General features: G+C 38.5%; 5 protein-coding genes and 1 long non-coding RNA gene across 6 annotated transcripts; 3 read left to right on the top strand and 3 right to left on the bottom strand.

Moving 5' to 3' along the window:
* Positions 1-72384: 72384 nt before the first annotated feature.
* On the top strand, positions 72385-74668 carry LOC134675094 (52 kDa repressor of the inhibitor of the protein kinase-like). The gene has a single exon (XM_063533252.1). It carries the CDS (start codon positions 72647-72649, stop codon positions 74636-74638), a length of 1992 nt encoding a protein of 663 aa, XP_063389322.1. The 5' UTR covers positions 72385-72646; the 3' UTR covers positions 74639-74668.
* Positions 74669-77564: 2896 nt separating this feature from the next.
* On the top strand, positions 77565-85179 carry LOC134675353 (uncharacterized). The gene is made up of 7 exons (XM_063533563.1): positions 77565-77700; positions 78780-79020; positions 80646-80770; positions 81995-82092; positions 82760-82992; positions 84042-84258; positions 84976-85179. Exons 1-7 carry the CDS (start codon positions 77565-77567, stop codon positions 85177-85179), a joined length of 1254 nt encoding a protein of 417 aa, XP_063389633.1.
* Positions 85180-86071: 892 nt separating this feature from the next.
* On the bottom strand, positions 86072-90370 carry LOC134675042 (uncharacterized). The gene is made up of 2 exons (XR_010099680.1): positions 89336-90370; positions 86072-89226 (listed from the first exon to the last, which is right to left on the bottom strand). It is a non-coding gene; the product is annotated as an uncharacterized LOC134675042 (long non-coding RNA).
* A 2606-nt stretch (positions 90371-92976) lies between these two features.
* On the bottom strand, positions 92977-111626 carry LOC134675216 (tetraspanin-33-like). The gene is made up of 7 exons (XM_063533427.1): positions 111409-111626; positions 99698-99772; positions 99098-99226; positions 97538-97711; positions 95753-95932; positions 94562-94873; positions 92977-93071 (listed from the first exon to the last, which is right to left on the bottom strand). The coding sequence occupies exons 1-6, from the start codon at positions 111490-111492 to the stop codon at positions 94694-94696; spliced, it is 822 nt and encodes a 273-aa protein (XP_063389497.1). The 5' UTR covers positions 111493-111626; the 3' UTR covers positions 92977-93071; positions 94562-94693.
* Positions 111627-112409: 783 nt separating this feature from the next.
* LOC134675352 (lactase/phlorizin hydrolase-like) lies at positions 112410-132489 on the bottom strand. The gene is made up of 13 exons (XM_063533562.1): positions 132467-132489; positions 132039-132157; positions 130895-131565; positions 130093-130398; positions 129411-129655; positions 128215-128346; positions 127934-128055; positions 124753-124777; positions 123526-123644; positions 122004-122674; positions 121091-121396; positions 113461-113699; positions 112410-112593 (listed from the first exon to the last, which is right to left on the bottom strand). The coding sequence occupies exons 1-13, from the start codon at positions 132487-132489 to the stop codon at positions 112434-112436; spliced, it is 3138 nt and encodes a 1045-aa protein (XP_063389632.1). The 3' UTR covers positions 112410-112433.
* Positions 132490-135061: 2572 nt separating this feature from the next.
* Positions 135062-141541, top strand: LOC134675351 (myrosinase 1-like). The gene is made up of 6 exons (XM_063533560.1): positions 135062-135084; positions 135874-135992; positions 138153-138823; positions 139248-139553; positions 140169-140413; positions 141364-141541. The coding sequence occupies exons 1-6, from the start codon at positions 135062-135064 to the stop codon at positions 141524-141526; spliced, it is 1527 nt and encodes a 508-aa protein (XP_063389630.1). The 3' UTR covers positions 141527-141541.
* Positions 141542-144179: the final 2638 nt, after the last annotated feature.

Genomic DNA, 144179 nt, shown 5'->3' with positions numbered 1-144179 from the left:
CGCCTTTTTCTACTGACAAGATCTGCTTGACCTTTGCTTGCTTGATATTTTAATATTTCTATCGTCAATTTTGGACACGTGTGCCAAATAAACAAAAAATATTCCATATAAAACCACAGTCCACAACAGAAAAGTTATGTACTTACCTACTCATATTATATACACATAATAATACTAGTAGATTCTAACGCTTCAAAACATGAGCCATGTTACCGCAAAGGACAAAAACAAATTTTCGGCCCTTAAATTAAATTAATGGTGTTTATTAATTAATATTTAATGAGGCGTAATATCCCGGTTACAGGAAGTTTATACCATGACTTTTGGACAAATAGTTCGATAATTATCCAAAATTATTAATTATTTTAGTTAGTAGAACTCTACTAGCACAAATCTCGTCGCGACTCGTCAGTAAATCGGGAAGTGGGTCAAATTTAGCTTCCAAGATTTGACCCACACTAACAAATTAGCACAGGTACAGTCATCAGCAATAGTATCTTACACAACTAGGGCCGCAAAAATATGTGACACGTTCTTATTTGGAGTGCAATAAGAGCGCGTTATATATTTTTGCGGCCCTAGTTGTGTAAGATACTATTGCTGATGACTGTACATACTAACAGGGCAAGTTAAATGAAAGCTTATTACAGATAAATTTGAAGTAATTTTATGCTTTATCGTGATCTATACCTCGTTTTTTTAGCAATAGAAAAAATGTAAACAATCTTGATGTGTCTTTTAATTGAAAAACACATTTTAAAAATAAGTTACGGCAAATATGTAACAATTATGAATTTAATACGATCATTTATATTCTTCTGCTTTCATAAGTAATAGTTTTTGGTTTTTAAAAAAGCGTTTTTCAATTAACAGACATGTCAAGATCGCTTACCTTCTTGCAAGTTCTCTCTAATGCTAAAAAAAACGAACTATACATAAAGTCTGCCTACTTATACTATCAAATAATGCACAGCCTAATCCGTTAAAGTTAATTTAAATCTGAAATGTAATAATGTATGTACAGTCACCTGCAATAATATGTTACTCTTCGAAGGCCGCAAAAATATATGACACGCTCTTATGGCTCTACAAATAAGATCGTGTCAGATATTTTTGCGGCCTTCGTTGTGTATAATATTATTGCAGGTGACTGTACCATAAACCCAGACAACTATATTCCAACACAACTATACTACTACAACTATAGGTAGTCCACAGTTGGAATACGTAATTTCACACTCAATGTTATTTTTTGTTTGAGTCCTGCGTCATTCAAATAATAGTCACACCCAAACAAAGATCTGAGTCAATTTTGAATCATATTTGGGAGATTTTTGAGTATAGGTAGTACTTTAAATGTTGTATAGTTTCATATCTACGCAGTTCACTAATGCTTTATTATATTAAACCTTTTCGACGCCGTGTCAAACACAAAAGCTATCTCTCAGACGCCACGTCACCGAAGTGTCAAAACTGAAATTGAACTTTATGCATATGCACCCAGGTCTAAGTTGCTCTGTGGTCTATGACCGATTAATACGTCTTTGGCGTTGGACCTGCGGTACGTATATATCGGTCATTGGCGTCCAAAAGGTTAATTGAATTCCTAATGGGTCAAAAATATATTAGAATGTTTATAAGATGGCTACACAAAGTGGTGGCTAGTAAACTTAAATATACGACTGTTTTTGCCAATATCCGATAAAGAATAGGTACATAACTTAAACCTAAAATTCTTAAACAAATAAACACACTCAAAGACACGGTAGATAAGCATTCACCCAAATAAGATTTTGACGTAGGTATTTAATGACTTCACAATTACGTACGTAAACAAAAACTTATTATTGTACTAGGTCAAGGAATATCTACATAATCTAGACACGCGGCAGCGTGTCAAGCCAAGTTCAAGCAAAGGAACTGGCTAGCCAGCGCCAAGTGTAATATTACACGAACCACTTGGTGCCACTTTTGACCCTTCTATAACTCAAAACATCTTTAACATAAACACATAAAACTACGTGTGTTTAATTATATCCATAAGGACATCTAGAAGCCCAAATTTCATGAAGCTAGCTCATACGGTTATAAAGATATGAAGGTCAAAAAGTCGTAAATTTTAAGACTGACTGACAGACCTATAGTACCTAAACCTAACCTACTTCCAGATGACCTAGAAGGATGAAATTTGGAATCCAGCTCAGTTTTTGTGTGAAAGCGTAGGAAAAAATCTAAAAATTAAAAACAGTTATAAAATAGGGGGGGTCCCCATACAAAAAAACATTTTTTATTGTGACTGACATATAAGTACCTAAACCTAACCTACTTCCAGATGACCTAGAAGGATGAAATTTGGAATCCAGCTCAGTTATTGTATGTAAGCGTAGGAAAAAATCTAAAAACAAAAAAAGAATATAAATAGGGGGGGTCCCCATACAAATTTCTTTTTTATTGTGACTGACATATAGTACCTAAACCTAACCTACTTCCAGATGACCTAGAAGGATGAAATTTGGAATCCAGCTCGGTAATTGTGTGTATGCGTAGGAAAAAATCTAAAAATAAAAAAAGTTAAAAAATAGGGGGGTCCCCATACAAAAAACCTGTAATACGCGCTAAACAACCGGCCAACGGTGTGTCGTTGGCGGCGCGTGGCACCACATAATTAATACAAAGAACAGAAGTAAAAAACATGCAGCGGAAACACAAGAAAAAACATTAAATCTCAATACCTGCCTAGTTTTCTTTACAAAAAGTATTGATATCCCATCAAAAACATAAATGTAAAAAAGGAGAGCCAAGTTCAATACAAAAATTATGCTTGGCTGTGGGGTTCGCCATGAGTGCCAAGTTCTATGCAAAATCCAAATATGTATTTATAGGAACAAAATAACATTATAAACAAGTATTAAACTCTATTTCTTTGCTTTATTGGATACCTATAACAATTGCTGTTATTAAAAAAAAATGTGAGATCTTAAAGTAGGTTAGATTTGGCTTTGCCAGTTTTTATCAGAATTACAAAATATATATGTTGAATAACTTTATAAAATGACTGATGTAATGAAAACTGGTCAAGTCAAATCTAACCTGCTTTAAGATCTCGCATTTTTTTTTAATAACAGCAATTGTTATAGGTATCCAATAAAGCAAAGAAATAGAGTTTAATACTTGTTTATAATGTTATTTTGTTCCTATAAATACATATTTGGATTTTGCATAGAACTTGGCACTCATTTAGATCTCCATTCTTTTTGCGGCGAACCCCACAGCCAAGCATAATTTTTGTATTGAACTTGGCTCTCCTTTTTTACATTTATGTTTTTGATGGGATAACGTACCTACAGAAACCTCACATATCAGTACCCCTGCCGTATCCGAACTTCAAGATATTCACAAGACACGTACTAGATCCATTCTAGATACGTTATAGATTAGGAATCAACTTGTTCTCTTTTGCAGCGCAATTCGGGCAACCAATGTCACTTTTACGTTAGATAGAGTAAGATAATCTATTAGATGTGAATTGGATCTCTAAGTCATATCCCGTGGAAATCGTTCAAGAGTATCTCCAGAATCGCGCAAATGTCAAATTTGACAGGTTAGATTTTAAACATATCGTTATCGTATCTTGGCTTTATCTTGGTGATGTCTAAAAGATGTCTAATAGATGTCTATTTCAAAATCCGAATCGGGCCCCTAGTGTTTTCATTCGATATGTGACGTGACGTACGAGTTTGCGTTAAGCAGGCCACTGACGAGCCTTCCAAATGGATGCCGTCACAATGGTTTCATCCAAATGGACGGCATCCTAATTGTACGTTTTTGACATTCACGGACCGATTTTGGATTGCAGCCACGCTATTTGGACTGTTGGAAGGCTCGTCAGTGGCCACCTTTAAGCGTCATATATCGGATTTTGAGTTTCCAAAATGTCCCGCTTCGCGCGCTGTTCCAAATCCCATGCAAAATAGTAGAGATGCACCGGATATCCGGTTACTAACCGGTATCCGGCCTATCCGGACATTATTTTACTATCCGGCCGGATACCGGATAGTGACCTACCTATCCGGCCGGATACCAAATAGTAACATTGCTTGATTTCGGAGTAAACAAATTGGATTTAAGAAACAGACACGGTCATAATCGTAATTGTTTAGTATTTTAAAACAATTTAATCATTCAACTGACTTGCACGCGTACTCATTTCGAACCTAGAAATGAGTTCGCGCGAACGTTAACTAGGAAACAGGTAAAACCTGCAGAATATGCATCTGAAAAACCGAAATGTAGGTATAGTTCCGCTGGCCGAATATTCGGCGGCCGGATACCGGATATTCGGCCGACGGTCAGGCCGAATATCCGGTATCCGGTATCCGGCCAAACAACTATCCGTTGCATCTCTACAAAATAGACAACGCAAACGCGAACGCTCGTCACGCTATCGAATGAAAGTAACGCTAGGGGTTCAGGATTTAAATGGTTTCGCGTACGTTTATCAAGAGTTCCTCGACCGATAGCTGACAGACATACACATTGGGCAAATGTAGTAAAGTGATAAGATAACAGCTATTTTGTAGAAATTTGTGCAACAACTCCAGTATTTGCAGGTGACGCATCATGTACCTATCTCATTGCAATGATTGTTTAATGTAGAATAAAAATGTGTACAGAAAAGAATTTAATTTCCGTACTATTTCGTACCTTGTCACAGTGACAATCAATATGAAAGTCATTATAGGGACCTCATACTATTGTCAGGCAGTTGTCCCACCGCCGACAATGAGCGATAAGCGAGTAGAACGATAAACTAGAAACGAGTGGGCGAGCGGCGAGAAGCGAGTGTTAGCTTCAATAGTTTTGTCGCTCGGCTATAGGCGAGTGTTCGAGTGCGACGGACTATTACTCGCGTCACTCGCTCGGGCGGTGCAGCGTAGCCGAACACGCAGACTGATTGGTCTCGCCTCGCAGCTTGAGTTCTAACTACGAAGCGAGCATCGCTGAGCGAGTACCGCTGTGCTAATTTTATCTTATCGCGGCGACAAACTAGTAGAGCGAGTGTTCTCGCCGGCAGTGTGAACAGCCAGCGATGAACTATTCATATATGTGTCTCTTTTACTAACACAGAGTCCTAATCTTTTGTTCGTTTCTTGGGCGAGAAAATCGCCGATAGTTAATCGCTTACTCGCTCTTGGTGGGACAAGTGCCTCACTGTGACAAGGTACGAAATGGTACTGAATTTAAATTCCTTGACCGTACCTGCGCTCTACAACTAGTTGATAGGTAAACCAATTTCGTAATTTCGACATCTTTGTTTTTAGGGTTCCGTACCCAAAGGGTAAAAACGGGACCCTATTACTAAGAATTCGCTGTCCGTCTCTTTGTCTGTCACCAGACAGTATCTCATGAACCGTGACAGGGCAGTGGAAATTTTCACAGAAGATGTATTTCTATTGCCGGTTTAACAACAAACACTAAAAACAAAGTAGGGCTCCCATGGAACAAACGTGATTTTTTTTGCCGTGTTTAAATTATACAGTAAGCTGCAGAGATGACCGAACCCCATGCAATCAAGTTTCTATTCTACGCAGGGGAGTCAGTTATGTTTCTCTACAGATTACTGTATTTTCTCATTGCACATTACCTATCACATTGCACACCAATGATGTTTGGTTCAGCAGCTAGTTCTTCAACTTCGGCGTTCTTTCGGATTCTCCAACTGCCAATCGGGTCATCATTGGTGTGACAAAAGCGCAAAGGCTTCGCGGTGGCTCGGCCACCTTGAGCGAATGGGAGGTGATCGGGCGGTGGAAAGAGCGTTTGAGGGAAAACCGATAGGACGCCGTCCCGTCGGTCGACCTAGGTGTCGATGGGCGGATGTGGTGGACGCTGATCTGCGCAAGCTCCGTTGAGAACTGGCGAGAAACGGCACAGGACCGGGATCAGTGGCGAGCAGTCGTGTTGGAGGCCAAGACACACTTTGGGTCGCTGCGCCAGTTAGTAGTAGTAGTATCACATTGTATGAATAAATATCACGTCAGAATTCAAAATAAATGCTGATAATATTTTGCTATATTTTTAGAATTAAAAGTAGATTGCGAGGATTAGATACATTGGGATTGATAACTGATAATGATAAGATAAGTATGTTTATCTAGTACCTTTAAACGAGCAATTCTTATTTACTCATATATTTCGGGGATCTCGGAAACGGCTCTAACGACTTCGAAGACATTTGCTATATGAGGGTTTTCGGGGGCGATAAAACGATCTAGCTAGGTCTTATCTCTGGGAAAACGCGCATTTTGAGATTTTATCACTGAGCAAAATATGATATATCGAGCACACATTAAAGTGATTTCATTAAGATTAACTGCTATATACAATATCAACTGATGTACGTATGTACGTAGGTACGTACTACTTTTTCGATTACTTCCCTGTTTCCGCTACCCAAAGGTTGTCTGGAAGAGATCGCTCTTTAGCGATAAGACCGCCTGTTGTCTGCCTCTACATTTAATCAATCATTTCTTTTGTATCTTTTTACTGAGGTGTGCCAATAAAGAGTATTCTATCACGAACAGTAAAGTTTACTGCTTGGTTCGATAGGCTCATAAAGGCGATAGGCTGATAAACCGACTCGTCTAAAGGTATATTACAACAACACCAAAGGTACCTTAGGATACAACAACAGGTAAAAGTACAACAGAGCTCAACGTTCGTCTGACTTTCTTCTGACGCTTAGTTCGGCGGGTCGGAGCCCTGATAACCTTCACAATTCACATGTTGACACAGTTGTAAGCCGCATTTTGATAAACAAGGCATTTTTCGATAAACATTGTGCCGATAGTCATCGTAATCCTTATCAAGGTCTTTTAAGGGTATTCACAGCTGGATATCTAGGTATTCAAATGCTGCATTAGGTAAATGATGCGCTGTAGCTATCAAAATAAATGTCACGTAATCTGATAAGGATGCGCCGATGGAAAATTTCCTGAAGGTAAATATTTAATCGATAATTTCTCTATTTTTACAAGCTGTTATTTAACTTGCCCTATAGGGCATACTAACAAGTATGTACGTCTTCTTCTTTGTCGTCACACTCCTGTCAGAGTGGTCGTGGTCGTCATATCAGGGTTGGTGGCAAGCTTCACAATCCGTCGCCATTCCTCCCGCCCTTCTTGTACATTCATGGAGTGGTTCATCATACGAGCCCCGATGCAAATGATTTCGTCTAGTTCCGCGCAACAATTTTGTTTATTTTAATAATTTTTACACATGATCATATAATGACCCAGTAATGGGAACCATAATGGCAATGTTTAATGTACCAGTTTATTTTGATCGTATAATAAAATTGCATGAGACTTTTATTGCTGAAAAAAAGGAGTTTTCAAAAACGTTGTCCAAATCATATTGACCTCTCTTACAGCACTGCTGCATGCATGGGCTCGAAACAAAATTTTCAGTACATTGGCAGAGCCCTATTGCTTTCCCGGGTAATAGCCCTTTTCACATATTATATTGTAATCCTAATACCCGTCAAAAAAAAAATCATATTTTTTTTTCTTTCAGTACAAACGGTATTTCTTGTATTTGGATTTAGTTATTGCAGAGTATTACCATATAAAATTAAATTACATTAGTATAAGCATTAAATATTAGTAATTTTTAAACAAAAACATTATTTTTGAACAAACGCGAGAACCTCAAAAAATGGGGTCACCTGACGAAAACATATGCATCGGGGCTCGTAGATATGTATGTTAATTTGTTATCTTGGGTCAAATCTTAGAAGTTAAATTTAACCCACTTCCGGATTTCCGATTGAGCTGGAATTTTTTTAGAGTCGTTAAATAGAATTGTACCTCGATGAGTATTAGTTGCCTGTAAAAGCTTGTACCAAACATGAAATTTTTGCCAAAAACTTATTCTTACGTACTTCTCTGTCGTCCGTTATTTCACCAATCTCATCATTCGCTTGTGTTCCGTTCATATCATTCCTCGGTTTTTCCTCTTACTTACCTCCTATTTTTAGGGTTCCGTACCTCAAAAGGAAAAAACGGAACCCTTATAGGATCACTCGTGCGTCTGTCTGTCCGTCCGTCTGTCACAGCCAATTTGCTCGGAAACTACTGGACCAATTAAGTTGAAATTTCGTACACATATGTAAGTTTGTGACCCAAAGACGGATATGTAACGTCAACAAATGAATTTTAAACATAAGGGGTACTTTTGGGGGGTAAACGATAAAATTAAAAAATAAAGTTTTGCAAACTATATCGTGTTACATATCCAACGAAAGAGCTCATTGTGAGAATCTCAAATATATTTTTTTTTATAAATTTACGATAATAAGTTTAGAAGTTATTCAAGAAAATAGACAAAAAATGACCATTCCCCCCCCTCTATCTCCGAAACTACAGGGTCTAAAATTCTGAAAAAAATACATTAAATAGTCCTTTACCTAAAGATGACAGGAAAACCTATTAGAAATCTAGAGTCAAGCGTGAGTCGGATTTAAGAACAAAAATGCGGTTTAGGTTATTTTAGGGACACAGCCGCAATTGTTTAAGTGAAACGTGATGTAGACAGCTATTGCGAAGGCCCTAGACCGATATCCGCATAAGGCCGAAGGCTCGAAGCGTCCCGAAGAGGCGTGCCTTTAGCTTCAAGCGTGAGTCGGACTGAAGACAAAAAATGCGACTAGGCTGTATCTGGCACACAGCCGCAATATTACTTGTAGTACTGATTAATTAGGTTACTATTGTTACGTGTTTTAAAAAGCACTATACAGTGTGGCCTGAAAAAAAAAACTAAGTGTATTCCAGTTGCCAACGTGCAACCCCGAAATCGCGACGAAAAATTTGGCTGTTTCATACATTTTGGCTGGTCCGTTTTCTATATGGGAGGATACATTTTTTTGCGATTTCGGCATTGGTCCCATAGTAAAAGTTGTAAAGCTCAGTATAATCTCAAAACCTCCCTGGCTGAGGGAATGCACTTATTTTTTGGCCACCCTGTAGGTATTATCTCTCTTGGGCCTTCGCATTTAAAACACTTGCGAAAGTTGTAGGAAGCGCGATCTCCGTCGGACGCTCCGAGCTATCAGCCCTACGCGGAGCTCGGTCTTCAGTCTTCGCATTTGGACACTTGTACTATTGATCGGAATTTAATCTTCCTATCTAAGCTACTTTGCATAGTTGCAGAGGATATAAGCCTCCACGCCAGAAAACTTCATGTTACATCTGGTTTTTGATTGACCCATTCGGGTCTATCAAGACGTTTCACGTAAAAAAAAAATATTGAAAATTGTGTGATGTACGGAACCCTTGAAACGCGAGTCCGACTCGCACTTGACCAGTTTTTTTTTATTTAATTCAGTCAAAAAGGCCCATAGGGCCTTTAGTGTAATAGCTTAAAAAATTACCTCTGAAAACATTCCATTCGATCATGTAGTGTTATCCCGGTTGAGCCCGCTTTCCTGCTTACTGTCCTGTATTTTGTACAATAATGGAGTCCAGAAAGGCAAAACACGCAACTAACACCAACACTCTTAACTGACCTTCCGTGGACCTTCCACCCTTCTAATAAGGGTCACAATTGTTTACGCAATTACTTAAAAACAGGAAATTATTGATGATGACTTTACCTCAATAAAACTATTGACCGAATTGTTTTTGCCTTGTAAATTTAACTATTTCGTCATTCACAAACTGAAACAAATATTAGTTCTTCCTGGTTTCTAAAACTTAAGGATAATCATCAGTGTCAGGTATAAATCCAACTCGGTTGGGCAGCGTTCGGGAAACTACGTAATGTCTTTTTGTCCAACATACCTCAGTGCCTCAAGACGAAAGTCTTTAATCAATGTGTGTTACCAGTGATGACTTACGGCTCCGAAACGTGGTTTTTCACTATCGGCCTAATCTCAAAATTCAATTATTCAATGTTGTAGGTACGGTCAAGGAAATTACTAATTTCAGTACCATTTCGTACCTTGTCACAGTCACAGAATAAATAATAGTACTAGGTACAGAAGACTCACTCTAACAAAACGCGTCTGTCACGATCAGCACAGATATGCCCGCTAGGTGGCGACAGCGCCACGCGCGGCTTATGGCAAACCCCAAAATTGGGGTCGAACGGATGGAGTTTTAGCTACCTGTAGCAAAGCGACGAAATCGCGGAGTGAGCCACGCCTGTCTCAGTGACAATAGTATGAGGTCCCTATAGCGACTTTCATATTGATTGTCACTGTGACAAGGTAAGTAATGGTACGGAAATTAAATTCTTACATACAATACAGAAATTTTCATAAAAACCGGGCAAGTGCGAGTCGGACTCGCGCACGAAGGGTTCCGTACCATAATGCAAAAAAAAAGGTCACCCATCCATGTACTGACCCCGCCCGACGTTGCTTAACTTCGGTCAAAAATCACGTTTGTTGTATAGGAGCCACTTAAATCTTTATTTTATTCTGTTTTTAGTATTTGTTGTTATAGCGGCAACAGAAATACATCATCTGTGAAAATTTCAACTGTCTATTAGCTATCACAGTTCGTGAGATACAGCCTGGTGACAGACAGACGGACGGACGGCCGGACGGACGGACAGCAGAGTCTTAGTAATAGCAAAAAGAATAGATAGTATAGAGGGGTCCTGTCAAAGTAAATTTTGTAGTCACGGTACATTTACTGCCATCTATCGACACACGATTAAAACTTAAAATAAAATTGAAAATGTGTAAAAGAATTAAAATATGTTTACGGATATATGATTATTAATTTTTATTGTTCCACAATGACCCATGTTCTTTCACTGATACGTGTTAAAATTGTTAAATATCAAACGGTGTCGCCAACGCCATCTAAACGACAATAGGCCAAAGGTGTATGGCGCCATCTATTCGACAGTGACTTTTGCTTGACATCCGAGGCACGTTTTTTTCTTATACTTTATTTATCTTATACGGAGTTATATATATCTCTGGTAATAGGGTCCCGTTTTACCCTTTGGGTACGGAACCCTAAAAACACTTTTTTATCCATTGAGTAAAGAGGGAAATATCGTACTAGGTAATTGAAACCACTTTAGATGTTCCTTCACTAGAGTTAGCCCAAGAAAAGTCTGCAGCGATTTTGATAGCATACGCAGTGCATGTGTTATTTATACGTCATAATTTTATAAAAAGTTCTACGTTTAAAATAACGCTTGCACCGCGTGTGCTATCAAAATCGCTGCAGACTTTTCCTGGTCTAACTCTAAGCACCTTTTGTTCTTTTATAAACCTGAATAGCTCTTACACTCAAAATTAGGTCAAAAGACCTAACTCAATACCGTCTTTATTATCGAAATTTCACAGAAACAAATGACAGTTAAACCGTCCAAAAGATTTACACAATTATGCACCTTATACCATTGCGATAAGACGGAAAATGTTTACATGTAAGTAAATGAAAGAGACAGGATGATTCAGAGTGCAATGACCCGATTCGATGATGCGACAGACGATGTAAACATAATTATATATGTAAGGTTGGCAGCGCCATTCGAAGTTTAAGATTTTTTTTATATTTTCGTAAAAGTTTTATGTTGTTGTGATATTTTTCGCATTAAATTTGATAATATTTGGTGGATATAATATTCTCTATTGTGCATAATATAAGCGCAATTTTACTTTATAGGCCATAAAATCTTCCTCTGAAGTACAAAACTTATTGTATTTTTGGAACTCAATAGAAAATTAGGTACCTACATAAGTAACACAGACAAAGCATCCTCCAGACTGAGCATAATCGCGCTACCCCCTCTGCCACGCATAAGGTAATTTTACTCCATGTTCGAGTCGCAAGTGTCTTTGTGTGACGTCCGTGTCTTTGAACGGACCAATCACGGCACGGGACTTCGCTCACCTCGTCCCGTGCACCCCCGCATTTTTGGCATCATCTGTTGCATGAAATAATTGCTCTAAACTCGGTCTAGAGGATTCCTAGTCTATGATAAGTAAGTATGTATGTGTTTAATAACACTAAACTCTCGCGTTTTGTACACATATTTAATTACACATAGGTACCGGGTCTACCGCGATACAATTCCGTACCACAGCTGGTGCAGCTGAAACTTAGAGAATATAACCAACGGAGTGGTCATTAACAGGCGTTCCTCTCTGTCGAAAATAGGCGGCCAATGGTCAACGACATGTCAACCACATGTATGGATTGACGTTTATCTGACATGGCTATGTTTACGTTACGTATACATTTGATGTGCCCCTCCCCCGCAAAAAACGGCAGACTATTTTGTACCGAAAACTATAGACATGGCGTCTCCGTTGGTTAAGTATATCCTCTAAGAGCTGAAACGTCGGAATTAAAGGTAAAAACAATGAAATTATATTGCGGTAGACCCGTTTGCGTAATTAAATACAGTAGGTTAAATATTTGTTCCAAATTGGGAACCTCCTCCTTTTAAACGGGTAGACAATTTGTTACAATTACTCTCACAATGCATCTCACTCGCACCTTTATGCAAATAAGTACGAGCGATGCACAGCTGAATAATATCAAAACGAGACAAAACACATCGACTTGTGAATTCGAATCGCGCTCCCAGATTCACTTTTAGCAATCCGGCCGAATTTTCGTTTGACCCAATTTCGCTCACTCGATTTCGGTTTGGGGAAATTGCCCGTTAAATTAAAATGATCTGATGTTGTTTTTTTTTAATAATGTGTAATTCTATCGAGCTTTTGGAGTTATAGAATTGTATACACGATGATTTTTAATCGGTGATCAGGAACCAATTTTTTTAATTCAGTCATCGATGGCGATCACATTTAACTATGAAACCATCCGCGAATTCGCGAAAAAAAATTTACTCTCTCATCAGTCAATTTTTTTTTGTGATTTCGAGGTTGGTTTCATAGTTAAATGTGATCGCTATATGACTGAATAAAGGGCTCCCTTTGTTTGACATAAAGTTTCATAATTGTAAAAAAAAAGACAAAGTTTTAAGTCAAAACATTATGTAGGTATTGTTTGTCATATTGACGTAGGACGTTTGTACGTAGTCTGGCAAGTCTTTTTTTTTTCAGTAAAAAAAGTCGGGCTGAGAATATGTAATCAATTCTCCATAATCTCCATCAAATCAGCTTCTTTTTTAGAACTGTCAAATCAATTTGCTAATATGAAATTTATATGAAAACGTGTGTAGTGACGTCACAGCCAACTCACCTACTTTTTATACTTTACTACTTTTTATAAATTGTGTATAAAAATAACTGCTATGTTTTTCTAATAATGATTGCTTTATTTCGTGTACGGTGTGAAATAATTTATTTTAAGTACAGGAATGTACCCAATTATAAACCGGCTACACGATCAATCAAAATATCAATCAATAGGTAAGGTCTATTGTTCCTGATTGGTCCAATCATTCGCCGATCAGGCCCCAATACTATCCGTGTCGCTTTGACAGCTCAATTTACTATAAATACGCAAGGAAATATGGCTGAATGAAGATTGATATTATAGAGAATGACACGAATAATTATTAGACTGCACATGGTCAGATTCTAGTTATTTTTTCGCAAATAAAACATTGAATCTTAATTATTGTAGACCCAGCCCAGAGCGGGGGGGGGGGGTCATGTTTCTCGTGACTTCCCCGTGGATCTATGGAATAACTAGCAATACAGAATATGCAAATATGTGACAAGATTATAATTAATTATTCCATAGGTATTGCTGTCGCTACTTGACCTGGATACGACCACAAAACGCGACATTTTTGTCCGCTATCGCGAACTGACCTGCGCAAGCGCCTCTTGTTGCGCCGAACTGACGTAGGTACCTCATGTATTGTACTTATAAATAAGTGGACCATTTTATTTAAAGATGTCTTTATCCGTAATTATGGTTCCGTATCCAAAGGGTAAAAACGTGACCCTATTACTAAGACTCCACTGTCCATCGGTCTGTCTGTCACCAGGCTGCAGGCCCGATTTGAATTTTAAGATACGTCAATTAATAGGCCTAGAGACGATATGGATTAGATATGTCAGTGTCAAATGTGACGTTTCTTCAAACAAAAACGTCACTTTTGACACTGACACATCTAATCCATATCGACTCTAGATCTATTAATTGACGTATCTTAAAGTTCGGATCGGGCAGTGTATCTCAGGAACCGTGATAACTAGACAGTTGAACTTTTCACAGATGTTGTATTTCTGTTGCCACTATATAATAACAAGTACAAAAAACAGAATAATATAAATATTTTAGTGGGGCTCCCATACAATAAACGTGATTTTTTTTGCCGCTTTTTGCGTAAAGGTACGGAACCCTTCGTGCGCGAGTCCGACTCGCACTTGGCCGGATTTTATATGTATTTAAGACATTGACCGCACTCTAAACAGTGGTCGCTTTATGTTCCCATGTTTGTTGTTTTGTATAGCCTTCTAAGGCCCCGCCATATGAAAAATGCAGAATTTGCCACAGAAATTTGAACCTACACTGTAGAAAATAGAGTTGATTTTTCGTTTGTTAAAAACTGAACGAAACAAAGCAAAAGCAACTCTGTTCCAATCGAATACGATTTAAATCTCATTGAACTGAATAAGTACTATAGGTAGGACGTTGGGCCTTAGGAGGATAGAGGCGGTATACGTGATGTTTGATAATTTGTTACTAAAAAGAACAAAGTATTTGTTGAGTAAGGTTCATTCCTGACCTATTTTAACTTAACGGAAGAACGATAAGATATAAGACTTTAAATGATAATTAACCTAATTAAAACAAAGAACGAAACAGACTTCTAATCTCGAAATGGTGCACGGGCCAATGAACTCGTTGTTGTAGTTTTTTTTGCTAATTAGGCGAACGGAACCGTGGTTCACAACCAACTCTGAAATACATAAATACCTGCAAATCAATACTGTGAAGGAAGAAATCCTTCACGCAACTAAGGCATATCACCATAGATTAAGACACCACCCAAACGACCTGGCAGCAAAACTAACAGACAAGGGATATGATAAAAGACTAAAAAGAAAAGACATCTTCCCTCATACATAGACAATCCAAAATTGTCACAGCGAAATGAGTAGAAGCCCTCGCTGGAGGACTCGCTCGTCATGATATAAAGCACTCAACCAATCTGCTTATAGTCTGACTGATTGCAGATAAAACTAGAGAAAAAAAAAATTAGGCGAAAGCAATTAGGTTGTTCGTTGTTTTATTTCATTCCGTTACCATGTAGGGAAAATTGAAGGATGTAGGTATGTATACATATTTTGTGACTATAAATACAACGGCCTGTAATGCTGAATTATTATTTTATTAATAATGTTACGTTAATTAAATGCATTGTGCACAACAATGTGCATATTGTTTTCCTCGTAGCTGTTTCGGCATTGAACTTATCAGTTTTGAATTAAATTAGTAATTATAGCTAAATTGGAGCTCGGGCGATGACCCCCGGCCTGATAATAGTCCGTGTTTACAAGGCTTAGGTTCATGGGCCTTTAGGTACAGTCAGAAACAATTGGGTACTTTCCTATGCTTAAAATAAATTATTTCACACCGTGCACGAAATAAACCACCAGATAATTGTTAGAAAAACAGATAGCAGTTATTTGTAAACATAATTTATATTTAATGAATCGGATGGAAGTATAAAAAGTAGGTGAGTTGACTGTGACGTCACTACACAAGTTTCAATATAAATTCAATATTAGCAAATCGTTTTGACAGTTCTAAAAAAGAAGCTGATTTGACTAGTGGAAAGTAGCCAATTTTATGTAGGTACCTCTATCTGTAATAATCTGTATAGTTAATATATATAAAACTTTATAACACAAAAAACTGTTCGAGTGAAAGCTCTGAAACCGGTATCGTTCGAATTCCAAATGAAATCAATATGGCGGCCAACAACCCGGGGAAATTCGGTCAGACGGGCCCGACCACAGACAAAACGTCGCGTTGGGGTAGGTCAGGACTTCGTCAAAATAAAGGGCTTAAAAGATGTGGCATGTACATTTTAGTGCACGCGGTGTGCTCTGGCCTTAAACACCAATAAAATAAAATAAGAATTATATTGCTCGAGGTCTATGTCGATAAATAAATGCAAAGGTCTAAAATTTGCCAGTAATTCACCAAACATCATACATTACACAAATCATTTCTTCCTATATAAAACTAGATAGGTGCTTCTTAAGATTCTTACTTTACTTTATTGTACCTGTTGAACTTACTTATTTAATTATATACTTGGTCAAGCAGATCTTGTCAGTAGAAAAAGTCGTCTCATAGAAAATTTGAATTTCGCGCCTTTTTTTACTGACACGATTTGCTTGACCAGCTATATTTAATCTATTATACCTAACACAAAAAAACTGTTAGGCTTAAAGGACTCGCATCCAGGCCTTAATGGCTAAAAAACTGTTCAAGTGAAAGCTCTGAAACCGGTATCGTTCGAATTTCAAATGAAATCAATATGGCGGCCAACAACCCGGGGAAATTCGGTCAGACGGGCCCGACCACAGACAAACCGTCGCGTTGGGGTAGGTTAGGATCGTAAAAACGACAACAGGTGTTATTCACTCAGAAATTCTTGGTATAAATTGAATATTTTGTGTTGGTGTTTAGTAGCCCTATTATCTGATTATTCACATGAAATTATGCGTATTGCGGAAGTGAAATCAATGGAAAAAGTGTGTAGAGTCCGTCTAAACTAACTTTGCAGCGATTTAATAGAACAAAGTTATTAAACGTCATATTTTCATATAAATTTGATATTAATTATGGCATAGCTACCCTTTGTCATTTCAAATGGCATCATCATCATCATCATCTCAGCCATAAGACGTCCACTGCTGAACCCCCTCCCCCCCCCCCCCCCCCTTATAATCCCCCCTATAAGCCCCTCAAATGGCATACTTACAGACATATATTGGTCTAACTCTATGATAATTTCAAATTATTATTTTATAATTTCAAATTTTTTTCGTAGTCTTGTCTTGTAAAAATAGGGGATTTCTATAGTATAGGTAATCGACCTTTTACTCAAAACTGATTAGGTAATTGATTAACATTTCTATTGTAGGTTGTAGGTATTGTGTTCGGTACGTTCGGTAATAACAACATTAATAACAAAATTACCTTGCGTATAATAAGTATCATCTTACAGTCTGTTTTACTAGGTACATTGAAATCGAAATTTAAACCAACAAACACCAGCCTTCAACCTTTCGGCCGACAGATGCAAAATCGAAATTAACGAAAACTGGCACTCGCAAAATTCGGTCACAGGACGCCACAAGGTCACGCCGGCGCTGTGACGTCACGCGCCCTCCAAAACCGGGGTCAGTGACCGCGCCGCCTGTTCGGAATTTGAATTGGATGCTGTTTGTGTGCGTGAGGCCGGTTTGAGAAGGGGATTTTTATATGATTGTAAATTGTGATGCTTTTTGCTTTGGTAGGTAGGTACCTAAGTAAATGATTTAGGAATTTATAATACCTAGGGTAGGTATAGGTATGTAGTTGTTGTGCAGATACGGTTTGTTAATGTAGATAGGTTTCTGCTTCTGACTTTTCCGTCCGTCTGTCACCAGGCTGTATCTCACGAACCGTGATAGTGTCTAGACAGTTGAAATTTTCACAGATGATGTATTTCTGTTGCCGCTATAACAACAAATACTAAAAACAGAATAAAATAAAGATTTAAATGGGGCTCCCATACAACAAACGTGATTTTTGACCAAAGTTAAGCAACGTCGGGAGTGGTCAGTACTTGGATGGGTGACCGTTTCTTTTTTGCTTTTTTTGTTTTTTTATTTTTTTGCATTGTGGTACGGAACCCTTCGTGCGCGAGTCCGACTCGCACTTGCCCGGTTTTTTACAATAATGTCTGTCTAGTTGTCAATTTCTCTGTGATATATAGCCTACTGACGTGTAAGTTTAGGTAGGTTCGTTAGCTGACCGATCCTGCAAGCAGGCAAGCATTGACTTTATCAATTTTTCCTTATCCAGTTATATTAATATACCTATTTTCAAACGATTAAAAATCTAAATTATTACGACGCATAGCTTTAAAATTTTAAATCTTACCTACCTACATACTTTACAGACTATTTATTTATTGTAGACAGTTTAATAGAAAATATTTTGTTCTATAATATTGATAAAGGTTTATTGTAACTTCTATCGTACTATTAGAAGTATTAGAACAAATAATATTATTATTTAATCAATAAATAATCCATAAATTAAATATTAATTTTTATTTCTATCGTTTTCCTAAAAATTATGAAAAACTGCAAAATTGGACAAAAAAGTAGGAAATGGTGGGAAAACGCCCACTCGACAAGTTGTTTCCACTTCTATTTTGTTTTCTTCCTTATGGGAATCCAAATGGGAATATTTCCATACGTAGGTAGACCATAACTTGGTCAAATAGATCTTGTCAGTAGAAAAAGGCGGCAAATTTGAAAAATGTAGGCGCGAAGGGATAGCTCTCATATAAATTTTGAATTTCGCGCCTTTTTCTACTGACAAGATTTGCTTGACCATCTATACTCTATAGGTACGGTACTTTTTGAAATTTAGAATAAAATTGAGCCTAATTTTTTCCCCGCGGTGTATTAAAAGATATGATTGTAGCTGTACTGCTTGCGCCTTGCTCAAATCTAATAGCATGTTGTCACGAGTTAATATTTTAGTTTATATTCTCTATTTAAGCTTTAGGCATTTCATGATAAATTTAATCTCCCATAGATCCTATAGTTCGTTTTTTTTTAGCATTAGAAAGAACTCCACAGAAGCAAGCGTGCAGTTTATATCAAACTCTTTAATTGTTAATAATTATGGAATTATCTAATGTAGCATGGTCAATACATATAATTTACTTCAAATTATTACCGCTAAAAGTGCCGGATTTGGAACCACAAGCTTACTTCTGCGAAGTTCTTTCTAAAACTAAAAAAAAACAAACTATAGACCCTATTTGGTATTTAATATCTCCCCCTACGGGATTATACTTACCTACCCAACAACTCTAAGGGCCCCCCCACATCTGGCGTCTTTCGAGCGTCGGCGTCTACAATTCTATGGCCGACGTCGACGCAACGTCGACGCGGCGTCGACGCAACTGCGCAGCGACGTCATTTTCCATAGCGCTGGACCGACGCCGACAGACGCCGACGCTCGAAAGACGCCAGATGTGGGGGGGCCCTAAAATTCAGAATTAAGGATATTAAAATGACAGGAGTTCTCAGATTTTTTTGCGAATGACGAAGGCAACTGTCTATTTAATTGACTACTAGGTACATCGTCCAATTCCATACTTATAAAATGTACCTACTTTTAATCCGGTATTTGAGAATATTTTTGGTGTGTAATAAAAATAAAATAACAAACGAGTGAAACGCGTCTCCTCGAACGTTCCCCGGCTTGTGTCTGTGTGTGTGCAATTCGGGGCTTCTTCACAATAATGTCGTCCGTCGGCGGCTGCTCGTAAATACACACAGAGGGCCTACCGCGAACCAAGTTCGACGTGTTGCCTCGCTGTCACACTTACGTACGAACTTACAAGTGCGACAGAGAGACAATTCGTCGAACGTGATTCGCGGTAGGCCCTCAGACCACAACGAAAAAAATAATTAAGTAGACCTACTCATTGAGAAGGTTGAGTTGAGGTAGGTAAAACCGGGTATTTTTGTTGAAGCTAGAGGTGCTTTTTAATGAAATTAAATAAATAGTACTTAATATGTAGTAACTAAACCATTTTCTACCGTGCATGAGGTATCAATAAAAGCCATTCCAACATAAACACAAAGCTGTAAAGCGCGACCAAAAATATATGATCATTGTCAAGAGGGCGATGTGTGTTGTGAGGGCATTTCCTCATATGTGTTTCTCAGTTCAATATGAAAAAATTAGTTCCAATGAAATTCCGCAATATGGCGCGGCTTTACCTACTTACTTACTTACAACTTTTTCCAACTGACTATACATGGTAGGGTGCATTGGGGTTAAATGCGAAGGCGGGGTAATTCCGAAACTGGCAAATATCTACTAAACTAGAAACACTCTACTGTAGCAACAGTACGCAAGATGCCATGTAAGCGTTGCAGCGGCGTAAATGTTGCTAAAGTATGAAATGTTTCTAGTTTAGTAGATATTTGCCAGTTTCGGAACTACCCCGCCTTCGCATTTACCCCAATGCACCCTACCCTTAAACACATCAAAATCAGACATCTAATTCATATTACAAAATCATCTCCCATAGGTATAAAAGAAGCAAAAACTTCTATATACTGGCATACAGTTAACACTATTAAAATACAGTAGGTACGCCCTCCGTTTATAATACGACGTAAGCGCCATATATTTCCGTATCACATACGCCATATTCAATAAATTCTACAGCTAACAGAACCTGTATACAATGTCGTAAGCGCCGTCCGTTTCTTTAATACATACGCCATTTTACATGTATTCTAACGTTTGAATTTGGGATGCGCCTGAGAGACCATTAGACGCACACATACATAAAATATATCATCGTTGGCAGTCAACAGAAAATAAACCTTGTTGTGACGGTATAAGGTCGACAATCGACAAAGTGTGTTGTTGTTAGAACGTATTAGGGTGTGGTTAGAATGTTTATGTGAAGCAAAATAACTTATTGGGTTATGTTTGATATTGCTCTGCTATTTTTTAGGCGTTTTTATTTTGAATACCTAGATATATAATAGCGTACGAAATGTTCCTTGATTAAAATTGAATTAATATAATTATTATTCAAACTTTTATGAATGGGATGCAACTGAAACGCTTTTTACCGAGTTTATTTGAACAAAAAACTTACTTATTTTTTTTAAGAGTCAGCCTAGGTAGCTTTCCAATACAAACTGGACGACGACCGGTCTGGCCTAGTGGGTAGTGACCCTGCCTGGGATGCCAATGGGGTTCGAATCCCGGTAAGGGCATTTATTTGAGTGATGAACACAGATATTTGTTACTGAGTTATGGTTGTTTTCTATGTATATAGATAAGTGTGTATTTATCTATAAACTGCAAAACGTAATTCCAGACCAAAAAAAGTGAGACAATGTTGCCATTGCAATAATTTGTTTCTAAAATTGTAAATTCCTTTTGATAAATAATCACGCTAAGATAATTTATTCATTAGTAATTTTACTCCTACTATATTTAAAAAAGTACCTTTATTTATTTATTTGTACATAAATACAAGACGCGCTAGTAAAAAAGTGGCAACATTTCTTACTTTTTTTGGTCTTGAATTACGTTTTGCAGTATAGGTCTCTTCTTCTTCCTCGCGTTATCCCGGCATTCCGCCACGGCTCATGAGAGCCTGGGGTCCGCTTGACAACTAATCCCATGATTTGACGTAGGATTGGTGTATTTATCTATAGGTATAGGTATGTTTATATCGTCGCCTAGTAGGTACCCACAGTACAAGCTATGCTTAGTTTGGGGCTAAGTCGATCTGCGTAAGATATATGTCCCCAATATTTTTATTTTTTATAAGAACTAAGTTTAAGTTTTGCCTGCTTGGTCTTCGTGTGAACTCGTCTTAAGGTAGTACAGTCGCCATCAGATATATCGGAGCAGCCAAGGTGTTCACAAATATCTGAGCACGCCTCTATTGTCAAGGCATCAGAGAGCGTGTTCAGATATTGTGAACACCTTGGCTGCTCCGATATATCTGATGGGGACTGTACTAACTACGTATGCCCATTAAATCAAGCAGTTTAGTCGACCATAACGTTAACCAAAGAAGGGGGACTCGAGAACCCTATTAATGATAAAATCCCGTTGCTGATACGGAACCCTAGAAACCGGCCGAGTCGAACGCGCAACGTAGGGTTCTGTCCCATTACGCAAAAACGGTAAAACTATCACGTTTGTTGTATGGGAGCCCCAGTTAAATATTTACTATAGGTAGGTACAGTCGCCATCAGATATATCGGAGCGGCCAAGGTGTTCACAATATCTGAACACGCACTCTAACGACAATAGAGGCGCGTTCAGATATTTGTGAGCGCCTTGGCCGCTCCGATATATATGATGGCGACTGTACATATACTGATTTTAGTATTGATTGTTATAGCAGCAACAGAAATACATCATCTGTGAAAATTTATGTCTGTCTATCACGTTTCATGAGATACAGCCTGGTAACAGACAGACAGATGGACATACAGACAGCGTACAGTGGAGTCTTAGTAAAAGAGTCCCGTTTTTACCCTTTGGGTACGGAACCTTAAAAAAAAGGTAGTAGAAGTAGGTAGATCAACAATGTAATTTTCTGGAAATTACTAATTGGCTGAGATTGATTTGTTTCAACCATTGGATTGTATTCATATAGGGATAATCACTTACAATACTAACATCACTTTTAACTGACTTTTAACTTCGAACCTTATTAACTTTGCTTTAGGTTCAAAATTGACAGGCAGTGGGGACGATGTGTGAATAATTTCACGCCTCGCTTTTTAAGATACCTGTAGATTCTTTAATAACTATGTAGCGCCATTTTTACATATTCTTTACTAAGTTAATGTAATATGGTAGAGCAGATTTTTTGCAATGATTACCTTATAAGTAAGTAAGGCACTATTGTATTAGGGTTAACCTGTAAGGATAGTTGCTAAATTAGTAATTATTTATTGTCACTGTGACAATACATAAACAAATAAACAAAAATAATTTTCTATATCTCCTTGGATTTCACGGGCCTATAAATTCCGGTATTTTGATAGCCTTGCGTGGGGATATAGATCCAACACGTAGAGGCCCCTTGGCGAGCTTTATGGTAACAATTCCATTTCTAACCGCAGCTGCACTACCGGTACTGAACGCGTCGCTGTCATTGTCAATTTCCATAGTAAAATTGACAGTAGTGCAGCTGTCGTTGGAAATGGAATGTTACCCTTATTCTCATGTAAGTACCAGGTCCAAATGAAATAATTCTAAGGCAATCAAAACCCAATGTTCAATTTTGTTTAGGTACATAAAGTTTCTTTTCTAACATCACTAAACAAAATGACCTAAAAATTTCTAATCGTCTTATCTTTAACACAAACCCAACCAATGGGCATTGTCCAAATTATATCATTCTACCCCACACCCGGCCCGTGCGCCGAAAATCGTCTAGTATCTTTATTCTGACATCACAAACAAAATAGCTTAAAATCTAACCAATCAGCATGTTCCAAATTATATAATTCTAAACCCAACCCGGGCCATGCGCCGAAATTCGTCTAAAGTCTCTATTCCCACATCACAAACAAAATGGCTTAAAAATCTAATCGTCTGAACAAAAATCTAACCAATCAGCATGTTCCAAATTATATAATTCTAAACCCAACCCGGGCCATGCGTCGAAATTCGTCTAAAGTCTCTATTCCAACATCACAAACAAAATGGCTTAAAAAATTAATCGTCTAAACAAAAATCTAACCAATCAGCATGTTCCAAATTATAAAATTCCAAGCCACACCCGGCCTGTGCGCCGAAATTCGTCTTAAGTCTCTATTCTGACCTCACAAACAAAATGGCCTAAAAAATCTAATCATCTAAACAAAAATCTAACCAATCAGCATGTTCCAAATTATATAATTTCAAGCCACACTCGGGCCATGCGCCGAACTTCGTCTAAAGTCTCTATTCCAACATCACAAACAAACGGCTTACAAAATCTAACTGTCTAAACAAAAATCTAACCAATCAGCATGTTCCAAATTATATCATTCTACGTCACTCCCGGCCCGCGCGCCAAAATTCGTCTTAAGTCTCTATTCCAACATCACAAACAAAATGGCTTAAAAAATCTAATCGTCTAAACAAAAATCTAACCAATCAGCATGTTCCAAATTATATAATTCTAAACTACTCCCGGCCCATGCGCCGAAAATCGTCTAAAGTCTCTATTCTAACCTCACAAACAAAATGGCCTAAAAAATCTAATCATCTAACCAATCAGCATGTTCCAAATTATATAATTCTAAACCACTCCCGGCCCGTGCGCCGAAAATCGTCTAACGTTAGCCAATAGGTGCGCAGGAGTATTAGACGCACACAACCACATTTATAATACAAACATACGCAACAAGTTTCGGCAATTAATCTGTCATTCAGAACTGAAAATAAACCTTATTGTGACGGATTAAGGTCGATAATGTACAAAATGAGTTGTTGTTAGAACGTATTACGGTGTAGTTAGAATATTTGTGTCAGGCAAAATAACTTATTGAATTGTTTGCTATTGCTAAGTTACTTTTTAGACGTTATTATTTTGGTGTATAACCAAAATAATAACGTCTAAAAAGTAAAAAGTAAAAGTAAAAAGTATAACTAAGATTTTTATACGTATTTTTCTTATTTATTTATATATATATATATATATATATATATAAATCAAGCATACTGACGTTACTTAGTTTGCTTCGTTTAAATGATATTAACTTTTTATGGTCTTATGGCAGAAGGCTATAGGTAAATCTAATACCTACTTTTTTATGAATTACATTTTGAGCCAATGAGCGCGAGTTAGACGCACACTACGATGCGTACACGCACGTTAACACACACACGCGTAGATTTTCGGCAAGGGGCCGCTCATGAATTATGCATTGAGTTTTTAATTTGGTTTATTGTTCTTGACGACTATTAAAAACGGGTTTCTTATGTATATTTTTATATGAGTAGGTACCGAGTTAGTTAATTATGTCGAAATTATAATTAGGTAGTGCTCTTCGTTCATTCATTACGTTTCTTTTGAAGTGGTGATAGTGATATAATAAAAAAATGGTTTTTATAACAAAAAATAAAACATATATAATAAAAAAATTGTTTTTATAAAAATGGTTATTATAACAGTTTAACACCATATTTTTGTTGCATAACTAGGTAAGTACCTATTTACAGTAGGTAAGCAAAGCAAAAAAAGGTCTAACTCAATCCTTTCTTTGCTTTGCTTAGTACTTACATTTTTCATAGTTAAATAATAGGTACCTAAGCAAAATTAATTCCTGACGTCTACATCTATGAACATTTTAAAAATACATAGAACCTAGGTACCTATAGAAGTAGGCATTTTTTAACTCAAAAATGTTTCCTACACATAGGTAATGTGTCACCTAAAATCAAAAGAGACGCTCCGTTCACACAACGCATTGGACATGCATGTGTGTTCGTATAGTTATTTGTGTGCGTGTATTAGCATACAGTGAATAGGCGTAGACGTTTGCATTATTTATCGAGGGTTTTTGGTGATAGCGATTGTTATTCTAGCACCGGCTCCGTTCCCAGAGGGGTTGGTTTAGTACGGGACGTGGGACAATGTTGGGCTCGAAAGTAGGTGGCTTGGAATTTTCTTCTTTAACTTATTAGGCAGGTACTTAGGGGTCATCCATTAATTACATCACACGTTTAGGGGGAGGGGGTCAAGAAAATGTGACATATTGTGACATGGGGGAGGGGGGAGATACAAACTTTGTGACGTCACTTTAACTTCATCAGTGACCGAAAATTTATTTAAATTATTTTATTCGCTATACATTTAAATAACAAGTTTTTTAAACTATAATCATTTTTATTCGTTTAATTTTCTTTCCTAAGCAGTTTTGGGTTATAAAATTACTAATATTTATATCGTTAAAAATATTTTGATAAAATATTAATAATAGGTACTTAGGGTTTTTCGTAGAAAAAATGTGACGTCACACTAGGGGGGAGGGGTTTGCCAAATGTGACCAAGTGTGACAAGGAGGGGGGGAGGGGTCAAAAAACCTATAAATTCGGGTGACGTAATTAATGGATGACCCCTTACTATTGATTTCCGGTGTACTTCAAAATAGTGAAGCCTTTGAAAGTTTTTGTATTTTGTTCATTAATGTTGTTCAAAGTGTTATATTTATAGCTTTTACAGTAGGTGTCTACGTCTGGTGCTCCATTACGACACCCTATGCTATAATAAAGCACATTACGTAACTACGTCGAAAATTTAATGGGCCATATGTACTATCAGCCAAAGCCAGAGTCGACCAGTTTCAAAACAGTGTCGCTTGCAAACGTTGATTTTGGAGTTGACCCGCCCCTAATTTGTTGACCAATGAGAAACAAAGATCCTTTTTTTGTTAAGTAACTGTCATTGTTCACAATCAGAAAAAAGGCCAGTCGTCAAAAGATTTAATTTTAGAACCGAAATTGCGAGGTTAGGAATTTGAGTTGGGTCATTAGAATGCATTCAATTTTAAGTGAGTGTAGCCAGATGTTTCTTGGTGGTTTACTTATAGTATAAAAAAGCTACTCCTTTCGATTTCCTATCCATTGTAAATTGTACCGTATTGTTAGGCACGTTACGTTTATATTAAAAATTTAGAGTTACTGGTCAAATATCTTGGACTGCATTTGAAAACGATGTAGCATGCTCAACCGTCGCTGCACCCGATGCACAACAAATGTTTTATTGACTTGTCGGCTATTTAGCTTTGAGAATGTAAAACAATATCAGTTAAAATTTACGTTCGAGTAGTAATTGAATGCGGTCGAAAAATATCTACGCGGACAAACTGGTTAAATATAAATGAACGGGATCCTATCTCAGCGCATAATAATTGATTGTCATAATGCAATGCCACGCATAAATCTCTTTTCGCATATTTTTTCCCCAGCTGAAACAGGAAGTATTTTCCAAAATATTTTGCATATGTTGTATAGAATAGGGTAGGTTAGGTTAGGTTTGTGTTATAATTTTTCAGAAATGTTAATATTTCCAGCACAATAACAATTATGCGAAATGAGTTTTATGCGTAACATTACATTAGGACAATCAATTATTATGCTACCCAATATGGACCCTAAATGAACTCGACTTTATAGTTAAATCAGTAAGAGCGTTCAACTATTGTCGCCTAAACTGATGCTCGATTGTATTGGAATATGGTCGGTAATATTAAAAGTAGTTTACAAGTGTCCTTTTGCGCATCTTTGGAGTGGCGTTATAAGTTATACTTATTTCCTAGTCTACAAAGCTATCAACACCATACGGGGACTAACATATTTTGAGCTTCCTGTTCCAACAGTTGGTACTAGTCCAGGGCTCCAAAATATTAGAGACGTTCACTATAGCGTGGGGGTTTTTCGTTGGACAGTCAAGCATCGAATAACTGCGTTTACCTGCTGGGGTCCTAAAGGACATGACCAGACGTTGCATTTCAAACAGATGACCGATACCCATACACATTTTTTTTACAAAAAACTTCAAGAGAAATTCTAGTGGTCCGCCCCCAAATTTCATTGGTGGACGAAAGCTGAAGAGCCTCGGGCAGATGTTCCCGCTTCAAACAAAATGCGCCTTTAAGGTGGTCGACTCTAGCTTTGGCCGATAGTACCTACTGTAAAACGTACGATACACGTGCGAATAGATAATTCGCAGTTGTATTGTAAATAACTCTTAATATGTATGTAGGTATCATAATTCATAATACACCTATAGTTTTGTGTTATTATCATTTTCATTTTACTCTAACTGTATTATGACCCTGCATGCAGCAACTCAATCATTCGGTTTACCCTATCTGGTTAGCCTTCTGGCATGAAGTTCGCCATTTGTACTTTTTATGTTTTGTGCAATAGTTTTAAAAAAAATGTATAAATCAAAAAACGTTCAATGTTGAACTGCAATCTATCCAGCCCAATGAATTACAAGTCCAACGATAACAATTAAAAAAATAGCGAGTTATTATCGTTGCATTGTTTGGAGTAAGCGGGAACCGGAGTAATTTGCTGAAAGCGTTCCGACTAGAGATGCACCGGATATTCGGTTACTATCCAGTATCCGGCCTATCCGGCCATTATTTTAATATCCGGCCAGATACCGGTTACTGACCTACTATCCGGCCGGATACCGGATAACCTTTGCTTGATTTCGGAGTTAACAATTTGGATTAAAGAAACAGTCACGGTCATAATCGTACTCGTTTATTATTTTAAAACAATTTTAACATTCAACTGACTTGCACGCGCACTCATTTCGAACCTAGAAATGTGTCCGCGCGAACGTTCACTAGGAAACAGGTCAAACCTGCACAATGCGCACCAGAAAAATCGAAATGAAGGTGCAGTTCCGCCGGCCGAATATTCGGCGGCCAGATACCGAATATTCGGCGGCCGGATACCGAATATTCGGCCGATGGTCAGGCCGAATATGCGGTATCCGGTATCCGTCGGCCAAACAACTATCCGTTGCATCTCTAGTTCAGACTGCCCCCTCCCTCCTCCCCCCTCCCTAGGGAGTGGTTCAATTTATTGGGTAAATACTAAATAACCCATTGAGACACCTGGTTCGGGTAAGAAATTGAATTTATGTTCACTCTATATTGTCTTGGGTTACCGCGACACTTCTGTAAAGGATTCAAAATGTTGGCAGGGATGTATTTTAAATTCATTATACTCGATATACCTAAGTAGAATCCGTGAAAATAGTTTTATTTTGTACCCCTAATGTAAATTTCATTGGACAGCGGACGTGACTTACGTACGCGTTTGTGTTGCCATTTTGTATGGGATTTTGAGTTTCCAAAACGTCCCGCTTGGCGCGCTGTTCAAAATACCATACCTACAACACCCTAGAAGAATGACTACAACACCCTATAAGCTGTGTGTGTGTGCGTGTGTGTGTGTGTGTAAGCTGTGTGTAGTTTGTAAGCTGTGTGTTGATGGACAATGTCAGAGATCTCTCAGTCAATGTTAAAATGTCTTATGTTACTATGGAGCTCATATAGAAAATATATAAATACGACTATTTGCCAATGCACGTCGTAAGAATGTTACACATCCGCTCCCGACGCTTCTGGAGGTTGCATTTGGTGTGATTAGTGTCCGGTGCACTGTGGGACAAATAAATAGAGATGCCCCGAATAGTGAATTTAGCTGAATACCGAATACCTAATATTCGGCCCTCTCGGCCGAATACCGATTCGGCGACCGAATATTCGGCATGGCATGCGAACATTATGAGCAACAATTATTACGAAAACTGTTCGCCAACAAAGCACAACGTTTGCTAAGATATATTTTTATGTTGGACATAATTAACATAATAATTTTGGAATCAACAGATGTTCAAAAACATGCCTTCATATTTAACCACTTAATTAAAACCAAAATATTACTTTGCTAATCAATCAGTGCTAATCCGTTATACTTACTTGCGAATTTTTTACATGCAATTAATGTTCCCACCCTCCCACCGCAAAAACAAATACGCAAATAAATATAACAAACCACCACCAAAAGAATAACCTACTCATCAAAACCATATAATATGATGGCATGTTCATAATTGGTCATTGACATGTACAGAAAAAAAGAAAACTATTGTTTAGTGCTCCGTGCAATTTTTTTTTCACAGAGCACTTATATAGTTGTGTTTTTATCATTAGAAAGAACTCCACAGAAACAAGCGTGCAGTTTTTACCAGGCTCTTTAGTTGTTAATAATTATTGAATTATCTAATGTAGCATGGTCAATACATATAATTTACTTCAAATTATTACCGCTATAAGTGTCGAATTTGGAACCACAAGCTTACTTCTGCGAAATTCTTTCTAATGCTAAAAAAACAAACTATAGTATACATAGAGGGCATACCTGGGACGCCCGGTAGGGCGGAGGCCGATCGGACGTCTCAGGTATCGCTGGGGCGATGCGGTTGAAGGGGACTTGCGCGATCTCCATGCTGACAACTGGCGGTAGATGGCGCAGGATCGAGACAACTGGAGTGTACTCGTGTCGGAGGCCAAGACTCATTTTGGGTCGTTGCGCCATTAAGTAAGTAAGTAAGTACTTATAGCATCACTTCGGTCTTGCAAATCAGTAAAATTCGTTTTTCTAGAAAATCTAGAAGACTGTGTGACGCAGATACCTAAAACTTTATTTTAGTCTCTGCCCCCTTTAAATTGTCCGCCATTGCACTCCGCCCGTAGGTACAGTGGGCGCAATTTTTAAGACTAATTATCTCAGTACGTCAGTGTCGCGCCGCGACACGGGGCATTTGTCCGCGAGTGTACTTTAGTGCACTTTTCTAATAAATTTGTTGTTGACTTTACTTATCCTGCGTTTTAGTTGCTGATTGGTTTTAAATGGGCTTTTTAATGGCATTTAGCAAAAAGGGGCGTTTATAATTAATGTAATTAGGAAGATGGATAATCAGGTACAGTCGGCATCTTACTATTAATTCTGACTGAACAATTTAAGTCCGTGACTGTACCTAATAGTCGTGTAGAGAGCGTTTTTTTTTTTATTATGAATGGGCTTACTCATGGCCACAGACTAGCCGAGGCGTAGACGTGGCCTACGATGGAGCGAGCTCGCCCAGAAGGTGCCTGTTCACTCTTGATTTGAAGGTTGCCGGGTTATAAGAACACGGAAATATAGACGCCGGCAAGGAATTCCATTCCTTGGCAGTGCGCATAAGGAAAGTAGAAGCAAAGCGCTTCGTGCGAATTGGTGGAATATCTACCAAGTAAGGATGGAAACCGGCCGTGCGTCTAAAAGTCCGATGGTAGAATGGGGACGGTGGAATAAGCTCGTGTAGCTCTTGGGCACACTCCCCGAAGTGCAACCTGTAGAATACCGACAGGCTGGCGACTTTCCGCCGATGGGCCAAAGACTGAAGCTTAGCCGTTAGCTTCTTGTCGCCAATCATCCTCCTGGCTCTGCGCTCCACTGAGTCCAAAGCGGCGGTATTTAGCTGAGCCATCCCACAGGTGGCTGCAATACTCCATACACGACCAGACTTGAGCTTTGTAAAGTGTTAGAAGCTGTCCAGGTGTGAAGTATCGCTTCACCTTATTTAGGACGCCCAGCTTTCTGGCCGCAGTTTGTGCTTTAGACTCAATGAAGCTGCCGAAGCTGAGGACTGAACTCAGCTCCATGCCGAGGAGTTCCAGGCTGTCGGCAATAGGTACAGATGCACCCCGGAAAGAAGGACGGAGATCAGGTCGAATGGACTCCGTTTTGCGGAAAATAGACACGTCTGCGTTTTGGAGGCATTGAACGTGACCAGATTGTCATCACCCCACTGGGAAACGAGACTAAGGGTCAAGTTCATTCGCTCAACCATGGCCTCTCTCTGTGAACGTATATCCTCCCTGCTGTCCCCTGCACTAGCCAAATATCTCTCAACAACCGTACTGTCATCTGCATAACCTACAATGCTGGGTTGCAGCATGTCGTTAATGTGGAGCAGGAAAAGGGTTGCGGAGAGAACAGACCCCTGAGGAACACCGGCGTCAATGGCCATGAGGTCTGAAGAGCAGCCATCAATAACTACTCTGATCGACCGTTCACTCAAGAAATCAGATAGCCAGCTACAAAAGTCAGCAGGGATGCCGTATGCAGGAAGCTTGCTAAGGAGACTTGCGTGCCAAACCCTGTCAAAGGCCTTCGAGATGTCCAGTGAAACAGCAAGCGCTTCACCGTTCCTCTCGATGGCCTCGCCGCAGCAGTGCGTGACATACGCTAAAAGATCCCCAGTAGACCGACCTCGGCGAAAGCCATATTGACGGTCACTGAGCAGATCATTTGCTTCGAGGTATGCCAGCAGCTTGCCGTTAAGTACCCTTTCCATGACTTTACAGAGCATGGAGGTAATGGCGATTGGTCGGTAATTGCAGGGATCAGCACGACTACCCTTCTTGGGTACTGCACGTTTGCAAGCTTCCAGGATTTCGGCACCGTTCTTGTTTGGAGAGAGAGGCGGTACAGGCGTGTCAGTACAGAAGACAACTCAGGCGCACACTGCTTTAGTACACGTGCAGGTATACCGTCTGGTCCACTGGCCTTATTCACGTCAAGATTCTGCAGAGCTCGGCGTACCTCTTTTTGATGAATAGCAATTATCTGCATAGAGGAACTGCATTGAGGTAGCGTAGGTGGAAGTTTTGAGCCTGCGTCTAGACGTGAATTGCTCGCAAACAGAGAAGCAAACAAGTTTGCTTTCTCTGTCGCGGAGTGGGCCAGTGTCCCATCAGGTTTCTGCAGAGGTGGCAATGTGGGTCGGCAGAAGTTGGATTCGACCGCTTTCGACAGGGACCAGAACCGCTTGCTACCAGGAGGGTAGGAGGCGAGTTTGGCCCCTATTCGACTGACGTGGTCGAATCGAGCCTTTCGAAGCACCCGTTTGTAGGACTTGGCAGCTGAGTTAAAGGCTTTTTTCCTCGCGCGAACCCTCTGTGCTCCAGCTTTGGTATCGCGGGCTAATACCCAAGCCTGGTATGCAGACTGCTTAAGGGCCTCGGCTCGAGCACAGTCCGAATTGTACCATGCTCGGGTCTTGTGATCGAGCGATAGGTCGGAGAACGGAATGAAATATTCCATTCCCTGCCGAATCACATCCGTAAACCGCGTAAAACTATGGACATATACAGATTGGTTTATTTGACTCTAGGTAGGCATTCTATTACTTAAGTACACTATGAGACTAATGACTAATGAATGAATGAATGAATGAACGAATGAATGAATGACTGAATGTATAATATATGAATAATGAATGAATGAATGAATAATGACACTGTGACTAATACCTAGTCAAGTATAAAAATATGGGTACACACATAGTACTCTAAAATATGTCCCATTCTTTATGTCAGCGAATTAAGAACCATGGTACTTACATATTTTTGAGTAAGTTAAAATATGCACCCTTATTATTACACTTGATTTTACAACACACAACAAAACAATAATATAAATTATAATCTAATACGTTATTCATGAGCGGCCCCTACCGAAAGTCACGCACACACGCGCACCGCTGTGTGCGTCTAACACTCCTGCGCACCTATTGGCTGACGTTAGACGAATTTCGGCGCACGGCCCGGGTTGGGTTTAGAATTATATAATTTGGAACATGCTGATTGGTTAGATTTTTGTTTAGACGATTAGAATTTTTAAAGCCATTTTGTTTGTGGTGATTCCAGAAGACTTTAGATGAGTTTCGGCGCATGGCCCGGGTTGGGTTTAGAATTATATAATTTGGAACATGCTGATTGGTTAGATTTTTGTTAAGACGATTAGAAGTTTTTAAAGCCATTTTGTTTGTCGTGATTCCAGGACCCCTATTCGACAAGCGACGTTTGACGTATCGTGTTGATCTCCCGTTGATGTGGGAAAAATCATAAGTTGTCGAATACGTACAATGTCAAAACTTGACATTAACAATCCACAGTTAGGGTGACAAACAAACCAAACCGAACCACCCTTAGTTTAGAGTTGAGTTTTGGTTGTACCAAATGATATTATCCACCGTTGATGGAATCAACACTCAGTATGCGATAAAATCAACTGTTGATTTGACGTGGATGCGAAATCTGACAGTTGTATAAGTCGAATTTGGCCCCAGAAGACTTTAGACGAATTTCGGCGCACGGGCCGGGTTGGGTTTAGAATTATATAATTTGGAACATGCTGATTGGTTAGATTTTTGTTTAGACGATTAGAATTTTTAAAGCCATTTAGTTTGTGGTGATGTCATAATAGAGACTTTAGATGAAATTTAGCGCATGGCCCTGGTTGGGTATAGAATTATATAACTTGGAACACGCTCATTGGTCAAATTTTTGTGACAATTAGGTAGAATTTATTGGATACGTTTGGTCGTTTATTTAAAATTTTAGATGATGATTAACTTTTTAGAACATTTTGTTTTTTACTGTTAAGTATTTGACTTTTTGAGGTAATTGTAATGATGAAAGATGTTAATTAAATTCGACGCATGGTTTTTTTTGGGTTTAGAATTATATACATAATTTGGAACACGATCATTGCCATTGGTCAAGTTTTTATTTAGTTTAGACAGTTAGAATTTATCGGATGCCGGTCATTTGCTTTGATGATTAGCGTTTAGGCCATTTTGTTTTTTTACTTTTACCTACTTGATACTTGACCTTTATTAATGTTAGTTGTAAATTATAGAATGCTAATTAATTTCATTTCTTAGAGCATTCTTAGAGCATTTAGTAATTGGAGATGTCATGGCTGTAATTTTTTGTAGGTACGAAACAGTCTGCCGATTTTTACGTGGGAGGGGACAGCAAAATGTCATGCTATTTCTACATGATTTGTACGTAACGTACAAATAGCCATGTCAGTCCATACAAAAGTTAAAAGTTCGGCAGAGGGGTAAGCTCTTAAAGGCGACTCCAGTTATTAAATGCTCTAAGGGACTCAGTTCAGTTAGCTGTCAGTGTTTTCTGTTCAATTCTAGATATTACTGTGTTGTGTCTAGTCCTTCATTGTGGCGTCCTTTTCGGCACGTAATCGCGACAGGCAATTTATCAATTCGGCTAAAAATAGGACGGCGGCCAATTTGGCTGGAATGCGCGCAATCAGTGCGTCTGGCGCCCACGTCTAGTTAACTAACCAGACAACATACGAAGTCGAATCAGTAGTGACAACACTAGACGATCATCATTGGCTACATCATCTATTATACTGACCTCCTCCTCCCTCCTCTTCCTTGTATAGTTCTGTTCCAATATAATTTGTCTATGTCTATGCTAATGTAATGTGCTACTATTGTTGTCAAAATAATTAATTGTTGCTGTTATACGTGTTATTGTTTTTAGTCTAAGTTTCGTGACGCATTGGTTTAACTGTAATGTCATGTAAACATTATTATCAATAAAGGATTTATCCAAAAGGATAGCAGACGCCACTGGTGATCGTAGAGCTGGCAGCTTCCTCGCACAAAGAATAAGTATTGCGATACAGCGGGGAAATGCTGCCAGCATCTACGGCACCATTCCGCAGGATAGTTTGTAATTATTTATTTTTAGATTAGTTTTATTTATTTTTTTTAGATTTAGTTTTTAAGTTTTGTAGGTTAGTTATTTAATTATGTTTTAAGTATTATTTTTGTTTGTAGATATATAAGTTACTCTATGTACTTAATAATCTGTGCTCTCATCCGCCAAGGTCGTGGTGCGGTGCGGTAGTCTCTTACGGCTTTTATAGTATAGTCCGATAAACACAGGACTTCTCACTGATTCAAATCGGGACGGGCAACACTAGTTGTCACGTCAGCCGTCAGTGTGTGTCATGCTCATGTCACATGAAATTTTGGCGCGAATTGTTGACGTATTGTAAAGTGTTTTTACATTAATTTGTTAAATATTATATCATTATCAATAAATAAATAGTCCTCCTCATCGTTTTCGATGACGGCGACCCTAAATAAACATTATGGACATTGTCTATGGTTCGTTTTTTTAGCATTGGAAAGAAGGTAAACAATCTTGACGTGTCTTTTTATTAAAAATTTATTGAAAAACGCTTTAAAAAAATTGTTTATATTACTTCTTTGGCACAATGCCGCGGGGGCCTTTTTTAGATTTATTTTAATAGATTAGTTTAGTTTTGAATTTTAGGTAGTTTTTAATTTTAGTTTTTATGTTTCGTTTTTAAACTTTTTGGTGTTACTCATTATACTGTATTATTTCAATAATAGACAGGGTTGCCAGAATAATAAATTATTTTACTTATGAAAGCAAAAGAATGTAAAATATCGTATAGGTATGATTTATAATTCTAACATATTTGCTGTGACTTATTTTTCAATGGTGATTTTTAATAAAAAGACATATCAAGATCGCTTACCTTCTTTCTAGCTAATAAAAACAAACTTAGCGGAGCCCTAATGTGTCTGGTCAGACCGAACACGCTCACAACCCAACTAACAAATTGGTCATAAGATCTGAACCTTTTACGACTGATTAATCGTAGATGCGTCGTAAATAAGCAAGGTTTACAACGTGACGTTGTATAAATGTCATTTTTACAGAACTTTAGTTTTAAAGCAAATTGTGCTTAAATCACAGTTGTACAAACGTTTGTATAACATAGTAATAAAGCAATTTAGTCATTGTCGTATAAAAGTTTTAACCATGACCTTTTCCCGGATTTACAACTTCAATATGACATCTTACAGCACTTTGGTCATAGAAAAGCTTTATGAGTTACTACTGTACAACTAGTCATAACTTCAGCTTTTTACAGCTGTTAAATTGCTAAAATGCCATACAACAGTCATAAACATGACCGTCTTATAGCTACTGGGTGATGATCAGGGTAATGGCGGCCGTATCGTGTCGGCTTACGAGTTATAAGTCGTATATGAGTCATATAACTAATCAAAGATAAATATTCAATTAATTTATTAAATTATATATAATAAATAAACAATATTTAGAGGGGGCACTAAAAATGTCTTACAAAACCTAGTAACATTCGTCGAAAATATTATGTTCGCATGCGTATCTGATTTGTTATACTCGTATCTAGTAGATGTCGAGTTACTAGTACTTAAAATGGTAAAAAGTATAATACTAATACTTATTACTGCTTTTCACAAATTGTTTGACTTGTTATGATACTTATGATTGAAACTGCTTCGCTGTTGCATTTCACCGACTCATATGTCGTACAAACGTCTGCGTTATGATCACTCTACAAGCAATTGCACTTACAAAGCGAGAACTTACGATACTTTTCCGACTAAAAAGTCGTTTAATATATTTTTTATGACAGCTGTAGGACTACATGTGCTTGCTTATGACGATTGAGTGACCACTCTACGACTGTTTAGCCATAAAAACTGCGCCAAAATCCCGTTGTATAAACGTTTGTATGCCTAAAATTGCACATCAATAAGTTTTAAGAAAAACGTTTGTAAAACATATTTATGACTTATTTTTGTTAGTTGGGAAATATCTGAACACGCCTCTATTGTCAGGGCGTTAGAGTGCGTGTTCAGATATTGTGAACACCTTGGCCGCCCCAATATATCTGGTGGTGACTGTACCTAGTGATTTTGTTATTTTTCCCATGTTTAAGGCAGGTAAGATTACGTACCAAAATTTTCCATTTAGCATCTGGCATATTTTTTTGCATAATTAAGTCTAAGCCAAGTTTGCACCAATTTGGCAGCAACAATATGCGCCATCGCCTTATCTGGTTCATATTTTCATATGAATTTTGACTTGTGTGGACGGACGGACGTCGACGGCCTATATAAAGTTGGTCAAGCAGATCTTGTCAGTAGAAAAAGGCGGAAAATTTGAAAAATGTATGTGTTTTAATTAAGTGTCTAATTTTAGCATATTTCATAAATCTTAGGCATATTATGGGCATAATCTAGAATCTAGATTAAAAGAAAAAATGCTAGACTAATGTCTAGATTCTAGACATTAGTCTAGCATTTTTCAAAATCCTAGTTGGCAACACTGCTTGGCAGCTCCGATATAACTGAAACTGATGGCGACAGTACAGTAGTGCGCATGCGCGGCGTTACGCAACAATGTTGTCGGCTAATAAGATTTGCCGAAGCACAAAATACTGCTAAACATGCCCAGCGGCTCAGTGGTTAGTAGACGCTGTTGACCGGGTTCGATTCTGGTTGCAATTCATTCATTCCAAACAAATCCGTTGGATTTATTCTAAGTTCGTTTTTTTTGGCATTAGAAAGAACTCCACAGAAGCAAGCGTGCAGTTTTTATCAGGCTCTTTAATTGTTAATAATTATTGAATTATCTAATGTAGCATGGTCAATACATATAATTTACTTCAAATTATTGTCGCTAAAAGTGCCGGATTTAGAACAACAAGCTTACTTCTGCGAAGTTCTTTCTAATGCTAAAAAAACGGACTATAGCTAGTGCAATTAGCATTTTATTCAAACTATTTGTATGGTAAGGTAATGTATTAAGTGTCCTCTTCTTCCTTCCCTTAGTCCCAGTTTTATCTGGTGTCGGGCCTCCTTGCGGCGGCGCCAGGACGCTCTATCCTGGGTTCTCATAGGGGTTAGCTGGGCTTTCATCTCCCTCTTGATACTAAACAACCATGTGACGGCAGGTCTTCCTCTTCCCAGGGGTTTTGTGGGGATATTTAGGACGGAGTTAATTGGGAAACTATCATCTCGTCTCATAATGTGGCCGTACCATCTAAGCCTACTTTCCTAGGTAATGTATTAAGTATAGATAGTAAACACTGGTATGTGCCTAAATGATAAATAAGTTGAATATTTCCTAAATACAACTGTATAATACTTTTTTATGTAGCCTATATTGTGTCCCACTGCTGGGCAAAGACATCCCCTGTCTTTCGCCACTCGTCATGCCTTTGTGCATGCTCCCGCCAGTCGCCACAGAATGAGTCCATGTCGTTTCGCCATCTCATATTTGGTCTGCCTCTGCTCGGGTGATCTGAGGTGCCCATTTGGTCGCTATTTTGGCCCATCTGTCCGGGTGCATCCGACAGATATGACCCGCCCAATCCCACTTGAGCTTGGCAGCCTTCACACCCACATCTGGTGAATAAAGAAAAGAAAGGGTTTTCTTTGTTCTTGCTGACTAACAAGTTGTGCCAGACTAAGTGCCAGTTGCACCAACCACAATTGACAGACTGATCATCGTCAGCCGGCGCGCCCCGCGCCTTTACTATGAAACTTTCCATACATAAAAATTTAGCGAACTCTTTAACGTTCGTAACAGTTTGGTGCAACCGACCCTAAGAGTCGGTTGCACCAAACTGTTCGTATCGTTAAAGAGTTCGCTAAATTTTTATGTATGGAAAGTTTCATAGTAAAGCGCCGGGGCGCGCCGGCTGGCGTTGATCAGTCTGTCAAATGTCGTTGGTGCAACTGGCCCTAAGTATATTAAATTAAATATGTTCCAATGACAGTGAAGTGAAGCTACCAGGAGTTCGGAAGCTCGAAATAAATTGACTTAGCGCGCGAAGCCCCGCAACTGCCGTCGTTCATTACTATTGAGCCATTGCGTCACCACCTGCCTGATTTGTAGGTATTTCACGTATCGTCATCATCATCATTGGCTTTCGAGTCTATTACAGACTATACAAGCAGTGTCAGGTAGGGAGACAACGTTTTTCGTGGCTGTGTAAGCCATACGGGAGCGGCAATCACGACCACAGGCCTAGCAGCAGGTATAATGTACCCGTGGCGACCAGGTGTATATATATATATATATATATATATTTTATGTAATAGTCAGCAAACGAGCCGCCTGATGGGAAGCGGTCATCGTCGCCCTTGGGCATCTTGGCTCTGTTTTACTGTGTAGAAACTACTTAATAAACATGATGTTCAAATATTCTTATTAAGGAAACTGTAAGTCTAGTTTTAAGAAAAGTTCTAGTGTTATATATAACTATGAAAGACTGTTTGTTTCTTAAATAAATAAATAAAATAAAATAAAATAAGCAACATCACAGGAGCCACTTAAGCGTTGCCGACCCTTGAGAACCCTAAATACCATAATTTTTATCCAAATCGTCGATCTGACAACCTGTTGACTTAACTCAGTTTTTTAGGTTTCCGTGCCAAAAGCAGAACCCTATTACTAAGACTATTCTGTCCGTCTGTCTGTCTGTCACCAGGCTGTGTGATAGCTAGACAGTTGAAGTGTTCACAGATGATGTACATTTGTATGTAAATTTCTGTTGCCGCTATAACAACAAATACTGAAAAGTACGGAACCTTCAGTGGGCGAGTCCGACTCGCAATTATCCGGTTTTTAATTTACGTATTTTTGAACGTGATTCAAAAGGTTCTTGCGTCACCATCTACCTATTTGAATTGGTATTTGTATCCAAATTGGTCGACCTACAATTTTTACCAGAACTGATGCCAACTCTACCTTTCCTTTTTCATCCTGGTCAGTGGTTCTTAGTGTTCCGTACGAAACTTTGTTCACGGAACACTATTTTAGTTTTATTTCATTTTCTGTGTATTTTTACAAGCTTTTATTTACTTTCACCTGACCGTTGTCTGTAATCAAATCTTGCAAGTTAAATTTGATCCACTTTCTGGTTTCCGATTGAGCTGAAATTTTGCATGCATGTATAAATCAGATGACAATTCAATATTATGGTACCATCGAGCTGGTCTGATGATGGAGACAGGAGGTGGCCATAGGAACTCTGTGATAAAACAACGCAACCTAATTGTGTCAGGGGTTTTTAGAATTGTCTCGATGAGTATTAGTTGTCTGTCGTAAGAAAAGTACAGTCAGCGATAAAAACTTGTACCAAAAATGAAATTTTTGCCAAAAACTTATTTAACTGTATGATACACAAAAAAGAATCATTACTGATCAGTACCCATCGGCCAAAAATATATTACCTTCAGGGTTTTACGGCAACCCTAACCCTTTTTAGGGTTGCGTAGTCAACTAGGAACCCTAAGGGCCACTTGCACCATCCCACTAACCCGGGGTTAACCGATTAAACCGTCAACCCAGTGTCTAATTGTACTAATAACTATTGCAACTCCAGGTTTATCCGGTTAACCCCGGGTTAGTGAATGGTGCAAGTGGCCCTAAAAAGGTTTAAGTTTCAGCTTCAAATTGTCAAAATAGATTAAACCGTTTCAACTGTAGAAACAATAAAAAACATCCATTTCCATAATCAGGTAAAACCCGGCAGCATTAACTTTTCTAATATAAAAATATCAGGTGATTATTGTCCACGCACGGAAACGCACGAAGTTGCACGACGGCTTCCGACGGGGCCGATAATGTCCGGCAAAATGCGCGAATAGTCGCGAAACTGTGGCGGGAGAGTTGCGGACACGGAAAAACTAGAAGAGACCGCGAAAATTTGATATTTTCTTACATTTTCAAGGACTACAGACTATGATTTTCACCCTTTCACGAGTCACCTGATAAATCTGAAAATGGCTGGCAAAACGTTCGAATAGTCGCGAAACTGTGGCGGGAAAGTTGCGGACACGAAAAATCTAGAAGAGACCGCGAATTTTTTGGCTTGAAATTTTTTACTGTGGTGGCGCGGCGTGGACAGAATAGTCTGGAAAGATTTTGCGATCCTGTTACATATTATTCACGAACCTTTTTATCTCGAGTCAGCCAATAGGTGGGTCAAAATTCTTGTCGTTGTCTTGTTTTTTGTACCCAAAAAATGTGACAGATTGGAGCTTTTTGTCTTCTTCCTTCCTCGCGTTATCCGGGCATTTTGCCACGGCTCATGGGAGCCTGGGGTCCGCTTGACAACTAATCCCATGATTTGCCGTAGGCACTAGTTTTTAAGAAAGCGACTGCCATCTAACCTTTCAACCCAGAGAGGACACTATAGGCCTTAATGGGATGAGTCCGGTTTCCTCATGATGTTTTCCTTCACCGAAAAGCAACTGGTAAGTATCAAATGATAGCTAGCTAGCCGGCGCTTAAGAATGGAGCTTTTTGTATGGAGTAAAATTTAGTTTTTAATTTTTCTCATGTGAAATAATAGACGCCTTCCAGTAGTTCTGTGCCATGTCGCATCGGACGACGTTACATATAAATGAGTATTGAGACCACCGCACCATATCATCAGTCTGTTTAGTTAACTAGCTGGCAGCGCGGCGTTGCTTCAACAGGTGTAGGTTAGAACATCTTCACGTAAAACCCTTTCTATGTACAAATAAATGATCATGATTATGAACGAGGGGAATCAGATCACAGGGCAAATCGGATCAAAATGAAAAATCCGTTGATATTTTAAAATTAGCATCGTAAATCTCAGCTCTTAGCCTGCGTATATTAATGTTTAGCGGTCCCTTGTCTTTAACGGACCTCACCTACAGACCCTACAGTAGTTTATTATTATTATAGGATGCTTTCAACCCCAGATTATGAGATACACAGGGTGTACCTATGTGTTGGGCAGTGATAGCACACATGGTACATGCCACGAGGAACCTCACCTACAGTAGTTTATTATTATTATAGGGTGCTTTCAACCTGAGATTATGAGATATACAGGGTGTATGTGTTGGGCAGTGATAGCTAAGTGACGGCGTCTTGCGAATGGGTTTATGTGCCATAAATAGTGAGTGCTCGTAACACGCCGCATTTGCTCTCCCACCTATGAGTTCTCGATACAATAAATAAATTAATAAATAGGGTAAGTATGGGGGGGGGGAGCGAGTTGGCGGCGTGCGAGTGTGGAGAAAAAAAATATTTTTTTTTATCTAAACTAATGAACCGATTTTTTTTAATTTCCGAGATGGGGACCCACCAATTTTGGGTATTTTACAAGCTTTTATTTAGTTTCACCTGACCGTTGTAGCTGTAATCAAATCTTGCAATTTAAATTTGATCCACTTCCCGGTTCCCGATTGAGCTAAAATTTTGCAAGCATGTATAAATAGGATGACAATGCAATATTATGGTACCATCGAGCTGATCTGATGATGGAGACAGGAGGTGGCCATAGGAACTCTGTGATGAAACAACGCAACCGAATTGTGTTACGGGTTTTTTGAATTGTCTCGATGAGTATTAGTTGTCTGTCGTAAGAAAAGTACAGTCAGCGATAAAAGCTTGTACCAAAAATGAAATTTTTGCATAAAACTTATTATGAATAAACTAATAATGTAGAACATATATTTTTTTTAAAACATTCACTTGGATCAACAAGTTGAAAATACCGTATGCATGTTAACAGACACAACCACAAATGATTTTGAAAAAAAAAATACATTATAGAATATTATTATAACACCCTCGGTGGGCGAGGCCGACTCGCACCAGGCCGATTTTTAGGGTTCCGTACCCAAAGGGTAAAACGGGACCCTATTACTAAGACTTCGCTGTCCGTCCGTCCGTCCGTCCGTCCGTCCGTCCGTCCGTCCGTCCGTCCGTCCGTCCGTCCGTCCGTCCGTCCGTCCGTCCGTCCGTCCGTCCGTCTGTCACCAGGCTGTATCTTTTAAGTTCGAGTGTATGTAGTAGCGCCGTTGTTCGGAAAACGGGGTGGCGGATGACCAGCGTTAAAATTTGATGCGCCTTTTAAAAGGCCACGCGAAATTCAATTTACTATTTGGGAGGAGCTAATAGTGTCCTGTTTGATCTAAAATATGTCGTTGTTTAGGGACCATAAAGCCATACAGGAAAAAACCGGTCAAGGACTCGCGTTTCAAGGGTTCCGGACATAAGTCCGACTCACGCTTGACTGCATATTTCTAATAGGTTTTCCTGTCTTCTATAGGTAAAGTACTATTTTGTGTACTTTTTTCAAAATTTTAGATTCATTAGTTTCAGAGATAAAGGGAGGAGGGGCAATGGTCGGACAGATAGACAGACGCACGAGTGATCCTATAAGGATTCCGTTTTTTCCTTTTGAGATACGGAACCCTAAAAAGGATACAAAAGATATGGAATGCGAAAATCTTGCGACGGAAGAAATGTTTGATACCTATGTAAAATATTCTACTAGCTTTAATTTCTTTATTTTCATTGTATAGAAATTATATTCTGCAGTATACAAGCTGCCGTATTTGAACTTCAAGATACTCACAAAAGACGACACGTACTAGATCCATTCTAGATACGTTATAGTTTATATCAACTAGTTCTCTTTTGCAGCCCAATTCGGGCAACCAATATCACTTTTACGTTAGATAGAGTAAGATATCTATTAGATGTGAATTAGATCTCTAAGTCACATACTGTGGAAATCGTTCAAGAGTATCTCCAGAATCGCGCAAATGTCAAATTTGACAGGTTAGATCTTAAACATATCGTTATCGTATCTTGGTGATGTCTAATAGATGTCTATTTCATAATCCGAATCGGGCCCAAGGTATCCTACGTTGTTCCTAAATACCCCAATAATACAGACAGACTGAATCACTTAGCTGATGAAAGCGCAGTCATAAACATGATCTAGGTCCCAGGCAGTCTAGATACTAGGATATTACTCAGGTATTAACGGATCTCAAAGGGCTGACGAAAGCATTATATTGCTATCACACTAAAGACTATTTTATATTTTAGGGGCCTTACATGGTACTCGTAAGGCCCCTAAAATATAATATATGTCCTTATTGCGATTCTGTTTAGGACCTAAACTGAATTGCTAAGGTACTTACGGAGTAATATTACAGGCCACACTCGGTATTTAGCTCCGTCCTATAGCAATTCAGTTTAGGTCCTAAAGAAAATCGCAATAAGGACATCATGGTAAGGCCCGTAACCATTTATTTGTGTTTATCTCAAATTTTGTCGCTTTTATTAATTAAGTATTAACTATTGCGTTTGTACTACATTCAAGTGTAAAAATATGGGTCTAGACAAGTTAGTCAAAAATATGTCCCATAGTTCTTAACACATTCACTGCCCCCGACGCACATGTGCGTTCACCACCATACAAGTTTGTTCCTAGGCCACGCCCCCTGGCAGTGAATGCGTTAATTCGCTGACATAAAAGCTATGGGACATATTTTTGACTATGATTTTTGCACCCATATTTTTACACTTGACTGTTCACATATACTCCACCATAGAGAAAAAAATACATAGAGTGCTCACTCCATACATCCCATCAGCAGCAAAAGTTGCTATACGGGCGAGGTGTTCAAAATTACCTTGACTCGCTCTTATTCTCTTAACAATAAAGTGTCAAGATCATTTTGAACCTGGCCCACTTCGCAACGTCTGCTGCTGACTGTACCAAAACGACTATTATTTTCATAGTCGACATCTAGCGTCGAGTAGCGGAATTATCGTACTGCTACTTGACAATAGATGTCGCAGCGACCGAAAACAGCTAATATTATAACCGGAACTCTACTTCAACTCCTTCTGCTTCTAATATTTGTTGTAAATTGTTGTTTAATACAATTTTCACCACACCAGCTCGGAAAGGCTTACTTTGCACTTCAAAAACTGATAGCAAAGTTGCATTTTCAGTCACATGTGAGGCAAAGTAATCAAATGCAAATTTTGAGTTGTTTTTTTATGTTTGCTGGTAAAATTTACTTTTAAATGATGATTTTGGATGATAAATGTTTAATAACATTCATTTGGATTTGATTTCGGTTGATTTTGTTTGATATTTTACATTTAATATTTGCTTCGGGTTGGTGTGGCGAAAAATGTTGTGTTTCACTCTGGGGTAAATTTTGTTTAACCCCCGTGCTTTAAAACCCTCGCAACGCTCAAGATTCCATTTTTAGAACCACTCGCTACGCTCGTGATTCATTTTTGGAATCTTTCGCTGGCTCGGGTATCAATATTAGCACGAGCGGTTAAACAACAACTTTGCCCCACTATTTCGTGAGTCGCGAAGGCCGTAAAAATATGTGACACGCTCTTATAGCTCTACAATTAAGATTGTGTTGTGTCAGATATTTTTGCGGCTTTCATTGTGTAACATATTACAGGGTGTTACAGGGTGACTGTACCTAATAGCCCAATAACGTAAGCTGCCTCTATCTGAAGTAAATCACTTAGCTGATGGAAGCCGGGAGTCGTAAACATAATCACGGAGCCTCCATTGCTGAGGTAAGTCAGGTATTAACGGAATTAGGATTACTGTCGCTGTTAAAACATTCACACTTATAGTTCGTTTATTTAGCATTATAGTAACCTTCCATTTCTAACCGCAGCTGTCAATTTTACTATGGAAATTGACAATGACAGCGACGCAGCAGTGCAGCTGCGGTTAGAAATGGAATGTTACCATTAGAAAGAAGGTATATAAACAATCTTGATGTGTCATTTTATTGAAAAACACTTTTGAAAAATAAGTCAGGTCAGGGCAAATAGGTACGTAATAGGGCCATCCCACACTATACAGGGTGTTTCGTACATCGTTTGCCAAATTAAAATGGTAATTAGGTTGAGTCATTTGCTATCTTCTCATGCCTAGAAAAAAAAATTGGCCATTGTTTTTTTTTACTAATGCGCAAGTAAAAATTTGTACGAAAAACCGGCATAGAGCTGGAAAAAAAAAGCTTGCGCCAAATTAAAAATTTCTAGGCTTGGGAAGATAGCAAACGATTGATGAGAGAGTGAGACGCTGACATTGGACACAGAAATTGGATAGGTGGAATATCACCCTAACGCAAAGGAAAATACCCACCATGAAAAAATTCACACGGCAACTAGATTATAGTGAAGGCATACTCCAACCAAAACCTTACTAGGTTAAAGTTAGCTCGATATCTAGAAAATAATCATAAAACAAATATGTTCCATTTCCACATAAAAAAACACAAAGCTCTCAATCAGCCGTCCGGTAAAGCGCGCTTTTAATTCGCGTCCGTATGTAGGTTGAATGACCGACGATTCATCAAACGGCAATAACGCGTAAACGCGAGATGGGGGAGGCGGCGGATGGCAGCGGGCAGCGCTGCATAGGCAAGGGCTCGTTTTAGAGTTCCGTACCTCAAGAGGAATAAACTAAACCGTTCGCTAGTTGGCGCGGGTGCACGCACGCAAGCATCATTGTGGGTAAAATTTGTCGCACGCATCCGCGCCAGTAACGCTGTGTCTTACGTAAGCGAACAACTCGCGAACGCGACGCGGCGCGGCGGGTCCAAGGCGTTCGCGTTCACAACGAGACCGTCCACGTAGGACACTTCTATAGGTATCAAAGGATTGATTCACCCCGCGCCGCATCGCTTCGCTTCACGTTCGCGTGTTGTTCGCCTACGTGCTATGCTGCGTTAGCGTTGATCATACTATTTTTCGTTAACCCGCTCCGTGCAAGCGCGCCAGATAGTGAACGCCCTAATAGTTTCGTCATGTCCGTCTGTCTGTTCTATCATGTGCATCTGCCAATCATGTGCTAGGCCTACTGGCGCGGGCGCACGCACGCGGGGGTCATCATGGTAGGAAAATTCGCCGCACTTTAATGCTAGCGGCAGGCGTTTGAACTAATTTTACTCCATAAGATTTAACGTAGAAACGTAGTAAAGCGAATAGTTTTGTCATGTCCGCCTGTCCATCCGTCTGTCTGTCCGTACGTCACAGCTATTTTAATGAAATAAGATAAAATAATAGGTATATTTTGTGAGCAGCTACTTAGTTAATAAGTTAATATTAACAACATAATTACATAATTATTATTAACCTAAAACGTAACATAAAGAAAAAAAACAGTCAAAATCCACGTGTACAGCACATCCTTCGATAGTCCTGTAAAAAAAATATTTATAAAAAAGAAATATTAAAAGGATGCTTTTGAAAATGGTCGGTTTGAAACAAATGTGTTCCCATCCCGACCGCTCGGAAATATCTGATGACGATGACGACTATACAAAAAAAAAAAGTCATTATCCAGCGCTTAATTTGTCTATGAAGCGCTTCCCGCTAAAAGGTACGCCGCATCCCCTATCTATTGCGCTACGGAGCGCGTCCATTGGCTGGCTAGGCCCAAACACCCTTTGTACACATGGCTTTAAAAAAAACAATATACCCGCCATTTTTGTTTCGCTAATCTAGGGCCCCGGGGTAATGACCGGGAAGTAAATTGGCATTTTTGCCCTTTCATGCTTAGATTGTCGACATGGATGGAAATAGACGAGTTTTGAAGTTGGCATGGGGACGAAGCTAGAAAATAACTAATGGAGAATAGATTTTTGTTGATTTCTCTGTATAAATTTGGGAAATAAGTTGGCATTTTTGCCCTTTCATGCTTAGATTGATGACTTGGATGGAAATAGACGAGTTTTAAAGTTGGCATGGGGGCGACGATAGAAAATAGCTAATGGAGAAATGATTTTTTTTTTATTTCTATACATAAATTTAGGAAATAAATTGGCATTTTTGCCCTTTCATGCTTAAAGATTGTTGACTTGGATGGAAATAGACGAGTTTTGAAGTTGGCATGGGGACGACGATAGAAAATAGCTAATGGAGACATGATTTTTTTTGATTTCTATACATAAATTTAGGAAATAAATTGGCATTTTTGCCCTTTCATGCTTAGATTGTTGACTTGGGTGGAAATAGACGAGGTTTGAAGTTGGCATGGGGACGAAGCTAGAAAACAGCTAATGGAGAAATGATTTTTTTTTATTTCAATACATAAATTTAGGAAATAAATTGGCATTTTTGCCCTTTCATGCTTAGATAGGTGACTTGGATGGAAATAGACGAGTTTTGAAGTTGGCATGGGGACGAAGCTAGAAAATAACTAATGGAGAATAGATTTTTGTTGATTTCTCTGTATAAATTTGGGAAATAAGTTGGCATTTTTGCCCTTTCATGCTTAAATATTGTTGACTTGGATGGAAATAGGCGAGTTTTAAAGTTGGCATGGGGACAAAGCTAGAAAATAACTAATTGAGAATAGATTTTTGTTGATTTCTCTGTATAAATTTGGGAAATAAGTTGGCATTTTTGCCCTTTCATGCTTAAAGATTGATGACTTGGGTGGAAATAGACGAGTTTTGAAGTTGGCATGCGGACGACGTTAGAAAACAGCTAATGGAGAAATGATTTTTGTTGATTTCTAAACTTACATTTAGGAAATAAATTGGCATTTTTGCCCTTTCATGCTTAGATTGTTGACTTGGGTGGAAATAGACGAGGTTTGAAGTTGGCATGGGGACGAAGCTAGAAAACAGCTAATGGAGAAATGATTTTTTTTTATTTCAATACATAAATTTAGGAAATAAATTGGCATTTTTGCCCTTTCATGCTTAGATTGTTGACTTGGGTGGAAATAGACGAGTTTTGAAGTTGGCATAGGGACGAAGCTAGAAAATAACTAATGAAGAATAGATTTTTGTTGATTTCTCTGTATAAATTTGGGAAATAAGTTGGCATTTTTGCCCTTTCATGCTTAAATATTGTTGACTTGGATGGAAATAGGCGAGTTTTAAAGTTGGCATGGGGACAAAGCTAGAAAATAACTAATTGAGAATAGATTTTTGTTGATTTCTCTGTATAAATTTGGGAAATAAGTTGGCATTTTTGCCCTTTCATGTTTAAAGATTGATGACTTGGGTGGAAATAGACGAGTTTTGAAGTTGGCATGCGGACGACGTTAGAAAACAGCTAATGGAGACATGATTTTTGTTGATTTCTAAACTTACATTTAGGAAATAAATTGGCATTTTTGCCCTTTCATGCTTAGATTGTTGACTTGGGTGGAAATAGACGAGTTTTGAAGTTGGCATGGGGACGAAGCTAGAAAATAACTAATGAAGAATAGATTTTTGTTGATTTCTCTGTATAAATTTGGGAAATAAGTTGGCATTTTTGCCCTTTCATGCTTAAATATTGTTGACTTGGATGGAAATAGGCGAGTTTTAAAGTTGGCATGGGGACAAAGCTAGAAAATAACTAATTGAGAATAGATTTTTGTTGATTTCTCTGTATAAATTTGGGAAATAAGTTGGCATTTTTGCCCTTTCATGCTTAAAGATTGATGACTTGGGTGGAAATAGACGAGTTTTGAAGTTGGCATGCGGACGACGTTAGAAAACAGCTAATGGAGACATGATTTTTGTTGATTTCTAAACTTACATTTAGGAAATAAATTGGCATTTTTGCCCTTTCATGCTTAGATTGTTGACTTGGGTGGAAATAGACGAGGTTTGAAGTTGGCATGGGGACGAAGCTAGAAAACAGCTAATGGAGAAATGATTTTTTTTTATTTCAATACATAAATTTAGGAAATAAATTGGCATTTTTGCCCTTTCATGCTTAGCTGGTGACTTGGATGGAAATAGACGAGTTTTGAAGTTGGCATGGGGACGATGGTAGAAAATAGCTAATAGAGAACAGATTTTTGTTGATTTCTAAACTTACATTTAGGATATAAATTGGCATTTTTGTATATTATATCTATATAAATAGAACGTAATTAGAGGAATTTTGAAGTTTGTGTGTGGTTGTAGGTACCAAGATAGAAAGTATGAATTCATACGTAAATAATGTAACAAATAAGTTTTAGGTTACTTTTTATTGTAAGTTTGGTGTTGTGTAACATTTGAGAATTAAAAGTACCTATACAAATAAATAATTTGAAATTGTTTATTCCATTTTTAACAAAATAATCACTAGATAAACTAGAAACCAGACGGTCTATACTTATAGGAGAGTTTGGGTATTTGTTAAGACAAACATAGGTAACTGAAATAATAGAATTTATGAGTAACCTATAAAAAAATTGTAGGGCCCAATTTTCCAAGTAATTTTTATTATCTTGTTATTTCTGAAAGGTCCATTTTTCACTAAAGCTGAAAAGCAACAGACTAATTTGCTAATATCTAGTGCATTTAGTTTTTAAATAAGTAAATATTATGGAAAAAATATCTTACACGCTGAATCTATGGCCGCAGAAAAAAATGTAAAGTAAGCTTGATCAAAAATATCAAAAAACTGTAAATAATATTTCTCGTACCACTTTTGCCGATATATTTATATCTGGAACTGGTATCAGTATATTTCGGGTGGACGGCCGGAGACACCATCCCGTCACCTGCCGGGACCGGTCCCGCGACGTTTTTGCCGATTGTATAACAATCATTTATAGATTATAAGTATTATAACTATATCATTTTTTTAGCATTAGACAGAACTTGCAAGAAGGTAAGCGATCTTGATATGTCTTTTAATTGAAAAACGCTTTTTAAAAATCAGTAACTATTACTTATGAAAGCAGAAGAATATAAATGATCGTATTAGATTCATAATTGTTACATATTTGCCGTAACTTATTTTTAAAATGTGTTTTTCAATTAAAAGACACATCAAGATTGTTTACCTTATTTATAATGCTAAAAAAACGAACTATATTATAAGTAACTATTTTATAGAGACAAAAGTAACTATAATAGGGTAGGTGACTTACTTAGGTATTATAGTCAGGCACTTAAGTGAACTTTGGTACTAGAAAAAGGCGACAAATGTGAAAAATCATGGCGATGGTTTGGTCTCCCATGAAAATTTATTTTTCTACTGACAAGGCTTGCTAGGGTTATAAGGTAGTAAGGTAGAGGTGCTGTTCAGTTTACTTTTAGTCATAAGCCTACTAATAATTATAATATATTACCTTCGTGCCCGCCGGCTCGCGATTTCATACGCGTAGAATTAGTTAGAGCTTTTTATCCTATTTTTACTGTCTTGGGGGTTTTGGCCGATTTTATAAAATCATTTATCGATTATGTACATACGTTTTTTTAGTGTTCCGTACAAAACTTTGTTTACGGAACACTTATGGGATCACTTCGGTCTTGTCTTTTTAATGGCCCGAAACAAAGGGGATCCTAAAGGTAAGTATATTCGATTTAGTTTTAATGTAAATCCTAGTAATAGGTACCTAAGATAGTAAACGAGCCTTGAGCGAACGTGAAATTAACTCTAACTAAAAAAATCTTATCGGTGGAGCTCTATACTTGAATCATTTGGTAAGTAGGTATTTTTATGCCTTATTGGTATTAAAATTTTCTTATTTTTGTAACAAAAGTGTGTAAAAAGATTTGAGATTCAGAAATACATTTGACCTAACACAATACCAAATCTAATAACTACATATCTACTGCCACCAAAAGAGGAGTGGCTCCATTCGTATTAAAAGCGTTTTTATTTCTTGCAATAACAATAGCCCATAGTGTGACATTTTTTGCTCCTAACCTCAACACGAACCGACCAATGACTCCAAAGACCAATTCAAAACAACCAATAATGAAAACGACAAAAAACCGCCGCAAACCGGTCCCGAATTAGAATACCGAAACCGAAGCACGTACGCACACACACACACACACAACATCCGCGACCTACCACAACTTAATTTGAACAAAAAACAAAATGACTGTTACATAAAAATAAAGTACCACAGGATGTTTAAAACACGATTGTGTTTACATGTGTGCGTGAACCATACTTGGAATTTGAGACTGATAAAAATTCATCGAATAATTTTTCAAAAACCGATTCGTATTCAGCCAGCATCGAACAGATAATTTTTGTGACACACACAGACATCTCACGCACACTTTGGCAAAATTAAAGAGGGAATGAGATAATCAGTATTCATCACGCACACGAAAATGAATGGGGCTGCGGCGAGTGCGAAAGAGACGGGTGTCACGGCTCTGTTTCTTTCGGCCAAAATGCAGCCGATATAAGAATGACGCTCCTAAGGCCATCGACCTTCGGTGGTCTCAGTTTGGATGCACTTTTTTACTTTTATTTAGATTCTGGTCCGCTTGTTGCATCGGTCACTCAACCTGGTTTTGCATGAAAATAGTAATTTTATACTTATGTAGCTTTAAAAAAATAATGATCTGAACCTAGATAAACTTGGTGATTTCGATAGAGTAAGCAAAACAGAGATGGTTTCTTTAAAAAAGTTTTTCTTATTTTGAATTGTTCGTGAGTAATAAGAGTTTTTGTGTTAATTTTTGCTCGCAAATGGTGCGCTTGCGTCGATGACCGGCGTCAAGGCCGCGTCGAATTCAGCGCGCCGTTAGGCCGCGCGGCAAAGGACTGTAACTTGTCAACTTAAAAAAGTCTAATTAAGCATAAGTATAGTTGAGAACGACCTGTACAGTATTTTTTAAATATTTTAACAATAGTTAATATACGAATTTATTTAATCAGGTAAATACATAACAAGACTTTTTAACCTCTTGCAGTCCAGAGGCCAATATAATAGTTTTGTATTCCATTATAGTTTTGTATTATTTTGAATTTCCTTGTACCTAGGTTTAACAAAAATATGTCTTATTTAATAAAAAATAATAAAACAAATTAAATTTAAATTATCAGCCAAATTAAATTATGAATGTTTTATTAATATCTTTACGAGCCTTCCAGTACCTACTAATATTGTCTTTTTTACAAAAATTACAAAAATCTCAAAAATATTCTTACATGGTTTTACCTTTTGGCGCAGCAAGCGCCAGCGCACGGAATTCGTTCTGCATTTCGTGGTGACGTGACGCGCGCCAACTTTACTGCCATTTTGTTTGCGATCACGGCCGCGCTTTATGAGTTTTCTTACTTACCTCACTTTTGCACATGGTGGTTGGATATGCTTTAGTTTAGAAATGTTTCCGACCTATAGATCGGAACATGAACTATAGTTCATGTTTTTAGCATTAGAAATAAGGTAAACAACATTGACGTTTATTTTTATTGCAAAACACGTTTTAAAAATAAGTCACGGCAAATAGGTAACAATTATGAATCTAATACGATCATTTATATTCTTCTGCTTTCGTAAGTCATAATTACTGTTTTTAAAAAGCGTTTTAAAAAACATGTCAAGATCGCTTATCTTCTTTCCAATGCTAAAAAAAACTATAATATCCGAACGATATCATAGTTTTTTTTTGTAACTAATAGTTTCTTTTGCCTATTCTCAGTCTTAAACTTGACAGATTTTGAGTGAATTCCAATTTTTTTTATTCACCGTGAAGGCCTTTTATAAATCTTAATTGATGTTAATTGTATTAAAAGTATTCGTATAAAACATGACGTTTAGAATATGGTATTTTCCTACTAGTCAAATCAGTTACTTTTTTAGAACTGTCAAAACTATTTGCTAATATGGAATTTATATGAAACATCACATCGTGACGTCACGGTCAACTTACCTACTTTTTTTTTTCTTTTTTTTATAGGACATTTTTACACAAATTGACTAAGCCCCACGGTAAGCTCAAGAAGGCTTGTGTTGTGGGTACTCAGACAACGATATATATAAGATATAAATACTTAAATACATAGAAAACAACCATGACTCAGGAACAAATATCTGTATCATAATACAAATAAATGCCCTTACCAGGATTCGAACCCGGGACCATCGGCTTCATAGGCAGGGTCACTACCCACTAGGCCAGACCGGTCGTCAAAATCATATTTATATTTCTATCTGATTTATTAAATAGAACTTGTGTTTAAAAATAACTCCTATCTGTGTTTTCTAATAATTATCTGGTGCTTTATTTCATGCATAGTGTAAAATAATTTATTTATTTTACATTGTAATTTATTTATTTAGGTACTTACCTGATAATGAAGTTGAGCCAAAGCCAGGTTGAGGTCGCAAAACATAGCTAATAATTTAAGCTTCTCTTAAAATAATAAGCCTTTTTAAAAGCGAGGCACGACGCGGAAGCGCCATAATACATTTTTTGCATTCTGCGGCCTTGACTTGACCGAAAAACGTGCAGACAAAGAACTCAGTGCATTTAATAAACATTTTTTATTGTTGCCCAGCGCTTAAAAAGCAAAATGAAACAGGGTCTCAATTTGATAATGCACTTTTGTGTAAAAAAAATCATTTTTCACATACCTACTGACTCAAAATGTATGATTACCTACCTATTACAGTTTTAGAAATCGGTTTTTAAGCAGCTTTCACAATTTTAATAGTAGGTAATTAATGATGAATTTGATCTCTTTTTTTGGATTTTTGTTTGGGACATAAACACGAAACTACCTTGGGTAAAGCAAAACATCGAGGTACCTAGATATATATCATCTCATATCAACAAGATGTCAAAGATGAAAGAACACTACACAAAAGCACACTAACGTACCGTTTTCTATGCAACAGTAATTTACTGCAACAAAAGAATATGTTTATTGCAGAATGACCGATTTCGGTCATGTTGATGATGATGAAGATGCTCTTCTGACTGATTTCGGCCACAGCGACTGTGTGCTCTGGAGTACGCAATAGGGTAGGGTAGGGTAGGTTCCTACTAGTCAAATCAGTTACTTTTTTAGAACTGTCAAAACGATTTGCTAATATGGAATTTATATGAAACATTACTTCGTGACGTCACGGTCAACTCACCTACTTTTTATGTTTCTATCCGATATATTAAATAGAACTTGTGTTTAAAAATAACTCCTATCTGTATTTTTCTAATAATTATCTGGTGCTTTATTTCATGCATGGTGTAAAATAATTTATTTTAAATACAGTATAATACCCTATTGTTATTAGATATGTCGTCTTACTTATACACTTAGGAAGGTATAATAAAAAACAAATTCCGTTTTTTTTATATCAATATGAGACCCATTTTGGTAGATAATTCATTTGATAAATCGCATTTGTCAGAATCATTATTATTTCTTCTAAAACAGTTTTAAGCTTTACACAACCATAATTAATTGAAAAAGAAGGCGCGACGCGGAAGCGGCGTAACTGCATTTACTCGTATTGCAATCTGACGACCTTGACTGCATGCCCGAAAAAGAGGACAATGGCCCGAGGCACTGCACTTTTACTGTCGTTACGGTTACGTTTTCGTACAGATACACTACATTACATACACTACATTTAAGCTTAGAATAAATTTAAAAGTGGATACCTAAATTACTGTCTTGGGTGAGACATCTTGCCTCATCTTGCTTGTCTTGTGTGGGTGGGTGTCTTGGGTGATTGGGTGGGTATCGTTAGCAGACATTTCTGCTTGTAAAAAAATTAAAATTACATACATTTAAGTTTAAAGCGAAAAAGAGAAAACGGAATCATTCTTTAGGCTCAATTTAGTGGGCTCGGCTAACTTAAGATCGTCGGTTTATTATATTATTCAGTATTAAAATAAAATTTGGCTGGAGATGTTCAACAACGCTAATCATTTACTTAACACTTTCACTGTCCCCATACACAGTGATATTACAAAGTCACACTTGCTGCCGTATTCGAACTTCAAGATATTCACAAGACACGTACCTACTAGATTCATTCTAGATACGTTATAGTTTAGATATCAACTAGTTCTCTTTTACAGCGCAATTCGGGCAACCAATGACACTTTTACGTTAGATAGAGTAAGATATGTATTAGATGTGAATTGGATCTCTAAGTCATATCCTGTGGAAATCATTCAAGAGTATCTCCAGAATCGCGCAAATGTCAAATTTGACAGGTTAGATCTTAAGCATCTCGTTGTCGTATCTTGGTGATGTCTAATAGATGTCTATTTCAAAATATGAATCGGGCCCTTACACGACCAAGAGTGTTTCCACATTGAAGTGGTGCCCTTAGTGGAAGAACGGGCTCCTGACACGACTTCATGAGACCACATTGGGGTACTTTTACTCCACCAAAAAAGTTATATTAAATCAATCGAATACGTAGGTATTCTTTATTCATCTCGAAATATAACAACAATAAAAACTATAATAGTACCTAGACAACGTCAGGCGGTCATACCGCTACTTTTTATGAACTCTTCTGCTAACATTACATATGCAATGTATCACCTCATTACTCATTATCCCAATAGGTAAACATATTTTTTTAATAAACTACAAGAGTAATGAAAGCGTCTAATCTGACGACATCTCTGCATCTGACAGCTTTCGTGATGAATTACATCACAATATCAGTCTGACGTGAACAAGATATACATTGCAGATATCTAACACAACGAGTTCCAAGTTGACGTTTCGTAGGGCTAATCTTACTTTGAATTATGTTAGATTGATATTATGTCTGATAGCATATTGTAATGCCTAGTTCACGCTTCCAGGACATTGTGTAACATACAAAAAAACTGTTGGTTTTTCATGATTATAGTCGAATTACAAACATTTTTCATTGCACTTTTTGGGAAATAAATAACCTACTCATTAAAGCCAAATTATATGTTATGATATAAGTATATCCACCGTTTTCTTAATTTGCACACAAACCCTACCACAACAAATAACATGAAAAACTCAATCGTCATACTCATACGCATAAATGCATTTTTAAATTAACGAAACCGCGCTATTTATACCCCTTCATTCAACATAACCTCAAAAAGAGACCTTGATCCCTGTCAATAAAATTCACTTCCAAAAAACACCTCCAAAATACATACGACATTAAGAAAGTAAATGGTCGAAAAACGACAATCAAAAGCGCGGCGCAGGCGACGGTCCCGTTGCGTTTCCATTCTAATTTCAAAACGACTTATGTCACTTTATATTCCTTGGCAAATAAACTCTTTTATCACTATGAATTCGCTGAGCTTGTATGCGTTTCAAAAGGACGTAACTATTAAAGGGTTTCAAATGATGTAGGACAGTTTGAACGTGATGTAGTCGGGTTCGTTGACACCGTTTTTTCGCATTACGATTCGGAAAGGTCATGGTCTGTCACTGCACTCGGATTTCGAGTTTTGTTCATTTGCGAGTTATGTAGTTTTGCTGCGGAGGCGATGAATATTTGCGTTAAACAAATATGTTTTTGGGCAGTACGGTTAACCCGTTCCTATGTCCTACAGGGTATCAATTGAAAATTAATGTGTCATTTTTATTTTATTTTAGTAGAAATAAATATAATTTTATTAGTCACTTATTGAGTTCCTTTACGACTTAATTTTAGAGAGATCTAATGTTTATTTAGGTATTTATTGGTATTTCTAGGAAAGACGTGCCGCCGATAAGTTACCAAAATTGCGAAATTTCCGCTTGGAAAAATATCCGAATCTTCTTATATTTTTGTATAGGTACAACTCAAATTTTTCCATTTACAAAATGAAAGCTTTCTTCGATTTTGTAAATTTTCCTAAAAATTCCGAGGATTTTTTCAACACTTTGTTTAATAAAGCCAATTGCCAAACACAAATCTGTGAGAATTTCTTTAACTTCAAATGTAATTTTAGCTCCTTTGAAACTGGCTCTATATTGGCACTCTCCCCCCACTTTTTGTGATGGCCGGGAGAGTTAGAAGGCCATATTTGGAGACGCACCTGCCCCAGGTGAGGCAGGTGTCTTAGGAATAGAATTAGTACCTAGGGCATCTAGGAAGCCTAGACAGGTGCTTGGTGCGTGGACATGACTTTTGGACGAGTCTAATGTTTAGGACATTGACTCTATTAGTGTCAATGAAGTGACATGATAAAACAGTACTACCTACCATACTACCATACCATAGTTAAATTGTCTACCTATGTTTAATATACGTAGGTAATTGTGTATTTATTAATAAATACCTAAATATCGAAGGCTTGAGAAAATGTTGTTGGATATTTTTATACGCGCATTATTGTATACCTATACTTAAACAATTTTTTTCTAGTGAGGGAAAACTCATTTATTGTAAAATAAGTGTTATAAAATGAAGTAGTATCTTATTTTTTTTCTAGTCTTATTACGTATGTAGGCAACTAATTCGCATGACTTCAGATAGAATGGCATATAGACATAAGGTCGCCAACCTCCGGGATGGAGAAGGCACTTAAAGAAGAAGAGAAGAAGGTACTAATAAATATAAACCAAATTCTCAATTAATGGCGCCAAATCTCTTTAGATGAAAGGAAATGATTTACATACATGATAATACATTTTTCCATCAAATTAGAGATTTGTTCATGAAAACTGCCAGAAGATTTAAAAATAGAATATTTTTTTAGTCACAAATTGATAAAAGTATCAACAAAAATAATCTTCGATTATACCTATATACCTACCTGATAACCGAGGGCAAAAAAAATCTAACACGAAATGAATGTTTCCGCAAGGCAGCCCCTAATAAACCCAGGGTCTCTGACCTACCTCAACACGCTGCATCTACCCCGATAAACGCATATCCCCCTTTAATTAGCCCCCCATTGGGCAACCACCCGCTGATCATAGGCCTGCTCATTGCTCACTCGTGCTCAGCCGATGCTCTGCTCAAATGCTCATCCGCCAAATTGAGCGTGGAGGCAGTGTGTGTAAAAATTACCGATTGAGTGATAAACGGATATAGGGTCAAACTGATTTGTACTTTCACGATTTTTAAACACTCAGTGTAACCTCTTACTAATCGGCTGAACTTAAGCCAAGATAGGTACTTTTTCGTGCTTCTATATAAATACATTACTTATATGTTTAATAAAAATGGAAACTATAGGTCTAGATTAAGAGAAGAAAATGTAACAATATTTTTTGTATGACCGTTTGTTTCATATTTAAATAAATAAATAAAGATTATTAAATTGCACAACGGGACTTGATCGCGTATTTAAGTTTTAAGATTTACCTCCGGCGTTTCGAGGACGGCGTTGTCCCCGTGGTCTCGGAGATGATCGTGACCGTGGTGTCTTCTAGAACACGGGGGCAACGCCGTCCTCGAAACGTCGGAGGTAAATCTTAAAACTTAAATACGCGATCAAGTCCCGTAGGTAAGTCGGAGGTAAATCTTAAAACTTATTCTGACTGTCATCTCCATATATGTACCTAATATATAACCTAAAAACGCCAAATCTCGCAAATTTGTATTGATATGACAGGTGTCAATACTACTCGTCGAGTTTGAATAATACTCAAATCTCGTATCGAAAGTCTTTGGTAAGTAAGTAAGTTGCGTTCATTCAGGGATTCACAAGTTGCGTCTTATCTCTCGGAAACCTTAACTTCTAAACATCAAATTAATAAGAAAACAATAAAAAAGCCAATCCCAACAAACGCCAGCGAACTGCAATTAAAAACCCGTATTTTAAGAAATGAATATAATCGCATCTTGGGTCTCTAAAAATATAAAAAAAACGTGCCTCAAGTACTAACCTACAACAACATGTACCGGCTTGTCCGATGTGTGTTTGTGTGTGTGCGTGTATATGTGTGTGTTGCATTTCGTGAGTTCATTCACCTTACTAGTTGGGGAAGTTGGAACAAGGAAATATGTGGAGACGTTGATTATTTCTTTCAAAATATTTTTTTTGTGGCGATATAAAATAGACGATCTTGTTAAGATCGCCGGAAGACGCTGGATGCGGGTCGCTTCCAACCGGCACGTATGGAGGTCCAAGGGGGAGGCCTATGTTCAGCAGTGGACGTCTTATGGCTGAGATGATGATGATGATGATGAATATAAAATACATGTCGTGTGCTAAAAATATCAGACTGCCACCCTAAACATGTAGGTAACTTTGGAAAAGAAACCTAACTTGTCTCTCACTTTGCACAAATACTTTACTCGCGAGAGTTTATCCTTGTATATCGTATCTAGTTAATCTCTAATTCACTTCCCGATTCGCGCCGTTAATCTGAAAGTCGCGGATTCAAATCCTGGCTCGTTTCGGAACTTATATACAGCATAATGATTTGATATTTACCACTAGCTTTTAAAGTGAAGAACATCGAAGAAATGCATGGGTAAGAACGTGAAGTCTGCGACCCGCATTGGGTCAGCGTGAGGACTATAGTCTTCTATAGCCTACTATAGACTCGAGCCCTCTCCGAATGATGTAAGACAAAACGGATCCCTTTGTTTGACATAATTATTGAAAGTTATAATGTAACCCTCGTTGTCGCAAGATGATACACAAGAAAAATGATTTTAATATGTGCATTATTATATATAATAATCCCCCGGAGGAACTAAAGCTGCTAGAGGGAAACGCTTTTAAACGCAGTTTGACAAACTGGCTCTCAGAGCGTTGTTTTTACAGCGTAAAGTCATATCTCGAATACCAGCAATATTCAAATTAGTGATATTTAGTTATTAATTGTATTGTGACATGCCTATTGTGTTAATATTTTGTAATTTTTTCAATTATTTCAATTTAACATTTTATATTTATTTAAATTTATGATTATAATGAGGAATTTGACGCTTGCATGCAAGCTAGGTACATGATCTGTAACACCATATTGTAACATCCCCATACTGTATCAATGCAAATAAATAATTTCTGATTTCTGATTTCTGATTGTCAGATTACCATTAATCATAATTCTGAAACCGTTAACTTTTCAAGATCTTCGTAAGGTTATCCTATAGATAGGTTAGGTTTATTTTATGGTAATCCCGAAAAGTTACGCGTTTCTGAGAAAAACCAAATTATGACTAACGAAAATGCGGACAAACATTACTTTATGACTTAAAACTTATGGGAAACAATAGAGACCAACAAAACAATATCTATGTAAAGCTTCAAAAAACAATACCAAAAACACGACTCCACAGCCTCTGTCCACCCGATATTTAACCGAGTCGCGGAGTAGCATTTTTACCGCACGCATTATTACGCATGTGTGACACACACACTGACACATTGTATGCGTGTGTGTGTGAATGTAAAAATCTGATTCGTGCGTATTTTGACGAAGCTTCCTTTGGACGCAACTAATGTGTCGTGACTACAGTCGTATTAAAAAAAAATATTTGGGTAGGCTGGGTTGCTTAGATTACAGTGACGGGGCGTATACGAGCTTGCCTATTTAAAGGGGCCCACAGAATACAAGTTCGCCGGACGATATCAGCCTGTCTGCTGTTAGTTGATCGGAGCTGTCAAATTATATCGTCCGGCGGACTGGTAATCAGTGGGCTCCTTTAGATATCACCGTCAGAACTATCTGGCAAAAGTTAATGTGAAATGTCTGGTAAGTACATCTGTGCCTAATTCCTAACACAAATTGTCAGATTTGACCGCTAAACACTTCTGACGCACATATCCCGTCAATATCATGCATGCGACAGTCTCTGTCTGTTACCTCTTTATATGAAATTTGGTACACAGATAGTTTGAGGCCCGGGATGATATAGGGTAGTTTTGCAATCTTAATTCTATTTATAATAAGAATAAGAAATGTTTATTAGCACAAATAATAACTATTAACACAAAACTAAAATTCAATTACGTACATATTTGTGCCAAAAGGTCCTCACTCGGCTTCTTGTCACGTTGTGTATCCTAGGACACACAACGTGACGCTGATAATAACAATACCTTTACCTAATCCCTCCCATATTCACGTAAAAATTGTTAACGCTTTTCCATTGTTTTTAGCTCAAGAACAGAGTCCCAGATGTTTGTGTCAATTCGACGGACACATCCGTCCGCGCCGCCAACTACCTACATTGTTGCTCGAAGTTCCATTTGCGTAACTTTTCGGTGTAACGGTAACACAATGGACAGTTTTCTGGCGTGCGGGAATTTCGCGTCGCTGTTAGTTTGGCATTGACACTGTTTGAGACACGGGTAGTTTTTTGTTTGCTGATGTAAAAAACAATTTACAATTTCTACTCGGTTCCCTCTTAAGAGCCAACAGAAAACTAGCATGTTCGCGCGAACTGTACATTTTTCTCTCCCGTGGGCAATAGTTAACAGCTTGTGTAAGTAATGATTTTATCATAGTTCTGTAAATAAAAGGAGGACCTTTTTACGTGGGTAAGGGTTAAATAAGAAAATTAACCTTTATAGCCCTTAACTCTTGTGTATGTCTACAGGAAAGAACGTAACACAGTGATCTGTTTGACCCACAAACGTACTCGATGTTTCCTCCGTGGGTTTTGAAGCTAGAGCAATGACTTTTTCAACACAGATTAATATTGTCAATATCTGTGTCGGACCGTTTTGCTTTTTTAGACATTTTTGTTTTATAGCCCTTCAAAAATGGCCAAAATGGCCTAATTGACTATGCCGCAATGAGAGGCGTGGTATTCAAAACTAATATCAATTAGCTAAAAAATCAAAACGGTCCGACACAGATAATTTCATAATCATTTAGATTTCCAAATTTGGTTACGATTGATTAAGTTTTGGAGAAGTACGAAACCTCGATTTTTGAGATTTTTACGCAGGATTTTTCGCCTTGTCCTTATCGCACTAGTTTTAGGAGCCGCTTCTGTTAGTGAGACGGGTATACAGGGTGATTCAGGAGGCGTGAGCAGGACTAATACTACGCATTTCGTAAATTATAAGCAACTGTTAACGTTAATTTTCTAGGCGTGTTGAAAAAAAGTTACTAATTTATTTACGACATGCATGGTCACCCTAAACTTACAACACTAAACTACCGATATTCTGTGTCAAATTGAATTTCATCACTGTCATCACGGACTGGTTACTTTTGAAAACTCGTATCTCACTCAAGTTTGACAGTTTATTTTCTTCGTAATCAAAATGCATTACGGTTAAAGAGGTTTTATGTTTATTAATTAGGTCTTGTAGGGTGACCATGATTGTAGAGAATTAAATTCACCCTCACCAAAAAGTTAAAAAATAGGAAAAAGTGTGGCTGTTTTACCTAAATACGACGGTGATCGATCAATTATCAGTTACTGAGTGTGCAGGATTAGTCCTGCTCACGTCTCATGAATCACCCTGTATACAGGGTGATTCAGGAGACGTGAGCAGGACTAATACTGCGCATTTCGTAGATTATAAGCAACACTTTCGTATCAGTATTAGTGAGGTTAACGTTAATTTACTAGTCGTGTTAAAAAAAAAAGTTATTTATTTATTTACGACATGCGTGGTCACCCTAAAATTAGAATACTAAACTACCGATATTCTGTGTCAAATTGAATGTCACCACTGTCATCGCGGTCTGGTTACTTTTGAAAACTCGTATCTCACTCAAGTTTGACAGTTTATTTTCTTCGTAATCAAAAATTAAAGAGGTTTTATGCTTATTAATTAGGTCTTGTAGGGTGACCATGATTGTAGAGGATTAAATTTGCCCTCACCAAAAAGTTAAAAAATAGGAAAAACTGTGGCTGTTTCACCTAAGTACGACGGTGATCGATCAATTATCAGTTACTGAGTGTGCAGGATTAGTCCTGCTCACGTCTCATGAATCATCCTGTATATTTACCTAAAATATTTAAATCTCAGCTCCTGTTTCGTCTTAATAAAATTACCCTTTTAAGGTACAATCTTAGAGCATTTAATAACTGGAGTGGCCATTAAGAGCTTTTACCCCTCTGCCGAAAAACTTGCACAATTGTGCAAACTTTTGAATGAACTGACATGGCTATTTGTACGTTACGTACAAATCATGTAGAAATAGCAATACATTTGACGTCTCACCTCCGCAAAAATCAGCATACTGCCGGCCTAGCCAAAGGTACAATCGCTATCGCTTCGACAACGAAAAGTATTATGTCTCTCTATCACTCTTCCCTATTAGCGCGACAGTGACAGTTGCGTTTCGATCGCTACGAAGCGTAAGCGATTGGCATCTTGGCTACGCGGCCTGTTTCGAAAAGAAAATTTCTCTTTTTAAATGCTCTAAGGGTAAAATACATATTCGGCTTCCAAAAACTTGTCGTGTACTTATGTACTATACTTCGTTTTATTTTATGGAAAATCTCAGCAAAACTGCTTACGCGATTTTAAACAAGGCACTTTATAGTCAAATAAAAGAGCTGATAGAACCTTCTGTACGATCAAATGTTTGGTCCGATTTAAAATAACACCCTCTTCTACATCCCTTTATTTTTCCTATAATCTCCACATAATTACAATATCCATACGATTTGCAACATATCTCCATACGAATCCGCCACGATTTCCATATGAAACGCCATCACCTACACGTCATTAAAGCGGTCGCCATTACAGTCTAATTGGAGTGCCGAAATACAGGGGTGGAGTCCCGAAATAAGGGTTGTGTTTGGTGCTGGCGCAAGTTAGAAGAATAGCGGATTGAAAAGATCGTCGCTTTGCTACAGGTAGCTAAATGTACATCTGTTCCACACCAATTTTGGGGAAAGCCATAAGCCGCGCGTGGCGTTGTCGCCACCTAGCGGCCATATCTGTCCTGATCGTAACAGACGCGTTTTGTTAGAGAGTGAGTCTTCTGTACCTAGTACTAATACGAGTATCTTCTAGTTTAGGTACGAACATAAGAAATTTAAGTCTTGAATATAAGTTTGTAACTAGCAAATTATGGATTGAATAAACAAAGGTTTTTTTGTGCCTTTATACAGGCCTAGCATATAGCCTTCAGGTAGCCCGAAAACTGGACGTTGCGATAGATAGGTATAGGTATGACATGCGTTCCAATCACTAAGTACACCCTTATAAAACAAAGTTTCGGGGATGGTCCCATAGTAAAAGTTGCTAAGTATAATCCCAAAACGGGTTTTTCCCACTAGTTACCACCAACTGTAACAATATTTTGGTGGTAACTACTGGGAAAAAAATCCCTCCTTTTACCAGTGGTAACTACTGGAAATAAAAAATTCCCAGTTACACCAAACCGAGTTCGTTGGTTTTCCCAGTAGTTACCAGTGGTAAAAGGCGGGGGATAAAATCCCAGTAGTTACCACTGGTAAGAACTTGGTGGTAACTAGCGTGAATAACCCCCCATAACCTCCCTGGCAACGGGAATGCACTTATTTTTTGGCCATCCTAATCAACACAGGTCACAGAATAAATAATAATACTAGGTACAGAAGACTCACTCTCTAACAAAACGCGTCTGTCACGATCAGCACAGATATGGCCGCTAGGTGGCGACAGCGCCACGCGCGGCTTATGGCAAACCCCAAAATTGGGGTCGAACGGATGTACTTTTAGCTACCTGTAGCAAAGCGACGAAATCGCGGAGTGAGCCACGGCTGTCGGTGTTAGAAACCGCCATTCGCTCGGCGCTTGGACAGCGCAAACCTACAGAAGGTGTATTTATAGGGCCTCCACTTAGCACGTCCTAATTACGCCACCGAAATTCACACCGATCATGCTCTGCTGACGTTGTCGCTGTAAGTGGCTATCAGGCCCCTATTTCACCAACGTGACAGGTGCGACAATTCGACAAGTCTCATTGTTGCTGACGTCACAAGCATCCATGGGCTACGGTTATCGCTTACCATCGGGCGGGCCGTATTCCTGTTTGTCACCATCATTATTTAAAAAAACTTAATTATATCGGCAACAAACAAGTATTTCTTTTGCGATGTTTATGATGATAATGATGACAATTGTCACAAGATTTCGGTAATTCTTGACAGCAAATGAGTTCTGTGTCGGAATTCCGTGACAATTGTCGTATTTCTTGTGACAATTGTCATTAGCTTCGCAAAATAAGTACTAATTAACTGGCGATATAGTGGAGTTTTTTTTAAATTAACATGTTGGTGGCAAAGAACCTCACCGCCCGTCTGATGGTAAGCGGTTACCGTAGCCTATGGATGCCTGTGACGTCAGTAACAGTGATATCGACAATTATCGTACCTGTCACGTTGGTGAAAAAGGCCAGGCCCCTGTTTCACCAACGTGACAGGTGCGACGAATTGTAAAATCACTGTTGCTGACGTCACAGGCATCCATAGGCTACGGTTACCGCTTACCATCGGGCGGGCCGTATTCCTGTTTGCCACCATCATTGTATTATTAAAAAAAACTTTATGATATCGGAAAAAAACAGATATTTCTCTTGCTAAGTTTATGACAATTGTCACAAGAAACACTACAATTGTCACGAAATTCCGACATATAACTCATTACCTGTCAAGAATTACCTACAATTCTTCTAAATCTTTGACAATTGTCAGAAACTTCGCAGGAGAAATATCTGTTTTTTTTCGATATAATAAAGATTTTTTTAAATGATACAATGATGGTGGCAAACAGGAATACGGCCCGCCCGATGGTAAGTGGTAATCGTAGCCCATGGATGCCTGTGACGTCAGCAACAGTGATTTTACAATTCGCCGCACCTGTCACCGATGTGAAATTGGGGCCAGGACGTTCCGTGTTTCAAAGAGGTCTGAAATGAGGTGTCGCCATTGAAATTAGATCAATAGGGAATATTAGGCAAAGCTCTGCGCAGGTGGCACCACTAGCACATACAGTAAACAAACCTCATTGACATCATCAATGACACATCATGCGTCACTAGATCAATGGCCTACCGTGAAACACGACAATCGAAAGTTCGGTTTCTGCCTCTCTATCACCTTGCTTATTCGATCGGTAGAGAAGCAGATAAAGAAATTTCGATTTTCGCGTTTCGCGGTAGGCCACCTGTAAACAAACCGCCTTGGTGCATCAATGTCATAGTGAAAATTGTCAAAAAACTGTTTAAGACTATTTATAACTTGTATAAGTTACTCTATGGTTTACTAAACAAATTAGTGCTGCACTCTGGCGGCAAAACATTGCAGTAATACTCCCTATTCTCCACCGAGATGTTATCATTACACACCTACTATCTACTACTATACCTACCAGTGGCGGCGCGTCAAACACATCCATAGGCAAGCCGGGGCTAATTTGGCTTACATATTTCCTTTACAACTCTGCTCAAACGTCCAGAAACAGGTAAGCCGGTGGGAATCGGCTTTTATGGACGCGCCGCCACTGACACCTACTCTCTTTTATATTTCTTTTGAAGACCTTTTGAAGAATGTTGCGGAGTTAGACCAAGAGTCGGCAGCATTCTTGATAGCCCACGCAGTGCAAGTGTTATTTAAACGTTATAATTTCATAGAAGTTTGAAGTTTAAAATAACACTTGCACTGCGTGAGCTATCGAAATCACTGCAGACTTTTTACGGTCTAAGGGCCACCCCACATTTAGCGTCTTTCGAGCGTCGGCGTCTACAACTCTATGGCCGCTGCTCGACACAACGTCGACGCAACTGCGCAGCGACGTAATTTTCCATAGCGCTGACCAGACGCTGACGCTCGTCATCATCATGCTAGGCCTTGTTCCCATTTACTTGGGGTCGGCCTTCCCTGTTCTTTTCCTCCATTCTGCACGATTGAGTGCAAGGTCGGCGTCTATATTGAGGTCTTTCAGGTCTCGCTGAACCGTCGTCAGCCAGGTGGCAGGTGGTCTTCCACGTCCTCGCTTCGTCGTTGGAATATCGAGCGCTACCTTAACCATGTAGTCTACTGGACGCCTCTGTACATGACCGTACCACCTCAGGCGTTTTTCCGTTAGCTTTTCTGTTATTGGCGCTACTTTGAAACTACCCCGGATATACACGTTTCTTATCTTGTCCATCATGGTGACACCCGCTGACCAGCGTAACATGCGCATCTCGGTGGTGTGGAGCTTGTTCAAGTGGGGTTTATTTGTAGCCCAGCACTCGGATCCGTATAACATCGCTGGTCTTACTGATGTCTTGTATACATGACCCTTCACCTTCAGAGGTATTTTTCTATCGCATAGGACGCCTGTGAGTTCTCGCCATTTCATCCAGCCTGTCTGAGTTCTATGGACTATATCGCTGTCAATCTTTCCGTCGTTGCTGAGTACGGAGCCAAGATACTTGAACTTTGCAACTGTTGGCAGGCGATCATCTCCTATGTAGAATTTGACATTTTCTGGGTTATTAGCCGTTTTGTCGAACAGACAGGACATATGTTCGGTCTTTTTGCGACTGATTTTTAGGCCGTGTCCTTCTAGCGCTTCTATCCAGCTATTCAAATCGCGCTGAAGGTCAGTCTCAGTCTCTGATATTAAGGCTACATCATCGGCATATAGAAGGTACCAGGGTACAGCCCGTTGACATTTTCGTGTGAGGTAATCCATCGTGACATTAAAGAGAAGTGGACTAAGGGTGGAACCCTGGTGCACACCGACCTTGAGCTCGAAGCTATCACTCACACCTGCTGGGCAAACCACCTGTGTAGAGACGTTTGTGTACATGTCCATAATAAGATCTATATACGACTCTGGGATAAGCTGGGCGCGGAGAGCCTCCCATATAAGGCCGCGCGGTAGATGGTCAAACGCCTTTTCAAGGTCGATGAATATCATATGAAGGTTTGTGCTGTTGACTTTGGCTTTCTCAATCAGGATTCTTATAGCCTGAATGGCGTCTGAGGTGCCCTTTCCAGCTACAAACCCGCACTGATTGGGTGTGAGCTTCACGATACCATTAAGTCTGCTGTTGATTATTCTCTCCCATAGTTTAAAGGTGTGATCCATGAGCTTTATTGCTCGGTAATTCCCACAGTCACGTACATCGCCTTTTCCTTTATAAAACGGTATTAAATGACTTTTTCTCCAAGCATCTGGTATTTTTTCTCCTGCCATAAGTCTGTTAAACAGCTCACTTAGCCAGTCGATGCCAGAGTGCCCTATATGTTTCCAGATTTCTATTGGTATCTCGGCTGGACCTTGGGCTTTGTTGTTTTTCATCTTTCTGATCTCTTTGATGATTTCATCCATTGTAACTGCTGTTATTGGACCTAGGACCGGCGGTGGATTTTCATGGTTTAAATTTCTGGGATTGGTAACATTAAGTAAATGGCGATAGTACTCCGCCCATCTTTCTCTTATATCATTGTCTTCTGTTAATAGTTTATTGTTTTTATCTGTGATATATTTGGCTGAAGTTATATCTTTGCTGTTTTTATTTCGACCTTTTGCGACTTGATGGATATTGATTTCTGTAGTGGAAGATTCTAATTCTTTATAAAAGTCAGCATCGGCTTTGGCTCGTGCGATTGCCACTTCACGTTTTGCGTTGGATTTTTCTCTCTTGTAGTCTGCCTTGTCCGCATCATTACCGGTTTCTTGCCATTTCTTAAATGCAAACTTCTTGGCCTGCACAGCATCCTTGACAGATTGCTGCCACCATTTGGTCTCTTTGAAGGGGGCTCTCTTACTCCTGGTTCTCCCTAAATGTGTTTCTGCGGATTTTCTACAGAACTTTTCGAAATCGTTCCACATATCGTTAGCGGTTTCTATCTTTGAAGTGTCTTTTGTGCCAAAGTACGTTTCCATGTCTTGAACGAATCTTGATCCCGCGGCGGTTTTCAGGGATTTCCACTTAATTTTAGGTACCTGCTTGTTGCTGCATTTGACAGGTTTATTTAGCTTATGAACTGATACTAATAGTCTATGCTGAGAGGTCAGCGCCTCTCCTGGAATTACCTTACAATCCCTGATTTTGCCAAGATGTTTTCGCCTTACAAGGGCATAGTCTATTTGGGTCACATGTCCTCCGCTCCGATATGTTATTAGGTGGTCTCTTTTTTTTCGAAAGTAAGTGTTCACAATGGCAAGTTCGTTCCTCGCTGCAAACTCTAGGATTCTATCACCGTCCGCGTTGCGAGTGCCGAAGCCAAAACCGCCATGCCATTGCTCAGCGTTGATATTGTTTTCGCCCACATGACCGTTTAGATCTGCACCAAGATAAAGGCTTTCATCTTCTGGGATTCCACTGATGTATTTGTTAAGGTCTTCCCAGAATGCATCTTTATCGTCTTCACTACTGTTTGTTTGTGGTGCGTATGCACTGATAATATTGGTACATGGTTGACCCTCTAAGGCGATCTTCACTGCCATGAGCCTGTCGCTGACTCTTTCGACGTGTAATAATCTCTGGGTTAATTTCTCAGATAGCACTATCCCAACTCCGTTTCTGCCGTTGGTGGTGCCGTGGTATAGTAGTTTGTAGCCGTTGCCGAGTATTCTTGATTTTGACCCCTTCCACCTGGTCTCTTGCAAACAACATGCGTCGATGCAACGTCTCTTTAAGACATCGCTGAGTTCTGTGCCTCTGCCAGTCAAGGAACCAAGGTTCCAGGTAGCCAATCGCATTTTATCACATGTGTCGCTTCGATGACCGTCGCTTGAGGGGAACGCCCTAGCATTAGTACTCAATCTTTTATTTGGACTTTTCATATTTGAACAGGGAAAATGTTGTGGCTTTTATTTTTACTGCCGGCTGCCGCCTGACGCAAAGACAGTATTCCTCTTGGAGACGTGTGGGAGCCACCGTTGGACTTTTCTAAGCCTCATCCGCTGCCATCCCTACTAACAGCACCCTGCCTAGTGCTGCATTCCACTGCAACCTGTGACCTCGATATGTAAGGGCAGCTTAACAGTGGGGTTTTGCCTCTTCCGCCTGCTCCGCCGTACTAGTGGTTACCACTTCCGCCTTTGCAGCCGTTAAGGTCTTCACCCGTAACCCTGGGCACGGGATCCGCGCTATACCCCGCGGAACTGGGTCCCTAGCCGAACTCTGTCACCTGCGCACTCCGGCCTACTGAAGTGCGTAGGAGTCCACCCCCGCGACAAGGACGCGCCGGTCAGGAATTAGGGCTCGCGGTCGGGTCCGGGTTTCGGGTACCCGTTGCCGGGGCCCCGTTCTCGTGCTACACGAAACCGGATTTGTGGCCCGTTCGGAACGGATAATTAGGATCCGTGTAATTAAGATCCGTGTACCCGTGTTACCCGTGTGTCCGGATCCACGGATATTAATTACACACGGGTCCGGCCAAGGGCGGATTTAGGGGGGGGGCACAGGGGCACGTGCCCCCCCCAGACGGTTGTGGACTTTCCATCACAGTACGGGTAAATCGAATTATCAGCGATGTTAAAATATATGAATAAAATAACAGTAAGAATATGAGCGAAACACTTGCCCTTTCTAAGGGCTTATCTCGAACACCAAAATTCGTAAATTTCGACCAAATATCTCTGTCACTCAAATTACGCCTTGATTGGAGTAAAAGAGAAAGATCTCATTCATTGGACGCAGTAAGTCACAGGTCGCGTGTCTTTGTTTGTAAATAAACAAAGCCAAGGTGTCCTTCCTTTGGATGGAATTACTTACAAGACATCTGCTGCACACTTGTGCGCTTATTTATACCTGCTCATGGTAGGTACTCATCCTCAACATTTGGTTCCAGTTGATAACAATCGTAGGAGCCGTACTGTACGTTTGACGTTGTTTCCTCAAAATATTAAGCGAAAAATTAAAGTGATTTCATCGAGTGTCAAGTTATTACTGTATCTATATAATGAGTGATAAAGGCAGGAAAAGACAAAAGAGCATAAGTGCGTTTTTCTCTACAAAAAAACAAAAAACCGACGATGCAGTTGCAGATACAGGGAATGGGGTTGAATTTGGTGGTGTCTCATGTGCATCCACGCTTGCGGCAACTACACCAATGCCAACAAATCGGCCGGCAGTATCAGCCTCGACTTGTTACATGTTGCAGGAACGAGATATAGGTGAGTATCGAAATCTTTGTGTATTTCCATATTTTGTGTAGCGCTATTAGAACAAGTCATGTTTGTATTTTTACCAATTATATTTAAAAAAACAATTTGCCTTATTTCTCCAAAATTATGGACTTTTGAAGATAAGGTTGAGTGTATTTAATAAGGTTCCTGGAGTTCTCATCGATTTTTGACAAGTTTTGAATCGAATCTCCTACATTTGCACTACAAATAGATTTATAAGACAAATAGCAATCGGTTCTTCAATCTTTTATCTCCATTAAAGAACCGGGCAAGTGCGAGTCGGACTCGCGCACGAAGGGTTCCGTACCATAATGCAAAAAAAGGCAAAAATAAAACGGTCACCCATCCAAGTACTGACCCCGCCCGACGTTGCTTAACTTCGGTCAAAAATCACGTTTGCTGTATGGGAGCCCCATTTAAATTTTTATTTTGTCTGCTAGTCAGTCCGCGACCTTACTTTGTTGATATAAACTAATACTTACTAATACTTTTGTGTAATAATACTTTTTAATAAACCTAATTAATAAAGACAAAGATAGTTTATTATTCAAGTAGGCATATTACAATGCGCTTATAAATGTCAAATAAAGCTACACCAGCTAACAGTATATGAGCTAAAGTTACAGACAGCATTTATTTACTATATAAAAGTATATAGAATAATTAGTACAGCGGGTCATTTAAATATGATTTGAAGCTCAAATAAGTTTGTACTAAAACATATACCTATAGGCGGCCGAATCAGCAATTTTTCTAGTATCGTGACATATTACAAATACATATATAATTCAAGTGAACAAATATCACTATACATACATTGAATCGAAAATAAACCTTAGTAAACATAATTGACACAAACAGCTGACATGTAGGAAGTGACTTCTATATATATCTAAACGGCTAATTATTTTTATTTTTAGGTACACTACTAAACAACCAGCAGAACGGTTTAGTTCTTACGGATGAAGAAAGGTACCAGTGGTTGAAATATACCTGGCAACCTACAGCAGACTTTAAGTTTCCACTAGTGCGTGAGGGAAAAAAGAACCGCTCTTTTCAAATAGGCTGGTTAAAGGGACATGAATGGCTTGCATACAGTAAAATTGCTGGTGGCGGATTATGCAAAATGTGCATTCTGTTTGGCCGACGTGAAGCGGGAATAAATGATATGAAGCTGGGAAGATTGGTGTCGGAACCACTGCTTCGATACAAAAAGGCCATCGAGACGATCACACACCACGAAGGTACGAAATATCACCAACAGAACGTGGTAGCCTCTCAAAATTTTTTGGATGTGATGGAGGGGAAATCGATGGATGTTGTTGTGCAAATGAAATCCCACGAAATGAAAACTATTGAAGAGAATCGTAAAAAACTTATACCCATTATAAAAACAATTATATTATGTGGAACGCAAAACATACCCTTAAGAGGTCACAGGGATGACGGTAGTTTAGAATCGGAAAGTTCTGACGGACACGGAGAAGGCAACTTCAGAGCGTTGTTGAAGTTCCGAATCGATGCTGGAGATGAGATACTGCGTGACCATGTAAAAACGTGTCCTAAAAACGCTTCCTACATTAGCAAGTCGACACAAAATGACTTAATAGAATGCTGTGGGGAATTAATCAGCAACAAAATAGTGAACAAAATTAAAAAGTCTAAATATTTTACCATTATAGCTGATGAGACCACGGATGTTTCTATTTATGAGCAACTAGCCGTTTGTATTCGCTATTTTGATGTAGATACAAATGAAATACAAGAAGATTTTTTAATGTTTGTCGAAGTTGTTAAACTTAGTGGTGAAAATATTGCTCATCATATTTTGAAGGCGCTGGAAAGCATTAATCTAGACATTACGTTTTGCCGGGGTCAAGCGTATGATGGAGGAGCCAACATGAGCGGTAAAATACAAGGTGTTCAGGCACGGATATCCAGCATTCAGCCTTTAGCCGTTTTTACCCACTGTGCAAGCCACCGACTCAACTTAGCTCTCAGTACAGCCTGCACCGTACCCAGCATAAGAAATGCCGTAGGAGTAATCTCAAGTGTAGCAACTTTCTTTCGTGAGTCAGCTCAACGAATACATCTCCTCAGAGAAGAAATGCAAACTCAGCTGCCTAAGGAAAAACAAAATATCTTTAAAAAAATGTGTGAGACCAGATGGGTGGAAAGGCATGAAGCGGTTTTGACATTTTTGGACGTTTTGCCATGTCTACCTGACATTTTGCAAAAAATGGCTGATCAAGGAAACAGGAGTGCTACATCTCCATTTTCGTTGCTGCAATCAATAATGTCGTCAGAATTTCTCATAAGCCTGGTAATCCTTTCTGATATTTTAGGAATTACGCTGCCATTATCGCGATCATTACAAGCGACTGAAATTGACATAATTTCTGCAGTTCAGCTTATCAATACCACCACAGGAAGTCTGCAGAGACAACGTGAAACTAGCACGACCTCATTTAATAAACTTTTTAATCAGGCTGAGGCGATCGCAAACGAAATTGGTGCAGAAATCACGGTCCGCAGAATCACCGGCCGTCAAACAAATCGGCCGAACATTCAGACCCAGTCAGTTGAAGAATATTATCGACTTTCGGTATATATTCCGTTTTTAGACTATTTGCTAAGCGAAATGTCATCCAGGTTCCCTAGTGCTCCGCTCCAAACAATCGGGCAGTTGCAAAAGTTGTTGTCCCATAACTTCAGCGATGAAGATATAGAGGATGTTTTGCAAGGCGCTGAACTATATAAGGATGACCTTCCTTGTTTTTTAGCTTTGAAGGGAGAGCTAAAAATATGGCAGCAGATGAGAGAAAATATTCCAAAGACTCCAGCAGATGCCTACAAGCGAGCAACGGTTCTACCGAATATTAGAACTCTGTGTCAATTGTTGTGCACGTTTCCTGTGACCACTAGCACTGCCGAGCGATCTTTCTCCACCTTACGCCGCTTAAAGTCATATCTTCGCAGCAGGATGACAGAAGAGCGTTTAAATGGACTGGCTTTAATGCACATCCATCAAGACATTGCGAAAAAAATGGACGCTAATGAAGTGCTGGACATCTTCAGCAGGAAACATAAAAGAAAACTATCATTATTAATTATGTAAATCTTCTAAATGATCATTACAGCCAGTCCATTTAAACGCTCTTCTATTTATTTCTTCTTCTTTTATGTAAATATTTTTTTTACATAATTAATAATGATAGTTTTCTTTATAAGTACTGCAAGTTTAATAATTATATTTTTATTAATTTTAAGTAAATTTTTGCTGACATATATATGAATGATTTTTATTAATGGTTAGATTTTTTTTTCTTGGAAAATGATTTATTTACATACAATATATATACAGTGGTACTACTAAACGTACTACTAATGGTTAGATCAATTTACATAAAACTCGTGATGATAGTCAAATTTTTAAAGTAAATGTAAGGAGAAAATGTATTTGTTTTATATCAAAGTGTAAGGCTCACCCGGTATTGTACTATAATTATCCTAGCTCTAAGTAGGTATATATACTGTTTTGCATGGTAGGTTTTAATGAAAATTGTACTCTAACATTATTTTTTAAGTCCAGTTACTAACACTTATATGCGTCTTGCCTGAATTAAATGATTATTGAATTTTAACTAAATTTTTATTTTTAACAGTTATGGTTGATTATTTTTGCCCCTCTACTGCCCCATGTGCCCCTCCCAGAACAAAATCCTGGATCCGCCCTTGGGTCCGGCCCGTTCTCGACGTATAGTGACGATGACGATCGATCGCGTTCTTTATAAAAGCAAAGAATCTTATATCTTTAAACGAGCAATACCATTATATTCAAATAGTAAATGTACTATTTTTTTAAACAGACTTGTAACCATTGTTACCAATAAACTTTCATTTTCATTTTATCATTTTCATTTTTTCTATTTCTATTTTTCGCGCATTTCGGAAATGGCTCTAATGGTTTCGATAAAATTTGCTGAGCGGGGGCGAACAAAACGAAAAAAAAAACAGAACGGGATCAACTATGTATGACCAAATGAAAACAGCTGAACTATGATTAGAAACTTTGACCGACTGAGTGGCAAACTAAAATCTTAAAAATTCCATAACTGAAAAAAATCCAATTCTTGTTTGTAAAACAGTACGGCTACTTCTTTAACTTTCCAAACAAAAGGTATGCCGGGTAAAATACCTGTGTCAAAATTGCCACGGGTATTTTATTGCATGTGCCGCCCGCAAACCATTATTATCTTAATCTACACGTGTACATTTCTATGAACTTCGCACGAAATAAAAATTATCTAAGTAATAAGTGGGGATGTGAGAAAAAACTAGAGTCGGACAAAAAAAGTCTTAAAGCGGATTTGATAGCCCACGCAGTGCAAGTGTCATTTATACGTCATAATTTCATAGAAATTGCGATCGAAAAAAAATGTAGATTAAACCAAATCAATTCGTTAATTTATGAAATGAACGTATTGATTTGGTTAAATCTACATTGTAAGCATATGATTACAGTTCTTATTTAGGTATTTATTATTTAAGTTTAAGATTATGTTTAGTTCAAATACCTACATATTAGTAAAGTGCAACGTTACAAAGTATGACGTTTAAAATAACTCTTCCACTACGTGGGCTATCAAATCCGCTGCAGACTATTCTTGGTCTGACTCTAGTATCTTAATATTTATTATAAACCTATATGCTCATTATTTAATAATTTTTACAAGCAGTAACATTTAATATACAATTGGTGTCTCATTTAATATAATCCGACTAAATTACATTTCAGCAACACCTTCATATTTCACAAAATAATCAAGACATTATCCACCGGTAGAATACCACCTCTTAAATATTGTTTAAACTCGAACCGGCCGGGGGAGTCGGTCCGCCGGCGCCGTGTATTCAATACCCGAACGAAGCCGAAGTCCGCGGCTCCGGAGCCGAGCGTAGATCCGGAGCCGAACGCACTACACGGGAACGGATCTTGACGGGTTCGTGTAATTCGGAGGCTTAGCACCGCCGGGGCTAAGAACACGGATACACGGGTTGGCGTGTAGCACGGATATCGGGAGCCCTATCAGGAATTACCACAGTGGAGGGCAGGGAAGGTAACCCTGTCCCCCCTGTGGCCGGGTTGATGATCTCGTATGAGCCCGAGACAGACGCTGACGCTCGAAAGACGCTAAATGTGGGGTGGCCCTAACTAGTTATAAATAACACTTACACTGCGTGGGCTATCAATCCGCTGCAGACTTTTATTGGTGCGACTATAGACTAATGTTGGGAAAATTAAAACTTTTTGTTTGGTAGCAATATGTCAAGCTTTTAATGTTTTTTTTATCGCTGTCAAACGTCAAACAGGTAAAAGGCTACCTTTTACAAATAATTAAGTTTGTTTTGAGTTAAGTAAGTAGTTCAAGATACGTATTTAAGGTACAAATGTATTTAAAATTACGAAGTGTGTTTCGCAGCTCAGGGGGCCGATTTTTGAATTTCGACCGCTCAATTTCGTGTATTTCGTTCAATAACATCTCCACTACCTACTCGGCATTCAAATTCTACTAACATTCTACTAGTATAATCGAAAACGAGTGGTCTACCACTAGGTAGATTGCAAATTTCTATCGCTCGTATTTCAAAAATTTGTATATCGGTGTTTTCCACCGATTTTCGAGGGACGAAATCGATCGATCCTATTTCAAAAATCACCCCCCAGTAAAAAATCAAAAACCAATATTAAAAGTACACAAAGAGATAAATCAATAAATTTTTACACAAATTGACTAAGCCCCGCGGTAAGCTCAAGAAGGCTTGTGTTGTGGGTACTCAGACTACGATATATATAATATATAAATACTTAAATACATGGAAAACAGCCATTACCAAGGAACAAATATATGTATCATAATACAAATAAATGCCCTTACCAGGATTCGAACCCGGGACCATCGGCTTGATAGGCAGGGTCACTACTCACTAGGCCAGACCGGTCGTCAATTTAATAAGCTTTCCCCATTATATAGGACCTCAGGATGACATCCAAGCGCGTAGAGGACAAGCATAAGGAATGGCTGGACAAGATCCTCTCGCAGAGCGGTCTGGTCTGCACCAGGTCGTCATCACATTCTGCTGTGGTTTCCTCTGAGACTCTTGTGCACGAAGAACAAGGTAGGGTTTAGATCAGGGGTCTCCAGACCCCGGCCCGCGACGCGTTCCAATCCGGCCCGCCGACACCCAAAGCGTCCGGCCCGCGGAAGTTTCTGAGGCGCAATATGGCGCTCAGGTAAAAAAGTTTGGAGATTGTTCATCATCTTCCTCGCGTTATCCCGGTATTCTGCCACGGCTCATGGGAGCCTGGGGTCTGCTTGGCAACTAAACCCGAGAATTGGCGTAGCCACTAGTTTTTACTGCGACTGCCATCTGATCTTCCAACCCAGAGGATAAACTAGACATGGGATTAGTTCGGTTTCCTCACGATGCTTTCCTTCTCCGAAAAGCGACTGGTAAATATCAAATGATATTTCGTAGGTACATATAAGTTCCTAAAATCTCATTGGTTGAACCCGTGACCTCCGGATTTCAAGGCGCACGCTCTTACCGCTGGGCTACCAGCGCAGCTTTTAGGCATTAGATAGATGAAGAAGCTAATATACTATATCCTCTTCACTAATATGTACGGAAGAGTGATGAAGAGAGATTGCCGTATTGTTCGCTACGGAGCGAACGATTGGCGTCTTGGCTAAGCACACTGATAATATGACCCTCTAAAAATCGAGGGAACTCCCCAAAGAGGCAGCAGACCCGATTAGGGTATTTTTGGTGACTCAGGTAAACAGGAACTGCTGATAAAAACCATAAAAAGTTAACATAAATTTATTTGAGCGTTTCTTCCATTTTTATATATTGCCATTTTTATATATTGTGACCTTTTTTGCCACTTTTGTGTTATCTCACGAGCTCTTTCGATCATAATAGGATAAAAAAAAATTTAAGAGCTATGAAAGAGAAAGAGAAAGAGAGAGATTACCATTTCCCCATACACTTTGTATGCCGGTAACGAGCCGGTAACGGAGCAGGAAAGTTAAAAAAAAATATGGAAATTTTAGGACACTTTTTTCTCCTTTAAGCATGAAAAGAGCTCGCGATCCTGACAAGAAAGAGCACAAAATGTGGCAAAAAATAAAAGTAACGCTCATTTTGTGAAGCCGGTTATCGGTTATTCCTTGAACAATTAACTCTCCATCCAGCTTACGCTGAAGAAGAAGAAGAGAGCAGCAGGGAAGCCACGTCAATCGAAGAATCACCAAAAGATGTCGTCGAAGAATCCATAGAAGAGGAAAGCGGTACCTTCCCCTCTCCTTCTCTCCGCAGACTGCTGCCTGATAAAATACGAAAAATTGAGGAGCATAACAGAATTCACGTATTGCCGGAAGAGTTTAAGACGAATATTGATCCGACGTTAATACCTAAGATTGTCCCACAAGTGAAGTAAGATTTATCTGTTTTACCCGTTCGTATGTCTAAGCACTGACTTAGGCCCACTTCCACCATTCTACTAACCCGGGGATCACCGGTTAAAACTGGAGTTACTGTGGTAACCAGTACAATTTGACACTAGGATTACGTTTTAACCGCTTAACCCTGGGTTAGTGGGATGGTGGTGGGCCTTAGAGAAAAGAAAGACAACACACAACAAGACAAGTAAAGAAAGAGTAACTCCATACATAATTTTTCTTACCAAAACGCGCGTTATTTCGTAGTCAATATCTAACAAAATGTTGGTGGTAACTACTGGGGAAAAAATTCCCACCTTTTACCAGTGGTAACTACTGGGAAAAATAATTCTCAGTAGTTACCTACCAGTGGTAAAAGGTGGGAAAAAAGTTCCAATAGTTACCACTGGTAACAACTTGGTGGTAACTAGTGGGAATAAACCCATAATCTGTTTAAGTTTTTGTGTAACCCGTGCGAAGCCGGGGCGGGTCACTTAGTGTGGCAATAATAATTAAATAAATAAATAAATAAATATTATAGGACATTCTTACACAGATTGACTAAGTCCCACAGTAAGCTCAAGAAGGCTTGTGTTGTGGGTACTCAGACAACGATATATATAATATACAAATACTTAAATACATAGAAAACACCCATGACTCAGGAACAAATATCTGTATCATCATACAAATAAATGCCCTTACTGGGATTCGAACCCAGGACCATCGGCTTCGCAGGCAGGGTCACTACCCACTAGCCCAGACCGGTCGTCGAAATTATTATCAAACATAGGAAATATAGGAATCCGCGGGGCAAATTGTGAATTAAGACTTTATGTTTATGACTTTATGTATGACCTAAGACCCATGTATACCTATGTTTCACAAATAAAGCATTCTGATTCTGATTCTGATGTTTGTGCACTTATCTAGGTCTAACTTTAGCATTTTTAAGTCGTACATCGGCCACACTCGTCGGACTGGAGAGACTTGCTTGACCTGGCTAAGGCCCACCCGCGGCTGTAGTGCCTCAGATGATGATGATGACATCGGCCACACTGCTGGCTGTCCATATGTGTACCTTATTACAAAAGGCATAAGGTACATCGATGGACAGTCAAGAGTTTTTCTTTTCGTACTTCAGCTCGTTTGTGTACCGCGGCCGCTGCTGATGGCCTACCACGAAGTCCACGAACTACGTTCGACGTGTTGTCTCCCTGTCACACTTACGTACGAATTTACAAGTGTGACAGAGAGGCAACACGTCGAACGTGGTTCGCGGTAGGCCTTTTTGAAGCCATCGCGAGCTCGGACTTCTGGCCGAAGGGTGTGATATTTCGGCGGTTTTGTGGGAATCTGCCGAATCCTAGCCAGGCTCTAACCAGAATAAATAATGATATTACAGCAAAATATTTAAAAATTAGTTTTTAATTGCCTAATCGTTTAAAAACAGCCTAAATTTTCTTGTAATCAGACCCCTCCCTCCTCCTTTTCCGACGTATTGGTATGCTGGATATGGACAAACAATTATCGGCTTGTCAACTTTAGTAAACGTTTATGAATAAGTTAATTCACAATTTGCCCCGTGGATTCCGTGTGTAATTTTTATATACATTCCAGGTATATAGATATAATAGCAAGTCTGGTGGGCTGCTCGGAGTATAAAAGCAGTCTGGCAGAGTTCTGGTTCCTGGACACGCTGGCCAACTTGTTGAGGAGGGCGCAGGAGGATCAGCTTCCTAGAAGTAGGCACTTTTTATAATGCATTATAAACGCGGATAAAAAAAACCGGGATAGTGCGAGTCGGACTCGCGCACGAAGGGTTCCGTACCATAAAGCAAAAAAAAAACGGAAAACAATGCAAAAAGAAAACGGTCACCCATCCAAGTACTGACCACGCGCGACGTTGCTTAACTTTGGTCAAAAATCACGTTTGCTGTATGGGAGCCCCACTTACATCTTTATTTTATTCTGTTTTTAGTATTTGTTGTTATAGCGGCAACAGAAATACATCATCTGTGAAAATTTCAAGTGTCTATCACGGTTCGTGAGATACAGCCTGGTGACAGACAGACGGACGGACGGACGGACGGACAGCGAAGTCTTAGTAATAGGGTCCCGTTTACCCTTTGGGTACGGAACCCTAAAAAATAACCCCACATTCAACACCGTCTTTACCATAAAGGCACTCGGGGCCCGTGCTCAGGGCCCCAATCCTCAGGGGGCCCCGAAGGACAGACAGTAACAGTATATTTGATTACCCATAATAAATAGAAGATTGTAGTAGAAAAATGTTAGTCTAATTATCGTTCGTTTTTTTTAGCATTAGAAAGAACTTCGCAGAAGTAAGCTTGTGGTTCCTAATCCGGCACTTTAAACGGTAATAATTTGAAGTAAATTATATGTATTGACCATGCTACATTAGATAATTCAATAATTATTAACAATTAAAGAGCCTGATAAAAACTGTACGCTTACTTCTGTGGAGTTCTTTCTAATGCTAAAAAAAACGAACTATAGTTCATTCCTTTCCAAAAGGGCCCCAAATTCTTATGTGCCCAATGATGGACGATGGTAGCTCTGGGCAGTCTGGGCACGGGCCCCGTATTGCCCTTAAGGTAATGACGGTACTGGGAGTGGCCCATAGTAACATAGAATTACATATGATGTGAAAGTTTCAAAAAAGTTAGAAAAGTTCACGGAAATTTTAGGAACATTTCATGGGAAATTAAGGAAACTCACATTTTGGAATCGGAAAATTTAGATTCCCATAAAAGAGTTTCCAAATTTTTTAATGTGGAATTTCACCATTTTTTGTGATAAATCTTCCTCGCGTTATCCCGGCATTTCGCCACGGCTCATGGGAGCCGCGGGTCCGCTTGACAACTATTACAATTTTTTGTAAAAAATATGTGTTAATATTTATGGCTGCCTCACGAAAGTTTTGTTGAGTAAATGTCTGTTGGCAGCCACTCAGGCGGTCCTGATGCTGTGGTTCTGTGAGTGGATGAAGGAGATTCAGAACTTCGACGCGGCGAACCGGAAACGTATGCTGAAACGATTCAAGGTATCGTAGTGCACAAATATGATAGGTTCCTACTACAATTTGATCCGCAAAGTGTCTAGAACTGGTCCCAGACGAGATTGTATGTTCTGTCACTTCTGTCTACTAGTCTTGCTGTCTTAGAACTCTGAGACAGCAACACCCCTACAATATGCCTTTTTAGAGTTCTACCTACAAGAGATGTAGGTACACTAGGTACCTACTGTGAATTTGTATCGTGTAGCAAAGAAGTGAATGTAACAATCAAGTAGGTAAGTATACCTACATTTCAGACTTTAAGGGAGTAAGTTCCTATATCGATTCAGATTGGGATTTTTCTTTGCAGAAAAAAGATTTGTTACTTACCTACAGGTTATTAACCTTATTGACGAGTGCCTTTTCAAAAAGGCTTATTTATCTATGAAAATAAGCCCTATTGAAAAGACACTTCTCAGTTGGTAGGAACTGAGTTTTTCAATGTACCTTATCTGTTATTCAATTTTGCCCCCTAAAGTCCAATGTCAGACTATAACTCATTAATTTGGCGTATTCCCATTTGTTCCCGGGCACGGATGGGAACAGACAGGTCCATCAATATGAATCACTGTTACGATGTTACTAATAAATCTATTCTTTTCATTCCCATTCGTCCCGCTTCATCGCGGTGACAAATGGCAATACACCTTCCCAGGACAACATGCTGTCAGCAGCCCGTGTTATCGCCGAAGTCCCCCGCCTGCCGACCCCCGCGGAGGCCGGGGTCTACTACAAAGCCCTAGAGGAAGACAAAGAGAAGAACTCTAAGGAAGCTCGGAGGAAGACGGTAGATGTAGAGGAGGATATGCATGTGGTGACGTTTGAGGAGTGCGCGTATGAGTGCGCCATGAGGGATCTGGTCACGATCATGCATTATATCTTTGATTTGTAAGTCATTGTGCTGTTCATCTTTATAAGATAAGATAATTCTTTATTGTCCCATTCTCATTATCTTGCCCTTGTCCCATTCATTTGGGGTCCCGCGCAGTATGTCTTTCTCTTCCACACCTCTCTGTCGCCCGTCATCTTATCATTAATTTGCGGTTCGTTTCATATCATCTCTCACACAGTCCATCCATCTTCTTCGGTTTTCCTTTCCTTGTACTTCCCTCCACATTCATTCTTTCTAAATACCTTTCTCGTCACATGACTAGCTTTCATCCCTCCACATCACATGCCCGTACCACGCTGGGCGATTTGCCCTTACTTTTTCTGTGCTGTTATTTTTTTTTTTTTATATAACCGACGCATAAGTACCTACATACAAGGCTGGGGCAGAAACTAGGGTTTGTAACATGGGAATGTACCTACATACACAGTGGCAATAGTTAATAGTTAGTCTTTAGCGACTTTCATATTGATTGTCACTGTGAAAAAGTACCAAATGGATACCAGAAAAGTCCAAATGGATTCCAAATTACCAAAGGGTGGATTGATGATATACTTAAGAGTGCTATTACATTTCGGAGTTGAGCGAGTTTAGGTATTTTACGCGCTGCGGCAGGCCGTGCGAGCTCAGTATTCCGATCCCTTCTACCACACTCGCACTACAATGATGGATTAAACATTCTTGATCCTTCGCGAAGCATATTGAAATCAACCATAACAACACTAACTGTACTTAACTTATAAAGTCCTAAAACTGTTATTTGGTAAGTACGAAAATACTAAATGCAGTGCAAATGTAAATAAGAGCTTGCCGTTCAGTGCTTCACGCGGTTTTTCGGAAACGACCATCAGAAAAAAATTCATTACTAATTTAGTAAGTCCTTTTTCTAATATTTACAACGATATTTAAAAAGATAAGAAGACGCTTTTACTGGAACAAGTACTCATTGTTTCTAATAATGAGCACAAAATCCTGAATTTCGTCGACTAGTATCATCAATTTTGCATTATTTCGACTTTTCTTGTAAGAGCGCTCTTAATAATTTCAGATTTAGTACCGACTACCAGTTCGACCTAGTACGTTCCATCTTCACCTTCACCCCCGAATACAACCTCATCGACGTTCCCTACCCCCTGAACAACCCGAAGCGGCTGTACGTGCCCTTGAAACCCAAGAAGGAGAAGCCTAAGAAGGAGAAAGAGGTTAAGAAAGATAAGATGAAGAAGAAGGAGGTAGAAACGCAAGACTATTTGGCGTTGATGGAAGTTAGTTTTATTGACCATTTTAGAGTCCGATTAAGTATAATACCCACCGACCTCCCCTACCCCCCTTCAAGCCAAAGGAGAAAGAGGGAAAGAAGGAGGTGGAAACGCAGGAGTATTTGGCGTTGCAGGTTAGTTTGTTTTATTGGACATTTTAGTCCGTTTATAATACCCATCGACCTCCCCTACCCCCCTTCAAGCCCAAGAAGGAGAAAGAGGGTAAGAAAGACACGGGAAAGAAGATAAAGGAGGTCGTAGAAACACCCGAGTATTTGGCGTGGATGGAGATTAGTTTGTTTTATTGACCCTTTTAGAGTCAGTTGATGGGTAGCTATTTTTTCGCGTTATCCCGGCATTTGCACCGGCGGTATTTTTTGACGACCGGTCTGGCCTAGTGGATAGACTGGATAGTGACCCTGCCTGCGAAGCCGATGGTCCTGGGTTCGAATCCCAGTAAGGGCATTTATTTGTATGATGATACAGATGTTTGTTCCTGAGTCATGGATGTTTTCTATGTATTTAAGTATGTATTTGTATATTATATATATCGTTGTCTGAGTACCCACAACACGAGCCTTCTTGAGCTTACTGTGGGACTTAGTCAATCTGTGTAAGAATGTCCTATAATATTTATTTATTTATTTATTTGCCACGCCTCATGGGAGCCTGGGGTCCGCTTGACAACTGCTGCCAAAATAGTATATAGCTCTTTATTTCCAGCTAAAAGCTCAGATAGAGCGCGAGGCGGAAGAGCGAGAGAGCAAGGAGGCGGAAGTGTGGAACAAGCGGAAAAGCATCCTGCCGCTCACGTTCGCGGGCTCCGACGAGCTGTTCCACAAGTACTGGGCGCCGCCGCCGCCGGAGCCCGAGCCGGAGCCCGAGCCCAAGCCCGTCAAGCCGGAGAAAGGGAAGAAGAAAAAATAGGGCTCCGTTCACCTGCTAATGCTTTACTAATAATATATCGTTCTTACGTCACCTGTTGCTTATTTTTAGGGTTCCGTACCCAAAGGGTAAAAACGGGACCCTATTACTAAGACTATAATATATCGTTCTTAATAAATAAATAAATATTATAGGACATTCCTACACAGATTGACTAAGTCCCACAGTAAGCTCAAGAAGGCTTGTGTTGTGGGTACTCAGACAACGATATATATAATATACAAATACTTAAATACATATAAAACACCCATGACTCAGGAACAAATATCTGTATCTTCATACAAATAAATGCCCTTACTGGGATTCGAACCCAGGACCATCGGCTTCGCAGGCAGGGTCACTACCCACTAGGCCAGACCGGTCGTCATTCTTACGTCACCTGTTGCTTGTTTTTCACTGTTCTCGGTTCGAAGGACCAAACACTGTCTTTACACCACAGTCACCACACCAACTGGTAAAGGCTCTTTTGACTGTTCAAAAACAGACAGCATAGTTGCATTTTATTCACATGTGTGAGGGAAATAAAATGCAAATTTTGAGTTTTCCTTCTGTTGGCTTGTAGAATTCACATTTAAATTATGATTTTAAAAGATAAATATTTCATAACATTCATTTCGAATTGATTTGCTTTGATTTTGTTTGATATTTAGTATTTCCTTGTGTTGGTGTGGTGAAAAATGTTGTGTTTCACTCAGTGGCAACATTTGTTTAACCCTCGTACAATGAACCCTAGCAACTCTCAAGATTGCATTTTTTGAATTTTTCAATTTTGCACGTTATATTAGCACGAGAGGTTAAACAGCAACTTTGCCCCCTTGTAATACAAAACTATTGTTTGACAGGTAACGAAAGTTTTACAGCAAAAAAAGAAATATTTGGATTACAGACATTTTATTCTCTATTTATTTATAATATCAAGATGCACTGTATATAATGTACAAGAATAACTTTTCAAAATACATAGTATTTTATATGAGAAAGTTGTGCCGACTATGTTTATACGATAGAACCACATTATTCTATATCAAGACAATTTTATACATTTTGCAGATATCCTTTGGTCTTGGACCATTGAGTTCATTTTAAGTAAAAATAAAGAACGTTACAAAATAACTTCTGACTTCTAGGTTTAACCCTTTTCCAGGCCGCACCAATCTACAAGGTTTTTCCAAAGAATGCAAATACATAAAAATGTATGCAGCTTTGATGATTCATTATTTAATGATAAGAAGCTTTTATCAAAATACCAATCGAATATGAACCTTGAATCGGATTCCTAAGGTTGAAATTCTATTGGCGAGTATGTGGTCGCTAGGTGCACTATGCCTGGAAGAGGGTTAAGAGTTAGCCAGGCCAAAAACATATGTCAGATTTGGCAGTTGTTACTTTACAAAAACACTTATAGTACCTATATCACCTATATCAAGTCGCTACCATATATATTTATTACATTAACCTTTTGGACGCCAAAGACCGATTAATCCGTCACAGAACACAGAGCAACACAGTACGTGCATATGCATAAAGTTCAATTAGAGTTTTGACATTTTGGTGACGTGGCGTCCGAGTGACAGCTTTTGTGTTTGACACGGCGCCGAAAAGGTTAATAATAAACGAATAGAAACAAAATAATAATATGATAAAGAAAAAGTTATATTCATAATATTACAACTGGCCTATTTTAATCAATAAATCTTATTATTTAAAAGTCTTACGTGTATAATGGCGGCTATACAATATTAATAATATATTTACAATACATTTAAAATAATTAGCTTAGTTGAGATATCACTTAAGTGCGTTTTAGATACCACAATGATTGTATAAGTAGTAAGATTTTCGGAAAACACCAGGAACATTTGTTTTTTAGGGTTCCGTACCCAAAGGGTAAAAGCGTTGTCGTAGCGATAGCGATTGACACCTTGGCTAGGCCGGCTGGTACGATAGAGAGGAAATCTTACTACTTAAGCAATTTTTAATAGAACGCACTCTAAATTTGGTTAATGATTAAAAGTCGAAACAATTTGGTTCGAAACGACATGAGCAGCGAAGTTTTGAGCGATAGTATGATTCTTGCTAATTCACATTTACCTTTTTAACGCCTAACATAGTGAAAATAAGACCTTTATTCGTCATCTTATAAAATCATTGACGTATATCTCAGGACGGGCTTTACGGGCACTAAAAATGGTACTAGTTCGGCGGTGTCACTCACGAATTCGAGCCAATCCTGCAGTCTGACGCAACTAGATGCGACCAATCACGTGCGTGATGCGAACTCATCAACCAATCGCGTTGTAGCGGTGTCATTCATGCCCCATTCATATTGCATGTAAGGCCAGTCCTGAGATATAAGTTAATGTTAAATATACTCTGGCAAACCCATTTTGTGAGTGAATGCGAAATTCACTATGGGAACACAACCCTTCGCGTCTACATTTGCCGCCTTTTTCTACTGACGATAATGGCTTGCCTAACTATAATTCAAGTAGACAAATTAGCCATATTTTGTCCCTCCACTTTTCCAATTCAGAACATTGATAATTCTAAATTTACATAATTCTCAGTCATTACCACTTCAACAATTTAGTATCTCCGAAACTACTGGATCTAAAATTTTGAAAAAAATACTCAATATAGTTCTTTACCTATAGATGATAGGAAAACCTATAAAAATTAGCAGTGAAGCGTGAGTCGAACATTATTTCTTAATTTTTGATCCGACCCCTACGGGTTTTTAAAGGCATTTCACTCACGTTCCACATAAAAAAATACATTGTTAAAAATTGGATAATGTACGGAACACTTGGAACGCAAGTTCGACTCGCACTTGACCGTTTTTTTTGTTAAAAAGGCAAATCTTAAACAAGTCAACAGAGTAACGTTTAGTGAGCACGAAAAAGGCAAGAACAATTAAATACAAGATTTTTTCCTCAAAAGAAGTTAAAAGACAAGAGTAAATTTTGACTAGTGTAAAAAATAATTGACACTATTAAGATAAAGTAACCGAACATTTTTTTTAAGTTTAATAGTTACAATCAATTAGACGAGCGAGATCAATTATTGTGATGTAATTGCTTTAACCTTTTGGACGCCAATGACCGATATATCCGCACCGCAGGTTCAACGCCAAAGACTGATTAATCGGTCACAGACCAGAGCAACATAGACCTACGTGCATATGCATAAAGTTCAATTTCAGTTTACACTTCGGTGACGTGGCGTCCGGGTGACAGCTTTTGTTTGACACGGCGCCGAAAAGGTTAATACAACAAGAAAAAAACAGAAATGAAATAAAATTGCGGGTACAGATGTAGTGCATAATTATTTTTCTTCGTATTTCCACGGAAGCGTACGAACGTGTCTTGCTATTTCAGTCAGTCTCGGTACAAAAAGTACTGAGGTTGACTGAAGTAGCATCACAAATACGAACGTTTCCGAGAAAATACGATGGAAAAAAATTATGCACTACATCTGCACTGTTATTTAAGCGCTGTATTGCATATTGCGTATGAGAAACTGAGTCTTACTACTAGTTAGTGATTACATTTTCAAAGGGTCAATATGTACGACAGGAAGACAATAGAATATAATATGATTGACTTAAAATAACTTAAACTAGGTAAAGCAGTTACATTAATTAAATATTGAGACGAAAATGTAAAAACTGGGTAAATTAGAAAAAAAACATAATTTACACTTTACCAGGCCGACAGTTCAAATATGACAATTGAATGTCAACCTTACTCATCGAAAATAGAACACATGTTTGAAGTGCCGTATATGGGAAATATATATCCCTTAGCGCCACTTGCACCGTCCCACTAATCCGAGGTTAGCCGGTTAAACCGTTAATCCAGTGCCAAATTGTACTGGTAACCATGGTAACTCCAGATTTAACCGGTTAACCCCGGGTTAGTGGAATGGTGCAAGTGGCCCTTAGCCTGGTAAAGGGTTAAGATCTTCATTGAACTTAATTTTTCGGCTATTTCATTATTTTCCATTGTATTCCGAATGTACCTACTTAATCTTTCTGGTTTGACCCATTGGTTGACTGGTAGATAATGCCTTAAGGCATTAAGTCCGCCATTTGTACCTTCATGTATTGTGCAATAAAGATTAAAATAAATAAATAAACGAATTATAGCCCTTAATTAAGTTTTTTTTTTTATATTTCGTCCAGTTTTTAAGTTTCAGTTGACATCTAAATAAATCTATTACATTGATATTTGGCGCTTCGAGTCGACAATGCTTAATAATAACAAGAAATATACCTAGCTATAAAAAAAATGGAATATCATATTTAGGCAGTGATACATTTATACTACATGTTTTTTTTAACAAATGAAAATCAAGAGAAAAACACGCTTACATTGCATAGAATCCCCATATAAAGTGAACCATTTTTATTATGTACAAACTATAATTTCTTATACTTTTGTCTCTATTTTCTTTTTCCTTTTCCATACATACATACACACATACATTTTATGGTAATCCTTGTTGACTACAACATGCTTTTTACCCATAAAATTGACAGCTTTTTTCGAATTAAAAATGACGTCATATCTAAACATTAAATTAAATACATCTTTGATAAATTCATCATCATTTTAACCTTCATAATTCATTAGAAAAGTATACGTTATGTCATGACGGTTAGAAATAGCTATTTAATTATTTTGAGCGAACATTTTGGTGAGTTCATTCAATAATCACAATTATATACACATAATTTCGTCGGGTGACAAGCAAAAGTCACTAAGTACCACCACAAGTTCATAGCCATAGTGAACCATATTAGTACAAAAAGAAGGTCAATTTTTGTTTATTTTTTTTTTAGTAATTAGTGACTTTTGCTTGTCACCTGACGATATATAATAACACAGTATAATCCAAGATAATTTTTTGCGATTTATCTACAAAGGCATATGGTGTATCGTCCCATCGAATAGTAGCCAATCCATAAATCCCATCGCGGATTTTGTCGCATATGGTCCCCTTCGCAATTTGTCCCGTTGGCAATTTGACCCGTTCGCAATTCGTCCCGTTCGCAGTTCGTCCCGTTGGCAATTCGTCCCGTTCGCAGTTCGTCCCATTGGCAATTCGTCCCGTTCGCAAATTGTCCCGCAAACGCAGCTCGTCCCGTTTGCAATTCGCCCCGATAGCAAATTGTCCCGCAAACGGATGACAGCCTGGGCTTTTATAACACTTCATGCCCCAGATGCAGTAAATATGAGGCAATTTCTAGGATATTTCCAAGATCAATGGTTCCCAAAAATGCACCCTTCGATACTATACTGTGCCGGTCAAACGCATAGAACGACAAATACGAGTAGGGATTGCGAGGAGAGTTGGGTTATGGGAGAGAAGGGATGACAGGGGGTGATATGGGGTTTTAAGTTTACTGCTACCTAAATAATGTATTCCAATTCAACTTGTTTGTTTTAAGGGTAGGTATGCTTTCCAATTGCTCCAATTGCTTTCATGTCAGAATCTGATGAATATTACTTAGAACACTGCGAACGGGACCAGGTAGCGAAAGGGACGAGGTCAGTTTGCGGGACAATTTGCTAATGGGACAATTTGCTAACGGGGCGAATTGCAAACGGGACGAGCTGCGTTTGCGGGACAATTTGCGAACGGGACGAATTGCCAACTGGACGAATTGGCAACGGGACGAACTGCGAACAGGACGAATTGCCAACGGGGCGAATTGCGAACGGGTCAAATTGCCAACGGGACAAAATCCTTTAAAAAGATGTTGTGCATAATTGTTTTTCATCGTGTTTTCACGGAAACGTACGAACGTGTCTATTTCACTCTATTTCACTCGTCGCTATTTCAGCCAGTCGCGGTGCAAAAAGTACTGACGTTGACTAAAGTTGCATGACAATTAAATACGAAAGTTTCCGAGAAAATACGATGGAAAACAATTATGCACTACATTTCTATGCAGGTTTTTTAGAAAAGCACTGTAATAAATGCAATAAATACTTTGAGATTCCGTTAATAAATGCATATGTCGGATCTTAATATGTACTTTGAAGTTTAAATACATAATGGCACATATTGATGATACGTACATAATATGGCGTTAATGACACTTAACCACATTTTTGCTGTAAATGCGTTATATAGCATTCTTTCCTGTTCTGTTAAATATTGCACACTTAAGTATATCGCTTTATTCTCATAGACCCCGAGTCAGACAGAAATTTCGTCAGTCATTCTTTCCCGGACGATAAGTCGTTAAGTTGTGGGAGATGTATCATGAAGTTTCGTAAACGTCAGCCGCCGCTCCGTTGAATAGAAGAACGGTAGCTACACTAAAAAGTAAATAAAAATGGTCATTCATTACCCACCGTTTATGAATAGGTTCTCACGTTCACGGAGCTTCATGATACATCTCCGTAAATCACTTAAGAGTCACAAGAATCCGCCAAATGTGACGATATCAACCAAAAGGTGACCCTAAACAAGTTATTGCCTGAGAAAAAACTTGGTAATATATGTTTTGCTGACTCGTGTCATTAATATGTAGTCAGCCAAGAAAGTGGTCTACCACTTTTCGACTCTATCAATCAGATGATAGAGTCGAAAAGTGGTAGACCACTTTCTTGGCTGACCGTACCTAACATAAGTTTTGCGATAGAAGATGCTTATACCTCCTTTTCCAATATACTTAATTTTATATTTAATAAATCGCAGATATATTCTTATTACATACATTTATATAATAGGTACTAATACATTATATATATAATCCATAAAACAATCGACTTCTTACTATCCCAACGTCATATGTCATTCACATTGCTAGCGTAATGTAGACTTTATTTCTTAGAGATCAAAGTTTATTTTGTCATGAGATAGAAAAGTCGATTTTACTGTAATTAAGCTGTTTTTTTGGCTAAAGTCATAAAACAAACCTAGTTTGTTAAAGACAGTATAAATCCGTTCAAGTCCACTGCGTTACGTAAATCTTCAATTCACCTATAAAAAGTCCACTGTGTTACGCTGGGTAACTAGTTCTCGAGTACAAAGCGGGATGCCATTCCACTGTATTACTCCCTTCCACTGTGTTACTCCCTTCCACTGTGTTACTCCCGTCCCCTGTGTTACTCCCTTCCACTGTGTTACGTCTGCCTCACGCCTAAGGTTTTCGTTTTTTAGTCATGGGGAATACTTAGCGAATTTTGATCAGTTTAAAAAATATTGTGATAATATAGGCCGTTTTGCATGATTAATCATTAATACATGAATTACATGATTAACGATTAATATTTTATTAGAAAGTATTAAGGTTAAGTTTATATTTCAACCTTTGCCAGTTGTTGCGGTCAAATAATTAAGTACAAATATATTGGAGTGACTAAGGTTTTCAAAAATATCTGAACACGCTTCTATTGCGAAAGCATTAGAACGCGTGTTCAGATATTTTTAAGCATCTCGGCCGCTCTAATATATCTGATGGCGATTGTACCCTATTGATTATTAAAAATAAAACAATGGCCCATCATTTTTAAATATGCCCCATGGCTACACTCTTTTATCACACTGCCCTTTCTAAAATCATACATCTGATTACTTACACCTCCCCGTTCTCTTCTATACCGGTTAGGGATGCAGGGCACGAGCGGGAGCGGGAGCGGAGGCGCGCACTCAGTCGGCCGCCACACATCCCCCCACTTCTTGTTTCCCCTCTTGTTCTGTGGAGCGGTTAGAGGTGCAGCGCGGTGGGGGGTGTGGGGGGTGTGGGGGGTGTGGGGGGTGCGGCGGGGAGGGGCGGGGCGGGGGGCGGGCGCTACAGCAGCGCGCGGCGGCAGTCGTCGCGGTAGGCGCCCGCCGTGCCCCTGTTTCATGTCTGCCATCTGCGCACAGTTACATACATGACAATAGTTATTTGTACAACAAGAGATCAAAGTTTGATATTTCTTCGAGTGCTTATTTTGAGTCCCGTGCAAGCGAAAGATTCTACAATAGATTCACGAGCGTAGCGAGTGAATCTAATTTAGAATCTTGAGCGTAGTAAGGGATTCAAAAGCGCACGAGATGTAAATAACTTTGATCTCGTGTAGTACACAAAATTTTTCACCCTAAGCAGTGAGAACGTACCTAGAGGGACAGAGATAATAGAACCCAAGTATCGAACTTGTATTAGACCCCGCATGTTGAAATGACACTTGAATGACATTTTGTCTCACTCAGTGAGCAAAATGCGATTTTGCTCACTCATTTCGTCTCACTCAGTGAGCAAAATGCGATTTTGCTCACCGAGTGAGACAAGATGTCTCAGTGAGCAAAATCGCATTTTGCTCACTGTTTTTAAAAAGCAAAGTACCCTTGTTCGAGCTGCTGAGGTGAAAAACATATTTGTAAACTTCTAATTTTATAGATATATATTTTGATAATCGTATGAATATAGTAGTATTTTATACAATCGTGATATAGTAGAGAGCTTTTCAGTCGAGTACCGTTTTTAGGCAATGAAGCTTGCCGAGTTGCCTAAGTGAGGTACGAGATTGAAAAGCTTGATTATATCACTATTGTATACAATACTATTTCTACAAGTCAACAAAAATAATATTTTAACACATTTACTGCCCCCGACGCACATGTGCGTCCACCGTCATACAAGTTTGTTCCTAGGCCACGCCTCCTGGCAGTGAATACGTTAAACTAGTAGAATTATATAGGTAACAAACCAAAATTATACACCTAAGATACGCGAGCAGCCGTGATACCTTCATACTCGTACACTCCCAGGCCGCGACGACAAAAAACAGCATAATTATAAATATATTACTAAATTTACCTGGATTTCTGCAGCTCGATCTGTCCCTCTAAAGTCTTGATCAAGTAGATGACGAACAGCTGTGACAGGGCCACCCCCAGCGCCACGGATGTTACAGTGTATAAGTTATGTTCCATTCACACTTGGACACATTTACCTGGATTTCTGCAGCTCGATCTGTCCCTCTAAAGTCTTGGCCAGGTATATGACGAACAGCCGTGACAGGGCCACCCCCAGGGCCACGGATGTTACAGTGTATAAGTTATGTTCCATACACACTTGGACACATTTACCTGGATTTCTGCAGCTCAATCTGTCCCTCTAAAGTTTTGGCCAGATATATGACGAACAGCCGTGACAGGGCCACCCCCAGCGCCTCGGATGTTACAGTGTATAAGTTACGTTCCATCCACACTTGTATACATTTACCTGGATTTCTGCAATTCGATCTGTCCCTCTAAAATGTTGGCCAGATATATGACAAACAACTGTGACAGGGCCACCCCCAGGGCCACGGACGCTATAGTGTATAAGTTACGTTCCATCCACACTTGTATATACATTTACCTGGATTTCTGCAGCTCGATCTGTCCCTCTAAAGTCTTGGCCAGATATATGACGAACAGCTGTGACAGGGCCACCCCCAGGGCCATGGATGCTATAGTGTATAAGTTACGTTCCATCCACACTTGTACACATTTACCTGGATTTCTGCAGCTCGATCTGTCCCTCTAAAGTCTTGGCCAGATATATGACGAACAGCTGTGACAGGGCCACCCCCAGGGCCACGGATGCTATAGTGTATAAGTTACGTTCCATCCAGGAGCGAACTATTTCTATGCAACCGCTTGTCCAGACGCGCTTGCTCGCTTCGGCTACCTGGAACGATTTGGAGTTTAGTTTAGTTTTTGGAGTTTTACTAAAGTATTTATTGGTAAATGATTAACTGAGAGATTAGTATTAAAGTTTTGGGGTCACAATACCTTGGACGATAACTTAACACATTAAGGGCCAAGAACCCGATTGTCGGGTACACTGTTCGTAGCGACTATGCGCTCCATTCGGCGAATCCGTGGCTACGCGCTACAAGCGTAACCCGTAGCACTTAGTGGCAATGAATGTGTTAAATTATTGTAATATTATATTATGTTTTGTAATTCTAATAACATAAAATTATTTCGAAACAACGAATCTGAACTATCTATATATCGTAATGAAATATTTTTGTAAAATTCTGTTCAGTTTAACTGATTGAGTTCAATGGGTCTTATTTCCATATGGACATTTGATCCTCAAAACTGACCTGATCGACTGCCATTGGTAAAAACTTGTCATCCTGCCTGTTGTTGTTGTCTCTTGACACAGGTATCTTGTATACTTAAAAAGAGACACCAACCTGCACATTGTTAAGCTATTAAGTTACTGAATAAATCATTTTTATTTATTTTTATTTATGGCACCCCAGAAGTGCAAAGGGCCTTCACAAGCTCACGCCACGCCTTCCTATCTTCAGCGACCCTTCTGACCTCGCTCCAGCTCAACCCGACCGCTCGTAGTTCATTTGTGAGGGATACTCACCGGATTCCTGAAGAAAGGCCAGGTCAAGAGCACCCTAAACCGGCGAGCGTGTATGAGGAATGTTATGAAAGTGAAGGAAGCGGTAGAGGTATGTCAGGATCGTAGCAAGTAGAAATCCGTGGTCTCTGCCTACCCCTCCGGGAAATAGGCGTAATTATATGTATGTATGTATGTACTTACCGGGTAGTTCTGAGCCCCATATCCGCACATGATGTTGACGAGCCCCGAGGCGATGTCGGTGGCGTTGATGCAGCAGGAGAAGGGAACCCCGCACCGCTCCACGGACGGCGACGAGCAGTTGAAGTACTCGTTCTTCGACCAGTCCATGTACCCGTCGGAGGTCAGACCGCAACAGTGGAACTGAAAAAATATGGTTGAAAACCTTAAAATGGGACTAAAAAACTCGTTTGAATTTAAATTTGGTAGCAACAGGCGGTCTGCCGACCTAGCCAAGGTTACAATCGCTATCGCTTACACAACGAAACGCTTTGTGTCTCAATTGTATTGTATTTTGGCTACGCGGCCTGATCACTAAGCGATTTCTTCGAGATAAGCTTTAATGATGGTACATTTTGGTGCTGTGACCAGGATTTTAACGCGAACATAGGTACACATGTGTACGAGCTGTTAGTCTTAAAACAATACAATACAATACCATGGAGATATGTCCACAACGTGACACTTTTTCGTGCATGCTACTGATGTTCATCGATTTATAAGACGTTATCACGTCAAAAATAAGTTTATGGCTAAAATTTCATTTTTGGTTCAAGCTTTTATCGCTGACTGTACTTTTCTAACGACAGACAACTAATACTCATCGTGATAATTCTAAAAACCACTAACACAATTAGGTTGCGTTGTTTCATCACAGAGTTCCTATGGCCACCTCCTGTCTCCATCATCAGATCAGCTCGATGATACCATAATATTGCATTGTCATCCGATTTATACATGCATGCAAAATTTCAGCTCAATCGGAAATCGGGAAGTGAATCAAATTTAAATTGCAAGATTTGATTACAGACCGACAACGGGACAGGTGAAACTAAAAAATAAAAGCTTGTAAAATTGAAACGCGACTATAAAACCTCCTTGTTTGAGTTTGAATTTGGTAGCAACAGGTCTGATCATTAAGAAGCGATTTCTTCGATACAAGTTCTGGCCTGCCGGCCTAGCCAAGGTTACAATCGCTATCGCTTCGACAACGAAAAGCATTATGTCTCTCTATCACTCTTCCATATTAGCGTGACAGTGTCAGTTGCGTTTCGATCGCTACGGAGCGTAAGCGATTGACATCTTGGCTACGCGGCCTGCTTATCGTACGTGCAGTACTTTCATTGCAAACATTGTTTAAATAAATAACTTATTCAAAGAGAACAAGACAAACAATTGCACGACTTTTCAACTGCGATTACTGCATGTAGTGTTAGTTCGGCAAAGTTTTAGTCTGATGGTATGGTAGAACCGTACATTTTGGTGCCGTGACCAGGATTTTAACGCCAACGTAGGCACAAACGTGTAAGCTATTAGTTTAAAAAAACAACAGAGGGGCTTACTGTAGAGCTTAGCCATTTGTGTAAAGGCCTTTGTACACGATGGGCCAGCTTGGGCCAGTCTGGGGGACGCATTTATGCGTTAGAGGGAGCAAGTGATATTGCTATCTCATTCTACAGCATGACTGCGTCCCTTGGACTGGCCGGCGCTGGCCCATCGTGTACAAGGTCCTTAAGGGTGCCCTGTAATATTTATTTAGCTTATAGTCTAATAAAACATGGTCTTCTCTTCCCAGAGTGACACAAGCCTACATCACAATAACATGTTCGCTTTATATAGCGCTATCGCATATTATTATATAGCGCTGTCGCATGATGACGTAGGCTTGTCTCAGTCACGTGACCACGATAAGACGGGAAGAGAGTACCAGGCGGAGTATATTATTATACCATGATTTAGCTTACTCACATCGCTCTGAGCGAAGTCAATGAAGTTCTGCAAGTCAGGGTCATCCCTATACGCGTGAAGTACGCGCTCCGTGAAGCCGATCTCGAGGAACCCGTGGAGCGAGCGCGGGAAGGCGAACCCGCACACGGCGCCGCCCATCTCCACGAGGAACAGGATTAGAAGGCAGAGAGAGTACTGGAAAAAGACAATTTTTTTTAATACTAAAAAGCTAACGACAGAAAATTAGTTTTTGGCAAAAATTTCATTCAGGATTCGTTGTTTTATCACATAGTTCCTATGGCCACCTCCGGTCTCCATCATCAGATTAGCTCGATGACACCATAATATTGCATTGTCATCCGACTTACGTAGTATGCAAAATTTCAGCTTAATCGGAAACCGGGAAGTGGATCAAATTTAACTTGCAAGATTTGATTACACACAGACAGACAGATAGACAGACAGACAGACAACGGTCAGGTGAAACTAAATAAAAGCTTGTAAAAAACCGGACAAGTGCGAGCCCACCGAGGGTTCCGAACTTTTTAGTATTATTTGTTATAGCGTCAATAGAATTACATCATCTGTGAAAATTTTAACGTCTAGCTATCACGGTTCATGAGATACAGCCTGGTGACAGACAGACGGACGGACAGCGAAGTCTTAGTAATACCCCGTTTTTACCCTTTGGGCACGGAACCCTAAAAATAGGCCAAATCGAGAAATCATAGTATATGCTTTTTACGGCCTTGCGAATTAGTGATTAAAATCATTCTGGTTCCGCACGAGAGTTTAAATATTCTTTTTGTATGAAATATTTTATAAGCGATAAGACCGCCTGTTGATACCTTTATTTACAGCTTGGCAAAAAAGAGTAGAAATTAAAAAGTGGTCACACTGTAGTGTCGTCCCTTTCAAACCAATATATATAAGAAAACGGGACGACACTACAGTGTTGCCACTTTTTAATTTCTACTCTTTTTTGCCAAGCCGTACGTTGTATATTTGTTATTGAATTTTCTTTTGTGGTTCAATAAAGTGTATTTACTCACTCTCTATTACGTACCAGCGCGGCACGGACACTTAAATTTGACTAATCAAACCCTTATTTTTTGATGCGTTTTTTTTGATGCGTTGGGACGACGACATCAAAAGGACTGCGGGGAAGAAGTGGCTCCAGGTTGCACAAGACCGTGACAAATGAAGGAGGCCTACACCCGAAGGGTAGAAAAAGGCTAAAGAGAGAAAGAGAATCAAACCCTGTTTGTCTTGTTTTTCTTTGATATTTGAAGGATATCATACTCAGTTGTCCCGATAAAGACAAGACAGTGTAAATTCTTTGAACACCACGCCACAGAAGGATTTTGTGGTACCAGGCGTGGCTCACTCTGCGATTTCGTCGCTTTGCTACAGGTAGCTAAAAGTACATCCGTTCGACCCCAATTTTGCGGTTTGCCATTAGCCGCGCGTGGCGCTGTCGCCACCTAGCGGCCATATCTGTGCTGATCGTGACAGACGCGTTTTGTTAGAGAGTGAGTCTTCTGTACCTAGTACTATTATGTATTCTGTGGTGGTACTCACGAATTTGAGCAGGCATGTGTTTTCCCGCAAGGCACCGACGCAGCCCGCGAAGCTGACGACGAACACCACGGCCCCGAGCAGCGCCAGGAGCAGACTGATGTTCAGCATCACATCGTACACTGTGTCCAACTGGAAATGATAACGTAAATCAGTGATTTTCATGATGTGGGGCCCTGTGGGGCCGAAGCCTCTGTGGGGTTGTGGTGTCCTCAAGTTACCAGTTAAAAAAATATTAAAGAATAGTAAAAACGTACCTATAATGGTAGGGAGTTGCTACTTAGTTTTAGTGGGTATGCAAAATCTTAATCGAAAAATCTTATGCCAAATATATACCGGTATTTTAAAATTAAAAAAGCGGTGTTTTTTGACAATAAATAATTTCTATTTCTATTTAAGCTGGCTTTATTGGATTTGGAGAACCTTACCGAGAAAAAAAAAATGTTACAATGAAAATTTGTATAAAGTCATTAGGTAGCCAAAAACATCAATATTTTGAACAATCAGGTCATACTTGTGATGAAAGAGAGTAAACTTGAAATTAAAATATACTACACACACATACAATGTTGCCTATAGAGGTTAGATAAAAATTTAACACACCTTTATGAGTCCCGTAGCCTGCCATTTGTCCAGGAATGCGTATAAGCCCACAGCTATCAGTAGTCCTCCGAGCAACTGTAAAACATTGTGCTATTTATGATCAAACTTTTTAAAGGATGAAATGGAAAAATTTACACTCAAGTCCGGATTCATTCTGAGGGTCGTGAAGTTGGAACCTCGACACAGTGTGAATTTTAATTTTTTTATGCTGAGCGTTCCGACTGAACATCTAGCGACCTTCACCAAGGAGGAGTTTTGGCCGAAGGGTGTCAAGTTCCGGCGGTTCCGCGGCCGGCTCCCTGACACTGCGGGGTTGCGAACTGCATCGCAGCCATAATTGTGTTTTTAGTTTTAAGATATATTTTGTAATAATATGTATGCTAGTTTTAAGGTATTTATCTATGGGCCAATAGTTGCCTGAAAATAAATGTTTTCATTCATTCATTCAAGTCCTGCCGAAAGCGTAAATTTTTATTTTTTTTCCTTTAATATAAAATTTGGAATATTGCTCGCAGATGTATATGCTTGTTTAAAAAATGCTATGATGATCAAGAGAATAATTCTTGAATCAATTAATACTACACCTTGAATAATTTTACGGTTTAGACTCACTTGTTTTTCGCGCGACATGTTTCACAAGTTAAAAACATGTGAGTCTAAATTGTATAATTATTCAATGTTAGTAGTAGTAGTAGTAATCACTTTATTGTACACAACACAGGTTTACAAAAATAAATTACAGTAATGGAAGTACAAAGGCGAACTTATCCCTATAAGGGGGGTTAGTATGTCTCACAACAGTTTAAATTCGAATACTACACGTACTTAACACACTACACGGCACCTACTTAATCTTTCTGGTTTGACCCATTAGTTCACTGGTAGAGAATGCCTTAAGGCATTAAGTCCGCCATTTGTACCTTCATGTATTGTGCAATAAAGATTAAAATAAATAAATAATACTTCATAAAAATTGACATCATCAATACGGGGAAATATTTGTCATACTGCTTTGTACATATGATTTAAAATTACGTTGAATTATGTGACCTAATATTCCCAATAAGTATTTCTCGGAAATATCCTGAATGTAAACAGATTTCTTTGAACAAAAATTAAATAAGTTAATCCTATAAAGGGCACACCTGCACCATTCCACTAACCCAGGGTTAACCGGATAAAACTGGAGTTACCATGGTTACCAGTACAATTTGACAATGGGTTAACGGTTTAACCGCTTAAGAGCCCTTCAACGTGCACACTAGCGCCACAGCTAAATAATCGTGATTATTTCAATTTAACGAAAGATATTGAAAAAAAAGGCGTCGCTACGTACTCTATTGTGTATTTAAGTACCTTTTGAATACATCAAACTAGTTTTTATGTTGCTGGTTTCGTCGATCTAGGAACTCAAATTAAAAACGGCCGTTTTAACTTTGGACGCATAGATTGACGAATCCAGCAACATAAAAACTAGTCTGATGTATTCAAAAGGTACTTAAGTATACAATACAGTACGTAGCGGCCCCCTTTTTTCAAAATCTTTCGTCAAATTTAAATAATCACGATTATTTAGCTGTGGCGCTAGTGAGGTGTGCATATACTATACGTGTATGTAACTAGATGTAGAGAGAACATGTAAGTTAGTTTAGTCAGTCTGATTATAACCATCGAACTGGACTCACGTCTTTTATTCCAACTGTCCACCATACCTCATGGCGACCGTTGACCGTGGCCTCGACGTATCTCGGCGCGCGATGGTATCGGATATCATATAAACAACGACCGACCGCGGAGCGAGCGCGTACCGACCGAGCGATGAACTTTTAAATCAGTGAATTTTCGGACAGTTTATAAATTAAGTGAAAGTGAAAATGGGGCACCAGTACAGTAAACAGGAAGAAAGGGAGTTCATCATCACACAGAATGCAATTGGGAGCAACTATGCAACGAGCTCAAATGAACACATCAGAATCAATAATATACTAGTGAGCATCCTATTTGTCATAATAGCGCTGATTTTCTGCTGTGGACTATGCGTGTTGGCTAGAAAAGCACAAGCGAATTGTGTCAGAAAAGAGGTGCGACGCGAATTCTGGAGCAGGATGCAGACCAGGCTGTCTGGAAGGCGGGCAGCCCCGGCCAAAGTCACCGAAGAAGATGTCTAGGCACCAAGGATCGGAGGCGAAGGAAGGAGCAAGGAGCTTTACGCGATACGCGTGTGTGAAGTGAAAAGCGTTAAAATTTCAGTGCGTCAAAGTGTGGTGTTAAAGGTATGGATTTGAAATTAAATAATATATATGAAAAGTTAGAAAAACTTAGAGTTGACCTGCGGAAATTAGGCGAGTGTAGAAGGCAACAAGAAGTAGGATTAATAAAATTTTCTGAAGCGAAATTAATATATGAGGACTATAAGCAGTTAGTTGTTTCTGTTAATGTAAATGACCTGTCAAAGGAATGTTTGTTTTCGGAATTATTGTGTGAGAAAATAGAAGAAGTTTACGATAGAATTTTAAAGTATAAAATAATAGAAAGCGTGTCCGAAAAACCAGCTAAAATGGCGAAGCAATTTGAAATTAGGGAAGCTAATAGCTTAATTCCAATTTTAGATGATAAGGAGGAAACTGTGGAAAGGATGATAGCGGGAATTGAAATGTTAGATGGCATGTTAACAGATAGTAGCGAAAAGAAGTTGCTGATTTCTTTTGTTTTAAAAACCCGACTTAATAAAATCGCGCAATTGAAGCTAAAATCGACATATGACTCCGCTACCCAGCTAGTAGCCGATATAAAAAAATATTTGCTACCTAAGAAATCCGCAAATTCCTTGCTAATGCAATTAAACAACATTTCACAAAGAGAAATGTCAATTAGCCAATACGGCGATAAACTAGAGGAATTGTTTATCGGCCTAACAATAGCGCAAGCTGACGGGAAATCGGAAGCTTGCGATGTCCTTAGACCGATAAATGAGTCCTTGGCTATCAAAAAGTTTACAGACGGTTTGCGAAACCGCCGATTAAGTACAATTCTAGCTGCCCGGGAGTACACAGAATTGAAGGAAGCCGTCAGAGCTGCTCAAGACGAGGAGCTGGCGCGACCGCAGCCCGAGCCTGTGGTCATGAACATGACCAGAAGAGGTTTCCAGCAACCCCAGCGTTATGGTTGGCGCGGACATGCCTACCAGCCTCGAGCCAGAGCCTACCGCAATCATTGGGTACCGAGCTACCCGATGAGCAGAGGTACTGTACCCACTAATAATTTTTATAGGGGACGCGGACAGCGTGCAAATTTTAGAGGACGTGGTACACAAAGGAACCGCGGCCGTCGAGGAAATGTGTATACATATACACACGAGCCGCAGACCTCACGCAACACGGTGAGTGAAGAACCTTCACAGATGCAGTTTTTTCGAGCATAAAGTTTTGACTATATGTGACGGACTAGACTATGTTAGAGTTTCAGTAGGTGGACAAAATATTATCCTTATGATTGACAATGGTGCAAGTATATCTATTTTACAACGTAGCAAGGTTCCCATAGAATCTCCGACATACGAAAAAGGTACTATAATATCAGGCGTAGGTGGAAAAATTACAAGTAAACATGTGACAGACGTGACTTTAGAATACAGTAATACGATATCGCTTACACATAGGTTTCATATATTACAGGATGAGGATATGCCATGTCACGCGGATGGCATTCTCGGACTCGACTTCATGCGAAGATATAACGCAATTATAGACTTAATGACGGACGAACTCACGTTACACGATGGGAACGAGAGATACGTGTTACGAATTCAGAGAAGTAGTAATAACGGAACTTGTTTATCACTACCAGCGAGAAGTGAATCATTACATTTAATTAAAGTAAAATCTCTTGACTTGGGAAAGGATTACGTTATAAATTCTGAAAAATTAGCCGAAAATATATTTTTAGCCGGAAGTATAGTTAAAGTTAAACAAAATAGAATACCGGTACGAATTTTAAATACAAGTGACCATGACGTCCAATTACCCATGTTTCTACCTAAATTAGAAAATTTAAATAATTATAACATTTGCAACTTTCACAAAACCGACAACGGAGTAGATCGAGTTAAAAAATTACTACCATCTTTAAAATTAGACCATTTAAACGATACAGACCGTAAACTTATCGAGTCAATATGTGCCAAATACGCTGATGTCTTTTACTTAGAAGGGGACAAATTAGGAACGTCCAATATATTGAGCCAAAGTATTACCGTGAAACCAAATACTAAACCTATATATACAAAGCCTTATAGATTACCAGCAGCAATGAAATCGGAAGTAAATAAACAAGTTGAACAAATGATTAAAGACGACATAATCGAGGAATCAAATAGCGATTGGAACAGTCCCATACTTTTAGTACCGAAAAAATCAGAGGATAACACAAAAAAATGGAGATTAGTTATCGATTACCGTAAAGTAAATAACGTTATTCAAGACGATAAATTCCCTCTTCCGAATATTGTCGAAATTCTAGATTCTTTGTCAGGCGCAATATACTTTAGTCACCTTGATTTACAACAATCATATTACCAAACATCTCTGGATGAAGATAGTAGAAATATCACTTCGTTTTCAACAAGTCAAGGTCAATTTCGAATGAAAAGGCTCCCCATGGGTTTGAAAATTAGTGGTAGTGCATTTTCCCGTGTAATGTCAATAGCAATGTCAGGTCTCTCGTACGAGAAATGTTTTGTTTACATGGACGATTTAGTTATTTTTGGAAGAAATATGAATCAACATAATAAAAACTTAATTGATGTCTTAGAGAGGTTGCGTAAAGTTAACTTGAAAATAAATCCTCAAAAATGTGATTTTCTAAAAAAAGAATTACTTTACTTGGGTCATGTTGTATCGGCGGAAGGTGTGTTACCAGATCCACAAAAAACGAAAGTATTACAAAATTACCCAACACCAACAAATAGTGACGAAGTTAGGCGTTTCGTAGCTTTTTGCAATTACTATAGGAAATTTATCCCTAATTTCGCGGAGATAACTTTACCATTAAACAAGTTATGTAGAAAAAACGTAATATTTCAGTGGACCGACGAGTGCGATACGGCGTTTAACATACTAAAAGAAAAACTAATAACACCACCAATCTTACAATATCCCGATTTTTCCATAGAAAACGAATTTATCTTACAAACAGATGCGTCAGCAAAGTCGATCGGTTCCGTGCTATGTAATAAAGACAAAAGGCCTATCGCATATGCCAGTAGACCCCTAAATAAATCAGAGTTAAATTATCCCATTATTCAGAAAGAACTTTTGGCAATCACATGGAGTGTACGATATTTCAGACCATATTTGTTTGGACGACGCTTTACAATATTAACAGACCACAGACCACTTCTCTATATTTTCAGTATGAAAGACCCGTCCAGCAGATTAGTAAAATTTAGATTGCAGTTAGAGGAATATGACTATAAAATAATATACATAAAAGGAAAAACTAACGTAGTAGCAGACGCTTTAAGTAGGATAACAATAACATCAGACGAATTAAAAAATATGAGTGAACAGATTATGGTTATGACAAGGGCCCAGAGTAAAAAATTAATGCAAGATAACGGATCGAGTGACAGTAATATTATGGATCTTAGTATATCCGAAAATTTAAGGTCTGATCAGCCGAGAATTGCGGAAATATTAAGAAAGCCTAATAACTCTGTAGAAATGTTATTTGGGTCAGAAGATGAGTTAAGAATATTGAGAAAAAATAAGTTAATAACCAGAGAAAAAGATTGTTTTGCGTACGTAAAAGATAAATTACGTCTTTACATTAACCTTAATTATACGTCATATTTCACGCGAGCCGTATTTGTGAGTATGTTAAGTGATTTCTGTAAAGAGATACAAGTAGATGAGTTATGTATAATAAAAAATGATAAAAACGCGTTATTTATAAAATCTCTGGTAAATGAAATAAAGTTAAATAAAAGTTGGTCCGGACCGAAAGTAAATGTCCTAGGAAAAATAAACAGAATTACTGACAAAGATGAGAGACGAGTTATAATGAACGACTATCATTTGTTACCAACAAGCGGACATGCCGGCGTTCGCAGAATGATAAGTAATATTAAGTCAAAATACTACTGGCCAGGTTTAGAAAATGACGTTAGGGAATATGTGAAAAAGTGTAGTAAATGTCAAGTATCTAAGTACTCTAAGAACTTAAGACAGCCAATGACTATCACAACGACAGCGACATCCGCTTTCGAGAAAATATATCTTGACCTACTCGGACCACTCGATGCCGACGCGGAAGATAACAAATACGTTCTCACATTGCAGTGCGAACTGACCAAGTACATTGAGGCGTATCCCCTACAGCGTAAGGATACAATTAGCGTAGCGAGATCTCTAGTAAGTAATTTTATATTAAGGTATGGCATCCCAGGAGCGATAACAACAGATCGCGGTACGGAGTTTATGTCAGCTACTATGGACGAAGTATGTAAGTTATTAAAAATAAGTAAATTTAATTCAACCGCATATCACCATCAATCAATAGGCGCATTAGAGAATATGCACAAACATTTAGCCGCATTTATGAGAATACAGTGCGACGGACACCCTGACACGTGGAGTCAGTGGTTACCGTTCTGGTGTTTCGCGTATAATACAACAGTACATACAGCCACAAAGTATTCACCATTCGAGTTGGTTTTCGGAAAGAAATGTAATATCCCTAGTAATTTAACTAACACTGTAGAACCTATGTATAATTCAGAAGATTATGCTTTAGAATTAAAATACAGACTACAATTAGCACATAAAGATGCTAGAGAAAATTTGTTAAAAACAAAAGAATTACGAAAAATGTATTATGATAAGTTATCGAACTCAATGACTTATAAAAAGGATGATCTTGTTTTAATTAAGTCAGAAACTGGGAAAAAATTTGATAACCTTTTTAAAGGACCTTTTAAAGTCATAGAGGACGATGGAGTAAATGTTAAGTTAGATATAGATGGTAAGATCGATCTTGTCCATAAAAATAGAACTAAACCTTTTTATAATTAGTATGTATCACTATGATATTATGTTTTAATGTTTAGTGTGTAACAATTAATTTTAATGTTTTAAAATGTTGTAGTTAACTTTTCTATTATAATTTTCATTGTAACCTTTACTCATAAGATTAAAATATAGGTACATATAAAATAAAAATACATTGTATATTTTTATACATTTATTTGAATACAAAAAAAAAATGTAATTTAACAATTAATTTTTTTTCAAAAGCACCCCCCAGGTGAGGTGTGCATATACTATACGTGTATGTAACTAGATGTAGAGAGAACATGTAAGTTAGTTTAGTCAGTCTGATTATAACCATCGAACTGGACTCACGTCTTTTATTCCAACTGTCCACCATACCTCACTAGTGTGCACGTTGAAGGGCTCTTAAACCAGGGTTAGTGGAATGATGCAAGTGGTGCTTAGATGTTATGCGGCAAAAATGACAGTGGCCATGAGTGTGTTCGCTTTGCCAGAGGCATGTCTACACAGACAAAGCGGCTTTGCACGGCATTTTCCTCGCAAAGCGTCTCGTTCCAATCCGGCCCGCTGACACCCAAAGCATCCGATTCTATCCGACAAAGAGCAACCGGCCGCCCGTATTTCTAGTGAGAACTAGACATGTGCGCCGCGCCGCCGCGCCGCCGCCGCCGACGATTTTTCCACGCCGCCGCCGCCGATAAATTTGACCGGCGTATAATCGGCGTGGGAAATTTTGATACCTATCGTGTCTTATTCCATGTTGCGTAGTGAGTAGATCGTGTCAGAGGTATAATTTAAAGATCCTTATGCTTTTTCGCTTATTATTAATTGCTAGTGAAGCAAATTAGCATCATTTTTGTCGTTGCGGTGTTAGCTGTTATAACGATTTAATTTAAACAAGATCGAGTTTCTGGATCTCAGGTTATTATTTGATATTTTATCGCACAGCTCTTTTGTAGAACGCATTTTGTTCTACATCAATAGTCTCTTTATTGTCAATTTAATCAGTGAACTAAAGTCAAGAAAATAGCTGGATCATATCCTAGTACATAAACATGCTATTTTCTTCTTGGAATTTCCAGCAAGCTGTCACCACGATTTTAATTGCGTATTTTATGATTTCTCGTATGATGCTGGTGACACGCATGAGGGTCATCAATGTCATTATATGATAGATATGATTTGATTTATTTATCACATAATATACAATTTCAATTAAAAATACACACGATCAATTCTTAGTCATTTTATGGTAATTGTCAGCTTCTTTTACTCAACAATATACAGGGTGAAATTTAAATCACTGGCCATATTCATTCCCGGCACTAGGTTACACTTAAGGAATCTATTTAGCGAAAAAAAAGAGTACACTTTTTTTTAATTTTCATTTTTCAATTTTTAAATATTTTCCACGAGTCGTGGTCACCCTATTACCACAAATGTAAACAAACCTAATAGTAGGTTTTAACAACAACATCAGCAAAACCCTTATCTGACCTTCACTAAACCTTATAATCGTTGCAATAGTGTCCACCCAGTTAGTGTTGGCGATGGTAGGCAGGTTTATCAATTTCGAGGGTAGTCTAAACTAAACCATTCCGCGCTAGCGGTAAACATAACGGTAAGCATAAATGATTAGTCACTCGTCACTCGCCAACCTTAAAATAATAATCGCGCGCGTACTAAGGTTAAAAAAAATGTTTTCGAACCGGGAATATTACGAAGTGGTACGGTGTTATTTATTAAGTGGTGAGTGTTTACGTGGTGCACAAAGATTATACGAAATGGAATCCGTTCCACGCCTTCGCAGACAAGGATTGAATCCAAGAGTACTATCTCGTGGGACTTTCGTTAATTGCGTCGATTTTTAATCAAATGTACGTAAGTTGATTCAATTTTTTAAATACGCCTAAATACAAAGATTCCTGACCTAGTTTTTACTCATTGTTTTTAAGCCACGGACGTTTTGTTAATAATCATTAGTCAGAAATAACATTTTAGATTAAAAATGGGTTGCCTTTGCATTTTGACGGTTCTAAGCCCGTTAATATGAAAGGAAAAATTAGCAACTTATGTAGGTAATCTCGCTGCAATAGAGTTCATAATTGGTGACGCGATTTCAAACAGCGGGAGGGGCGGGGTGTCAATGACCTTAACTGATAAGAGAGAAGCGTGTAGTGGGTAGTTGTCGGTTCACCATAACGTACGAGGTTTTTAGGACAACTTGATGATGAGTTATTTCGAAAAAAATGTACTGAGCGGTATTAAAAGAAAAAACACGTGTTTAATATTTTTTCGAGTTCTTTCGGTTGTTTCAATTTGGCCAGTGAATTAAATTTCACCCTGTATATTTCAATCAAAATTATAAGAGCCAGGTTAAAGCTTTGTAATAAGCTATACCTAAACAATTATATCTACTTATAGGAACTTAAATCACTAAGCTAGCAGTAAAGAAAACAAAGTAGACCTTAATATTCCATAAAACGGGACACTTCAAACACATTCTGTTGAGCGAATCAACCAGCCAGAGACGTTTACTTTCGAAAACGATGACATCTTTATTCTAACATATATTTCTGTTAGACTTCAGTTCAGACAAATGTAAAGTATTCATCATTATCTCGTAACAAATCCTAGGTGAAGCGACAGTGGCTGGGAAAAGTCAATATAGATTTAAGACAGCTTAAAGAATATTTTTTTTGTGTTTTATTTGTATTTCGCTTACAAAGTATGTAAAAATACTGCCTAAAATGTAGCGTTTTAAAGTATCCTTTTTAATTGAATATTTAAACATACCTTTAGTAACCGTTTGGTATTGGTAATAAATGGTTGCCAAGTGACATGCCGGGATATAATTTTCGGCAATAATTTAGAAAACACACATAATATGCTTTGAATAGCCTAGTAAATACTCAGAAGGCTTTAATGTAGAGTTTCTACAGCCACGTTTTCATGCAGTATCAAAAATTATGCCACGCCGATTTCACGCCGATCACGCCGCCGGTCAAAAAATCATCGGACGCCGCCGCCGATGATTTTGCCATCGGCGCACATCTCTAGTGAGAACCGATTGACTCACACAAATGATACAACATAGAAAAAAAAACCCAAAGCATCCAGCCCGCGGGAGCCAGGCTCTAGAGGTTCAGCCCTAACAGCAGCAACTAGATACACCCCTGGCGCAATACGGCCCTCAGGTAAAAAAGATAAAGATAAAAGATAAAAAATAGTTTATTCAAGTAGGCATATTACAATGCGCTTATGAACGTCAAATAAACCTTTACCGGCTCCAACCGTACACCTCTGCCCCGAGAAGATTTAAATCCCTTGGAGACCCCTGCATAAAAGTTTGGAGACCCCTGCATTAAAGGGTTAAACATAATTTTGCAGTACAAGTCTTAGGGGTCATCCATTAATTACATCACACGTTTAGGGGGAGGGAATCAAGAAAATGTGACATATTGTGACATGGAGGAGGGGGGAGACTCAAACTTTGTGACGTCACTTTAACTTCATCAGTAACCGAAAATTCATTTAAATTATTTTATTCGCTATACATTTAAATAACAAGTTTTTAAAACGATAATCGTTTTTATTCGTTTAATTTTCTTTCCTAAGCAGTTTTGGGTTATAAAATTACTATTATTTATATCATCAAAAATATTTTGCTAAAATATTAATAATACTTAGGTACTTACTTAATTCGATTTGGCCTTTTCGTAGAAAAAGTGTGACGTCACACTAGGGGGGGAGGGGTTTGCCAAATGTGACCAAGTGTGACAAGGAGGGGGGGAGGGGTCAAAAAACCTAGAAATTCGTGTGACGTAATTAATGGATGACCCCTTATAGCATTACATTCATGGGTTTCAAATTGGAGTATTCCATCTCTATTATTTAATAAAAGTTCAAAATATAATAGGGACTAGCGACCCGCCCTGGCTTCGCATTGGTTAAACAATATCTTAAAAAATTATACACCTACACCTTTTTTAAGAATATCTCTATTCATAGGTGAAACCTACATGAAAATCCATTCAGTAGTTTTTGAGTTTGTCGGGCACATACATACATACAGACAGGCTCGGGGAGTTTGTAAATGTGTAGTGATACCTATACCGTACCTATCTAAGAGGAAATCTAAAAGGAAATAAGATATTAGTGGTTTATAATGATATTTGAACAGAGATTTAAATAGTTACTTCCTCACCATAAATTATGTAAAAAAAGTATTATATTCCCAATCAAGGAAAAGTGAGTTTTTTTTATGGTTCGCTGGGTAAGTACTTGTAGTACTAAGGATACATGTATTAATAAGCCAAGCCAATGGCCACTAACTTGAATTCAAGAATATAATTTATACTTTTTAAATTTATTAAATAGCAACAAGTCAAGGACAGTTTTAAATCAATGCAAATAACAATTCGCGACCACTACTGAGATAACCGCAGCGGAAACAGATAGTCGCGGTTACATTCGGTTATACATTTCAATTCAATGCTAACCCAACACCCGTCTGGGAAAAAATGATTCACCATGTACACAATACAACAATAGACCCACACAAAACCGAGTAACTCTTTTCTAATGAATGTAATCAGATAACTATCATTCCAATTACTTTCTATAGTTAATTATCACAAAGGATTATTAGCAAAAACTTACCCAAAATACAAAATTCAGCACAAAAATCATATACTTCACACAGCCACTAACGTAAGTAAAGTTTGGTCCCCTTCGACGCTGCATGATTATTTTTTTTAAGTCATATAACTGATAATAAAAATAATTTGGGGTTGAATAAATACTACTGGGGTTTATTATTTACAATAACATAAATATAAATAATCCATTGATGAGTAATTCTGTCTCTCCAACCACAACGTCCGTTCGATTATTTTATTGGTTTGACAGATGAGCATAGACTAGACACCATATTTTTTTAAATTTACTGTATGACCAGTACAAATAAATCTAAAGGGTTCTGTACACTCAACGTCAAAATTGTCAATTACCTACAATTTATACTCTGGCAAACCAGTTATTTCAGCAAATAAGGGCGGCAAATTTGAAAAATACACACCCTTTTCTATTGAAAACGTTGGCTTGCCAGAGTATATTATTTTACTGTATAAAATGCATTTCTGAGGACCTTTGGCGAAAATTTAAATTTTGTTATCTGTTTCTCTATTGCTCTTGCTAATCCCAACGATAGAGAGGCATAGACGAACAAACGAACGGAGGATAGAGAGGCAAATAGATGAACAAACGGAAGTTGTGTGTTGTGACTTGTGTGTGTTTACAAGTGTAGGTACTTGAGATTTACATGTAGCCTCAAACCCACTGTGGGCAGCAGTGTTCATAGGTAGGTTATCATCTTCCTCGCGTTATCCCGGCATTTTGCCACGGCTCATGGGGGCCTGAGGTCCGCTTGGCAACAAATCCCGATAATTGGCGTAGCCACTAGTTTTACAGGTATGTAGGTTATGAAATTAAGACAAATGTATCTAATAAATTAATGTAATATTCCTTCAATGTACAGCTTGGCACAAAAGAGTAGAAATTAAAAAGTGGCAACACTGTAGCGTCGTCCCTTTCAAATCAATTTATATAAGAGAACGGGATGACACTACAGTGCTGCCACTTTTTGATTTCTACTCTTTTTTGCCAGGTTGTAGGCAAGGTTGTCATTAATGTCCTTCATCTATGCTGATATTGAGATTTTCAGGCTCGTAGTCAGGATCGATCATTCTGTTGGCGATAATGTGCTTGTAGACAAGCGCGGATTTGCGCGCCGTTCGCGTCCTCTCGGGCGATTCGAAGTCCACCTCGTATAGACCAAAATGCTCTCTGTTGAAACAACAATAAGTTTGAATAATAAGTTGTATTGTACACTAACATATAGGCAGATATAGGTATGGATATAAGATATATAGATAGTCAAGCAAATCTTTCTCAGTAGAAAAAGGCGCGAAATTCAAATTTTCCATGAGACGAAATCCCTTCGCGCCTACAATTTTCAAATTTGCCGTCTTTTTCTACTGACAAGATCTGCTTGACCAAGTATAGTTATATAAATTATATTTTTTGTACTAACTCTATATGGGATTTGTGCCTGAAATAAATAATTTCAATTTTAATTTTATCGATTACCAATGTCTACCGCGAACACCGAAGTTCGCAAATTACGGGCATCGTTCTCTGTCATTCTAATTACGCCTTAATTGGAGTGAAAGAGAAAGAAGCCCGCAATTTCCGAACTCCTGTGTTCGCGGTAGGCCCTGGTTGGTTAAATATTATGAAGGCCAGTGTTGGTCACTGTGGTTAGATTTCTGGGTTGCAAGCTCCTCCCACATCTCACTTGATATCTGCACTAGGTGTTATTACAACAATCCTTCTTCAGGACTCTTTCTGCTAAGAAGGGCAGAAATAGAAAAAGATACATATCCTGTTCTCTGTCCTTCATATCAAGTCGTGCAAGACAGCACAAAGTGCCCAAATTTGTCCGATGGAAGAATACCTAGATGTAATCTCTTCTCTCTAATTTTTTAATGTACTGACAGAAAGTTTCCAAAGTTCTCCTAAATTAATCACAACTTCCTGTGGGAAGTACAATATCCTCCTTCCTAAATGAAAACTTATTTTATTTCATGTAAAATTTTCCGCAATATTTTAAGATTTTCTTCCCAAACTCTCCGCGACATGCACATTACTTACGTGTATCCCTCCATCCACTCAAAATTGTCCATTAAACTCCAGGCCATGTATCCCTTTAGCTGGACTCCCTCGTCCAGCACATCCAGCAGGTCGGACAGCGCGGCTCTGTAGTACCGGATACGATCATCGTCCTGCAGACCGCCGTGTGATGACCATCCGTTCTCCGTCACGTATATGTCTGGGCTGTTGTATCTCTTGTGTACGTCAGTTAAGGCGTTGTACAAGCTGCGAGGCGCTTGCTGTTGGACAATGTTCTTGATTTAGATTGTCTTTCTACCATGAGAGAATGAAGGAGGCATATTGAGGAGGAGTTTACCTACAGCAATGAGGTTCGTGACTCTTCTGTATGTCCCAAAATTGGGAGCTTTTAAGGGGATCCACTCGCTTTCTTGTTATTTATAAGATAAAATACTTAGAAGTTAGACCAGGACAAGTCTGCAACGATTTTGCTAGCCCACGCACTGCCGCCTTAAGAAAAAAAACCATAAGTGACAATTTTTGCGAAATTAAGTTATTGACACCCTCGAAATCAGGAAGAAAAATGTGATTTTTCTCTCTAGCAGTTATTTCTTTATCTCTAATAGGTCACGATTTAGACAAGCATAACTACACGCCATTTTGGTAAAGTTACTGCCTTTTTGAGAAAGAAAAAGCATAAGTATATATTCATAGACAGAAAAGTACTAAATTAACGACTTGTGTTTTTTTCCTTTGTCTTAAATTTGAGCCCAACAATTATTTCACAAGAAGAAAAACCATATTATTGGTTTTCTATAAAATTTCTATGTAAAAAACCCATAAGTTGACAGAAGTGTTCGTTCTTGTTAGTATAAAATAATTATTAGTCATAACCCTAGTAGCATTTTCGTTGGGGCCCACGGTGCCAACGGTAGGGAAAACGTTGGGATGAGGTTCGTTCCGTAGCCTACATTAAAATTTGTATTGGCCCACTATCGCATTTACCAACATTCGCTGTGGCCCAGATGCCCAACAATGGGCCTTTGTGTATTTTGGTACCGTTGGCTAAACAACGATAATATTCGTTGGCCCAATGATGACATATATCGCATTTACCAACATTGGCAGTGGCAGTGATGCCCAACAATGGGCCTTTGTGTATTTTGCTACCGTTCGCTAAACAACGATAATATTCGTTGGCCCAATGGTGATAAATACCGCATTTACCAACATTGGCTGTGGCATGGATGCCCAACAATGGGCCTTTATGTATTTTGGTAACGTTGGCTAGTCAACGATATCATCCGATGGCCCAATGATGACAAATATCGCATTTACCAACATTGGCTGTGGCACTGATGCCCAACAACGGGCCTTTGTTTATTTTAGTAACGTTGGCTAATCAACGATATCATCCGATGGCCCAATGACGAAAAATATCGCATTTACCAACATTGGCTGTAGCATTGATGCCCAACAATGGGCCTTTGTGTATTTTGGTAACGTTGGCTAATCAACGATATCATCCGGTGGCCCAATGATGACAAATATCGCATTTACCAACATTAGCTGTGGCACTGATGCCCAACAATGGGCCTTTGTGTATTTTGGTAACGTTGGCTAAGCAACGATATCATCCGATGGCCCAAAGACGACAAATATCGCATTTACCAACATTGGCTGTAGCATTGATGCCCAACAATGGGCCTTTGTGTATTTTGGTAACGTTGGCTAAGCAACGATATCATCCGATGGCCCAATGACGACAAATATCGCATTTACCAACATTGGCTGTAGCATTGATGCCCAACAATGGGCTTTTGTGTATTTTGCTACCGTTCGCTAAACAACGATATCATCCGATGGCCCAATGATTACAAATATCGCATTTACCAACATTGGCTGTGGCACTGATGCCCAACAATGGGCCTTTGTTTATTTTGGTAACGTTGGCTAATCAACGATATCATCCGATGGCCCAATGACGACAAATAATGCATTTACCAACATTGGCTGTAGCATTGATGCCCAACAATGGGCCTTTGTGTATTTTGGTAACGTTGGCTAATCAACGATATCATCCGATGGCCCAATGATGACAAATATCGCATTTACCAACATTGGCTGTAGCATTGATGCCCAACAATGGGCCTTTGAGTATTTTGGTAACGTTGGCTAGTCAACGATATCATCCGATGGCCCAATGATGACAAATATCCCATTTACCAACATTGGCTGTGGCAGCGACGCCCAACAATGGGCCTTTGTGTATTTTGCTACCGTTCGTTAAACAACGATATCATTTGTTGGCCCAGTGGGGACAAATATCGCATTTACCAACATTGGCTGTGGCACTGACGCCCAACAATGGGCCTTTGTGTATTTTGGTACCGGTGGCTAAACAACGATAACATTCGTTGGCCCAGTGAGCACAAATATCGCATTTACCAACATTGGCTGTGGTACTGATGCCCAACAATGGGCCTGTGTGTATTTTGGTACCGGTGGCTAAACAACGATAATATTCTTTGGCCCAATGATGACATATATCGCATTTACCAACATTGGCAGTGGCACTGAAAACAAAAATGGGCCTTTGTGTATTTTGGTAACGTTAGCTAATCAACGATATCATTCGATGGCCCAGTGAGGACAAATATCGCATTTATAAATATAGCCGGTCAAGCAAGTTTGTCAGTAGAAAAAGTCGCGAAATTCAAATTTTCTATTGGACGATAACCCTTCACGCCTACATTTTTTAAATTTATCGCTCTTTTCTAATGACGGAAATGGTTTGACAGAGTATAACACCATAAACAAATAAATAAATATCACACGAGCATTTTAACAGAGGCCAGGGGCTGCGTGACGTCATCAAAATAGCTACCAGTTGAGTTTGCTTGTGGCGTCACTAGATGGCGTTACTGTCTCCAAACATCGAAATTATAGTTATTTTCTCGATTATTCCGGATATAATCATAATATTTTTTTAAAGTAACTTATAAATCTAATAGCTATAACTATAAAATTTATACATTAATTTAAATAATTTTATTTTACCAACATTTTCTCAATTTAAATCTCAAAAAACATAAATCTCGCTTACGAAGTTTCGAAGTGCGGTTAGTATATATACAAATTAGAGTGTACAGTAAGTGTACTTGCTTCGGTAGTACACAAACTAAAATTGGAACGATACAGAGAAGATTAACAACAACAGCTGCCTAGGGCCTTCATGTGGCACATGCCTACCGTAGTGTAATTGTAATATTTATCAGCAAAGGCCCAACGTCGTATTACACAACCACTTACTAACGTAAGGTAACTGTAGGACTTGTAAACAAAGGCCCATTACATAATTAGACTGTGTAGGCCCACTATAAATTACACAACTATTTACCTACGGTAGTATTGTAAGAATCATACACAAGGCCCAACGTAAAATTTACAATGTTGGCCCTTTGTGGGACAAGCTGTGTTGGGCCTTCAATCTGGTGCACGACTACCTACCGACCTACCTGACTTGCCGTTGGGTAATTGTTGAATTTGCAAACAGAAGCACAATGAAAAAATTGCCCTTTTTTATTTTTTTGCAGTTGGTCCTACAGCAAGCCATACGGCCAAATGTAACAATTAACCAACTATCAAACAAATGTGTATAGGCCCAACCACGGCCCAACCAAAACCACCACTGTTGAATAATTGTATGATTTATTTAAATAGGCCCAACGAAAAAATTACTCTAATGGCCCTCTGTTGGGAATCTTCGGGAGGGCCTTTGTCGAGGGCCCTCCAGCAAATCGTACGGCCAAATGTAACAATTAACCAACCATCAAACAAATGTGTATAGGCCCAACCAAAACCACCGTTGAATAATTGTATGATTTATTTAAATAGGCCCAACGAAAAAATTACTCTTATGGCCCTCTGTTGGGAATCTTCGGGAGGGCCTTTGTCGAGGGCCCTCCAGCAAGTCGTACGGCCAAATATAACGGTTGCCCAACTAATACGTAAACAAAGGCCCAACCAAATCCCTACAAGAAAATGCTATTAGGGAAGTCTGGGAATCTGAAAAAACATAAGTTGCACGTTATGTTTTTTCTATCTCGTATGACTCTTCCTTATGCTTTTTCTGCTTAGTGTCAGATGCAAAAAAGTAAACTTGTGCTTTATTTATTAAACATTGTGGTCAGTTATACTTTATCAGGCTAGTATTAGGTAGTCCCCCTCCGGTCCCCTATAAGGACAGATTTTGGCCGGTTCACTCCTGGTTACTTTCCTTCGGAAGAGGTTGCGCGTACGACGCACGTATTAATTACTCCTGTGCCTACTTTAAAAAATATTAGAAGTGTTAATGTGTATACGTGATTGTAATAAGTGTCAAAAATTATTCGTAAGTATACTTATATCCATGTTACGTTTCTCATCTCGTCGCGTATTCCAGATTTTGCCTATATTTTTGAATAACTTTAGGTATATTTGTCGCGGTCATTCTAGTACGTTCCTACGTTAAGGCTTGGCGCGCGTATTCAAATGAGTACCTATGCGTATCTGGAATTAACATTATCTATTTATTTATATTGGTGTTAAGTAACTTGTCTATTAAGACTGCTGTTGAATACCGACCTTAAACAAATTATAACCCTAACCACGAATTTAAGGTACAATGGTTTAAAATAACGTGGCTTTAAGTTTCGGTCCTATGTGTGATCACTCCGGCACCACCGAGCTTTATGTATGTTGCAAAATGCAAAATAACACGTACAGTTTTACATTGGCGCATGGCTTAATTTTAGTATGGGATACACCGCCCAAAGTCGCTTGTTCATGAAACAGGCATTTCCCAACTACTTATTTTTCAGTATGTTGTTTCATGAGTATCGCTTTGTTGTTATTTTTATGATTGCAAGTTTTGTTATAATTAAATAAAATTGATAATTTTCTGAGTGTTTGAGCTGTATCTAACATTCTAATTCTAACCATATTTTATTCTAGAACGCAAAGGCTGTTTGTGCTTGCTTCTTGGCTGTGTTTGTGTTTTTTTTGTTTTGGTTATCAGATTACTAACGATGTGGTAGTCGTCCAGGAGCAGACGGTTGCTTCTTATGGCCAGATGTGACATTCAAGAAAATAATGTCTAGCCAAAACATCAGCAGCATATCAATAAATTAAGGACTAGTACTTAGTGCAATCTACTTGTACCTCATTTCAATTTTTGTATTACATTATTACATTTTAAAGGTCCCTAATAGCATTTGTACTTAGGTAGTGCAATCTAATTGTGCATTTTTTTTAGTTTTATATTACAATATTAATCAAATATGTATCTCTAAAAATATCTCATTTGTTTTCTTTTAATAAATAATTCTGAATCTTCATCGTATTTTTATGAAATCCTTTGACGAGATAAATCATAATTTAATAACGTTAACTAAGCAAAAAAAACCATAAAGTACCCAATTGTGCTTTTTCAGCTTCGAGATCGGTCAGTAACATTAGCACAATTGTGTACTTGTGTTTTTATTTCTTAGACATCTTAGTGCAAAACTAACATAAATACCATAAGTACACACTTATGTCATTTAATGTTAGTATAGATATTTTTATTTCATTTATATCACGAGGCAGTAACTATTTTTTCTAAATAACTTATTTAAATATAAAGATAATCGAATAATTTACAACGCATAAAAAATCTACACAATTACTTTGTTTATTAACATAAGTTTCAAGTTTGTACTTTGAATTTAACCTATTTGAACAGGAGTGCAACGTTTTTTGGCTTTTTCTCGAAACTTACTTTTTGTTAGTTATGGTTTTTTTTCTTAAGGCGGCAGCCAGTGTTGGCCGAACGCTAATGCAATTGACCATTAAAAATTAACCATTGAAACGGTTAATTGCCATTAGCCATTAACCATTGAAGGAAAATTAATTATCAATTGCATTGAACATCAATTTGCATTGATGTTAATTTATTACGAACCACTAACAATTAAAAAGAATTAATGGTTATTGCTTTACAAACCATTAAAAACTAAAACAATTTTTAATGAAAATTAAACATGTGATTGATAATTAACAATTAACAAGAATAAATATCGTAATTTTATAAAGACGTCCAAGGGATCAAAGGTCTAGTGCAGCGGTCGGCAATCTGCGGCCCGCGGGCCGCATGAACCTGTCACTTGCGGCCCGAGTTCCGCCTTGGCTATTTTGTGTAATAGTGAAAAACGACAATGTCTCATAAAGTCATAAATATTAACAAAGTACGGCCCGCGTCACCATTTATTTTGTTTATTTTATTTATTTTATTTACTTTATATTATTTATTTTATTTACTTAATATATTTTATTTACTTCATTTACTTTATTAATTTATTTAATTTATTTGATTTATTTAATTTATTTCATTTGTACATTTATTTTATTTATATTATTTATTTATTTTATTAACTGTGGGACTTAGTCAATCTGTGTAAGAATGTCCTATAATATTTATTTATTTATTTTATTTATTTTATTTATTTTATTTATTTTATTTATTTTATTTATTTTATTTATTTTATTTATTTTATTTATTTTATTTATTTTATTTATTTTATTTATTTTATTTATTTTATTTATTTTATTTATTTTATTTATTTTATTTATTTTATTTATTTTATTTATTTTATTTATTTTATTTATTTTATTTATTTTATTTATTTTATTTATTTTATTTATTTTATTTATTTTATTTATTTTATTTATTTTATTTATTTTATTTATTTTATTTATTTTATTTATTTTATTTATTTTATTTATTTTATTTATTTTATTTATTTTATTTATTTTATTTATTTTATTTATTTTATTTATTTTATTTATTTTATTTATTTTATTTATTTTATTTATTTTATTTATTTTATTTATTTTATTTATTTTATTTATTTTATTTATTTTATTTATTTTATTTATTTTATTTATTTTATTTATTTTATTTATTTTATTTATTTTATTTATTTTATTTATTTTATTTATTTTATTTATTTTATTTATTTTATTTATTTTATTTATTTTATTTATTTTATTTAATCTATTTATTTTATTTTATTTATTTAATAGTTCCAAGCAAAATTAACATTAATTATTAGTTTATGAAAAAAATATTTAATTCCATTAAGCGTTAATGCAATTGAGAGTAATTCTAATTAATTTTTTGAAACTTTAATGGCATTAAATAGGCAATTAGATTGACAATCAATGTAATTAAACGTCTCAAGATTCAATTCTAACTAACTTTAATTAAATTGATGCGTAATGCAATTGATTAATTGCGGAATTAATGGTTAATGCAATTGGTTAATTGTTAATTAGAATTAACCATTACGGCCAACACTGGCGGCAGCGCAGTGCAATAGTTATTTTAAACGTCAAACTTCTATGAAATTATGAAACTAAACACTTGCACTGCGCGTGCTATCAAAATCATTGCAGACTGATCTTGGTCTGACTCAACTGGTATGCAGAATTGCAGACATAATGTTCATAATTGAGTTTTACCAACTTAAAAATAGGTTCGATCTCTGTAGCTCTTGGGAGAACAATCCAGCTTTAATCCAAACAAGAACGTATAGTTATTTACTAGCTTCAATTTCTTAACAGTATATAAAGTACAATTAAACAGACTTACATTTAACCAGACAGACGCTGACTTAGGCCATTCGTCCGGCACAAACGTGCCTACATCCGCATCATCCATCTGCCCCGGCACGGGATGTTCTTCTTTATAATCACTAGCTGACACGAAAACGGATGTGTAGTGATTAACTCCATAGAAGTCCGAAGCGCCTTTCACGAGGGCTATCTCGTCTTCAGTGAACTCTGGCATACGAGACCTGGGATAGCCCTGTTCCTTGCTTTTAGCCCCGACGCGCTCAGTCAACTCTTTGGGGAAGCCACCTTGCTCGGAGAAAATGGGCTCGGCGTATATGACCCACTGAAAAGGATTAGGAATAAACCTCTTGTTTCAAACAACTTTCCAGCCGGCGCATTAATGCATGTCTTTATCCATCTTTATCCACGTGATAAAATAACTGTCACTTTTTAACACCATGGGATAGAAAGTGACGGACATCGTTTTATCACGCTGTCACGTAGAGAAGAACAACCCTATTCCGTACTTTTTATAGAAATGGCAATTGCTTATGGCATTTTATAAAGGCACTTGCAGCCTATTGATTAAAAATGCCACTCCAAACAAGAGGTAGCTGAGACGCTAGAAAAATTTCGCAAAAATTACTTTTATTGTAGCAGATTCGCTAATTGTCCTTGGATAAGATAAAAAAAAACGATAAGTAAAATTATAAGATGGTCAAGCAAATCTTGTCAGTAGAAAAAGGCGCGAAATTCAAATTTTCTATGGGACGATATCCTTTCGCGCCTACATTTTTCAAATTTGCCGCCTTTTTCTACTGACAAGATCTGCTTGACGCAGTATATAATCTTTTTTCAGAAATTGTAGTCAGAATTAGGTCAAGTTGTATGCTTATTGGAAATAAATTCCTAACTTATATTATTCTACTTCATATTGACTAATAACTTACCTGTGATTGCGCGAAAAGTTCAGCAGCCGCCTTATCCTCATCAGAATCCGTCAACGGCGCGAAATAGTTAGTGCTGATCGTAATTCCACACTGACCACCTTGGTTGGGCTTGAAGTCATTATTATACGCGTGGTACGCCTTCGCATGAGCCACCACCAAGTGCTTAGCGCACAAGTACTCCCCTATACCAGTGGCATTCAGCTGAGGGGCTTTCGTTGTCCAACCGTAACCTTCATAGCATATCTCTCTAGGCTCATTGAAAGTTATCCAATGTTTAACTCGATCACCGAACGCGGCAAATACTACTCTAGCGTAATCCTCAAACCATTCAATGAAGAGGGGGTTTGTAAATCCCCCCAACTCTTGGAGTTTCTGAGGCAAATCCCAATGGTACAGCGTTACCATGGGCTTGATGTTGTATTTCAGCATTTCATCGATATAGTTGTTGTAGAAATCAACTCCAGCCTGGTTTATCTGGCCGGGGAAGCCGGTGGGAAGAATTCTGGACCAGGACAGGGAGAATCTGTAAGCATCTAGACCTAATTCCCTCATCATCTCGACGTCCCGTTTGTAATTGTGGTACGTATCGTCTGCGATGTCACCGTTGGTCTGGTCTTTGATCACATGCGGCTTGTTGTGGGTCATGTGGTCCCATATGCTTTCTCCTTTGCCTAAAAAAAACGCAGTAAATAAGATAATGTTAGCATTAAACTCAGGAGCGTAGGCCGCATGGTAGTAGCATTACCATGCTATCTATATGAGCTAAATGCCATTGAGGCTGTTTGCGGGTTATCCGCAAATGGCCTAGAATGCAAAATGACTAGTGTGTTGTTTTGCCTAAATCACAATTAGTCTACATCGCAAACGGTCTAGAACGCAAAATGCCCGAATTATTTTTTCGGTTTTATCTTAACTTTATAGCGACGTCGACAGAGCCCCGCTTCCGCGGGGCTCTTATTCTTTGCTGTTTGGCCTTCGGCCATTTGAAGATACCTAACGACCCTAGCCTACCTATGTAAAATGTGGTGATAAAAAAAGATGTAGACTAATTGCGATTTAGGCAAAACAACACACTAGTCATTTTGTGTTTTAGACCATCTGCGGATAATCCCTGTTTGCGTTAGATCCCCAGATCAAATTGTATGGTCAAGGAATACTTTCATTTAATTCTGCCAGAATTTTGAAGCAATAAATATCCGACCTGCGACCTAAGTAATATTTTATAAAATAGCTACTTAAATTACAAAATTTACAAATTCAGCTATCTAATGCTTATAAATTCTAATGCGTCTCCTGTTTTGAGTCTATACTTTAAGTGATCACCGGGGGTTTCGTCCTTTCTCTATTTGAAACTTTCTCTTAGACATAATAAGAGCGTTATACCTAAGGTTAACTCTTCCCTTGCGCAGACGGCCTACCACGATCATCGACATCTACTCTACCTCCCTATCGCTCGAATACGCAAGAGCGATAGAGAGGCAGATAACGAAATGCCTATTTTCCATGACTACCGGGTTCTTACCATCTTCATTCCAAGCGCCCTCTATCTGGTAGGACGCGGTGGCCGTGCCAAAGAGGAAATCATCGGGAAACCTCCTCTCCTCCTTGACGGATGCAGCATTGCTGCCTAGCACTGCTAAACTGCAATACAATTAATTTTATTGTAGAAATTGTAGGGCCCGATCGGGATCCGAGGGCCTACTACTGCGAACCACGTTCGACGTGTTGCCTCTCTGTTGCACTTGTAAATTCGTACGTAAGTGTGACAGGGAGGCAATTCGTCCAACGTGGTTCGCGGTAGGCACTTTGGACTCGCAGCTACTCGTACAGACGTCAAGTAGCGGAAAATTTCATAAGATTTGAAAAAGTCATCGGAATTTTCAAAATTTTACTTACACAGGAAAATTTGGAAACCCGTACCGTACCCGTAACCTTGCTACGCGTTAAAAACTGTCTAGGAACTTGTTCGGATATGATGGTCGTTCTTGTCTACGTGACAGCGTGATAAAACGGAGTCCGTCACTTTCTATCCCACGGTGTTAAAAGTGACAGTTATTATATCACGTGGATAAAGATAGATAAAGCCATCCATAATAGGCCGGCTGTAGGTGTACAGTTCTAATCTGCATAATTGCCTAGTTATAGACGTAGTACTAACAAAGTTATTATCAATAAGGTTGTAATTGATGTCGTGCAACATACAAAATTAACTAATTTTACGGTTTAGGTAACTCACGTGTTTTTACTCATTAGCGCGACATGTTTCAAATCAATGGTTTCAAAGACCGATAACAGCTGTGCAAGTTAAGGAAAGTTTAAAGAAAGTTAGCAAAATTATTCAAAATGGAAACTTTCTAATTATATACCCAACATAATTTGAAAAATACATAAATAGATGGTCAAGCAAATCTTGTCAGTAAATCAAGGCGCGAAATTCAAATTTCCTATGCGACGACATCCCTTCGTGCCTACATTTTTAAAATTTGCCGCCTTTTTCTACTGACAAGATTTGATTGACCAAGTTTATTGGTTTATAGCACGGATATGATGGTCCTTCTTGTCTATGTGACAGCGTGATAAAAGGTATCCGTCACTGTCTATCCCGCGGTGTTAAAAAGTGACAGTTATTTTATCAGGTGGATAATAAAGCCATCCATAATACTCTTGCTGGACTATAATAGTTGTAAACCAAGAAACATGAGAAAATGTTTATTATAGCCTCAGAGACCTGTTTATATTATTATTTTACCTTAAAAGGACGAGTAGCTGCATGGCTGCCGTCGGCAAACAACATTTAAATCAAGTGCCGCCTTTTCTTATATATCGAGTGGCTGTCCATACTACTATATCGAGTGGATCATCTGTATCTACTTATCTTGTATGTTGTCTTGTTGTAGTGTATACGAGTATTTTAGGGTTATTCTCGCACGCAAAGTATACCTAAACTAAGATGAAAGAAAATCCAACAAAAATACTCGTAATACGACAGCAAATTGTTTATGGTACCGGTCTAATCTAAACGTTGTTATTCAATCAATTTCGTAAATCTGAGTAGGTATAAATAACTAAAAACCTTCTATATTTAAAGAATTTAATGATATATCCTTTCCCGGGCTTCATCTCCACTCAACTCTCCATACCCATCTTAGTGGAAGCCGTACGAGCCCAATTTCAAAGAAAAATCGCAAATTGATGTACAGTTTTTTTAATATTACAACTTACAATATCTAAATGCGGTTTAAGCGTGAAGAAGTAACATAAGACAGACATACAGGTACTTCCGCATAATTTATGTATAACTAATTTGAGATAGACCAGTTTAATTTTAAATATTCATAAATATGAATAGGTATATAAAATTAAACTAATTAATAATTCAAATATTCATAAATATGAATATATAAAATTAAACTGGTTTATTAACATATTATACCTGCCTATGTAATTCATTACAGAATTTACCTTGTTTGTACGAAAGTCACTCAATACGCGTTCAAGAGGTGATTTAATAGAAAGATTGTACCTAGAGCATATCTTACTTTGAGAATAGGTAATACTTATATTATGATTTAGATGAAGGTGGCCCCATGTATTAATCATCATCATCATCATCTCAGCCATAAGACGTCCACTGCTGAACATAGGCCTCCCCCTTGGACCTCCATTCGTACCGGTATTAATGCCGTAAGATATTACCTAATTTTGTTTTACAAGGAAAGATTCCAAAATTTAACCACGATATTCGTGTATGGTTCGAAAAGTGGAATCTTCCGCGTTGCAAGGGTTTATATATTTAAACTTTATTGCACAAAAGATAACTTATCGTACAAAAGGCGGACTTAATGCCAAAAGCATTCTCTACTATTATATGTGGTATTTGGTTTAAAGGCGTTATAGGTACAACAAAACAAAAGATTTCGATAGCGTGACTAGCATTCGCGTTTGCGTTATGACTATTTTTTGTATGGGATTTTGAACAGCGCGCCAAGCGGGATGTTTTGGAAACTCAAAATCCCATACAAAATGACACTTAACGTGTACCGCGTACGTCACGTCATCCCATACAAAAACCCGACCAAGTACCAAAAGATACTGAGTTTTTTAAAAACATTCATCTGGTGTGAGATTGAGATGTGATGTGCCTAAATGCACCGAGGGCAAAAACAAAGTATCAGTAAGATAAAAAGATGTTATTTATCACATATACATGTTTCCATGGTAGTCGTTCTTATCTACGTGACAGCGTGATAAAACGGTGTCCGTCACTCTCTATCCCGCGGTGTTAAAAAGTGACAGTTATTTTATCATATTGTAAATAAAGCCATCCATAATAATGAGGATGCAAGATTATATCAATCTTATCTTTGACATGTTATAACTATTTTGTTTTGTGTAGATTATGTACGTGCTATTATGTAACGACGGATTATGGTAACACGGAGATAAAAGATAATATTATGAGGGGCAGATAGGCATCATTTTCAATATAGATAAGTGTAGATAAATAAATAAATATAGTCTGTCAAGTCATTTCCGTCAAAAGAAGCAAATTTAAAAATGTAGGCGCGAAGGGTAATCGTCCCATAGAAAATTTGAATTTCGCGACTCTTGCTGCTGACAAACTTGTTTGACGGGCTATAAATATCAGAGTCAGAGAACATCTTACCAGTGGCGTAGCTAGCATGGGTGGCACCCGGTGCGGAAATTGTGGGTGTCACCCCAAAATTCAATCAAAATTGTAAAATATGTATATTTAAAAAGAGTAATTGTTATTTATGTTAAATAGCTCAGGATTTACTCCATCGCTTTCATTTTACATGATTTTACGAATTTTTATAGGTGGCACTACTGATGTTCACGGGGGCTGTGGAGGCGGACCGCCCCCCCCCCCCCCCCCCTAGCTACGCCACTGCATCTTACACAGATCAACCTAGCCCCAAACTAAGCAAATGGCTGCTAGGCGACGATATACATACTTACTTATATAGATAAATAGATACTTATATACATAGAAAACACCTGGCCATGCATGGCTCAGGAACAAATTCATACTTATTTAATCGTCACACAAATAAGCGTCCTTACCGGGATTCGAACCCAGGACCATCGGCTTCACCGGCAAGGATGATAAATCAAACAAGAAAGAGTGCACGTGTCTGTCCCTTGACTATCTAGATTCTAGAACAAGGCCTGCCCCAACTAAAGGAGCTAAACACTGCCAATTCTTAGCTACATGGCACGCCAAAAATAGAAGATGACCGAGTCTATAGTTCGTTTTTTTTATCATTAGAAAGAACTTGCAAGAAGGTAAGCGATCTTGACATGTCTTTTAATTGAAAAAGGCTTTTTAAAAATCGGTAACTACTTATTACTTAATGAAAGCCGAAGAATATAAATGATCGTATTAGATTCATAATTGTTACATATTTGCCGTAACTTATTTTTAATGTGTTTTTCAATTAAAAGACACATCAAGATTGTTTACCTTATTTCTAAAGCTAAAAAAAAACGAACTATAGAACGGTCCGGGTCCGGGCCGAAGTTTTCGACACTTCGTTTTTTATTTAATTTTGATGCTGTTTTCTTTAGGAAACTATTGTATTCAGTCCCTCGGGCTCCATCGCATGAATTGACTAGTAGTGTAAAGGGGGCTCTTAGGTCCTCTGTTGCTCTATCGTATTTTAGATATTTTTTGCCTATAAGAAATCCGTTCAGTAGTTTTTAAGTTGAGAATAAACACACAAAGAGATAGACGCGGCGGAGGACTTTGTTTTATAAGGTGTAGTGATTATGGTTAACCAACTTAGAAAAGAGAAGGAATGAGGATAAAATGAAATCTCAAAGTCTATTCTTAATATTGTATTCTCCCTTTAATAACAAAACTTCCGTGAAACTCAGACATATTTTATTTACTTCTTAAAACGGGTCACTAGCCGGGTCCGCACGGAGCAAGCATCCGCGCGAGGCAATTTCCTCGCGCACAAAACGGCCATACAGCCTAGACATGCCTCGCGCGCGCCGACTCGGCTGAGGCACATCTACACTGGCCACTCTGTGTGGACCCGGCTAATCACAATTTTAAGCCAAAAATTCTCTCATCGACTCTTACTATTATCTATGACTTAAAAAACCTGAGTGACCAATTTTAACATATTAAAACATCCATCTATTAATTCTCTATCAATGTCCCTCATCGATCTTCATAGTAAACTCTTCAGGGCGGTAGTCGGCGGCGACGGCAGTACGAGTGCATAACACCTCTTTGTAGAAGAACGCGGACAGCCGGGGAGTGCGCGTTCGCTCGGGCGAGGAGAAGTCTACGGCGTACAGGCCGAAACGCTCGCTGTGGACACAAATACTGTGTTACATGGGAATATTCATGTGTATTCTCGGTGGAATGGGAACATATGTTATGGAAATAAAATTGAAAATAGAATTTTTATGATTTTGTTCATTTGCCTGTTCGGTTTCCGTCTCTAATATCTTCTATAAGATGCCTACTATATACTGAGTTTTAAAATTAATTTTGTTTTAGGCTGGTCATCATAGTATCTGTTATATAAATATTGTATATTTAGTCCGTCTAAACAAACTCTACATAGACTTGGCAACAAATATAGTGGCATTTCATACTTTAGTCCTGCCAAGTCGTACAGATATAGTGCATAATTGTTTTCCATCGTATTTTCTCGGAAACGTTCGTATTTTTCATGCTTAATACTTCAGTCAACCTCAGTACTTTTTGTACCGAGACTGAAATAGCAAGACATGTTCGTAAGTTTCCGTGAAAATACGATGGGAAATAATTATGCACTACATCTGTATTCATGCATGTGAATTCTCTGGAGAGTAGGAACAAATGTTATGGAAATCAAATTGAAAACTCGTAAGCTACCAATAAAATTGTTAAAGTGTTTGGTGTCGCTTTCCATCTCTACAATTTCTACAAGATTGTTTTCTGGAGATTTAAAATAATAATTTTATTGTGTCCTGGTCACGGCACCAATTATAAATAGTGTATAGTCCATCTAAACGAACTCTACATAGAGTTGGCAACGAGTATAGTGCCATTTCATACTTTAGTGCTGCCAAGTCGTAGCCTAGTTAACTTTAACGGACTCTAATCTAATACCTTTTGTATCATTCGAAGTAAAATGGAACTCTGAAGCAGTATTTGAGGCTTCAGCCAAGACAGCTTATTACTAAGATCAGAGAGAGAGAAAGATTTTTTTTATATTAGCCTTAGGAGTGCCCCACTGCTGGGCAAATGCCTCCCCTCTTTTCTGCCATCTGGTCCTATCCGATGCACACCGTCACTCTTTACAAAATGTGTCAAGGTCGTCCCACCATCTCCGTTTTGGTAATCTTCGTTAAAACATAAATTAATGAAACACGCAAGAAACTTACGTATATCCCCTCATCCACTCAAAATTATCCAGCAAACTCCAAGCCATATAACCCTTCAGCTTGACCCCCTCATCTATGGCAGCCAGCATCTGTTCCATGATGGTAGCGTAATACGTGACCCGGTCCTCGTCTATGAGACTAGCGTCGGGAGCGCCCGACCAGCCGCTCTCGGTGACGTAGATGTCGGGGTCATTGTAGCGCTGGCGTAGGAGGGTCAGGCAGTTGTAAAGACTGTCGGGGACTAGCTGGAAGGGTAGGTATTCATTCAGACTTTACATACTTATCGCAGAATGTTAAGAAAGAAATCTTACCTACCTACCTACCTTATCTTATGTACCTATTTACTTGATATAGTAAATTACATTAACAACAGAACATGTATTACGCTATTTGTGAGCATATTCAATTAACTACATTAAGTTTCCTTTGAATCTTAGACAAATGTTGCGTTGACTTAAGGTCCCTCTTGTGTTTATAGTCAAAGTTAAGTGCTATGAAGCTTAATTTTATGTTTGAACCTTTACGCGTATAAAAGGAACTTCTTTTTTGTTAACTTTTGTTTGAAAATCTTTGAAGATATGACCATATATAGACTTCTATAGTGTCATAGAAAAGGAGCCACCGGGCTCCTTCACTTTGTAAGGCTAGTTTGTGCTTTAAGATGGTAATCTTACATACTTACATAAAACGAAGCCCCCTGGCCCTTCAGCCACGTTTCATCAACAGTCAATCCGACATCTATATCATCATATATCGACGGGACCGCTTGCGGCGTCTTATACTTCGTCGCTGAAACGATGTTCCCTGAATACTGGTTCAGTCCTAAGAAATCATAAGTGCCTTGGACGTAAACCCTTTCTTCTTCTGTGAAGGACAACATTCGGGAACGAGGGTAACCTTGCTCAGCGCTTTTCTTGGCGACTATCTCTGATAATTCTTTGGGGAAACCGCCTTCAGGTGAGTAGATAGGATCGGTGTAAAGCGCCCACTGTAAATAAGGAAAATCCTTTTAGGTATATGGCAAAGAAATAATGTATGATATAATTTTGATTTTACTTTGAACTTTTGGCTTCTCAAAGGTCAATGTCTAACTTTTTAATTTGCCTTCATGAGAAATTTTCAAAAAGTTCTGAAAAACGATAAAATATAAATAAAGAGTATGGAATCTTTATTTATATTTTATCGTATAATTTCTAGTAATGAAAATTGAAAATGTCGTCCCCGTACAAAATATGAGAAGTTTTTCAATTTCATCATATTTTTCAATTGGGGACTTTTCGTCGGCAACTCACTAAGCGCCACTTGTACCATTCCAGTAACCCGGGTTAACCGGTTAAACTTAGAGTTACCATGGTTACCATTACAATTTGACACTAGGTTAACGGTTTAACTGCTTAACCCCGGGTTAGTGGGATGGTGCAAGCCCTAACAAAATGGATCTAAAGCAAAAAGTAATCTCTTGTGTAACTGAACAATATTCTTACATAAGCTTGGTTCATCAAATCCACTGCATGTGCATCCTCTTCCGAGTCCGTATCAGGCATATACCATTGCAAATTAATCGCTAACCCGCATTGCCCGCCTTGGGACGGCTTGAAATCATTATTATAGGCATGGTACGCCCTCGCATGACCCATCACTAAATGCTTAGCACACAGGTATTCTCCTATACCAGTAGCATTCACTTGAGGTATCTTAGTCACGGACCCATATCCTTGATAGCAGATTTGCATAGGCTCGTTAAAAGTAATCCAGAAGTTAACTCTGTCTCCGAAAAGGCTGTATGCAACTCTTGCGTAATCTTCAAACCATTCTTCGAATAAAGGGTTCGTAAAGCCGCCTAACTCTTGGAGTTTTTGGGGTAAATCCCAATGGTATAGAGTTACTATAGGTTGTATGTTGTATTTCAGCATTTCGTCGATATAGTTGTTATAAAAGTCGACGCCAGCTTGGTTGATGTGGTTGGGAAAGCCGGAAGGGAGGATTCTGGGCCAGGACAGTGAGAAACGGTAGCAGTCCAGACCGAGTTCCCGCATCATTTCGACATCTCTCTTGTAGTTGTGGTAGGAGTCAGCGGCCACGTCGCCGTTGCTCTGATCGTCAATGATGGTCGGGTCGCGGTGGGTGTTGTAGTCCCAAATATTTTCGCCTTTGCCTGAAAGGGAAGCAACTGTAGTATCACAGTATAAGTAGTATACAGCCGTATACTTCTGAGAAAGTTTTGCCCTTATAAAAAAAAGGAGACTTGAATCTGCATCATACTAAAATTTTGTGAGATTGGACTGAAATCACTGTTTCTTTTTTCCTGTGTTTGCTGCGGGGTAATTTTCATACCCCGGCGCTTATACACGGTGGCTAAAAAATAAGTGCATTCCCGTTGCTAAGGAGGTTTAGGGACTATCCTGAGCAACTTTTACTATGGGACCAACCACGAAATAGCAAAAAAAAATTACCCTTCCATAGAAAATGGACCAGTCAAAATGAATGAAACAGCCAAATTTTTATTGCCGGTTGGTCCCATAGTAAAAATTGCTCAGTATAATCCCAAAACCTCCCTGGCAACGGGAATGCACTTATTTTTTTTTGTATATGAATCGATTCTTAAGCAGTAAACTCCAAAACTGTTACCATCTTCATCCCAAGCGCCCTCGATTTGGTACGAAGCTGTGGCAGTACCGAAAATGAAGTCATCAGGAAACTGGCGCTGCTGCCGCGGCACAGCGCTGGCGGCTGCGATCACCAGGACACTGCGAATACAAATTATATTTAATACAAGGAATTACGTTTCTACGTCGGTTTATCTTTAGGTATATATATCCATAGAGACCATAGAGTAATTCATATTTAAGTAAAGAAAGCGTGATAGGGCATACATCAGTTTTTTTACCAAAACGCGCGTTATTTCGTAGTCGACATTAGGACGAAATCTAGGATTTACGGACCGCATAGCCTACGTGTAATAACACCTTTTACGAGCAAGTGTCATGAAAAGTAACTTTCATTTGCCCTCGCACTATTTACTTAACGTTAAATCAAATTAAGAGCGGGGCACCTACCTCAATAGTATAGATAACTTCATCACGGCGCTACAAACAACCGACTGAAGCCGAGATAACAACTCCTCTTATATACTCATCCTAATCCTTAACTACCAGCATAAATAAAGAATACCTATTGAGGTGCAGAAGAGTTAATGAAAAATCGTAGCGCTTTTGTATATCGCAATACCAAGGTTTGAGATTTTTCTCTAGTAACTTCATCGATTCTACGCGTAAACCGGACTTGATCGCTTAAAAAAATTACGATCATCTAAAACACACTTTATGGCCTCCTAGCCTAGTCGGTAGCTCCTATGAAGCAGTAGGTCCCGGGTTCGAATCCTGGTATTTGTGTTCATCACAAATATTTGTTCCTGAGTTATGGATGTTTTCTATGTATATAAGTATTAATTTTAGGTTTCAACTCGGGTGTTATAAAGTTAGACCAAGAAAAGTTTGCAGCGATTTTGATAGGCCACGCAGTGCACGTGTTATTTATACGTCATAATTTCATAGAAGTTGACGTTTAAAATGACACCTGCACTGCGCGGGCTATCAAAATCGCTGCAGACTTTTCTTGGTCTAACTCTACCTACAGGATGCTACAGGGTAGTAAACCTACATTTTATACTCTTCTCAAAATAATACAGATCTTGACCGCCAACTGCACTTCTACTCAAATCTAATCTCAATCAAGACAGATAAGACACATGACATGACACAAGTCTGAATGCGATATAAGATCTGCACTTCAATCGAAACATAGATTAGGAATCCTCTAGACCGAGTTCAGAGCAATTATTTCATGCAACCGATGATGCCAAAAATGCGGGGGTGCGCGGTACGAGGTGAGCGAAGTCCCGTGCCGTGATTGGTCCGTTCAAAGACACGGACGTCACACAAAGACACTATCGACTCGAACTTGGAGTAAATTACCGTATGCGTGGCAGACGGGGTAGCGCGACTATGCTCAGTCTGAAGGATGGTTTGTCTGTGAATCGAAACGTCAGTGAATCTTTTTCTTTAAAATCTTTGTTTTTCTTATGCACTTAATATTTTTGCAGTTATCTAAAAATTTAGGGGTGAGGGGGAAATTTATCTCAGTCACGGCGCAATTCGGGAAATGAATTAGACATTCACTAGATATGAAATAGTAAAGATATGTGACTTCCACGGCAAAAGGTACCATTGCCCCGGCTGAATATTGCAGCGGCCTCAATAATACCGTAAACGCCAGCCGCCATAAGGTACCTTTTGCCGTGGAACGTCACATATTTTTACTATTTCATATCTAGTGAATCTCTAATTCATTTCCCGAATCGTGCTATCACTGTCTGTAATGCAGTCATCTTTTATCAAATGGATAACATAAAATAAGTACCTAGTTTGTTTTTCACGTACTTAGGGCCCGACATCATCAAGATACGATAACGATATGTTTAAGATCTAACCTGTCAAATTTTACATTTGCGCGATTCTGGAGATACTCTTGAACGATTTCCACAGGATATGACTTAGAGATCCAATTCAAATCTAATATAGATCTTAGTCTAAGTAACGTAAAAGTGACATTGGTTGCCCGAATTGCGCTGCAAAAGGGAACTAGTTGATATCTAGTACGTGTCGTCTCTTGTGAATATCTTGAAGTTCGAATACGGCAGGTAGGTATTTATGATTAAATAAAGTATGATGAGATGACGTCTGATGAATAGTAGGTAATGCATAATCGTTACATAATAATGCCTTAATAGTTGGGATCGATATTGACATTTGATTACTGTTAGGAATCGCGAAAAAAATTTTGGCTGTTTCATAAATTTTGGCTGGTCTATTTTCTATGGGAGGGTATTTATTTTCGCGATCGGTCTTTGTCCCATAAGTAAAAGATGCTTAGTATAATCCCAAAACCTCCCTGGCAACGGGAATGCAGTTATTTTTTAGCCATCGTGTATATAATTTTGGCCTTCGTAATATCATCCGTACCTAAATCATTTGTCTTGTAACCCACCTTGTAGAAAATACAATAAGTGACCCTTTACGTAAGTATTTCTGACATTAGTGATGGTTTATTTATGGAATTACGTCTTAATTTGAATAATTTGTGCGATTATGCATAGCTTTTGTAGCCATTTTCCTTATTGTACCTATTGTTGAAACAACAACGTATTTAAAATATTTTAAAAACAAAAGAGGATTGAGTGTATTGACTTTACAATATAAAATGAAAGATTCAGATGTTTTGGGAATCTAACTTGTTTCGAATCGATTAAGTTACTTAGAGAATGGCCTCAAATCTTGCTATTGTGATCTAAAAAAGCGTACGATTTTTCAATAACTCTTCTGCACCTCAATATTCTTATTCTTTATCTAAGGATGACTCACGTTAGACCGGGCCGTGTTCGGCCCGGAGCTTCCGGTGCATCGTTTTCTATGGAAAGCATCACGTGATCGCCTGTCATGTCATAGAAAAGTAAGCTCCGGAAGCTCCGGCCCGGACACGGCCCGGTCTAACGTAAGTCATCTTTTATACTGATGCTGGCAGTTGTAGAAATTACGATGAGTATATAAGAGGAGTTGTTATCTCGGCTTCAGTCGGTTGTTTGTAGCGCCGTGATGAAGTTATCTATACTATTGAGGTAGGTGCCCCGCTCTTAATTTGGTTTAAACTAAATAGTACGAGGGCAAATAAAAGTTGCTTTGCATCACACTTGCTCGTAAAAGATGTTATTGTATTAACACAATATATATGGAGTAATATAAAACAATTTACAATTAATGTTATAAGCAGCAGGGGTTGAAAAAAGACTGCTATAATATTAGTTTATTTATTTATTTTTATTTATTTTATTTATTTTTAGCCTTTAGTCGGACAATACATTATTCATGTTCGTATATTTCACTTTTTTTCCATTTCTGTGTGTCCGTTTGCCAGGTGGCAAAGGCCTCCTCCAGTCTTCTCCATTCTGGCCTTTCTGTGGCCACTCTACCCCAAGTTGTTCCTGCGACCTGTCTTATGTCGTCGTCCCACCTTCTCTTTGGTCTACTTTTCTTTCTGTTTCCATCTCTTGGGTACCATTGCGTGACTAGTTTGCTCCACTTGTCTTTTCCTCTGACTATGTGACCAGCCCATTTCCATTTTTGTCTTCTTATCTTTCTAGTTATATCCTGAACTTTATAATATTAGTTAATCCGGTTATAATATTAGCTGAAAATTGTTGAGCATCAGAGTTTTCGTTCGCCGAGACACCTATTGTCAAATAGCAGTACTGATAAATTCCGCTACATGACGCTAGATGTCGACTGCGAAATAACGCGCGTTTTGGCAAGAAAACTGATGTATGGAGTTACCACTCCTATGGTAGATATAAAGATAAACCGACGTAGACATGTAATTCCTTGTTATTACATATTATTTGTATTCCCAGTGTCCTGGTGATCGCAGCCGCCAGCGCTGTGCCGCGGCAGCAGCGCCAGTTTCCTGATGACTTCATCTTCGGCACTGCCACAGCTTCCTACCAAATCGAGGGCGCTTGGGATGAAGATGGTAAGCCAAACAAACTCAATCAATTTTGGAGTTTACTCCTTAAGAATCGATTCATATACAGGGTGGCAAAAAAATAAGTGCATTCCAGTTGCCAGGCAGGTTTTGGGATTATACTGACCAAACCCAAAATAGCGAAAAATATCTATGTCACACGGTCTCTGAGAAAAACTATTTACTATTTAACTGATTTGCAAGACCGAAGTGATCCCATAAGTGTTCCGTAAACAACGTTTAGTACGGAACACTAAAAATTGGCTGTTTCATACATTTTGGCTGGTTCATTTTCTATGGGAGGGTAAATGTTAAGCCCCGGGGTATGAAAAGTACCCCGCAGCAAACAACATAGGAAAAAAGAAAAAGTGATTTCAGCCAAATCTCACGAAATTTTAGTATGATGTAGATTCAATTAAGTCTCTGATTCTTTTTAACCGACTTCCAAATCCCAAAGGAGGAGGTTATCAATTCGGTTGTATGTTTTTTTTTATTTTTTTTTTTATTTTTTTTATTTTTTATGTTTGTTACTCCATATCTCCGTCATTACTGGACCGATTTTGAAAATTCTTTTTTTCATTGAATGTATATGCATACAGATTGGTCCCGTTTCTGTCAAAACCCAGTTCTGATGATGGGATCCATGAGGAATCGAGGGAACTCCTCAAATCTTAAAGGCATACATATAGTGATTTTTGGGTTTTTATCATCAAATCAAGCATATACATCCAAAAAAGTGACATTTGATGAAGTGGAACTGCTGATGATGATCAGAACGGAACTCCTCAACGACGCATAGTTCACGGTTGGCGATTTGTCCTCTTCGTTATGTTTGTTAAGCAAGTTAAGTTTTTAAGCTACATTTTTGTCAAGCTCGAGTTCTGATGATGGGATCCATGAGGAATCGAGAGAACTCTTCAAATCTTAAAGGCATGCGTATAGAGATTTTTGTATTTACATCAAAAAATCAAGCATTTTCATTAAAAACTGTCGCATTTGATGAAGTGGAACTGCTGATGATGATCAGAACAGAGCTCTTCAACGACGCATAGTTCACGTTTGGCGATTTTTCCTCTTCGTTATGTTTGTTAAGCAAGTTAAGTTTTTAATGCACATTTTTGTCAAGCTCGAGTTCTGATGACGGGATCCATAAGGAATCGAGGGAACTCCTCAAATATTAAAGGCATGCGTATAGAGATTTTTGTATTTACATCAGAAAATTAAGCATTTTCATTAAAAACTGTCGCATTTGATGAAGTGGAACTGCTGATGATGATCAGAACAGAACTCTTCAACGACGCATAGTTCACGTTTGGCGATTTTTCCTCTTCGTTATGTTTGTTAAGCAAGTTAAGTTTTTAAGCCACATTTTTGTCAAGCTCGAGTTCTGATGATGGGATCCATAAGGAATCGAGGGAACTCCTCAAATATTAAAGGCATACGTATAGATTTTTTTGTATTTTCATCATAAAATCAAGCATTTACATTAAAAAACTGTCGCATTTGATGAAGTGGAACTGCTGATGATGACCAGAATAGAACTCTTCAACAACGCATAGTACACATTTGGTGATTACGAATTTCGACTTTGACTTGGACTGGGACCCGGACTCGGACCCAGAACCGGACTCATACCCGGATCCGGTTCGGACCCGGACCCGGACCCGGACTTGGACTCGGACTCGGACCCGGACTCGGACCCGGACTCGGACCCGGACTCGGACCCGGACTCAGACCCGGACTCGGAACCGGACCTTGACCCGGAAAACCACTATGATACCTTAACTAAATAAACCACTGATTACCTACCATAAAATGTGTAAGTATATTAAGTATGATGATGCCAATCTTACTAGCCCCTCCCGCTTAAACCCCCGTACACCGCACCGCATGCGCCGTTAAGTGGGTTAGGTTAGGTTTGAACTGCGATCCTCACAGAACAGAACTGCTATCAGAGAAGTGGGTTAGGTTAGGCTAGAACTACGACCCTTACAGAAGCGAAATGCTAGTAGAAAAGTGGGTGGTTTTACCTCCTTTTCTACATAGTGCACCATCTAATCTACAATAATCTTTCACCGGCCCCCATGGAAGTCGGTTTTTTTTCTTAAAAATTATTTCATAAGGGCACAACTCTCTCAGAAGTATACAACCCGGTTGCTTCGCTTTCAGGCAAAGGCGAAAATATTTGGGACTACAACACCCACCGCGACCCGACCATCATTGTCGATCAGAGCAACGGCGACGTGGCCGCTGACTCCTACCACAACTACAAGAGGGATGTCGAAATGATGCGGGAACTCGGTCTGGACTGCTACCGTTTCTCACTATCCTGGCCCAGAATCCTCCCTTCTGGCTTCCCCAACCACATCAACCAAGCTGGCGTCGACTTTTATAACAACTATATCGACGAAATGCTGAAATACAACATACAACCTATAGTAACTCTATACCATTGGGATTTACCTCAAAAACTCCAAGAGTTAGGCGGTTTTACGAACCCTTTATTCGAAGAATGGTTTGAAGATTACGCAAGAGTCGCATACAGCCTTTTCGGAGACAGAGTCAAGTTGTGGATCACTTTTAACGAGCCTAAGGAAATCTGCTATCAAGGATATGGGTCTGTGACTAAAATGCCTCAAGTGAATGCTACTGGTATAGGAGAATACCTGTGTGCTAAGCATTTAGTGATGGGTCATGGGAGGGCGTACCATTCCTATAATAATGATTTCAAGCCGTCCCAAGGCGGGCAATGTGGGCTTACGATTAATTTGCAATGGTATATGCCTGATACGGACTCTGAAGAAGACGCACATGCGGTGGATTTGATGAACCAAGCTACTGTAAGAATATTGTTCAGATTCACAAGAGATTACTTTTTGTTTTAGATGCATTTTTTAGTGATGTTCCAACGGAAATATTTTTTTTTATCGCAAAATTTCTCATATTTTTGAAGTGAAAACTTCTTTAGCGCGCTGAGCACTTTTTGAGGTGGGGAAAAAATGATAAACTCGATACAGCGTAACGCGTAACGTAACGCTGACGTCATATGTCACGGACAATGTTATTCACCAAAGAACTTTAGTCATAACGTATCATAATCAGGTCAATTATTTAAAACTGGACTTTTATATTAAACAATAAAGCTCAATGTTCTAATTTTGTACGGCCTGAAATACGAGGATCTCAGTTAGATTATAATATGGTAACCTATATAAATCAACATTATTTCTTTATCATTTATAAAAGGATTTTCCTTATTTACAGTGGGCGCTTTACACCGATCCTATCTACTCACCTGAAGGCGGTTTCCCCAAAGAATTATCAGAGATAGTCGCCAAGAAAAGCGCTGAGCAAGGTTACCCTCGTTCCCGAATGTTGTCCTTCACAGACGAAGAAAGGGTTTACGTCCAAGGCACTTATGATTTCTTAGGACTGAACCATTATTCAGGGAACATCGTTTCGGCGACGAGGTATAAGGAACCGTATGCGGTGCCGTCGATATATGATGATATAGATGTTGGATGGACTGTTAATGAGTCGTGGTTAAAGGGCCAAGCAGCTTGGAATTATGTAAGTATATATGTAAGATTACCATCTTAAGGCCACCCGAGGTTTTTTATCGATTTTTGACAAGTTTAGAAATCTTATCTCCTACTTTTGCACTACAGATAAAATTATAAGACAAACGGCTATCGGTTCTTGAATCTTTTATCTTTATTTTTGTGCACCGGATTATGTAAGAAATAAATACTTATTTTTTTTACGATTTTTTAAACATTGTAGGTATAGAAAACACTTTATTACAAAGGAAACTGAATATATGTAACTAATTAAAAATTACATGAAATGCTCTCAAATGTAATCGTATAATATGTACATTTCCTGTTGTTAATTTAATCACTAACACCTTACAAAAGAAAGTTCCCCGCCGCGTCTGTCTGTTTGTGTATATGTAATGTTCGCGATAAACTCAAAAACTACTGAACAGATTTTCATGCGGTTTTCACCTATCAATAGGATTCCAGAAGGAAGGTTTACGTGCATAATTTTTTAAGGTTTTGTGTAACCCGTGTGAAGCCGGGGCGGATCGCTAGTTTAGGTCCTATAATATCAAGTACCTACATAACCTTACAAAGATTTCTTTCTTAACATTTTGCCATATCTAAAGTCTGAATACCCTTCCAGCTAGTCCCCAACAGCCTCTACAACTGCCTGACCCTCCTACGCCAGCGCTACAATGACCCCGACATCTACGTCACCGAGAGCGGCTGGTCGGGCGCTCCCGACGCTAGTCTCATAGACGAGGACCGGGTCACGTATTACGCTACCATCATGGAACAGATGCTGGCTGCTATAGATGAGGGGGTCAAGCTGAAGGGTTACATGGCTTGGAGTTTGCTGGATAATTTTGAGTGGATGAAGGGATATACGTGAGTTTTTTTCCAATTTCATAAATTTATTTTTCTCTAAACGGAGATGGCGGGACGACTTTGACACATTTTGTACATAATAGCGGTGTGTATATACGTAAGGTTTTGCCAATTTCATTAATTTATCTTTCAACGAAGATGACCAAAACGGAGATAATATAAGAGTGGCGGGAGTGTGCATCGGATAGGACCAAATGGCGGTAAAGAAGGAGGCCTTTGCTCAACAGTGAAATTAAATTTGAATTTTTGAATTTGAATGAATTTATTTGCAAGAGACATGGTTAATACAGATCTTAAACAATTACAATAAGTAGAGGTGCGCTCATATCTCGCCAACAATATTGGCATGCATATACAGTGATATATTCTTTCTCTCTTTCTGATCTTAGTGATGGCTATCTGGATGGATATCTGAGGCGTCAGCCAAGATAAGCGCTTGGCTGAAGCCTCAAATACTGTTTCAGAGCCCATTTTACTTTGAAAGATACAAAAGATATTAGAGACCGTAAAAGCTAACTAGACTAGGACTTGGCAGCACTAAAGTATGAAATGAAATGCCATTATACTCGTTGCCAAGTCTAGTTCGTTAGATTCTATAATCTATACACTATTTCTAATTGGTGCCGTGACCAGGATACAACAAAATTATTATTTGAAATCTCGGTAACAGAAAACAATCTTGTAGAAATTGTAGAGGTGGAAAGCGACACCAAACACTTTAACAATTGGTATCTTACGAGTTCCCATATTCCACAGAGAATACACACGAATACAGAATTATTTTCCATCATATTTTCACGGAAACTTAAACGAACGTGTCTTGCTATTTCAGTGTCGGTACAAAAAGCACTGACATTGACTGAACTAGCATGACAATTACGAACTTTTCCGAGGAAATACAAATACCTATACGTCTGTATTCCTATGTAACAAAATATTTATGTCCACAGCGAGCGTTTCGGCCTGTACGCCGTAGAATTCTCCTCGCCCGAGCGGACGCGCACTCCCCGGCTGTCCGCGTTCTTCTACAAAGAGGTGTTACGCACACGCACTGCCGTCGCCGCCGACTACCGCCCTGAAGAGTTTACTATGAAGATCGATGAGGGACATTGATAGAGAATAAATGGATAATGGATGTTTTAACATGATAAATAGGTTATAGTTCGTTTTTATGGTACGTACGGTATCGGCCTGCCAGTTTTCGGAACTGTCAATATTTTGTTCTAACTGACAGGCCGATACCCTCCGGCGGACTGTTAATCAGTGGGCCCCTTTAAATACGTGAAAAACAAACTACTTATTTCATGTTAATCATTTGATAAAAGATGACTGCAGTAGAGATAATATAGATAAAACTCAAAGACTTTTGATCTGGATCAAATTGCAATATGTCAAATCAAATCTATACCTAGATAAGACTAATACCTGCAACTGTGCAGCTTATACAAATGTTAGCATTGACATTTCGAATGAAGTGCAGATCTGGTATCGCATTCAGACTTGTGTCATGTGGCTTATCTAGGTATAGATAATCAAGATAGATCTTGATTGAGATAGATATGTTTCGAGATGAAGTGCAGTTGGCAGTCAAGCATCTGTATTATTTTTAGAAGAGGATCAAATGTAGGTATTAACACCCGGGTTAAAAGGAAGTAAAGGAACCTAAATTAGTAAGTTTTTTGCCAAATGTTAAATTTTTGATACAAGGTTTTATTGCTGACTGTACTTTTCTATAAACAGACAGCTAATATTGCTAGGTACTCCTAGGAGACCGTTCTAAGGTGTAAGGCGCCCATACAACCATTTTCAGTCGCCGTTACGACGCGGTGTAGACACATCTTGTGTCGACACTGTCTGTTTCGGTCACAATTCCAGTCGCAGAGTCGTCGCCGTGTCGACACAGTTACCAGAAATGGGGAAGGGTCGACACATGACACAAAGTGACATAAAGTGTGGTCGCCGTGTGCACACATTGTTTCGGGTTTGCGACTACTTTATGCCAAAATCATTCGTTCATTCGTTCATTTTGTTCCTGTCAAATGGAAACTGTCAGATGGAAAAATAGTTAAATAAAAGTAAGTGACATTAATACGCCATCTCTAAAACGGATTACAAGACGTAATTATATATTGTTTGCATTTATATTACAATAGGACTTAAATTATTATGGGGAATTAAACTGCTCGAGTGATTTGATAAACTAAGTGTAATATAATCAACGCGCCACCACATTGTTTTAGTTTAGCCGGAAATGAAATTGTTTACTTCTCAGTGCTTGTGTTCATAAATATATTATTTGATGCATTTTTAGTACTTCGATGCGTATACTATACTTAAATAACAGAAATAACGCTTTACATACTACGAAACTTGTTAATTATGATGTATAAATATGGTTTAAGGCTGAGAAATATTGCAGTCACAAAGTAGTCGCAAATGTTTCGACTTTGTGTCGACTCTGTGTAGACACATGACACGCGCTGTCAAAAGTAATAACAAAGTTACTGGATTTGCAAAATGGCTCCTTGTGTTCATTTGTTTTCAGATATTCTCAAAGTGTAAAAATGACGTGGTCAGAGATGGGACTTAATAGATTAACTGTTTATTCGACTAATTAATGGAATAAAAAAAGTTAATCCTCAAATTTTAATCACGATTAGTTTAGTCGATCTAACATATATTGAAATTGAATTAATCTGAACATTAATCGAATAAATTATCGATTAAATCTCGGTTGGAAGTTGACGGGGGCCATTTTTGTACGTAATAGTATTTTATACAATCGTGATATAATAGAGAGCTTTTCAGTCGAGTACCGTGTTTAGGCAACGAAGCTTGCTGAGTTGCCTAAGTCAGGTACGAGATTGAAAAGCTTGATTATATCACTATTGTATACAATACTTTTTCTACGAGCCAACAAAAATAATACTTTAAACTAGTAGAATCATACAAACAAACCCAACCAAAAGTATACACAGCTAAGATACGCAAGCAGCCGCCTACCTACCTTCATACTGGTACGCGCCCCCGCCGCTGCGACCGGCGTGTTGGTCTACGACACCTTCTCGTAACTCATGAGGCCCTGGTACTTGCTCCGCGCTAAATTAAATTTTTAGACCATTGTTTTCTCGATTTTGGCCACCGTAGCCTACGGAGACTAACAAAAAACACTAAGTGGTTTTCGTAGTCTATGGATGTTGCTATTTTAAGGGTGTCACATGCGCGTTTCTGACTTATTGTTTCTACTATACAACCTAAAATTAATAATTAATTTGAGCTATGGTTTTGTTTCGTCCTGTTGATCGCGGAGAGCTGTGATTGGTCAATTTCATTATAGTTCACTAAACTGTATCGTAATGAATATTATAGTTGAGTTGGGAGCCCACACACTAAAAATACCTAATTGAAGTTTGGTAGGGTACATCGCCAATTATTAGCCAGTTTTCAATTACTGGCCACCTATACTAAAATGAATTCTGTGTATAGGTGAATAGAACTCATTTTTGTAAGAGGCGGCCAGTTATTGAACGAGTGGGTTGTGGATAAATTTCAGTTACTGGCCATTTTCCTTATACTGAAAATGAGTTTTATTTATCTGTAAATAGAATTCATTTTTGGAATAGGTGGCCAGTAATTGAAAACTGGCTAATAATTGGATTTTCGTACCTTATATACTAAAATGAACTTTGTTCACCTATAAATAGAAATCAAATTAAGTGGCCAGTAATTGGGGGGTGGCTAGTAATTGGCGATGTACCCTATAAGA

This window comes from Cydia fagiglandana, chromosome 21, assembly GCF_963556715.1.
Source record: "Cydia fagiglandana chromosome 21, ilCydFagi1.1, whole genome shotgun sequence".
Lineage (NCBI taxonomy): Eukaryota > Metazoa > Arthropoda > Insecta > Lepidoptera > Tortricidae > Cydia > Cydia fagiglandana.
Note: the sequence above shows the minus strand (reverse complement) of the source record. Positions and strands in the feature narration are given on the sequence as shown.

What these genes read in the sequence shown, in the direction of transcription:
- LOC134675353 (XM_063533563.1), top strand. Translation starts at nt 77,565, where the DNA reads ATGACATCCAAGCGCGTAGAGGACAAGCATAAGGAATGGCTGGACAAG. An exon ending in AAGATTGTCCCACAAGTGAA is followed by an intron (nt 79,021 to 80,645) that starts GTAAGATTTATC and finishes TATACATTCCAG; the next exon opens with GTATATAGATATAATAGCAA. An exon ending in ATGCATTATATCTTTGATTT is followed by an intron (nt 82,993 to 84,041) that starts GTAAGTCATTGT and finishes TAATAATTTCAG; the next exon opens with ATTTAGTACCGACTACCAGT.
- LOC134675094 (XM_063533252.1), top strand. Translation starts at nt 72,647, where the DNA reads ATGTGCATTCTGTTTGGCCGACGTGAAGCGGGAATAAATGATATGAAG.
- LOC134675352 (XM_063533562.1), bottom strand. Translation starts at nt 132,489, where the DNA reads ATGAAGTTATCTATACTATTGAG. An exon ending in GAGTGGATGAGGGGATATAC is followed by an intron (nt 128,347 to 129,410) that starts GTAAGTTTCTTG and finishes TTGTGTCCACAG; the next exon opens with CGAGCGTTTCGGCCTGTACG. An exon ending in AACTTTTCGCGCAATCACAG is followed by an intron (nt 121,397 to 122,003) that starts GTAAGTTATTAG and finishes AATCCTTTTCAG; the next exon opens with TGGGTCATATACGCCGAGCC.
- LOC134675351 (XM_063533560.1), top strand. Translation starts at nt 135,062, where the DNA reads ATGAAGTTATCTATACTATTGAG. An exon ending in GGGCGCTTGGGATGAAGATG is followed by an intron (nt 135,993 to 138,152) that starts GTAAGCCAAACA and finishes CTTCGCTTTCAG; the next exon opens with GCAAAGGCGAAAATATTTGG. An exon ending in GCCAAGCAGCTTGGAATTAT is followed by an intron (nt 139,554 to 140,168) that starts GTAAGTATATAT and finishes ATACCCTTCCAG; the next exon opens with CTAGTCCCCAACAGCCTCTA.
- LOC134675216 (XM_063533427.1), bottom strand. Translation starts at nt 111,492, where the DNA reads ATGCAGCGTCGAAGGGGACCAAACTTTACTTACGTTAGTGGCTGTGTG. An exon ending in ACACATGCCTGCTCAAATTC is followed by an intron (nt 97,712 to 99,097) that starts GTGAGTACCACC and finishes GTCTTTTTCCAG; the next exon opens with TACTCTCTCTGCCTTCTAAT. An exon ending in ATGGGGCTCAGAACTACCCG is followed by an intron (nt 94,874 to 95,752) that starts GTAAGTACATAC and finishes AAATCGTTCCAG; the next exon opens with GTAGCCGAAGCGAGCAAGCG.